General features: G+C 41.0%; 2 protein-coding genes and 3 long non-coding RNA genes across 5 annotated transcripts in view; 4 read left to right on the forward strand and 1 right to left on the reverse strand.

Annotated features, from left to right (window-relative positions):
* The window catches only part of LOC116669535 (uncharacterized), a 14109-nt gene extending 9411 nt beyond the window's left edge, over window positions 1-4698 (forward strand). The window contains exon 3 of the long non-coding RNA XR_004326789.1: window positions 4645-4698. This is a non-coding gene — a long non-coding RNA (uncharacterized LOC116669535). The remainder of the gene's footprint in view (window positions 1-4644) is intronic.
* A 7531-nt stretch (window positions 4699-12229) lies between these two features.
* Window positions 12230-112540, reverse strand: dachb (dachshund b). Its single transcript, XM_032499423.1, has 12 exons — window positions 111388-112540; window positions 57141-57256; window positions 40440-40547; window positions 35451-35651; window positions 33037-33206; window positions 32267-32372; window positions 32079-32153; window positions 28259-28359; window positions 26612-26759; window positions 25172-25339; window positions 23505-23570; window positions 12230-13939 (listed from the first exon to the last, which is right to left on the reverse strand). Exons 1-12 carry the CDS (start codon window positions 112056-112058, stop codon window positions 13902-13904), a joined length of 1968 nt encoding a protein of 655 aa, XP_032355314.1. The 5' UTR covers window positions 112059-112540; the 3' UTR covers window positions 12230-13901.
* On the forward strand, window positions 83777-90990 carry LOC116669541 (uncharacterized). The gene is made up of 3 exons (XR_004326795.1): window positions 83777-83939; window positions 86273-86282; window positions 90978-90990. It is a non-coding gene; the product is annotated as an uncharacterized LOC116669541 (long non-coding RNA).
* On the forward strand, window positions 95373-95905 carry LOC116669536 (uncharacterized). Its single transcript, XR_004326790.1, has 2 exons — window positions 95373-95407; window positions 95813-95905. It is a non-coding gene; the product is annotated as an uncharacterized LOC116669536 (long non-coding RNA).
* Window positions 112541-142473: 29933 nt separating the features above from the next.
* LOC116669526 (FERM domain-containing protein 7) overlaps window positions 142474-144179 on the forward strand; it is a 10706-nt gene continuing 9000 nt past the window's right edge. The window contains exon 1 of the mRNA XM_032499461.1: window positions 142474-142630. Coding sequence (XP_032355352.1) covers window positions 142502-142630 — 129 coding nt within the window. The 5' untranslated portion in view covers window positions 142474-142501. The remainder of the gene's footprint in view (window positions 142631-144179) is intronic.

Below are 144179 nucleotides of genomic sequence, written 5' to 3' on the forward strand. Positions count from 1 at the left end.
GTCCACAACTCAAAGATATTGCGTTTACTGTCACAGAGGAGAGAAGAAACTAGAACATATTCACATTTAAGAAGCTGGAGTCAGACATTCTTTATATAATTTATTTCATTTAATTTTGAATAAATTAAAAATGAACGATTAATCGATTTATTAAAAATAGTTGGCAATTCAATTATTGTTGACAACTAATGGGTTATTCTTTGCAGCTTTAGCTCAAACTTGAACTCCTTGGCACTCTTTGGATTAACAGACTAGTGGCAGTCGCTACGTGAGTTCTCTTCAGGCTACTCAAAGATCCATTGGCATTTAAGTGATACTAACTGTCTATGGCACCATTTTTTTTAATTTTATTTTTTATGTTGAGGATTTAAAATTGGTGCCTAAACCATCATTTTCAAATGAAGTGCTGAATATTTTCTAGATTAATCTCTTGGTCTATAAAATATCAGACAGCAGTGAAACAGTCTCCTCCAGAAGTTAAGTGTTGTTTTTTACCACTAATGGGCAAAAGAAGCATCTGAACAAGCTGTTTTAATTACACGGCCATTTTGGCCAAGTTGTAATGTTAAAAACGACTAGAGCCCGACCGATGAAGGATTTTTAAGGATCGGAAAAATCCGAAATGCCGATACATATACAAAACATAGACAAATTTCCCTAACATTAGTTATTTGTAGTTATTTATGAGTTCTCACTAAAATATGTTTTATTGTCACTACCGAACATCAAAATATATTAAAGTTCTGGTCAAAATGTATAAAAATGCAACGCCAACGCTCATAACATGGTTGACAGTCTTTTTATTTTTTAAATATTCATTTATCAGAATCCTTTATTTGTCGTTAAAAATGATTCTGATAAATGAATATTTAACAATTTTAAAGTAAGCTTAAAGTTTGTCCACCAGAGGGCACTCTACATCGTCCCCGTTGGCAACACTGATTTTTTTTATTTTTTATTTTTTTTAATATGTTTTTGTTGTAAAGACTTCATCCATCCATCCATCTTCATCCGCTTATCCGGTACCGGGTCTCGGGGGCAGCAGCTCCAGCAGGGGACCCCAAACTTCCCTTTCCCGAGCCACATCAACCAGCTCCGACTGGGGGGTCCCGAGGCGTTCCCAGGCCAGGTTGGAGATATAATCCCTCCACCTAGTCCTGGGTCTTCCCCGAGGCCTCCTCCAGGCTGGACTTCATAGTTTTTTTTTTTTTAAATCGTCCATTATAAATGGCGATACCAATAGATCGGTAAAATTCCTAAATGAATATTTAACAATTTTAAAGTAAGCTTAAAGTTTGTCCACCAGAGGGCACGCTACATCGTCCCCGTTGGCAACACTGATTTTTTTTTTTTTTTAATATGTTTTTGTTCATAGTTTCAGTTTTTTTTTTTTTTAAATCGTCCATTATAAATGCCGATACCAATAGATCGGTGAAATGCCTAATATCGCCCCGCCGCCATATAGGTCGGGCTCTAATAACAACATATCTTTTACATGCAGCAGACAGAGCAGTATCATCAGTAGTTTGGGGTTGTGTTATCACAAACTCCTCAGAACAAATACCTGGCTCTTTAGCTGCGTAGTATTCACTTGCTCATTAGTTACTTGGTGGGTACGTGAGGAGGACAGTGGGACTCACATTTCCCAGCTCTGACTGGGATTTGAACCGCAGCCCTCAGGGTCATATCCTCCTCGACTCCTCATGTTCTCTGCTGCTGCTGCTGTCCATTTGTCCTCCATGGAGATAAACTGTTGTTTACACTGCAGGCCACATAGGAAGTCATCCGCGGCAAGAGGAATTGTGTGTGTGTGTGTGTGTGTGTGTGTGTGTGTGTGTGTGTGTGTGTGTGGTGTGTGTGTGTGTGTTTCTTCAATTGGTCCTCACAAGAATAGAAAATTTGCAGATATTGCTAGTTTTTAATTTTCCAAGAATATAGTTGTAAAGAATGAATGACCTAATGAAAAGCACCTTTATATTGTTTAAATGTTGTGAATATTTATTTTTGTTGTTTTTTGCACACATGCAAAAGTGTGTGTGTGTGTGGGGGGGGGTGTTTTGCATCACCACCCACCATCCATCAAGTCAAATGGGTGGAAGACAGGAAGAACAAAAACAAATGCCTCGCTCCGGCAATAATAAACGTCTGATGCCGACCAATGACAAGTGTTTATTGTGTGTGTGTGAGAAAGAGATGAAAGTATTTTATTTGTTTTTGTCTGTGTGTATATGTTTGTAAGTGTGTGTGTAAAATTGAAAAAGAAAGGAGGACAAAGCAAATAAGTGTGTGCGAGATGAGTGAGATGGAGAAAGGAGAATTGGGTGGTGTTTATTGCTTTATCATATCAGTAGATGCACACACACACACACACACACACACACACACACACACACACACACACACACACGCACACACTTATTATACTGCTCAGTAGGCATGCAAAGTAAATAATTCCAAGATGACCAACTCAACTACTCAATCCCAGTTAGGCTCATGATAAACTTGCTCTATTTACCAGCTCTAGCAGAAGGAATAAAAAGTGGATTTAAGTAATCACTCCTTTTAATAATGCTAAACTCATGTTAAGATCCCTGCTTAAAGGTTGCAATATTTAATACTGACAGCTAGTGTTTAAAACAGTTACTGCAGTACAAATTCAAAATACTGTAGAGTCATCTCCCCGCCCCCTCCTCTCCAGACTCAAAGTTCACGGAGGTTGCCAGACTGAGACCGCAGCATCCACCACAGTGTTGCTAGGCGCTCGTCTCACGTAGCCAGACGTTACTCCACGGAGCAGCGGAGTAGCTAACGTTAGATGCTAGCTATGTTGACAGTCCTAACAGCCCGTGCTCATGCGGAGCCCCTGACCCAACTGACAGACACTTTTTTGGCTTAGAAATAGCTATGGTAGGAACCGCTAAAAGTAACACTACCTCTGCACCCGACTGAACACACTTTATTGGCTTAGAATTACGACAACAATCGCTCCCGAGTTACAGCCTCCCTCTCCTGGCTTAGAATAAGACACTACGGTCGGCTGTGGCCGCTGAACAGGCTACAGGTAAACTACCCGGGCCCGCTTGCCTGGTCCTCAGGTAACGTTAGCAGTTAGGTTGCTTCCTTAATATCTGACGACTCATTGATGATAATCATTTTTGATTTAATACAGTAAATAAATTACTTATTGGACCTTTTAAATGTACATTTGCAAATATTTTCTTAATTAAACTTAATGCAACCTGGATTATTTGTTATAATATATTCAGTACACTATATAATATTTCAAATTATACTGAATGACTGCAAACTGTTCATTGATAGACTTGTTTTTTAATTGAGGACTTTTTTTTCTGAAGTGATGAGATTTTGGGGAATGTTAAGACACTTTTTGAAAGTGAAGACTTCAACTTAGGTTAGGACATTTTGTAAAGTGCGGACAATCTTTCAATTTTGAAAAACTTGAGGGCCTTTTGGAAGGTATAGAAATATTATATAAGTGAGGATATTTGGAAAGTGAGGGCATTTATTTATAAATTGAGGATATTTGCGAACAAGTAAAAGTGAAAACCTTTTGGAAAGCGATGAATTGGGTTAATGCATGCATAGTATCAATGAGGGTCCTCACAAGTATTGTGTGTGTGTGTGTGTGTGTGTGTGTGTGTGTTTATTGGGGGGTAGTGATGACCTCCTCCAGCTGTCTTTGGATAATGAGAAGCTGTCAGCAGCAAAAGGACTCTCTCTCGCACACACCACACACACACACACACACACACACACACACACACACACACACACACACACACACACACACACACACACACACACACACACACACACAGACTATCTTGCTCACTCGGTCCCACATTAGTTATTTCATGTACTTTAGTGAAGAGAGAGAGAGAGGTTGTGTAAAGGTGAAATGTTTCTACTCCAGTTGCAATGTCAAGTAAAAATCTAGGGATGAAACTATCTGTGTAGACTGTTTGTCGTCTTTTAACATGTTTATGAGGACTCAAACCTCCAGCGTGTGGTCCAGTTTGTCAGAAGCAGGCTGTGTGTCGGTACTGTATGATCTGGTTTACATGACCAGATTACCAGATAAGGTCGAGCAGGGAGCAGGATTGTGAAGGCAGAAGTTAGATTATTAGATTGTGCGGGAGTGGTTGCTTTGAGAGGTTTCTAACTACCAACACTGAGGTGTTTTGTAGTCATTGTACCAGAACACAAACCATTGTAATTGTCAGGATGTGTTTCAATCAACAGTAATGTCTCTTTCAAAGTTCGGATCCGTGTGATAATATGGTTATTCAGGGCTGGAGTGTTTCCTTATTGCTAAATCCGACAACAAAGTACATTAGATAAGGTCGTTATCCACTGCAGACATTATACATGGCAAGCAGCGGCGTCTGTGGTGGGAGGTTAATCCGAGTGATGTGGTACCTGTAATGCTTTGATTGTTGCCATGTGATGTGGGATAATACTGATTCACTATTCAAATGCTTTGTTCGTTTGTCGTCATTTTATTTTATTTTAATTATTATACATGCATAACCCCAAAAATCCAGTATAGCCCATGAAATAAGGAACAGTAATCCCACATTATTAATTTATGCATCGACAATAATTATAATCTGTTATTCTGAGATGGAGCGCTGGTGCGGCGCTGTCCCGGGCACTGAAATCGACAGACAGACAGACAGACAGACAGACAGACAGACAGACAGACAGACAGACAGACAGACAGACAGACAGACAGACATGTCACGGCCTGTCTGGCTTGAGCTAAGTCGTGTGCGTTAACGGCACTGAAAATGAATGTTGCAACTATTGGCATGCAAGATGTTGATAAAGGTTAAGAATACTAGCCACCGAAGCCCGAAAGGGATGTTCGGTCAACTCCCAAAATTTAAGCTTGTTTAAGTTACTCTGCAGAATGCAGCATGCACTTGCTGATGTGGTGTAAACCTTGTAGTTCAGGATTATATATATATATATTTGATGTACACAATTTTTTTTAATATATTCTTTATTTCTAATTGCTGTTCAGTCTCTTCTCGTCATGAAAACACCGGTTTATCGTCATTGTGTACATGTTTGCAGACACACACACACACACACACACACACACACACACACACACACACATACACACACACACCAGCAGGTTGGACCCCAGGGCTCAGTTTGGGAGGAAACTCACTTTCTAATTTTCCTCATAAAGACTCTAATGAAGACTAATGACGTGTGTGTGTGTGTGTGTGTGTGTGTGTGTGTGTGTGTGTGTGTGTGTGTGTGTGTGTGTGTGTGTGTGTGTGTGTGTGTGTGTGTGTGTGTGTGTTACAAGCCTGGCTGTTCTGTCTGGGAATGTCTCTGTTCTCTCGCTCCTTCATCTTTCTATCATTTCATTTAGCCCCTTTTACAATTTTTCCATCCCTTTTTTGTTCCCTCTCTTTTTATTTTCTCTGTCAGTCCTTTCATGTTTGTTTTTGTGTTTTCATCCTTCTATTCTCTGTTTCTACATCATCATGTCTTTTTGTCGTTTTAGACCTCTTCCATTCTTCTGTACTTTGTCCTATACTGCATCTCTTTCTGTTTTTACATATTTTTAGTTTCCGCCTTCCTCTCTACACCTACGACCATAATTAATACTGATCTAATATGATAATTATATTAGTTGTAATGGAAATAATGACAGCTAATTAGACTGCTCATTTTAAAGGACTGTAGCAGGGTGGCCGCGGGTCCTTAAAAAGTCTTAAAAAGTCTTAAATCACGTTTCCTAAAATTAAGGCCTTAAAAAGCATTAAATTGTCTTAAATTCAATCGGGTAGGTCTTAAATATGTTTGTGTCATGTCACGGCGAAAATGCAGGCAATCTGTTGTTGAATATTTTTTCCCGTTAGGCTTTGCGCTGCGTTGTCGCGGTAACATAAGCCTATTTGTACAGGTCCTATCCCCTGACCAATCGGCTATCCTAACCTTAACCACTCCAACCAATCAATCTGCTTCGTGGGCGGGTGTTGGCGTGGCCGTAGTCAGTGAGATTTGTAATTTCGCGGGATTCGTAATTTAGCAGCATGCAGGTGATACAGTAATTGTTGATATCCGTCTAGAAACACGGGGAAATGCAAGTTCAGTGACAAATGGCTTGAAAACAACGAGTATCCTTGGTTAAGGTCGGTGCCTGAAGATGCTGATGAAGCGAACTGCGTTATGTGTCGGAAGATTTTCAAACTTGGGCCAATGGGGATCAGAGCGGTGGAATCGCACGTACAAAGCAAAAAACAGAGACTACGTAAAGGCACGCCAGCAACCCGCCATCGCTAGTTTCTGCTCCACCGCTAGCAACGATGTCAACGCTACAACGCTAGATGTTATGCGGGAAATCTACAGCAACAACGCCAGCTGACCTACGAGCAGTTTGTGGCTCTACGCCAACACTCCGAGCAGAGGGGACGGGGGGGCTGAGGACCGTGACAAGACACAATTCATACAGGTCAAATGACGGGACTGAAGAAGTGTTCCAAGCAATGTTTCCAGATTCAAGGCTTGTACAGTCATTTACCTCTGGAAAAGAAAAGACCAGATACGTGGCTAAATTTGGATTGGCGCCATATATAAAAAAATAGCTCATCACAAAAGTCCAGAAATGCGGTGCGTTTGTAATTATGTTCGACGAGACACTGAACCAGACAACCAAAAGCAAACAGCTGGACTTGCATGTGCGTATATCGTTATAAATTGGTAAGGACACTCTTTTGGGAAGGCTTTCTCAAGTGCAAAATCACTGTTTTGTTTATTATAGAATATGAATTGTTTTCCAAGTATATTCACAAAAGCTCATGACTAGACATCAAAACTTGAACAAAAATTGGTCACTTGGAGACCTGAAAACACTCACACACACACATATTCCCACACCGCAAAACACTCATACACACTGCTGTCTACTTTCTCTCCATGATGAGTCCTCCACAAACTGCAACCCATCTTTCTCTCTCTCTCTCTCTCTCTCTGTCTGTTAGGCACACAAATCATATAAGAGTCTTTGCATTTTAAAAGCAGCTGGAAATTGGCATTTAATTATTATTTTTTTAATATTCACTTGATGTTATAACCATTTGTTCAAGGGACCCAAATTTTCTGAAAATATTGTAATGTAATTTAGGACAGCAATTACATGTTTGTGTTATGCTTTCAGATTACACACATTAAGTCAATGTTCCTAAACTCAACCGATTGTTGTCATTTTACCATACTGTTAATTTTGTGTTTACTTGGAAAGATTACTGTGTATTTCCACTTTGTATTTCCATCGTAAATTTGGTCTTAAATTTCATTTAGAATTGGTATTAAAAAGTCTTAAAAAGTCTTAAATTTAACTTGTTAATACCTGTAGCCACCCTGTGTAGTATTTTTAGTATTTTTTTTGGGGGGGGGGTGGTACTGTTTGCTTAACTATATAGCAGATGTTTCAGCCGTTAGTGGAACATTGTAGTTTATGTACATTTTGAAAGAGGAAAAAATCTACAATGTAATAAGTCTAAGGAGACACTTTCAGATAAAGCAAGGGTGGAGCAGGATTAATGTGGGTTTAAAGGGTTGGGTCGTCCACATTACACAGAAGTCAGTCTCACTTTCCTTTAGTGGTATGTCAGACAAAGTACAGTTGAGGTGAATACTGAGTCACTTTGGATAATCCACAGACTAATGGGGACTATTTCTTTTTTCCAAAAATATATTGCTGTGATATTATCTTGTCGAGCTGCATGTAGCACTACTTTTTTGCGCTGTCTGTATATTTGCAGGCGAGCTATTTTACACTCTTTAAGAGTTGAGTGAAAATGGATGTGTTTAGCTGGTAAAAACAACAAGTCTGGTACACAGAATATGATGCATTTTATGTTTTGAGTTTGTTTTAAAGGAAAGTGAGTCGTTCGATCGACCAATAGTGGTGCTTTCGGGTGGAATTACCCTTTAAAAATCAATAATAAACCCTTTCATGAAGGGTCACTGTTTGTCCCAGACATGTTTCTCACTTTTTATCTTTTCATTACCCATCATCCTCTGCCCCCTCTCTCTATCTTTAAGCGCGCATCATTTCATCATGTTACACCTCTTTCTCTCCCCTCTCTGTCTATCATCTCCCCCACCTCTCTTCTCACTCTTTTCCTCCACCATCTTTCTCTCCACCTTTTCCTCCATTTTCTCACATGTCGCCTCTTGGATCCTTTAATCTCTCGTCCCACCGCGCTGTCACCTTTTCATCCTTCCTTGTTGCCTCCTTCACTTTCTGTCCATCCTTCTTCATCTCTGGCTATTTTTTTCCCTCCGTCCATCGCTCTGTGTTTCAGCCTCCATTAGAGGGAAATGGAAAAAGTGACATCAGCTATTTGGTAAACGGAGAGAGATGGAGGGAGAGGGAGGGAGAAAGACACAGAGAAGAAGAAACAGGATAGAAAAATGGAAAGCAAAGATCAAAAGAGTGACGTGAGGAGTGATTGGGAAAGAGAGGAAAGGAAAACAAGAGAAAGGAAAGAGCGACAGAGGTGAGAAAGAATTAAAGACAGATGAGGAATAGAGCGAGAGAGGTAGAGATCCATCACAGAGAGAGTGAGAGGCTTCACCTCATTAACCTCGTAATGCAGAGTAAATATACAGTCTAAATGGTGTGTGTGTGTGTGTGTGTGTGTGTGTGTGTGTGTGTGTGTGTGTGTGTGTGTGTGCATCCGCAGTGTTTCTGTGTGAGAGTGTATTAAAATCCCAGAAAATCATGGAAAGAGAATATGGCATCAATGTGTATGTATATATATATATTTTTTTTTTTATTCCTAATGAAAATACAAGCAACATCTAGGACTGAACCAGACCCCCAGGAAGTGAACTCAACCTCAACCAATTTTTTTTCTCCCAGTGGACAGATCCCCTTAGCTTCTGGACATTCGGCAGCGTTGCCACAACGGGCCGAAAGGCTTCGCTCGTATCTTTCTCCGCCGCCATTACGGAACTACAACTCTAGCGCACGGCCTCAACGTAATTGGTCTCAGCCACGCCCTCTGTTTGCTGATTGGAACGATAAATATTTGACCGGAGAAAATCCAAGAGTATACAGCAAACCCAGACGTAGTACTGAAGGAAAAAGAAAAATTGAAATGAAAAGTACGCAGGAGGGCGGGGCCAGGCTAAAATCCCCCTGCAGCCCCAAAAAAAAATTTCCCCCATATGGCGCCATTGTAAAAGAGACGTCTGTAAAACTGTCAACAGGAAACCTTTAACTGCAAACCAGGTTGATTATGACTCTTTTTATTAGTAATTAAAAATTCATAATGTATAGAGGATGGACTTTTATAATGATGATATTAATAACGGTGCAACACGGTGTTTTATTATGAATCCATGGACATAAGAAAACATACAAACAAAATATATTGCAAATTCTGTGCAGTCTCGCGCGTATAAGAGAATTCTGTTCTCATGTGTAGACTCCGTCACGGAAATCACAGGGCACTACATTATCCTGTTTATTTTGTATTTTTAGTGTAACAGCATAACAACTTTTCATGCATCAAATACTTGATATTATATTATTAGAGTACAAACACATCTTACAAAGCTATTGTGAATTAAATGTTTGTTAAGCGTCCTTGGGTTTGTGAAAGGCGCTATATAAGTCAAAATTATTATCATTATTATTATTATTATTACTATAACATGTTTTAATAAATTCTGGTAACGTTACAGGGTAAATAACTCTTTTCTCTGGCCTAAAATCCAATATATGGGCTGAAGTTGGCATTCAATTTCATCCTTGGTATTAAAAAGGTCTTAAAAAAGTCTTGGATTTAACTTGGTGTATCCTTGGCCTGGGCCAGTATATTCAGTGGGCCGCACGTCACAAAAGTAAACCGGAAAGCTTTGAAACTTTTTTGCCGTCTCCGTCAGGTGAGCAACTCCACTGAACTGAATAGGCACCTTTTTAGGATCTGGTATCCAGTTATTTTACATCCATGGGCTGTACACAATAGTCTTTAACCCTTGTGTTGTCTTCCCGTCAACCATGATTTTTTTTAAATTTATTATTGCTTTTTTTTCCCCACATTTGTCACTTTTTCAATGTTTTTGTTGTTTTGTCCAAAGTTTTTTGATATTGTTAATGTTGACATTTTCAGCGCTTATTTCGACGGCCCATTTTTTGTGTGAAAATAATTAACTGAAAACGTGTCAATTTGACCCGAGGACAACACGATTAAGGAATCTTCAAGGCTTCACTCATAACGTCTTAACATTCGAAAAGTTCTAAATCAACATCTTTTGTTTCCCCTTTCTGTTTAAACACCTTATTTCACGGTATTAAAGACTAGGCTACACTTATGTCATTAGTATTTTAATATTTGTAGAATCGGATTCCATTGTGTCCGACTCATGTGATCCAAACATTTCCAGTAACTCCAGAGTATGTTTCTGTCGTAGCATACTGATGCTATAAGCAAAGGGCGAGATTATTTATTTATTCATCATTATTTTATCCCCTTGCTGTATCCGCCTGCTGCCTATATGCATTTATGTTGATCAATCTGACAAATTGTATTAATTAACCCTCATGTTGTCCTCGGGTCAAATTGACCCGTTTTCCTATATCAATGTTCTTTTTAACTACCCAATTGTAATTATCTAAAATAACATGGTTGATTCCACACAACGCTCTTTGGCAAGTACACGTCTCTACTTTCATTAATTTTGGGGCGTCTTATTCAATTTTACAGCATTTGAAAAAAATTGGAGTGGTTTTGAAATAGTATTGAGTAAAAGTTGACTTATTCCAGTCTGTGATTATCCATCAACATCCATCCCTTTAATTTTAGTTGAAATAATTCCTAATTTCTGCTTTTCTAACTCAAACATTAGGCATAATTTCCTATAAATGAGGTTTATTGGACGTAAATAAATAACTGTAAAACTAAAGTTAATAAATTAGTGTTATGTAGTGTTGTCAAAAAAGTGACAAACATTGAAAAAAAAGTGTTTTCAAGTGTTGAAAAAAGGGACAAAAACATAAGAAAAAAGGTAAGAACATTGATTAAAATGCCTCAAAATAAGTGTTAATTTTCAATTTTGACGGGAAGACGACACAGGGGTTAAAGAAAGTTGATTTAATAAAAGTGTTATTATGGCGATGAAGACATGAAATATGACAGACCTTCAAAGCTTCATTCTTAAACCTCCAAAGAGGTTTTGAATATAAAAAAGACATTTAGTACAGCCCTAAAACATCAATGTGCTGAGCTGTCTCGTAGACTCATAGATGGTATATAAAGGTGGACGACGCTGCTCCACTTCCTCCCCCAGACAGACGTGAAGCCAAAATATCCCAAATACGGGCGCTGCCATCTGGTAATTTTGGAGCCAATTTTCTGCCCAGTAGTGATTACCCATAGCCTGAAAAGCCAGACCCACATCAAGATGTTGGGTCTGGGAACTCCCCATTGGCAGGGCTCAATCAGAGGGGCGGGATCAACGGTTGTCTTTCAAATTTCCCAATGCACGTAATAGGATAGCGCTGCAACCAACCAGAGCAACGCTAGTTGATAGATTCAGTGCTTAACTCCAAGTCTTCCAGAGTCCAAAGCCGATTTGAAAGACCTCTATTCGCCAGCAGCAGCAGCCATCTTCTTTGTTTTCCAGTAGCAGGAAAGTCTCGCAAAACCGTTGCAACCCTTTCATCATCATGTTAAGCCCGCCCACCGAATCTGTACACGATGTGATTGGCCTGACTAGAGTTCGGATTTTCCAGCTTGCAAGCTAAAGGAGAGTTGCTAGACTGACCCTGGCTGCAACTAGGGTGCGTCTAGATTTCTAGCCTAGATCGCCCATACACCCCCCTGACCAATCGCGTACCTGGTTTCATCGTTCCTGGACCTTTTTAGTCTAAAAGGAGTCTTAGTTCAGATATGTGGAGGTTTTACCACAGTGTATTTTATAAATCCTACACATAACGGCTTTAACAAAAGGCTTTATAGACGTCAGACGTTTGTATTTCTGAGCTGAAACAATGCCAACATTCAATAGTTTTTTATTACTTGATTGTAATTTTCATGGGGATTGTGAAATAGTTTACAAACCAAAACGTTTGGCATGTATGGAAAGAAGCAATTTTGTGTGTGTGTGTGTGTGTGTGTGTGTGTGTGTGTGTGTGTGTGTGTGTGAGACAGAGAGAAACACAAGACAGCACTCATTATAATACTGTATATTTGCAGTCAGCTCAAACCCAGAGAACAGTGACAGACTGAGAGATCATCAGGAGAAACAAAATAATAGAAATAAAACAAGAAAACGCTGAAGGTTTGTTTCTATCTACACAGAATATCCCTTTAACCCTAATCCCGACCCACCCCGACGCCACCCACCCCTTCATCCCTCCCGTACACATTTCAAATAGTCATCAACAAATAAAACACACAGTGGAATAAACAAAACTGCAACACAACAGTCTGCCCTCTTAGGTCAGAAAATCAGGGAAATGTAGTTTCCTATGTTGTAGATGACGAGCGCATAATTTCACACCTTAAGTTCTCCTCTTTACTTCAACAGGGGATCATCAAGGATAAGTTCCCAAATCCCAAAACAAAAGGAATATCCAAATGATAAAGTTTGCATCAGGACAGTTTAAAAACAGACAAATCAAGCGCTCCTTGTCTTTAATTTGACAAACTCCAGAATCTTGACTACTGCTCCCTGGTCACAAGGGAACGGGGCCAAAAGGTCCAAAGTCAAGGAAAGAGTATTCAACGTACCTTTTTTTTTTTTTTTTTTTTTTTGGATATAATATTGTTTAAAAACCACTCCATCATTTGAGAAACTGATTTCACAGGTTATTAAGGGTGATAGAAAATATTTCATACACTGGAAAGCTGCATCCAACACTTTGAGAGTTATCTCCTTACAGAGAGAGAGAAAATAAAGGGAAGAAGCAAGAGATACAAGAGGAAGAGGAGCTAATTTATAGAAAAAAGGAATGAAGCGAAGAAGAGTAAAAGAGGGGAAGAGGAGAGAGTTGGATGTAAGGAGTCTACAGAGGATAAAATAAGCCAAATGACATAATAAAAGTTTTCCCATGCATTCTTTTCAGTCCCTGTACAGAAAACAAAAATGAATAGAACAAGAGAGACAGAAATAGTCTCCCAAGTTTGTTTTTTTTATCCCTTTGCGATCATTTTTTTACACTTAATTTCTAAACCCCTCCTCCTCCAGTCCTGAGCGCCTCTGATTGGCTGATTACCGTCCAATCAGGGAGGTGTTGACAGCCAGCCAATGAGGTTGACTGAAGGTACTTAAAATCCAGAGAGGGTTTGAACCTTTTTATTCTTCCATCTTTTTTTTTTTACAAACCCATTCTTGTCAGCACCAATTAGAAAACACTCGTGTGGATCACATCGCGCGATTGGACCATTTAAAAAGTTTTCCAATCAAATTCATCCCTGGTGTTATTTTCCCACGTGATGTCCGAACCAAATTGATGTCAGTCTGGTCTGTTTGCGTCGTGGTGACTGTTTCTTCCTTGCCTTTGCTCGGGAATGATTTTTATTTTTCAGTTTTTCGAACCGTATGAAGGATGAGAGCAGTCCCGGTGCAGGGAGAGAAAAGAGGGACGAATGGAGTGAAGTTTGTCTAAAAAGAAGAAAGAAGTAGAGAGCGAGACGACCCCGGCGAGTCCAAACCGCGGGTGTTTCGTCCTCGTAGTAGTCTCCGTTGTTTCAAAGCAACATCAAAACGTTTGCACGTAGAGTCCCGCCTCCCGGGGACGATGTTGCCGTGGTGATTCTGGGCTGGTGGAGTTTATCTGTGCGTGAGAGGGAGGGGGGCACGCTAGGGAAGGGGGTGGGGGTTTCTGGAGGCAGTCCTGTCTAGAACATCATGGGGGTCTTCAGAAACGACCGGGAGTCTGAAAATAAACACACAAAAGGTACCGGTTAATAAACAACGCAACGCTAAAATTGAACCCTAACACAGTGGTTTCCAAGCTGTTTTTTGCGATATCAGTGTGTCATATATTTTATTATGTCTTACCAGCTGTACACTACTGTCCCTGTTTGGATCTGGTATGATTTCTATCTTTGTTGTGAATCTGGCTCGTGTTAAACTCAAACACTGAATGCCACTGAACTTTCAGGTATAACAGAAAAAGACCATAAGTAAAGTATTTTAACGTAGATTTTCTTTAGAGCTTCATTATGTGGTATCGGATACTCCGGTACTTACCGATACCAGCGTTTTTAGGCAGTATCGGAGGCGATCGTGATACCGGTGTTGGTATTGGAACATCTCTACCTCAAACTCAGCTGGTGCAGCTTTAGGGGTTTTAAAAAATGTAGATGCAGAGTTTTCAGCGTTTCGGAGCAGATCTAATGAGCTGTATTTGCACACAAACTTGATTATTAAAAGAGGACGTCGTTTTTTAGCTGAATTAAATGCATCGTCTTCTCCCTTTATGCAGCATCCGTTTATGATAGAAATCTCATATCTCCAATTTTGCCAGGGTCGGCTCTCCCTCTCTCTCTCTCTTTCACTTCTTTTTTCTCTCTCATTTCACCTCCGTGGTTCGCCTTCCGCTCCCCGTAGTGCTTTTGCTGCACCCACCCACACTGGAGCATGTACACACACACACACACACACACACACACACACACACACACACCTTCCTCTCCCTGCGGTGTCATTGTTTTCTGCGAACGTTGCAAAGTGTTTACATTTCTGCATAACAGCAACCATAAACCTGCCCTCCCTCCTCTTTCCACCCTGCACCTCTCTCTCTCGCCCTCCACTACTTTTTACTTCATCATCTTACCCTCTAGTTTTTGTCCTCTATTCATCATTCTTTGTTTAAAAAAAAAAATATGAAACAGGTTTGATGTCTCTGTGTTGGAATAAAAAAACTTTCTTAAATTTCTCTTTCATCTGGCACTCGCCCCTCGTTTCCTCTTCACATTCCCTGCCTTCCCTCCTTTTCATCCCTCTCATCTCCTGCCCTTCCCTATTTTTATCACTCCACGATCCACTCAAACCCCCTCATCTCCTCCTCTTTCATCCCTCTATTCTACATGCATCCCCTCCTCCTCCGCTCCCTCCTGTCCTCTATCTGTTACTCTCATATTATTTTTATCTCGACCCATTCTTCTCTCTGTCCTCTCCTGTCCTTTTCTTTTTCTCCTTTAGGCAGCGGGTTTGGCCCGGTGCTTAAAAACTGTCCTGCAACTTAAAAAGTCGCAGCTTTGATCCCCGCAGTGCTGTCCTCACAACTTAAACAATTTCATGTCATTGTGTTTGAACGTTGCTCAGATTTGTACATTTTCTGTGGCTGGATTAATTCTGGTACACTACCTAGCGGCCTAACAGTTAGGAATATATGTATATATATATATATATATATATATATACATATATATATATATATATATGTGTGTGTGATTACACTGGGTTACAGTGATTGACATACAGGCCTACTTTCTGGTTTCTTCTCTCTGACAGTAAACTGAAATTCTTTGAGTTGTGAAAAAACATTTGAGACGTTTGAGGACGTCATCTTGAGATACACTGATCGACATATTTTTGTAACCATTTTTTCACATTTATTAGACCAAACAACTGATTGATTAATCAAAAAAAGTAATCAACAGATTAATCAATCATGACAATAATCGTGAATTGCAACCCCTAATGATTACTGCATTTACTTTACATTGATTGAATTACTCAATACATATTTTATTCTATAAAATACCAAAACATTGTTAAAAGAAAATGAATTTGGGACGATATATTGTCATTGTTTTTTGCCCCAATTGTTGACATTATTAACGTCACAAATTAAGTACCAACGTCAGATGTGTGAAGTTCACATTCCCATGTACAGTATTTCCAAAAAAGCAATGTCAATACTAATGTCAAATCATTCCCCCATTTATTTAATATGTGTGTACATTAATTAATACAAAGAAGACATTTTACAAACACAAAAAGATCCTACGACAATGCAATATCACGTAAGGCGATTTAATAAAAAATGACATTTCCAAACAACATTATGTACTGTATGTAGAATTTTTTGTTTTGCATCAACAAAAGGGATAAATCTTTTTTTTATTTGAAGATTATTTTTTGGGATATGTTAGGTCTTTAATTTTATAGGACAGCTGAAAACATGAATGGGGATAGAGAGAGGGGGGGGGTTGACATGCAGCAAAGGCACACAGGTCGGAGCTGTTGTATCGAGGAGTAACCCTCTCTCTCTCTCTCTCTCCTCTCTCTTCTCTCTCTCTCTCTCTCTCTCTCTCTCTCTTCTCTCTCTCCTCTCTCTCTCTCTCTCTCCTCTCTCTCTCTCTCTCTCTCCTCTCTCTCTCTCTCAGGTCGCGGGGGGCAGCAGCTCCAGCAGGGGACCCCAAACCAGCTCCGACTGGGGGATCCCGAGGCGTTCCCAGGCCAGGTTGGAGATATAATCCCTCCACCTAGTCCTGGGTCTTCCCCGAGGCCTCCTCCCAGCTGGACGTGCCTGGACCACCTCCCTGGGGAGCCCCCCAGGAGACATCCTCACCAACAAGAGGGATCTTGTTTGTGTTTATTAATTTGATGCTTTTGCTCATCTTGCTTTTTTAGTGTTACTAATTGACCTGGCAACCCTGTTTCCCTTCTACTCTCTCCTCCATCTCTGTGTGTGTGTGTGTGTGTGTGTGTGTGTGTGTGTGTGTGTGTGTGTGTGTGTCGTCCTGGTTAAAAATGACACTGACCTGCCTTGTTAAACCTAACAGCTGGGAGGAGGAAATGTCACCAGGTCTCGGAACAAGGTCACATTTTTCAAAACTACCTCCTGAGGAATCTGCACCCTCCTCCTCCCTCTTTCTTCTGTCCTCCTTTTCCTCTCCTCCTATCCCAGACATCCCTCTTTCCTTCACCCTCCCCCTTTTTCCCACCAGCTTTTCTTCTCATGTCATCCTCCTTCTTCACTTCTGTTCTTTACCCTTTTTTCTTATCCTTCATTAAGCCACTATCTGCTTTTTTGCCTCCTGTTCAATTTTCTTCTTTTGACCACATCCCTTTCTTCTGACTTCTCTCCATCTTTCGTTCTTTCTTTTCCACCTCCTCTCGTCCAGATTCTTCCTCCCCCGCTCTCCTTCTTTTGCTGCCATATCTTACTACTCTCATTTCTTCCTCATTCCCCATCAGCTGCGTCCTTTACTTTCATATTCTTTCATGACTCTTTCCTCCACTTCTTTATTAATTGTATTCTTTCCTCTTTTTTTATTTTAGCTCTCATCACCTCTCTTTTCTCCCCACTCTGTCACTCCTCCTCTTTTTTCTCCACTTTTTCTCTTGACTTCTCACCCCCCACCTGTACTTCCCGCCCTTAAAAACATCCTCTCAATTTCTATCAATTGTAGCTCATATCACCGCTTTCTTATCCTCTTTTCTCTCCAATCATCTTTCTCATACCTCAGCTGTTTTTCTCCTGACAAATCTAACGTATGCACTTACCCCCCCAATCATTTAGTTTTCTCTTCCCCTCCTTAGTTTCCTCTTTCTCCATCTTTAAATCTTTTTTTCTCCTCCAACTCTTTTTCCTTCCCCTTCTTACATATCCCGCACATTTATTTTACTTCTCCACTTCTGTTCCGGTCCTCTCCCCCCTGTTTCCCTCTCATTACTCTTTTCTCCCAAATCCTCTACAGTTACTCTCCTCCTTTTCATCTGTCCTCCCCCTCAATCTTTGTCAATTTTATTTTCTCCTTTCTACCTTCTCTGGGCTTCTGTCCTCCACCTGTTCTACCTTCTTTTCTCATTTTATTTCCTCTCCTACTTTGTCCACTCTTATTTGCTCTCTATCCTTTGCCCTACTTCCACACTTTTCCCCTCCCCCATCTCCTTTGCCCTCTCTTCTTCCTCATTTTTTTCCCACATCTCTTCTAATATTTTTACTGGCCAATTAGTCCGGCCAGCTTTAAACAACAGAGAAACCGATCTTACTCCTTTTCTTTTTAACCCTCTCTCTCGCTCTTTTTTTTCTCTCTCTCTCTCTTTTAACCCTGCTTCTCTTTTTTTTCCTCTCTCCCTCACTCTTTCTGATTGTAATGCAATGTCTTTCTTTGTATTCAGCAGTTTTCTTCTCACTCGTTAATTAAGAGAGCGGAAGGTGAGAGAGGCAGGGGAGGTGTGTGTGTGGTGTGTGTGTGTGTTGTGTGTGTGTGTGGGTGTGTGTGTGGTGTGTGTGTGTGTGTGGTGTGTGTGTGGTGTGTGTGCGTGGCGTGCGTGCTGCGTGTGTCTGTGTCTGTGTGTGTGTGTGTGAGTGTGCGCGCGCGCACACTACCGTAGGTGCAAATGCTCTTATGGCAAGAGGGAGTGTGTGTTTGTCAATGTGTGAGCAAGGCAGCAAAGGGGTCCTACTGGGCCAATCAACATTAATGAAATCAGGTGGGTCCGTGTGTGTGTGTGTGTGTTTGTCAGAGTGCTTGGCTTGCAGAAGAGAGGGGATCTAAAAGGGGTCTAAAGAGGAGAGAGAGCTAATTAGAGTTCCCTGTCTCACCCGAGTGTGGCTCACACACACACACACACACACACACACACGTATAGGTACAGACTACACACACAGGTTGAGTGTGTGTGCACGCCTGTATGTATTCATTTATACACACGCAGAGTTTCAAATGAAGGTTTTCAATGTCAGGGAGGACTGAGCACAGCTGGTGGAAAGAGACGACATGCATACTAACACACACACGTCAGTACTGTACTTGTGAGGACACTCATTGGCATAATGCATTCCTCAAGTCCATAACTGTAACCTCATTTCTGAGTTTTAACCCTCCAACAATCTTTTGCCAAAGTGAGGACAGGACATAGTCAAAAGAAAGTGTCCCAAAATTTCTTTTTAGAAAATGAGACTATTATGACTTCCATCAAATCTTTCAACACGCTACACTGTGACTTTTTCAACATATAATACTGTTACATCTTGCCGACTTTTGACATACTACACTATGATTTTATTTGGATTTTTTTCTAACTACTACTGACTTTTTTATGACTTTTTTTTTTTTACTGGGTTGCTGTGGTAAGGACTGAACCTTAAAGGTCAGATATTAGGCTTTTCCATGTTTTCTGTCATCTACAATGTTTAAGGCTGAATCTCATTTCTCTGTTACCCCTTCCCCTTCGTCTTACCCCTAGCCCTCAAAACCTAGTGGTAAGAGCTAGGGGGGGAAACATACCCCTATGAAATGAGACACCACTTGGTTACATCACCATACGGTATTGATCACACTTGTCTATGTCGAGTGCGTGGGTTTTGACAACAGTATCATATGCATGTATTTTATAGTTATTTTATGTTCACTTTGGTGGTGCAGAGGCAGATTTCCTATCTGTGTAATACTTAGATCTGTTTACAATACATTTTTGTATACACACTGCATGGTGTGTTGTATATCTGTTTCAGTTATCATTGTTTCGAATGTCATTGATGTTCAGAATCACTTTCTTTGTTAAAAGAAATCTGTCTTTATTGCCCAGTAAATTAAACATTAAAGGCAAAAACCCTACATAAGAATATATTATATAACAGAACTATTATCAACTATTAGAACCATAACTTACATGTCACACACATTATAAAAGACACTCAAAAAAAGAGACACAACCACAAACTACAGCTGTTCTGAGAGTCCAGACCAGTCTAATGCCGGTGGGCCAGTAACCTTTCCCTCCGACCCCATTTCTTTCATTAGTGTCACGTATCATAATCAATTCAATGTACAGGTGCATGAACAGGAATATTAATTACAAATAATTACAATAATACAGTACCAATACAATAATGAATGGCTACAACATGAACACATGATTTAAGAAACTTCTTTTCGTTTTCAGCCCGAAAGTGGATCAGCTGCCGGGTGTCCCCCGGCGTCCCTGTGTAATACAGGACGGTACAGTATATATAAAGCATGTATCCATGTCTCCAAAGCAAGTAGGGTTGTGCACTGATGTCAAATAGAATTCTCTGCTAATGGTTAAACTGTAGACATGCATGGAGTCTATTCAAGGCAGAGAAATGCGGGACTGTGCAAATCAGCAATGTAATGTTAACGATTAGCATTAGCATAGCAAGCTAGCAATTTTTAAAGCAAATACATATGTACAGGACTGTGTAGAGCACAGAACAAGACAGTCGTAATTTTTAAATCAATTATTTAAGCCGAAAATACTTACATTTATGGGACTTTTTGGTCAATCTGGCAGCCGATGTTGCCGGTCATGCAGTGCATTCTGGGTACCCCTCGGTTTCAAGTAAGCTTGGGGCTTTGCTTGGTTTTAAGGGGTATGAAGCCCTTCACCTTGATCAATAGCAGTATTGTGATAACCCTTACTTTCACGTGAACGCGCAAAACTAAGGGGAAGGGGTAAGAGAGAAATGAGATTGAGCCATGATGTTGATTTTTCATGTTTGAATTTTCAAACGTGGCCAAAACTTCAAATAATTAGATAAACGTATTTTAGACAAATCCCTGTGAGCTAAAATGTTCAGATTAACCAACTACTGGGAACACTCCTGTTTCAAGAGTTTTTTCAACTCTTGACGAAGTGTTACACAACTCTGATCCGGCCTTCTATGATCGGTCATCTGCTCTAAGTAGGCAGAAGGACTTTGAACCACTGCAGTGTTAACATTGTCCCATGTACCAACATGCTAAAGGCAGTAAAAATGTCACCATGGCTGCCAGTGTCGTTCAATTCTGCCCAATTCTGGGTCATGTTACTCCTGAAACATTTTCTGTTTGTAGTATTTGGTTTAAAACCTTTATTTGCCACCTTATGTTATTGTCAACTGCTACGTGACTTTTTTGACATTCTATGGGTTTTTTGGACATGGTATGGATTTCTTTGCCATTTTTATATTTCTTTAACTGACTTTTTTTAAAACCTACTATACTTTGACATTTTTCTTCTTCAACATACTGTGAAATCTCTGTCTAAAATGCTATGGAAAGCTTCAGCTTTCTAAGACCCATCACTCCCAGGACCTAAAGCGGGCGTCCAACATCGGCACAGTAATCAAAAAGGCCCAGCAGAGGATGGACTTCCTGCGCCAGCTCAGAACCTGCAGGAGGAGCTGAGGCTCCAGTTCTGCATCGCAATAATCAAGTGGCTTGCAGACCCATCCCTCCCTGGACACAACCCGGTCCAACGTCTCCCCTCTTGTAGGCACACCAGAACACTGTATCCCAAAACAAAGTTTCTTCCTACAGGCCATCACTCTGATGAACAGTTATCATAAGATCGATCACACATATATATTTCTTGTAGTTTTTATTGTACACACTTGTACATGTCATTGTCAAAATGAAAACCTAAGCTGCTGTGTATATATACTGACATGTATGTGCATTTACTGTACACATCCACCCATGTCATGTCTAAAAAGCAACTGGTTACGTTAACCATTCAATATTTATTCCACTACTGTATTCACAATTATTTACATTGCTTGTTGTTGTATTGTGTGTGTGCATCAATAAAGATACTTTTGTTTTTTGTTTTGTTTTTTTATGAAAGGGTGATATGGATAAAATCCAAATATAACAGTATCTTTCGACCAAATTAATCCATGTTGATATTGCGGCAATATTGTAGAGTTGAGTATTGGTGCTTTTACTCACTTTAATGGAGTTTAATTCCAGGAAAAGACAACACCATGTCAAATTATGTCGGAAAAAAGTCATAGTATGTTAATAGTGGAAAAAGAATGGTATAGTATGTTGAAAAATATCAGGGTATAGTATGTCAAGTAATTCATGAAAAAGTCATAGTATATGGAAAAAGTCAGCATAGTATTAAACAGTCATAGTATAGTATTTTGAATAAAAGTCATAGTATTGTATGTCAAAAAAAGTCTTAGTATAGTTTGTCGAAAAAAGTCAGTGTAGTATGTCAAAAAAGTGATTAAAAAAAGTCATAATATAGCATTTTGAATGGTCAAAAGTCATAGAATAGTATGTGGATAAAGCTCATAAAAAATCATAGTACGTCAAAAAAAGTCATAGTATATCATAGTTTTGGTTGTTGAAAAAAGTTTTTAAAAAAGTCATAGTATAGTATGTCGAAAAAAGTCATAGTATGTTGGAAAAAGTGATAAAAAAAGTCACAGTGTAGTATTTCGAAAAAAAGTCATAGTATAGTATTTAGGAAAAAATTACAAAAAGTTATACTATGTTTAAAAAAGTCATAAAATAGTCATAGTATAGTATGTTGAAAATATTCATAGATATAGAACATGTCATATCTATTGTTCTATATCTATGGTCATAGTATAGTATGTTGAAAAAATTGGAAAAAAGTAATAGTATAGTATGTCATACATAAAATAGTCACAACATACTATAGCATGACATACCTTTTTATGACATTTCAATGTTTTTTTTTTTAAAAGTCCTCACTTACTGAAAATGTCAACCTCTTCTAACATGTCTTTACTTTCCAAAAAGGTTCTCATTTGAAAAAGATGTCACTTTTCCAAAAATGTCTTTACTTTCCACAACAAAAGACCCTTTTCCAAAAATGTCCTCACCCTCAAGGTCTACATTTTAACTTATAAAAGAAACACACAAGTTGACACAACCTTAAAGCCCCACATTCTGCTCATTTTCAGGTTCATAATTGTAATTTGAGGTTGTACCAGATTAGTTTAACGTGGTTTCATTTTCTAAAAACACCATATTTTTGTTGTAGTGCATATTGCTGCAGAACCTGTTCTGTGTGTTTAGCTCCCTGTTTTACCTACAGAGTGAGACATCTCACTTCTATACTATCTTTGGTGGGAGTTACACATGCTCAGTAGCTAGGTAAGATCACATCAGCTAGATCATTCTTTCTCCAACTTTGGTCGGCACAAGGCAGGATTAGCTGGGAGACTTCTTCTAAATTAGGGCACACGTGTGGAATACCTGCAGAACAGGGACAGGAAGTGGTTCCCTTGTAAATTATTGTGAACTAGTGTGTGTTGTAGCAGTGTTTGTCACTGAGAGCAAGCTAGCATGCTACAGCTAGCCACCTTGTCTCGGCTAGTGACGTAGAAAGCCGTGCAGATGTTGAACAGCTCACCCGGAGACTGAAGACAGAGGACGTTCAGAAACCGCATCTCACTCAAAACAGCATGGATAGTTTTTTTCTAAGTTTGTATGCGTGTGGAAGCACTAAAGACACAAAATAACGCCCCAAATCCCAGACTAAGTGTTTTGGCCAATTTAAAACACAAATATTTTCACAATTTTACATACTGACATCAGCTGAATGAAATATTTCCACACACCCACATGTGTGTCTGATAAGGTGCATACATCAAAGGGAGGCCCCAGTGTCTCTGTGTCTGCTTAATGTCTCCACTAATCTAGCCTGGGCCCCAACACACACACATATGCCTACCACGTGTTAGTGTGTGTGTGTGTGTGTGTGTGTGTGTCTGGTACCTTGTACAGCGCCGTTGTCTTGCTGGTTTCCATTAAGTTCAGGTTTATCCTCGGCTACAGCAGCGTCTGGTATGAAACACAAAGACAAGACAGAATCTCAGTGGGGCGTCTCATAAAAAAAAACACAGCACCTTGTAACCGTGCAGGTCAAAAACAAACTGGATTTACAAAGAAGTAAATCCAGTCTATAAAAAGTCAGAAAATGCGAAAATTAGCCCAAATTGCTTGTTTTGTCTGGCCAACAGTCCAAAACCCAACTATATTAAATTGATTATCATACATGATACATAACATGAAGAAAAGCAACAAATCTCCACATCTAAGAAGCTGAAACCAGCAAATATTGTTTTTTGATTGTTCAGTCAACTGTGATGGCCATTTTAGCATTTGTTTACAGTAAAGCCATACAAAGAGATTGCGGGGGGGGGGGGGGCACTGAAACGGGTGGCTATGTTTCAAAAATGAGTGGTATAATTATGTCTGGCATGACCAGATATTTCATAAATATTTTAAATAACACAACTAAATGGTGGTAGGTGTAACATCTAATTTCATATACTTCTTTAGTAAAAAAGTATATTTTTTCAGGGCTCTGGGTCATGTGACAAGTGAAAAGTAGCTCTCCCCTCAGACCATTGTCGACGCATATGCAGGACGCCAAAAAACCAAAACTAGCGTTGTACTAGTCTGGACATCTTGCCGTGCCAACGTTGCAATAAAGGTTGTATGAATGAATGCATACAACATTCATTCATGGTTGAATTAATGTACATTTGCTGTCAGCTTACTAACTGATTGTGCGTTTTGTGTAGATTTGGACTTAGATTTTGGCGAAGTGGAGAGGCCTTGTTCACCTGTTTGGAGCTGGCTGACGAGGTGCTGATACACTGGGACCCTTTCTGTGACTCTGTCGCTTGTGGATTACTTTTTTTTTTCGTGTCATTGGATGACGTCAAAATACCGATCTTCTGTCTTAACGTTTCTTGACTGTGTGTTTGTGCTTCGTTTCTGCCCTGAGAGAAGCATCTCAACAGACTGTAGGTCGAACACTGATTGTTACATTTTAGTTGTATTTAAGTGTCGCCACCGTCTGTCTCCTGCGTTCCAAGACAGCCGTGCCCCGCGATTGGATTTCATAAAGGCAAATTGTTAAATTGTTATAATGTAATTTAAACTCTGCTTTAAAAATAAACCCATACGTTTATTTAGCATGTTTGTTTTCTCCATATGTGCTCGTGCTGTGTTCCCCAAGTGGTAGGCCAGGTCTCAGCTGCTACAATGAGTTTTTTTTGTTTTTTTTGTCCCCCCCCCCCCGGGTTGAACGTCAAACTCACTTCGCAAAAAAATGTCCCAACATTGCAAAAAAATGTACTCAATTTCCCAAAATTACTGTTAGTTTTTGAAATGTCACTTTTCAAAATTTTCTAACTTGCTAAAAGATGTCCTCATTACTCATTTCCAAAAACAGATTCAATCACAGAAAAGGAAGAAATAAGACCAACAACAAAAAAAGAACTGTAGAGGGAAACATCTAATGAAAGTAAGAAGAATCCGAGCTTGAAACCAGAAAGAAGAGTCAGGGCGTTGGAAGGATTCCTTAACAAACAGGGAAACGTTAAAGAAAGCCGAGCGAGCGGTCAGACTAACTACCAAACATGGCGGCGTACCGTTCTTGTTGGTGTTCGCGGTGTGCAGCGGCTCAGGAGACGGGGAGGACGAGGACGAGTGTTTCAGAGCGTCCTCCACCCTTTCCCTCCTCTTCGACTCAAACTCCAGCGCCTCCTGCAGCTTCCTCTTGGCTTTCTTCTCCTTCTTCAGGCGCTTCTGGATGGAGGCTGACGGAGGAAGACGAGGAACACGTGTGATCACATGAGGGGGGGAAAAAGTCCCAGGAGTCATTTTGTGTTTCAGTTTGGATGTTTCAAAGCGTGGTCGTGTGATGGATGGATGTTCGGGGAAACGGGCAGGAGTACCACAGAAGCTTTATCAGTTCACGTGCACGCTATATTTAGAATATTTTCACAGCTTTACCTCGGGGTTAGACAGCCCTCTCTGACGGGGAACTGAAGCCGTTATATCTGGTCACTTTGGGCTTGAAGACAGCGATAGAACGTCTTCAGTTCCCCAGTCTGTCAGCAAGGTGAAGCAGTTAAACATATTCTAAATACAGGGAACAGGGAACCCTCGCTGTATCTCGCTGTTCACCTTTCACGGTCTCGCTGCTTCGAGAAAACACACCAGAACCGCGGGCTTTAGACAAAAAAAAACGCTACAGAGCGGAGTCAGGATGCAGCGGTTAGTCAGAAGAGCAGTGAAATACACCGGAGTCACTATCTTTCCAACTGTACTTTGTATTTTAGCGGTGCTGATCTTTGCAATTTGAAGCCTTCAGTTTGTATTGATGATTAAAATTATTATTTTACAGTACAGTAGTTATTTGTAAAAAAAAAAAAAAGTTTCTACAGTGCTTTTATTTGTCAAACAAATGCTTGGGCCTGAAAAAAAGGTTTTTGTTCTTTGGTTTCAACGTATTATGGAGTATTTCATCGTATAATAATTGTAAAAAAACATAAAGGTTACTACTTCACGGATTTCGCCTATCACGGGTTCTTTATGGAACGTAACCCCCGGGAAAAACGAGGGTTCACTGTACACTTTTACTGATTTTTCGGTTTCTAAAATACATTTAGCGGCTGCCCCCGTCCACAGCAGTACATCACACGGCTTAGCTTCCGTGTTGGTACTCCTTCCTGCCCCTCCAACCTGGGTCTACTGTAGATAATACACCGACTATGGGGAAGCAGCTCACACAACACCACTTCAAAAGATACAAACTATCCCTTTAAGCTGCCTCAAGTATTTCTATTTTGATTAAAGTTCCCACATTTCCCGGAGTGCCTTAAAACAACGTACATCTTGTCCCATGTTCAGGGGCGGATTAGATGATTAGACCAGTTAGAGAAAAAGGTTTCTACTCAAGAGAATCAATTATTATCAATTCTTATCAAGTTGGAACGTCTTCCATTGGCGCTCGGTGTTTCTGGGTGTATCACTGTACAACAAATATGTGAAACGGCTGTTTGTTTTTTAATTGTGTTAATCTTTACCTCTGCTCTGTAGTTCGGAGGTGAGTTGTCGTTCGAGACTCTCTCTCATCTCTCTTTCTCTGTAGAGCTCCATCTTCAGCTCTCTCTTCTCCGCCTGGATCTGTTTGTCCTGCACCCGGGCGTTCTCCACAGCCACCTTCAACAGACCCTGAAGAAGAAGAAGAAGAAGAAGAAGAAGAAAGAAAGAAGAAGAAGAAGAAGAAGAAGAAGAAGAAGAAGAAGAAGAAGAAGAAGAAGAAGTCTTGTTATTGGGAAAATCTCTTTACAAGACATGGGGTTTGGACTTTAGTGACAATATGCAGATGTTGAAACTGAAGTATCAACGTTTGGAGTATTATTTGCTGATATTAGGGATCTAACATCTTGATAAAGTCGGTTTACAAAGTGTTTGGTTTTAATATTTGCGGTTTTATCTAGGGGGGGGGGACCTCTGGGCACCTCATGATCCGATTCTCCATGATCCGATTCGAAACCGATTATCAACACATCTCAATGCAACAATTTTGTTTATGTACATTTCCATGCGTGATTAAAAAAAAGCTTAGATTTTGACATTTGCAGTATTTGTCACACACCAGTTTTAATGAAATGTTTTATCTACTGAGGTTTTTATTGTGTAGCCATCTCATCAACAGCCTTTTGTGTTTTGCCTAATTATTTTATGCATGTCTTATTAGGTCATGTGTATATACTGTATATAAAATGTTATTTTGTTTTCCTTTTGGCCCTAAACGCTAAGTTGTTGTCCATTATCCCGTCCTCTTTCCGTCACTCTGTTCTCTGATTTCTGCAAGTCTGGACACAGTAACTTTTAAATAAAAATCAACACATAAAAAAAAAAAAATTGCATAATCCCCCCCCCCCTAGTTTTATCCTTCACCACAATACTGCAGGTGTTATGGTGATACTGGTTGAGAGCACTGCTGTCCAATGATAAAAACTAAGAACAGTCAAAGAAAATATTGCACTGATTGCTTGAAGAAAGATAACTATTTAGTAATATATTTAAATTGTATCATTGTAGGTTTCAGCAGAGTAATTTAATAATATAAGATGACCCTTTGTAAGATACATGCTAAGAAAAAGAAGAAAACATCTCTTTTATACTTAAAAGTTGTTATACTCCGGGTGCATACTAGGAATAATTTAACATCCTATATTTTCCTTTTAATGTTCTACTGTTCTTCTTGTGTTTACATGTTTCATGGAACATCCTTAAACATATTAGTTATTTGTGCCATTTGTAATGTTGCTTGTCACAGTTTTCTCACAGAGCATTAGTGATCACGGTGCTTCTGTACAGCTGTTTTCTTTTTTAAACTGTACATTTCTGTTTTAAACAAAGATTCTTATAATAACGAAGTATTTTTCTTTACTGTAAGTGGTTTATGTAACGCACCAAAATACCACGGCAATTCCTTGTATGTGTTTTTTTTTTATTTAAAAGCGCTTTAATTGTTAAGACTAGAAAAGCGCAGTCCATTTACATTTTTACAGCTAAGAATGTAATTAATGTCTAATATTGCTGTATTGCTGTATTGTATCAATAATCCTTATTGGTGATCTTTTAACACTCTAATACGGCATTGAATGCGCTACCGACTTCTAACACAAGAGTCTTTTAAATAAATAAAAGCGGGATCATACCTGTATGTTGGTGAGCAGGGTCTCCACTGACGACAGGCCGTCAGCGAATAGGAACGGAGCAGGGAAGCCGGGGGGCAGGGCTTGTCCCAGCGAAGACTCTTCTGTGAAGAATAAATATCAAAGACATTTGTTTTGTTTTACATACTAAAATATCAACACATCACATTAATAAAATAACAGAATACTGTCCTGTCTTTTTGGGTTTTGTGTGGTAATCTTATGACTGATAAATGATTTTTGAGGTCCGATATCGATACAAATATTTGGTGATTGTAAAATGCATTAAAATACAAACATGATGATATGAAACTTGAAGTCCTTTGAACAAAAACAACAAAACAGGGACATCGTAGAGCGCCCTCTGGTGGACAAACTATGCAGCGCCAACACTCATAACATGGTTGACGATCCGTTCTTTATTTTATTTTTTAAATATTCATTTATCAGCCATTATAAATGCCCATACCGATGAGTTATTGGTAAAATGCTTAATCTCGGCCGATAATATCGGTCTGGCTCTAATCTTATGTGTACATATTATTTTTTTCCAAATGTTTACTGAAAAGTATAGGTTAAAAATATTGTTCTTATTACTACTTCAAACAATACAGTAAGGACTTTACAGCGGTCCATGAACTCCAGAATCTGCCTTCACACTTTTAACTTTTAGCTTTAGCTGCTGAGAGTGGATCAAAGGCAGCTTTGCTCCGCTAGCTGTAGCTTAGCATTTAACGGACAGACAAGCGAGCGGTATCAATCTTTTCATCTACAAAAATTCTCAGCAAGAAAGCAAATATAATTCACCAAATGTCGAGCTGTTCCATTAATAGCCATTACACGTGTGTTTCCTTTAAAAATAAATGTACGTCGTCACAAGCTTCGAGTGAAGTTTATGAAATGTTGATGTTTACTAAGGTATAAAAGGCAACGAAGCAGCATCACAGAAATCAATTACAACGCGCACGCACACACACACACACACACACACACACACACACCACACCACAGGTCGTTAGTATTCAGACAATCATGTGTGGTACTAATTGGCAAGGATTAAAGACATTCTTGATTTGTGTCTGTGTGTGTGTGTGTATGTGTGTGTGTGTGTGGTGTGTGTGTGTGTGTGTGTGTGTGTGTGTGTGTGTGTGTGTGTGTGTGTGTGTGTGTGTGTGTGTGCGTCACAGTGTCTGATCAGCCCTTAATGCCTAACACACTGACAACTGGGTTAACTCTGCTGTGAAATTAACGCTGATTAAGATGCACTTTCATACAATCACACCCACGCACACACCCACACACACCCACACACACCCAACACACCACACACAACACACACACACACACACACACACACACACACACACACACACGCACACACACACTCACTCTATTCCCTATCTGCCACTTCATCCATACATCCCTTTACTCCACCTTTCCGCTCATATCTTTGCTCATCACCTTTTCTTCACTTCCCCATGTGTTTCTTTCTCTCATCTTCATCATTTAAACTTTCTTCTTCTCTTCCCCATTGTTTCCTTTTTTCTCTTTCCAAATGTCCAGGTCCTCATTTTATTCTCATCCTTTCTTCCTTTCTTTTTTTGTTTACCATTTATCTTTTCATTTCTTATATTGTCTCCCATTATGTGTTGACAAAGCTTTGACATTTTGGCCAAAGAAACATTTCTTAAGTAAAAAAGTGTTAGGAGAAAGTGGAGTGGATAAGGGGGATAAAGGGTGAGCAGAGTAAAGGACAAACAATGTGCAGAGGAGAGAATGTGAGGGAAAAACTGGGATGATATTTAAATGGAGAAACAGCAGAATATGGAGAGGAGGGAGGAAGAAAAGGGAGCATGTATAAGGATAAAAAAAGAAAGAAAGAGGCATTTCAATAAAAAGAGGAGGGGGGGAGGATTATAAAAATGTTGAGGGAGGAAAACGATGAGAATGAACACTTGGTGTCTGAGTAGTGTTTCCTTCTACTGTAGCACAATGAAGTGCTTTTATTTTGAAAAAGTAGCAGCAGGGAAAACGCAGACATTAAAGGACGCAGCGTGATAATTAATGCGCACTAATCAATTTTATGATTAAAGTTACCGCATTAAAAAAAAATACCTTTCTGAATGGAATTTGGCAAATTACCCAAAAGTGAGCCCCAGCATTTAAAACACTTTTCTTCCACTGGTCACACATTTGAATTAAACAACGTACAAAAACTGTGAGGATACGACACAGTGAGGTCACTCTCTCTTTCCCAAACACAGGTTCAGTTTATTATGTCGTTCTGCTGCAGTAATTGCTCCAATATACCTTCCAGATGGAGGGGGAACATTTCGTTGTCTGTAATTTTCCCCTGAGATGAGCAGTAAACACTTTCTGTGTCTGAGTGGCTTTTATACGTTTTCTAGTTATCAACAGGAATGTGTTTTAATGTTTTAATGAGCCGTCCAGGATTGTTTGAGTACAGTATCGCAGAGTCTCGATACGGCATTTTAGTCCAACATGACGCACACTCAGAACCGAAGTACTCTGGTGTACGTAAATCAGATTTTACGGGTCATTTATAACTGTGTCAAGGGAACTTCTGGTTTATTTTTTATTTAAAAGACGATCATTGGCGCAAAGGTATCTTCAGCTACTCCAATCCGTTCTCATTCCCAAATCGTCACAAACAAAACACCCTACGTCTGAAACTATGACTCTTCACATGGTTAACGTCGTGAATTCATACAATACTACTTGGTTAACTTTAGGAAAAGATGATGGTTTGGGTTAAAACGAGTATGTTTGTTACGCTACGTGAGTTAAAGTAAGTGAACGTCGACTTTGGTTTCACGCGGGAAATAACCAGCAGTCCCATTTCCAAGAGCTCACAATACATGACACTTAGATAATGCTGCACAGGGGTTTTCTGAAAGTTTTTTAGGGCGTTTTGTAACCGTTCCGCTGTCTTTTTTTCGGCCTCTGTTGCAAATCTGTTTGCACTGACTTACTTTCATTTTTCGGGCGCTCCGCTCTTATTAAAAGCATTCGATTGGATTCGAAGCTTTTTCTGGGACCACAGAGAGCCTGGAGAGGTGAGCGCTACATACAGATGATATTGTTTTTGGTTGAACTATTCCTTTAAAATCCACATTCTATTCGTTAAGAGAAGCAGATTTGTATTGATTTGAAAGGAAGCTGCTCCTGCTGGTGTCTGCAGGGCAGCTTCAGCTGTTTGAACGGAGGGGAAATAAGGAGAGGCGGCGAGGAGAGTGAAGAATTAGCTGAAAACAGAATGTGTTATAAGAATGGAAAATACAGAGTGTGTGATGGAGGGAGGAGAGGCCCCACATGCTTTTAGTGTGTGACCTCTCGACCCCTTTTAGCCACGTCTCCTTCACTTAGCCTCCCCCCCTCCCCCCTTTCATCTATGTATCTATTTATCTATCTATCTCTGCCTCTCTTGTTCATTCCTCTGATTGATGGCTCAGAGACAGGTGATCAATAGGAGGGGCTGAACATCCTGACGCTTCTGTTTCTGTGGGTTTCTGCGAGTGGGTTTTCAGTCAAGTGTCGTTGTGTGTGTGTGTGTGTGTGTGTGTGTGTGTGTGGGGTGTGTGTGTGTGTGTGTGTGTGTGTGGTGTGCGTGTGCGTGTGTGTGTAGCTGTGTGTGTGTGTGCGTGTGTGAATACAGTAGATGAGGAAAGCGCCCTAAGTGAGGACAATTTGTCAGTTGTCAAAAACGAAATGGGTGAGGGTTTAGATTAAGATGGGTAATGGAATATATGTACTTATATAAGTGTGTGTGTGTGTGTGTGTGTGTGTGTGTGTGTGGTCCAACCTTTGTCCTTTGTTATTTTCTTGATGGGTGCAGCAGGGTTGGGCAGTGCAACATCTGCATCAGCGGACACCAATCCTGTTGAAAGAAAAAGCACAGTGAGTTTTGTGTATGTGTGTGTATGTGTGTGTGTGTGTGTGTGTGTGTGTGTGTGTGTGTGTGTGTGTGTGTGTGCGCGTGTGTGTGTGTACCCAGTCTTTCGGGTGAGCTGGAGGCCGAGCTGCTGGGCTGCGACTGCAGAGGAGTGTTGATCTCATCAACAGATGGAGAGAGAGAGGGACTGTCACACACTCTCTCCTGCAGAGAGAGAGAAAGAGAGGAAGAAAGAAAGAGTGAGAGAGACACAGAGAGAGACAGAGAGGGTATGAATGTGTGAGATGTAAATAAGAGTATTGATGGAAGATCTGAAGTGAATCATTAGAGGTTTTACTGTGGTTACTATGGGTTACCAGTGACTGGCATTGATTTAAGAGAGGACACTGCCACGTTGGAGATGTAGCATATAACAATTAAACTCAATTTCGATTACATTTTATTTAACAGTTAAACTAATGGATAATACATACGATAAAAGAAATGATACATGAAGTAGAATTAATCTTTTTTCCTGTGGGAGGAAAAAAATAGCCTCAATAGCCTTCTTGGATTTAAGAAGAGTGTAGACCACCACACATTTCCTCAACATTTAGAGAGTTCAACAACCTCTTATCATCATTTTATCAAATATTGGCAAACTCGAGGCTTCGAAACGGAAGTCCACGAACAAATGGGTGACGTCACTGATGTTACGTACACTATTTTTAGGGTCTATACATGTTAGATTAACACACATATTCTTTCCTTTTATTTTAAAACAGATATATTAAACATATTATAAAAGTTCATTATAGAGGAGATCCTCAGGGAAGCTACTGGGGTCCTCGATGGTTGTCATTTACAATGTATTTTTTCAAAGTTTCACCTTGATGACAGGTGCCCGGTGTACATGAGTGTGTATCTGCTGGGCTGCGGCGGCCATGTTGGCGATGGTGTTGAGGTGGTTCATCTGTGACATCGCCATGGCCACAGAGGCAGGCGGCAGCCCCATAGGCATCAGAGGGTGGGGCATCATCATGAAGGGCAGGTCCAACCCTGAGTGAGAGAGGGTGAGGGAGAGGGTGAGGGAGAGCAACAATTAAAGGGAAATACATTTAAATTAAATGAAAGAGAAGAAGATCACGTTTTCATTTCAATCTGCAACTTACAGTTTCTTTGATATTGCAGTTGATTTTCTGTAATATACATATGGATAATGGCAAAAGTGTTTTTCTGAATATATATATATATATATATATATATATATATATATATACACAATGTGGCTTCAAGTTGCACTACAAATTCATTTTGCTTGAACAATGCAGTGTTAAACAATTTAAATAAACAGAGATTTGAACCTTATTGAAGTTTGAAAAGGGAAAATAATCGCTAATTGAAAAAATAATCGCTAGATTAATCAACAGCTGTGAGGAAGGTTACAGTCTCCTCGCAGATCGGATGTTTTGATCTCTTCACTGGTCATTGAAGTCACATGCTTCATGTACGTCATAATCAATTATGCTTTTTTCAATACACCCACTTACACACCACAACAAGCGCATGAAAACACACCTCCTGATGTTGTGTTAAGGAAGTTCTGCTCAGATTGTTTATGTAATGCGTAGTTACTGAAGCTTTTTCACATAAATAAACCGATGGCCCACTGTTTATGCAGCTGTAACACTTGTTTAACTGGAACATTTGACATATCTGCAATGTATAAATACGATATAATATTACTTAAAATGTGACAGGCTATTGTGTTTTGTTTTTTGTAGCAGTTTTTCTTGACAAAATTGCTAAAAGTAGCTTGCTTTTAGTAAAAATTGCAAAGCTGACGGATACATTTTGTCATTGTACAATCCATAATCCTGATTGCCAGACTGCGCAGACCGTCACTGCTATTTAATTAATAGGTTTCAGTTGTTTTGTTTTATAAATGTACCCGAGACCCCCTGGAAAGAAGTATTGATAGTGAGTGGACTTTTCTGGTAAAGTACAATTGATCTTGCTTCTGACTTTGTGCAAGCTTCATCAAATCTCATCTTTTCTCTCTGTGTTTTTTATGTTTAATCATTTTCACATTTTTTTTCAATTAACCGTGAAACATGATCTTTGTGTGTATGTGTATGTTTGTGAGAGAGAGAGAGAGAGAGAGAGAGAGAGAGAGAGAGAGAGAGACTGGATGTTGAACTTGTGTTGAACTTAACCTTGAGGAGAAAGAGAGAGAGAGAGAGAGAGAGAGAGAGAGAGAGAGAGGTGTTGCCTAAGTGTCAAAAGTCTTGCTAATAAAAGTTGACAAAGCAGAGGAGGGAGAGAAAGAAAGAAAGGCAAAGGCGAAAATATAGATGTCAAAGGGTTAAAGGGGCAAAAGAAAATGACTTTTTTCCTTTTTTTCCCATCTCCTTTCTCTCATTTCACTCCTGTCTTTTTATTTTAATATATTGTATTTTAAAGCTTTTTTTTTTATTCCTTATCTTTTTCTCTACACACCTCTTCCTTCATCCCTCTCTCACTTTGCATTCTTTTCTTTTTTGTGATTTGTTTACCTCATATTCTTTCCTTTCTCCCTTCCTCCTCTCTTTTTCAGACACACAGACACCAACACGGCATTTGTGACGACGTTCCATTAACTTTAATTCATCCTTTACCCCGGAACCTCCTAAAAGCATAACCCTGATCTTTCACCTATGACCTCTGCCCCCCCCCAACTCCCACCAACTCCCCCAAAACCCATTTTTCAAAAGCGAGTTCCCACAAGTCGTACACTCACTTTTGAGAGAGAAGTCGCCTCAGCTGTCAAAAACAAACACACACACAAAATGTGGCAGCGGCTGCTTTCATTCCAATGAAACAATAACACTGATTGCTGTTGTTGTGACGACTGAAGTGATAGAATAATCAATGTGAGTGTTTGTCGCATCCCGCTGCCCAGTGTGTGTGTGTGTGTGTGTGTGTGTGTGTGTGTGCGAGCAAACACATTACTTCTGCAATAAGAAACATAGCAAGCATGAGTGTGTTTATGTTTGTCTTTGTCTGTGTGTGTGTGTGTGTGGGGGGGGGGGGGGTTGATGAATTGAGTCATTTAGTAGAGTGTGTGCTGATTAATCCAGGCGGAGTGTTAATACAGGAGATGGGAACAGATTAAATGGCGTACATTAATAAATATTGCCACCCCTTTAAACACACACACACACACACACACACACACACACACACACACACACACACACACACACACACACACACACAGTGTGTCAGGCGGTTGTCTGTTTGGACATATCTGTGTGTTCTCACTGTTAGCCAGTAGCTGTTGCTGCTGCTGCTGGAGTTGTTGTTGATTGACAGCTCCAATGGCCGGCCCCCTTCCTCCTCCTCCTCCTCCTCCTCCTAGTGGTCCTCCACCGCCTCCTCCGCCACCACCTCCGGCTCCTCCACTGTGGGCTCCAGCAGGGGGGCTGGTCAGACGCTCCTTATCCCAAGAACACTCACTCCCTCCTGGGAAGAGACAGACACACAATTGACATATAGACATCCAGGCTCCAAAAACAAAAAGCAATCAATACTAAAACGGGACTTCTCCATGTCACAATTTACAGTTCACATAAAATATATACATGATAATACTTCAGAACTATTTGACGGCTCATTAAGCCCCACCTTCCTAAGTTACTGTTGCTCCTCCTGTCACATTTACAGTCAGACGGTTGTAGATTCACAACTCAAAACATTTGAAACAGTGACTCATCATTTTAGACAGAGGTAAACACAAATTGCTGGGATTTACGTGAGGTCATCATGAACTTCAAAGGCTTTCTCAAAAGGGTCGAATTGGTCCGGCACAGTCCGAGGCTCAGCTCTTCTACGCCATCCCGGGATGCTTAATTTAGCACATTAGTTTGTTTTAAGAACTTCAGGAACTCAGTGGGTTTCCTTCAAAGCTACCGAGCAAATCAGGTGGCGGTAATGCACCTTAACCCCCGTGTGCTCGCCACTTAGTCAGACAGCACGGATGGCAGGGAGTGATAAGAAGATGGGGGAGACATGGTTCGTATGTTTATTAACAGAATGTACATCTCTGATATTCTGCTTTAACAAAAAGATACGATAACTTTGGTAACTGGCAACCCTGAAACCACAGAGGCTTTTTACAGCAGGAAGCTGATGGGAACTGAGCTGCTCCTTTCAAAAGAAAAACAATGAAGTCATAAAAATGAGTACAAAAGTAGATTAATTACAGTACTTCAAACACATTTGTCAATGAGTTAGAAATGACGTAAGGACGTGTTACAGGATTAATAAATAATTTATGTTCTGTTATTTAATACACCCTTAATATGGTGAAGATTATTAAACCAGTTTGTTATCTCCAGGATAAAGTGTCTTATCTGAAAATGTTGTCAGAGGAGTGAAAGAATCACTTTCTCTCTTCACACCTTCATTCCTGTACTCTCTCTCTCTCTCTCTCTCTTTCTCTCTCTCGCCCTCCACATCTCTCTCTCTTTGCTCCTGTACCCTCTCTCATCCATCTTCATCTCCCTCCATTAGTTTGAATTAGCAACCGTCTCTCTCTATTATTGCCTACTGAACTCCCTGCGCTGTGTGTGTGTGTGTGTGTGTGTGTGTGTGTGTGTGTGTGTGTGTGTGTGAATGTGTGTGTGTGTTGATGACAGCTGGGCCTCATCCCCTCTGCCATTTACACCAGGGAAGAAAAGAAGTATAAACAGATGGGCAGATGTTCTCTCTTCTCTCTCTCTCTCTCTCTCTCTCTCTCTCTCTCTCTCTCTCTCTTTCCTTGGCCTTGTCCTCTCCTCTTCTGCCTCTTTCTTTTATTCTCTCTCATCACTTTCTTTTCTCTCTTTCACCGGTTTGGGATTTTCTTCCATCTCTTTATCTTCCTCGTTCTTTGACAAAAGAAAATTAAGAGCACATTTTGGTCCAATCATTCCTCAAGTACTGTACTTGAGTATAATTTAGAGGTACATTACATTTTCTGTCATTTATCCTTTTGCTCTGCTACATCTCTGAAGGAAATATTGTCCTTTTTACTTCCCTACATTCATCCGACAGCTGTAGTTACTTGACACATTCATATTCATATTACTTTACAGTTGAAATGATCAGTCGATTGACAGAAAATAGATTGGCAGCTATTTTGATAATCGCTTTTAGACTTTTACTTGTAACATTTTCACTACAGGACCTTTACTTTTTCTTTTTATGCAGTGTGGTATTAGTACTTTTGTAAAGGAGCTGGGTACTTCCTCTACCACCTTTCATTTTTCAACACGTTCTCACTCTTTCTGTCTTTGTCTCTGGACTCTTATTTTTTCTGCTTCTTTCCTCTCTTGCTGTCAAAAACGAAGATATGGTTTCCATCGACACAAATCTGTCTCTCTCCTTCTCCATCCCTCCTCTCATTCATTCTCATTTCTATAAAGAAACAAAACAGTTATTACTGCCACGGCAAGTGATCGACTTTCACCCATCAAACACCAACATATCTTTTCTTTTTCTTCCCTCTTTCCTCTCGCCCTAAATATCCCTTTCTCTCATTATGAGTTTACTCCCCCCCCCACCCCTCTGTCCAACCTCGCTTTGTTTTCTTTTTCATTCGTACACTCGTTCCTCTCCTCTATTGTCTGCCGGAGTTTCCCAGGCCGGTGTGAGTGTCTCTTACAAAGAAAATAAGGTCGGACAATGAAAGGAAGCCTTTCCATCGCACTCGCAACACAAAACAAAAAACACTCTCAATGAAATAAAGGAAGAAGACCAGGAGGGAATAAATAAAAAACGACAGGGCGAAAAGAGAATAAAAAGAGTAACTCTATCAGCCCATTTGCCAGGTCAGCTGAAGAAAAGGAGGAGATGGAAACAGAAGGAAGGATTGCTCTCTCTCTTTTCTTTTCTCTTTGCTTTTTGTTTTCTGGCTTTTTAATAATTCAGAGAAGCTAACACAGCAGAGATGGAGTGTGTATGTGTGTGTGTGTGTGTGTGTGTGTTTTAAGTCTTTGTTTTTATTTATGTCACTGAGTACTTTTTCTCCACTACATTTTCCTGACTAATATGTTTAGCCTGAGCATCATAATCAGACAGCCATTACCATCAGGGATAATTGCCACATTGGTGTTCTCTTCGCTCTTTCTTAATAACTATTTTTATTAGTTTTTTTTCCATCTGCTGCCACATACAGCTACAGAAAGAGTTGTAATTCTCACATAATATGGACATTATTTCACACATTTAACTTGTTAGAAACACTGTACAGTATCTAAAATAATGAATATATTCATAGCATAATTAACATTAGATAACAGTTAGCAATATTGTAAGCTTGCACTTTATCTTATCTATCGTTCTGATAAAATATAACCTATTTAGCATAGACACACTATTTGACGTGTAACACATAGTTCAAAGCTTCATTTGGACAAGTACGAAGACCGTTTGAGTTCAAACCTGATATTTGTTATCCATGCATTAATGAAGGATTTTATCCTACCATCGATACCATTAAAGATCCTCAACTGCTTTTTAAGACGGGTAACCTATACCATGGACTTCCATTAAAAGTAAGCTTATGTCGACAAGCAGTTTTCCTAAAATGCATTAAGACTTGTATGGGAAATGAGGTGTTTCATGTAATGTGTTTCGGTTCGATCCATTTTCACATAGGTTCAAGTGAGAATTAGAAATGTTAAGATATGTTTAATAAAGTAGGAAATAGCTTGAACAGTGTTTCAGTAACAGCTGAAGATTTTTGGGGGATGTTAAGTAATATTAGAGGGCCTTCCCTGGTCCCATCTTAAATCCTTTACAATAATTTTCATTTCACTTTTCACTTTAGATGGAAATAGAAACAGAAATAATGACAGAAATAAAAAAGCACCTTGTTGAAGCATTTTTTCAGCATTATGCATTTCCTTTTACCTGCTCATCCACGGTATAAACATGAAAGTAGCCTTCTGTTAAATACATGTTATAGTATAAAAACATGTAAGAACTAACAAGAAATGAGAGCGGAAGAGAGAAATCTGAAGCGAGGAAGCAAATAAAGGGACAACTGACAAGAGAAGAAGACCCTGAATGATACTGAAACCCAACTAGGCAGCCCTTACCACACACACACACACACAGACACACACACACACACACACACACACACACACACACACACACACACACACACACACACATGTACTTGAGGTCTCTGTCATGTGTCCATACATTTGTTGTCGGTGTAAAATGTTGAAACTGATCCCAGCGAAGAGACAATTTGTGACATGAGCCTGGGTCGGGTTTCAATACTAAATAATGCTTTTTCTTCCGTCATTCCCCCCTGAAGCCATTCATGTGTTGTTTGTTTTAGAGGTTTGTGATAGAAAGTGGGGTGAGGAAAGAAAAGAAGATATTAAATAGAGCTGATTGATCCTCAGGGGGGCGAAAGAAGAGACAGGTAAAGGTGTGAGAACGCACAGAGAAAGAAAAATGAATGAAGAAGGTGTCGGAGAAGAGAAACCCTGAAAGGGTTTAATGCCACGAAAGATTTAAAAAAAATACGTACAAATGTTGACTATTGTAGAGAACATATTTCCCAATGTCATGTCCAGTTAACATTAAAGTGATAGTTTGCATATTTTGAGGTGGGGTTGTCTAAGGTGCTGGTGACTTTGGTGCTTTAAAGAGTTAGTTAAGATTCACCAAAGTCCCACAGTACCACAAACTAACTAACTGATCAAGGCAGCCGTAGACTAGCAAACTCCTGTGTCCTGCGAAGTAAAATGATTGTTTTTGTCAAAGGAGTCTGGTGGCTTTGTAGAAAGCAGAGATGGATATAACATCAGGGAGAGTTGGAGAGAGGAAAGCCAGGGAGTTTGTTGCTGTTAGACAGCGTAGCTCAACTTGATTTAAAAGATTTTCATTTACGCGTTTCTGATTTGTGCCGACGAAATGTCGAACTAAACTTCACGCAGCTTTGATAGATACCTTGGTTACCTTTTGAAGGAAAGATGGAGGACCACACGTTATCTTAATACATTCTGTGGCGGAGTGGGACAAAAAAATCTACCGGGTTATTTCATAGATCACCGGCCTTCGGGGGGGAGAGGTGAATGTTTGGACAAGAGAGGGCGCAGCGGGCAGCGGACGGAGCGGGCGATCGGACCGGCCTCGGAACTTCCTACACATTGGACCTTTAAGGACATTACTTGAATCCACCACTGTGTAGAGGTGGGTTATTGTGTGTGTGTGTGTGTGTGTCTGTGTGTCTATGTGTGTGTGTATTACCTGTGTTGGAGTGTAAGTCGTCATCCGACTCGTTGCCGTTTTGGAGACTCATCATCATCTTCATCTTCTGTAGCTTTTGGAGCTCGGCCATGGCTGCTGCTGTCAGGCCTGTCACACACACACACACACACACACACACACACACACACACACACACACACACACACACACACACACACGTTACCATCATCATCATCCTCATCATGACAAACATATGTAACAGCAAACACTCCCACAGTTGTAAGAGGCATCATCAGTTGCCCTAAAAAATCCATCAATCTCTGAACCAACCAATCACAGCCTAAGTTCACTCCTCGTTGGACCTCACAGGTGCTGCCTGTCTCTACCCATGATACTTTGCAGCAAGCCGTGACACACATACCGATGCTCACGCCCGGCTGTCGCTGTCAAAATTTTCTTTTCAGTTTGACCGTTTTGTTGAAGTGTTTCTGGGTGTGAGTGCTGTTTCAGACGCCTCGGGGCTGATGTAAAGTCACAGATACACACACATGCAGAAAAACAAAACACACAAACATACACACAGCATGCCCCCACCGCGACACACACACTCTCTCTTTTGTATGGACTAAGATCCCTGGCCCTGTGTACTGACCTGGAACTGACTTCTATACACAACAACCAGCAGAGTGAGAGCAATGACCCTCTGTGTGTGTGTGTGTGTGTGTGTGTGTGTGTGTGTAAAAGTATGTTTTATTGTGTAAATGTAGTATTATGTATATAAGTGTGAGCATGAGGCTTTTGCGTCATGTTGAGTGTGTACGTACAGTCTGCTTGCTTTCATATATAAATGTGTGTGTGTGTGTGTGAGAGTGGTAATGCATGCATGCTTCTCTGTGCATACTTGTGTGTGTGTGTATGTGTGTGTGTGTGTGTGTAGGTCAGTTGGTTTTGCCCCAGTCACGGTTGACGGGCTTGGAGGAATGTCCATTACACACACAGTACATTTGTCTGCAAGCTATAAAAAAAACAAGATAGAGGGAGAAAAAAAATGGAGGGAGGCAAGGAGGGAGGAGTTGTCGCATGGTTTGAAATTTAATTTAAAGCAGGATGAAGGGATGGATGGATGAGGGATGAGGGGGAGGTGCGGAAGAGAGAAAGAGAGTGTTGTGTGCAGGTAAAACTAAACTGGAGCTCCTTAATTAACTACAGAGGAACACAGCTTAAAAACTAGGTTAGAAATGAGCAGCTGTTTGCTAACAAGTTCAACATATCAACTCGAAATGTTGAGTTGTCAGTTTTGTCTTTGCAACGTGTTCCTAACTGCCAAAAAACAAGTTGTTGCAGGTTTAAAGTTGTTGTTTTGCAGACGAAAAAGTGATGTACTGTATGTCTAAATACACGCAAATATGCAACGGTATTTATTTAGGATCCACTTTAAGGGGGTCTTTCACATAATGCAAATAATCAAAGCAAGAACGTTAAAGTGGCAACAATTAAACCGTTACACATACAGACAAAACAGAAACAAACTACACAAAAATAGTAAATAAATACAACCGTTAAATGGTCACAAAGTAGCCGAGCACAGATGTCCGTTATGTTATTTAAAACACGTACAATTAGTCTCAAAACAGGAGATGGAAGCATTTTTGTTAAATGAGCAAATGATGTAAAAGTTTGAATGTTAGAAGGTGAATTATTCCAGTCAGAGGGAGCCTTAAACATAAAAACCTGGTTTTCAAGTTTGTTAATATAGGAGTATGATTCTTTCAATATGTCACATGCACAACAGTTACAGTGGAGCAGCCTGTTTTAGGATCCTACAAATAGGAATAAAATATGTGATACTGTGTCAGATGGAAATATACTGTACATGTAATGTAGGTTTCTATGTAAATACTGTATGTGTGGGCTACCTTACAATGTGGAAACATCTATTCCTATACATTCCTTTCTACAACGTTCCTAAAAGTGCTGACGATGGATCGTAATCTAAACCAAACTCTTCCTGAATCCACCAGTAAGTGCTTTCTAATTTACAGTCTGTAATGAGGAGAGGCTACCGAGTAAGAAAGGAAAAGGGAGAGAAAGAGAGAGAGGTCCAGTCAAAGAGCCTGAGGCGGAGTGACCAGACGTATTGTCTGCTGTCCTGCTGAGAGAGAGGACAGGGAAAGAAATGGAGAAAAATGATGGAGGAAAGGAGGCCAAAAATGGAGAGGGCCATAAGGAGCTCCTGCTCACAAGCACGGAGATAAAAAATGAATGCATCAATCAGATGCAAATGATATTAAAAGGTTGATTTATTTGGAAAAAAGGCCTAATTTTACTGGTTATACATGTAACGTACAGTATTCTTGTTTCCACTACAACAGAGGGTGTAGAAAACGCTCATGAAAAACACATTAAAAAGGTGACGAGAAAACAAAAGGAGGTCAAGGAGGAATGGAAAAAACGAGGGCAAAAACAAGGGAAGTAAAGAAGTATGATTGATGTGAAAAAATAGGAAGAATGTGAAGGAGACAAGAGGATATAAAGATGGAAAGGCAGCAGAGGAAGAAAGAGGAGAGCTCTGGAAATGGAAGGACAGTCCAAAAGAAGAAGAGTGACGTGAAGAAGTGGGATGGATCAAGGCGAAGACGGAGGAATAAACAGAAATATAGAAAGTGGGAAAGAAAGACTGGATGGAAAGAAGGTTATGAGTGAGTACAGCTGGCCGGCAGATGTCTTGTTTTGATAATATTTTACATCTTGAAACATGGGTATGTCTGCCTAAATTATAATAAACAACAAAAAAAAACTTGCTGTTTAGCAAATACAGTATATGTTTACTGTCACGTCACAATCCCCCGACTGGTTTCTATTGTCCACGTCTGTTCTACTGTCGCTGTGGAACAGGCAGCGACAGACTGACTGACAGAGTCGGCAGAGGAGCATTGTGTTTCTGATTTGTTGTGACGTTTCCCCACCGAGTTGTGTTAATGTTGTGTCCAAGTCTTGAATGTTACAGATGAACAGTCAACGGAGTGTCTACGCCGTTGAACCACACCTGCAGTCGGCCACAAAGGTAGGCCTCTAAGCCTTGACTCCAGGCTGGCGGACTAGCGTTAGCTTCGGCAGTTTTCTATGCATGAATAAAAGCCGAACCCTGTTAAGTTTCCTAGACACAGAGCCATGATGTCACGTTTTCCCCGGGGTTGGGGTTATTCCGTGACGTCACCATGTTCACCAACTTAGTTTAGAATGCTAAAGCTATTCCTTTTTTGAGACGGCTTTGGAAGTTTGCCAAAGTTTGCAAAGTAACGGTTCTACAGAGCGGTAATAGAAGCTAAACTTCACATTCTCAATAACTGTATGGTTTGAAAATTTTACAGCCCCGAAAAAAACAAATGTTGAGTTGTGCGCACAGTTTCAAAAACAGTTTTCTACCATTTCAACCATTACTGAACTATACAACAGCCGAACCCTGTTAAGTTTCCTAGACACAGAGCCATGGTGTCACGTTTTCCCCAGGGTTGGGGTTATTCCGTGACGTTACCATGTTCACCATCTCAGATTAGTGCGCTAAAGCTATTCTTTTTTAAGATGGAAGTTTGCCAAAGTTTGCAATATTTCAGTTCTACAGAGCGGTAATAGAAACTGAGCTTCACATTCTCAATAACTGTATGGTTTGGCAATTTTACAGTATCCCCGAAAAAAAACAATTGTTGAGTTGTGCGCACAGTTTAAAAATTAGTTAACTAGCTATTAACCATTTCTGAACTATATCACTTCTGCTTTTAGCAAAACGGTATTTAAAAAGTGCAAGATCCATATCAGAATCCGAATCAGAATCAGAAATACTTTATTGATCCCCGAAGGGAAACTCTGTGTTGCAGTTGCACAAATATTATAAACAGAGTAGAAATACAAATAAAGAAATAAAGAAATATAAGGAATTGGATATGTACGGTATTTACATAAAGGAATGTTATTATACATTATTTACATAATTAACATAATTAAGGAATTGCAATGGGGAAAATTAAAATAATAATAATAATAATAATAATAATAATAATAATAATAATTGTAGTGGTTGAGAAATGGTTACACTGTTGTATTTACTGTATTGTTACTGTATTGTAATTGTGGCAGTGTACAATGTGCTTACGTGTTTTAGTGTTGTTGAGCGAACCAAAGAAAATTCCAAATCACTTGCGGTTGATATGGCAATAAATTATTGAATCTTAAATCTTATGTTTGCATGCTAAATTAACCGGTCAACACAAGTACAGCTGAGGCTGAAGAAAATGTAATTATATGTGCTTGAATTTAGTCTTACCCAAGTATTGGAAAAGTAAAAGGATTACCAAAGTCGTTAAAATGCATCCCAAAGGGGACATTAATATGTCCACCAAAATATGTGGTAAGCCATCCAGTAGTTGAGAAATTTCCCCGAAAAATAACAAATATGAAACTCATCGTAGCACTAGATCAAATGTGTAGGTTACATCCTCATAGGACCATGAATGTTGCTACCAAATTGTGTGAAGATGTTGGCACTTTGCCAAATAAAACAACAGTATTTCATGCAGACTAGTAAAAGTTCAAACCAAAAAGTCTGCAACTGCAAGCGTTTCAAATTGAAAAATAAGGGTTGGTGACAGAAAAAAAGATGAGACAGAAGAGGAGGGATTAAAAATGGAAAATGGAGTCCCTCTGTGGGGTCAGGACTGGATTCACACATCGATTACTGAAGAACACCTTGACACACACTCACAGAGATGCATATACAGATACAGGAAACAGGGCTGCGCACACACGCACGCACACTCACGCACACACACGCACGCACGCACACGCACGCACGCACACAGAGTCCGAATGCCCGTTTCGCCTCGATGCAACCAGAAGACAATCAATAGCGAGGGCAGAGCCGCAATACTGTTCTCCATCATGACTATCAAACACACACAGACACACACACACACAGACACACACACACAGACACACACACACACACACACACTTTCTCTCTCGGATCAATGACTGTCCGCTGTGTCCACGGTTACCGAGCATCGACCCTCGTCGCTAATGGCGACCACGGAACCTTGGGAATTAGTGTGTGATTGATTGACAGACTGCTTCAAAGGCACACACATCATACAGAAGTGTGTGTGTGTGTTTCAGTAGTCCCCTGTGGGTTGTCCTCACGTTGTTTACCCATCTCTTTTTCCTTCCTGTGCATCCTAATGCTGTCCGAAGGACAAAAGGAAGATAGAGAAAGAGAGAGAGAGGAAGAAGAAATGAAAAAGGAAGTGAGGACAAACAGGATTACGACAGAAGAAAAGTGAATCGTCAGCGTAACGTGACAACTGAAATCAACTCATCAGAAAAAATCAAGAGGAATTTCCCCACCAACGCTTACACGATGGTGACTTTGCTATGGCTGATTAAAAAGGCTAAAAGTCTGAAGAAAAAGGCAACACAGATTTATCATTTTTCTCAATTTGGCCTTAATTTAAGGCTCTGTTTCGGTGACCCAAACACAAGTCAACAGCAGAGACACATTGCTGTTCACCCTTGGGTCTATGATGCGTCTCCAACTGACCACTTGTGTTACTGACTGTATCCCTTCACACTCCCACTACGTTAGCAGTTGTTAGCAGTCGGTAGCCTACAGCTGGAGATATCCCTGTCAGCAGAATCCAACAGATCTCCTTCCATGGACAGTCACACAACATACGATCCAGGTGATACAATCCCCCCAAATGCCTTCTAAAACCAAGTGTAAACAGGGTCTAAAAGTCCACAACATCATCTGTAACTACATTACTGATAAGTATATCGATGCACTTTTTTGTGCTATGCAAGATGGTATTCTTGGCCTTTACATGTTGTCTGTTTTGTGTTTGTAATCATCGTAGCATTGATGTTAGCCATGCTAAATTAACAGTGTCCACCACTGCAATTCTGACTGCAGTGTCAGCAACTACTGGATGGATTGCCTTTAAACTTACTACAGATATCCATGGGGCTCACAAGATAAATCATAATGACTTTGTCAATCCTCTGACTTTTCCTCTTGCAATACAAGAAGGTTGAAAATGTCACTTATCAAGTGACATGTACAAAATGAATTGGTAAAAAGTTTGGTACAGACAGTAAGGTTTCACAGAGGAGGGATCACAATGACTTTGGTGTGGATAAACAAAGGGAAAAGAAAAAGTTGCTTTAAGCAAAGATGAACATTTTTTTTTTTTTATGTTTGTATCTCTAAAGTCTGCGGTGATCTCTATGTGTTAACAACCCCACACTGCCATGTTGGCCATGCAGGTCTCTAGTGTTAAAAGAAAAGAGAATTCCTGATTAAATAAAAGTAAAACTATTTAGTGGTTATGTATTGCCTAATTTATTGGTAAGAGATATCCTTCCCTTTTAAAATAATAGTTAAAGTAAGTGCTGTATATTGAATTGGAAAAAACTAAAAAGGCATAGTTTGTTTCCATAGTATTTTATGCCTATTTGGGGAAAATAGTGGATTGTCCCTGTATGTCTGACACATGGTGGATTGGTAATATGCAAAAGCTTTGTTTCTTTCAATAAGTGATTTTGTACTACAAGTTGTGTTCCATCAGCCATCAAATCACCACAATTTCAAAATAAGAGCATATTTGTTTGTGAAGGTTAGATACTTGAAAGCAAAACAGCATGAAATTAAAACACACAATTAAGCCTTTTGCACGAAATATAGGTCGGGTAACCAAGACTTTCAAGGTTAGCTCATGTTCCCCCTCTTTAATTGAGTTCTTTATTTATTACATATGGAAACAAAAACATGTCTTCTTTGTGAGTCCAACACTCTGTCCTACATCAACAACAGTTAGACTAAGTCATTAATGCCCCACCCATCATAAAAATGTGTACTTCTCTTAAGGCCTTTTACAGTAAAAGCATCCACTACATGGCAGGCGATATTCTAAATGAGACCTGACAGTGTCCTTCCCCAGCACCGTGCATCAGTAAGGTCTTTAATAGCTTTGAGTTTGCTGGTGGAGGCTGTTGGGTGATCTTCAAGAGTCCTAAACCCCCCCTAAGCTTGCGTGAAACCCACCCCATTTGGCAATGGTCGTAAATATTTAATCTGCTGCACCTACATCTCTGACGAAGTGCTCTGAACGCGCTGCGCTCTCAGAGACGGAGTGACACTTTGAATAAAACAAACAGGAAAACAGAGAAATTGCTCTTTGTGTTCTGAATTTAGAAACACACTGTTCTGGCTGTTTTGTTTTGTTTTTTTTTCTTTCTTCCTGCGAGCACTCGGAGTGGCAATTTACAAATGCAGTCGATTGCCCTTGTGCTGAGTCAAATAGATTTCAGCTCCGCACTCTGGCACTTAGGTCGCCCATCTTTAGCTTTCACTGGAAGTCCAAGACTCCCATTTGAAGCCATTTACAGCAGCCATTTTGTGCCATCTCTAATAGACATTCAACACTGGCTTTTGAGTAATTGTTGTTGCAAAGTCTCTTCAAGATGTTTTGGGGTCTGTAAAGAGCTCAACAGGTCCTGAGCAATGTTTGTCTCCTTAATGATAATTCTGATATCAATCTGAAGCCAATTCAGTTCAAAATGGTTTTTCAGGATTTACCTCTGCAAACAAAGCAACATTGAAAAACTGCGTTAGTCGACATTCAGTATGTGAAATGGATTCATAGCCTTGTCAACATTGTCAACCTTGAACATACAACTGCGCGACTCAATAAGACGCAACCAGTGACTGTACAAGCTTGGACCTCTTTCTCATCTCGGATAATCTCTTGGACCAGGGACAACAGCTAGGCAATCATTGGTGTAAACTCTCCCTGTCGGACATGTTTTTGTTGCTTTATGTATTGTCTTACCAATGTGATGTTTTTTCTTATCTCTTTCTTTCTTACCCCTTTTCTTCACTTAACCCTTGTGTTGTTGAAAATCAACACTTTTGTTGAGGCTATTGATTTTTTTTTTTTATTGTGTTTTTGTCCCTTTTTTCAATGTTTGTCACTTTTTGACATTTTCAACATTTATTAACTTCAGTTTTACAGTTACTTTATGAATTTATGCTCAATAAACCTCATTTAAAGGAAATTATACCTAATGTTTGAGTTCGAAAAGCAGAAATTAGGAATTATTTAGACTAAAATTAAAAGAACGTATGTTGATGGATAATCACAGACTGGAATATGTCAACTTTTACTCATATACTATTTCAAAACCACTTCAAAGTTTTTTTCAAATGCTATAAAATTGAATAGGATGCCCCAAAATTAATTAAAGTAGAGATTTTTACCTGCAAAGGAGCGTTGTGTGGAATCAATCATGTTATTTTGGGGAATTAAAAAGAACATTGATGTAGGAAAACGGGGCAATTTGACCCGAGGACAACACGAGGGTTAAAAAGCCATAAAAATGTTACAAAAAAACAAACAGGTCCTGAGCCCGGCATCCAATCATTAGACTCCATTCGAACTTTCTATTAAGTTGAACGGGTAGAGTAAATGGATTTATACGTCGATGACCTAAGTGAGACAGTAACACCAGTAGTGTTATTATATACACTGCCTTTTACAAAAATCAATGTTTAAAGTCAATTGTTAGTTTTAGATGAATTAAATTCAATGTTAATGGGTTATTTTCCCTGTAAAACACAGTGATAATTGGTTCCATTGCCTAATACATATAGATAATACAGATTAGTAAAGGGTTATATTGCCTAACAAATCAATGATGGAGGATTCCTTTCCAAGTTAAAGATGTTCACTAGAAGCAGTTGGAGAGCACAGACCTCTGCTAAGACATGTCCTATTTCACTATGTTATTGGAGTATGAATTTCCCCATTCAGGAACTAATTTTCCCGACACCACATGAATGCAGCACATATGCCCTATCTCGTAATGTTAATGAAAGTGAAAAATAAATTGTGTATCTGCCCCTGGATTCGGCTCCGCTACAGAATTTAATGGGTTCTTCCTTGGCCCGAGCTACACCCTTCCACCAAGTTTGATGAAAATTGGGCCAGTAGACAACAACCAGACAAACTGAGCCGAAAACATCCTTGGCGGAGCTAATTATTGGTTCCTCTGTTAACATATGCCTGTTTAAAGTTTAATTGCTTCATGAAGTCAACATATAAAGTCAAATTTAAAAAAAAATATGAGTCAGTGGTCATGTGTTGCCTAATAAAGTCAATGGTTGGAGTTTATACATGTTTAAAGTCATGAGTAGGCATGTGCTCGAATCCAATTAGGCACTTGATTGCCTGTAAAAGTCATCATTATGGGAACATTCCCTAATGAAATCAATAGGTATGAGTTCTATTGCCAACAAAGTCAGGGGTTGGGGGTTCAATTCCCTAATAAAATATATTGTTAGCAATTCTATTGCCAACAAAGTCAGTGGTTGGGGGTTCAATTCCCTAATAAAATCAATTGTTAGCAATTCTATTGCCCATTTAAATGTAATAGTTTGAGGTTCTATTAGCTATTCAAAGTCAGTGGTTTGAACTTCTATTGCCTGATAAAGTCATACAGAAGGTTAAAGAATGACATGAGTTAAAACATACGTATCACCATATTGATGGACATTATATTTCTAAACCAAACAACTACTCACAGAATCAGCAATCCTCTTTTATAAGCAGTACTTGCAGGCTTTATTGTAATGAAGTGTGTTGCAGATTATTATAGTTCATAACCTCATTGGTTTTGTTTTGGCAGTACTTAGCACTTTTAGCTGATAATGAGCAAAGATCATTTAATTAAACTGTAATCTTCAACTTCATATGGTTGCTTGTTTAGTGACGTTTTGTTTGTTGCATTTCTGTACTTTATTTCAAGGAGATTAGCTGACGAAACAAGCTTTTAACAAGTGAATTGATCTGTAAAGATTTGAAGACAACAGTTTTTTTCGGCCCACACACTGGGGATATTTTTGTTGTAGTTGGTGATGGACCGATTTTATCTGACGGCCAATATTTGTGTTTTTATGCGTATCAGCATCGGCCGATACGCGGTAGTGTTTTCCCGGCATTATTTACAGACAGGCAGCCCTGTGTATGTGGAGACGCTGCAGTTCACGTGCAGACCATGCGTGGCCCCTCCACCTTAAATTGCTAATCACGCACTTTATTTTAATGGCTACTTTACAGGTTCAATGTTTCCTTTAATTTTAATTAAAGGTATTGACAAAGGACATTTTGTAAAGACCTGATTATATCCGTCTTATAATATGTCAGCTAGCAACGCATCATCAAGGCTGTGTTGTAGATTAAAGCCTTTTACCCTTTCACAGTTAACCATGCAGTGCAGCCACCCATATGATGCACATTGCACACATGATTTGGGTGATGTGAATGGAAGATGATTACAGAAGTGACACTGATCTGCGTTTTTGTTTAATATCTTAAGAAATGGCCGAGCAGATTACAAAAAAAAAGTCCAGTGTGGCAGGGTTTACATTTTTATGATGTCAATTGAGGGAGAAAAAGCAGTTTCGGTTTCAAATATCGGCTCAAGAAAATCGGCAGCCTGTATCAGTTGTCGGCTAAGGCTGATGAATAGAAAATGTATCGGCATCGGCACTAAAAAATCCATATCGGTCGATCCCTAGTTGTGGTTTGGTTGTGGTGTCAGGCGTGTGTGGAGTGGTTTTGTTTTGATTTGAAAAGCTTCAAACACCATATCATGCTTGTGCTATGGTGTCAGAATAATCTGAAAAATTAGTCTTCAACTGGGAAAATTCACACTGCCTTGGGATTGAGATAGGGCATGCCTTAATGGAGGCCTGCCCTCTCCGAATGTCCTTCTTCTTCTTCTTATTATTTATTATTATTATTTAGCAAGGCAGTGTCACAGGATATCAGCCAGTGTATGAATGATACTAAGCAAAAGAGTTAATTTCAACAGCCCAGCATCCTGGGTTAAATGGTAAAACACAGTTATGTGCCCACAAGTACCCCACAAGTTACCCAGCTGTGGGGTTGGAGTTGGGTAACTTTTTAATCCAGCAATCTTTTGAGTGTACCTGAATTTCACTCTGGTTTCCTTAGTAACAAACTCAGCCAGTTGGGGACGCTATAGCTGCCACTGATCATGGTGCGTGTGTGTGTGTGTGTGTGTGTGTTGTGTGTGTGTGTGTGTGTTCTGTGTTGTCGTATATTTTTTTTAAAAGCGCAGAAATGTGATGCAGGAAGTGAAAGGAAAAGAAGAGGAGAGATGAAAAGGACTTAATGTCACTTTAGTCCTCTTTAGCCCACCCGCCCTCCCTCCCTCCTCTCGCTTTCCCACTCCTCCCCCTTCATCCCTCCCTCAATCAACTTCCTCTCTCCTCCTCTCTCTCTCTTCTTCTCGCAGCCGTCTCACATCAGAGTCCTCCTGCTGCTGCAGGTGCACATAGATCCTCAATGAGTGTTTCTTTCAGATTGAAAGATTGAAAGCACTTCATCTGTAACTTACACGAGTACTTGTGTGTGTTCAAGTGTGTGTGTGTGTGTGTGTGGTGTGTATGCGTGTGTGTGTGTGTGTTGTGTGTGTACGCCAGATGTGTTTCTGTTCATCACTGCAAAATGTGTGTTTATGCACTGTTGTGTGCCAAAGTGTATTTGTGTTTTTAAGTGTGTATTAAAAATGTCTTTGTGTGTGTATATAAAGTGCTTGTAGATGTGTCTCTGTATCCAAAGCGTGTGGTGTGGGGTGTGTGTGTGTGTTTTGTGTGTTGGTGTGTGTGTGTGTGTGTGTGTGTGTGTGTGTGGTGTGTATTAGAAGACAAGGCAAACCATTGAGCTGTTTTTGAAGTGAATTAACAAGTCAAATGAGTGCCGCAGCACCCTGCATAGGTTACCACACACACACACACACAGGCACACACCACACGCCACGCACACGCACACACACCACACCACACACACTTATCATCACAGCGTCTTTGTGACGCAAGATGAGGCCAATTAAACTGAAATCACTCTCTTGTTGTTTATTCCTCCTCCCTTGTTTTCTCGTCTTCCTCCGTTTAATCCACTTTTTCTTCTCCTCTCTCCTTTCTTTCTTTACTTCTTCTATCTCATCTTTCATCCTGTCATACCACCATCTTTCCTTCTTCAGTCCCCTGTCCTTTTTTCCACCTTTCTTCCTCCATCCACCTTTCATCTGCTCCACCTTCTCTTTGCATCTCACTTCCTCTGCTTTAAGTATTTTCTTCAATCCTCTTATTTCAAAGTCCACCTTTTTTCTAAAGGTCTTCCTTCTTCAGAGTCTCATTTCCTCCCATCTGTGTTTTCCCTCTTTCTCATCATCATCTCGTCTTTTTTTCACCCTTCTTTCTGTTCTCTCTTTACCTCTAGTTTCTCTTCCTTTACTTTTTTCTATCTTTTCATTTGTAAACTTTCTTCCACCTTACCAACAAACACCTAGTTTTACCTCCCTTTGTCTTATTCTCCCTCTTCTCATCTCTTCTTTCCTCCAGATCCTTTCCTCTCTTCTCACCAGTTTCTCCAAACTTCCTCACTCTGTGTGTTTTCTAACAGTGTGATAAATGTCCATCTGTGATTGGCTGATGCCCCCCATCGCTGTGGCGCCCGGAAGGTCGTAAACAACAGCCCGTCTCCCACGGCAACATGGTGTCTCCATGGACGCAGGACCAAGTCTGCGCGTGTGCTTGTGTGTGTGGCTTAGGAGGAATGCGACATCCGACGACTGCCAACTGTGTGTGTTGTATATATGTAATGAGTGTGTGTGTGTGTGTGTGTGTGTGTGTGTGTGTGTGTGTGTGTGTGTGTGTGTGGTGTGTGTGTGTGTATGTGTATGTGTGTGTGCTAATGAGCGATCATAAGTGAGCAAATGTTTTCTCTGGGTTCCACTAATGTTCGACAAACACACGCTTCTGCTTACGCACGCACACACACACACACACACAACCACACACACACACACCTGATGTGTATATGCAGTCAGTAATGTGTGTGCGTGTGTCATTAGTATGCTACAGTGAGCTGTGTCCATATGTCACTAAACACAACCATGTTTTATTTATCCTGGAGAGAGAGAGAGAGAGAGAGAGAGAGAGAGGAGAGAGAGAGAGAGAGAGAGAGAGAGAGAGAGAAGGAGGTCAACAGTCAAGGGGACAGAGGGAAGGATGGAAAAAGAAAATGTGTTACAAGAAAGAGGAAAGAGGAGGGTGAAAACAAGAAGGATAATTGGTAAGAGATGAAGAGTAAGAGGAAGGGAGGGATGAAGAAGAGGAAGTTGGAAGAGGGAGTGAGACGGCAAGTGAGAGGTTAGAAATGAGAAGATGAGGAGGAGAAGTGAGTCATGTGTGAAGTTAGAAAAAAGAGAGGAAAGGAGGGATAGGAAAAGGTATAAAGGAAGGAAAAAGGAGGAATGAGCATAGGAACACAGAAAAGGGTGGAGGGGGGGAAGATAAATAAAAGGAAAAAAAAAAAGGATAGAGGAAGAGGGGGTGGAGGAGAAGAAAGTAGGGTTACGGTTGGAAGGTGTGAAAGAGAAAAGGAGGGACAGAAAGATAAGAAGGAAAAAAGGTAGAGAGGGAAAGACGGAAGGAGGTGGAAAAAGGGACTTAGAGATAACAGAAAGACGCAGGAAGATGTGTCAAGGAAGGAGAGAAGAAAAAAGAAAGGAAAGGAGGGAGAGAGGGTCATGGAGAAAGAAAAAAGTTGAAAAAGAGGGAAAGAAGAATTGACGAAAAGGTGATAGTAAAAGGGCGAGGAAGATGAGCTAAGGAAAAAGAAAGAAAGAGCGAGGAAAAGAAGGGAAATTAGAAATTAGAGAAAAGGAAGAAACTGAGAACTAGACAAAGAAGAGATTGCGAGAAAGAAGGTAGAAAGAAAGCAAAGAGAAAAGGAAAGAGGACAGAAAAGAAGAGGAAAGGAAGGAAGAAGGAGGGGGGAAGTATAGAAGTAGAAATGACAAAGTATAGAAGGACAAAAATAAAGGACTGAAATAAAGCACAATGGTAGAAGAAAGAAAGGAGATACACTTTAAAGAAAGCAAGAATAGGAAAGAAGAGAGGGAATAAAAAAGAAAAGGAAACACTGAAGTACGAAGGGAGATAATTCGAGAAAGGAGGGAAGAAAAAAGGGAGGGAGGGAAAGAGGAGGGAGGGATGGACAGATGGAGGAGTGGGACCCCAGAGACGTGTCATTCATCACACCACCATGCAGTCTGCACTCGTTCAGCCTCTCTTTCTCTTTCTCTGCAGGTCTTTTTTCTTCTTCCATATACATCTTTTTTTCTATAGTTCTTGCCCTTCATTCATTCATTCATTCATTCATTCATTAGCTCACTTTCATCTTTTCTTCCATCCTTTCACTCCCAGACAATCTGTCTTTCTCTTCTTCCCTCCATCTTTTGCTCCCTCCCTTACTCGTTGGCGTTCATTTTTAGGTTTCATCATCTCCTCTGGCGACATCCCTCCTCTCCTCTCTCCATTTTTGCTTCTCTTTCTCTCTCTTTCACCGTCGCCGCTTTTTCTTTCTATCCATTTACACTTTCAGCGCCAAAAAGCAAATCTTTTTGCCCTCTTTTTTTCTGTTTCTTTCACTTATGGATCGAAGAGAAAAGGTGTGGATGGATGGAAAGTAGGAGAGGAAGATGAAGGGATGATAGAGAAGGTGGGAATAGGTGGAGGCAAAGGTGGATGGATGGATGGATGGAAAGAAACACGGGACAAGGGACAAGTGAAGACAGAAACATTTAGTGAGAGGACAGAAGAATGAAAAACATGGTGGATGAGGGAAAGAGGGATGAGAGGAAGAAGTGAAACTGGAAAAGGTGCAGCAGAGGGAAAAAAGAGGGATGCAAAAACATTGAGACGGAGGTGTTATAAGGAGAGATGAAACAATGATGAAGGAGGAGAAAAAATGGGGGGGGTGATACATTTGAGATTCAGAGGAAAAAGAAGCCGTCGGGTTGGTGTGTCCAGACCATAAGAAGAAAAGACGACAGGAATGAAGAGTTGAGGAGGAGAAGGAAGGATGAAACAGGAAAGCAGGTCAATGGTTTTCCCCCATAGACCACCATTATACAAGTCATGTGTAAAACCATTGACAATGGCGAACATGCTTTTAATTTCTAGCCTAGTCTGTTGAGCACGTCCTGAAGATGAAGCCTAATGACTAAACATCGGCATGCTTCCATTTACTTTGGGACCATGTTTGCATGCTAACGTTTAGCTTAGTTGCTAGCATGGCTGGAGACTCTTACAGGCCGGCTACATTGATGGCGTGACGTATACGGAGCGGACTTTTCCCCAAAATTTACATTTCCCACTATAATAAATTTGAAACGGCAACAAAAGGCAGAGAGCATTGTTTAATTTGGGTGCTTTTTGTCTGCGGAGCCCCGCTCTGCAAAAAAAAAAAAACGCGGGGGTTGGGGGGGGGCCCCTTTTACACAAAAAAAGGGATCATGAAGGGGTCATTTTCTTTTAAAATTAAACTCCGATAAAAAGGAAAATTTAAGGGCGGGCAGGGGGGACTGGGGATTTTCCGTTTTGGGAGCCCCTTTAAATTTTCCCGTTTTTCTTTGGTTGAAATTTTAAACTCCATGGATCCAGAGGACTTGGTTACCTGGTCCTCAATTTTCTCGGCAGGTAAATCCGGGGACAGCAAATAGACTATCTGCCCAATCTGGGGCCATCTTGCCCGGTCCTCAGATCTCTGCAGGGTAAATCCCAGACAGCAAAGCTAACACTGCCCAAATCTGAGGACTATGGGCCCCTGGCCCCTCAGATCCTGCAGGGAAAAACCGCCGACAGCTAGCCTTGGGGACTTCTTTCCCAATCTGGGGGTTTTCTGTTCCCCAACGTTTTAAACAAAAAACCCTTTGAACGACACATTTTCCACCAAAAAGTTCCTTTCCCGGGGCTATTCTGCATCGGCCCCCGCCCCCCGCGGGGTGGTTGGGGCCCCCAGCAACTGTGATGGTTTTAACCCCTTGTGTTTTTCCCCCTTTTGGGGGCCCCTTTCCGTGCCCTGGGTAAAAAGCCCCGTGATTTTTGGGGGTTTTAAAAAAAATTTCTGAAAAAAAATTTTCCTTATAATCTATTAAAAAATATTGGGACTTTATCCAATTTTCCACAGCGGGGAAAAACATCTATGTTTTGGGGGAAAGCATCAGTCTCCTAGCCCCCAAAAAAACTGGGAAATGGGGTTTGTTTTTTTATAAGTTTATAATTTTGTTAAAAACCACTTAGGAACAACACAAGGGTCAATCAAAAAAAAATTTTCTAATTGGCCAGGGTATGTTATCACGAAAAAAAGGTAAGGGTATTTTCAGGGAGAAAAAAATTTAAATTTTTCTTTTCTAAAAGTGAAATGGGGCAATTTGCCCGATACCCTAAGGGTTAAGAAAAGCCAAATAAACCCGGCATGGGGGGGGGGGTCTGAATACTAGGCCAAAAAATTTTGGTTAGGTTTTTCAAGATTAAGAAAAATTTCCCGAAGGGTTTTTGAATGTTGACAAAACTAAGATTAAATATTTCTTTTTTGGATGGAATAATTTAAAAAATTTTAAATTTTCCCACTTTTAAACCATTGAAAAGCTGACGTTTTGGAGAAACATGTATTGCCCCAGTTAAATAAACGAGTGAATAAATAACACCATGGAGAAAAAAAAAAAAAAGGGGGGAGTTGAAGGAATACAACAAGAAAGAAAGAGAAAGAAAACACATGAAAAGCTGTCATTCATCCATCACTCTGCCTCTCTTACCGGTGTGTGAGAGCAGGTTGGGGGACAGCAGGCCGGGGAGGCCCGGGTGGAGCAGCCTGGGGCTTTCCTGGATCCCTGCACCAGAACAACGCTTCGGAGGACGGCCCGGACGAGAGCTGGGGGGGGGGGGGGGGGGGGAGACAGAGAGATTAATTACTATGACACAGAATTAGATTCGGAGCGCTGAGTGCAGAGAGATGGAGGGACCGTTCGGGTCTACATCTGATGTGACTCAATTCAGCTGCGATTGAATATTCAGCCTGGATTTGATTTCATTAAGTGTAGTTTACTCATTCATCTCGATCAATCAACATATTTTTAAAGAGGAAAAAAAGGGAAACAACACAAAGATAATACACAGTTGTATACAAACCAATCCGATTCCATCACAGAACAAAGAAAGGATGAGTTTAAAGAGGATGAGACAGAGGCGTAATGCTTGTAAAGTCCTGCATCTATTTTACAATATCATATGATTATAGGAAAAAAAACAAATAGCTATGCATATACAGCATAAAAAAAATTGTAAGTCATACAATAACTTACAATAATACAACTGTGTGTGCATTCCCAATAATATTTTCAGATCACCTTTCTGTAATGGTCAAATTTTTTTCTTGAATGTATTTTTAAAACTGTATAAAATTATGGCTGTTTAATATTCTCAATTGTTTATAAAAGTGTGTAAAGTTTTGAGTAACTAAATAAAAAAAATTATATATATATTTGTATTTATAGTTTTATTTCAAGCAAGCTAGTGGACGCAAGAAATCATGTGACAGAGGATTTATCTTTAGATTATTTGCACTTTTATTATAATAGGTTTTGATGATAAAACCTTTATTTAATTTGCATGAAAATTAAAAAGAAATATCTGGTGGACTGTTGGTCGAGCATCGCTTTCAGCAGTCGAAGCTGACAGCTGGATGTTGCAGCAGGTGGCTCCGACGTAATCGAATCACAAACTGACAACACACAGCGCACAGTAGTTTCACTTTCACCAGCCGCCGTGCTGGAAGACAGGGACCTTACGCCTGATTGGCTGAATGCAGGACAGTTCAATGAAACCTGATTGGTCGTCGTTATAGTTGGTGTCTCCGGTGCGAGATGAAGTGATCTTTTCTCTGACATTTTCACACCTCGAAGCACCACAACCAGCAGGAACAGCGGGAGTTGCCACATCCTAAAATATCCCCCCTTTTAAGAGGAGAAAAGCACTCCAATCTTTATCAGCGTGTTCCCCTCTGACAACAGAAGAAGAATCCTGAAGCAAGATATGGAAACTAAACTACTATTTGATTTGTGATAAATCTGTGATAGTGACACAACAATTAAACGCACTATTAAACAATTTGATCTTAATTTGACAGCAGATACGTTTATATCAAAATGCTTTTAAATACCATGAACCTTTATTTTGTAATCAGCATCCAGCTGCTTCACAATAAAAGCCCTTAAACAACCAGGGTTGTTGCTAAAGTCTGGCAATGTGGAGGTTTAAGCTATCTTTTACATTACGTGTAATTGGAAATTTAGAGTTCTCCCAAGAGCACAGTTCGAATTGGCTCATTTAGTTACTCTGGCATCGAGTAACGCTGCTCATTAGCTATGCCCTTGTAGCCGAGCTGCACCAATCACATCAGTGTATCTGATATAGGCGGGCCAGAGCCGAGCTGCACCAATCACATCAGTGTATCTGATATAGGCGGGCCAGAGCCGAGCTGCACCAATCACATCAGTGTATCTGATATAGACGGGCCAGAGCCGAGCTGCACCAATCACATCAGTGTATCTGATATAGGCGGGCCAGAGCCGAGCTGCCCAAATCAGTGTATCGATATAGCGGCAGAGCCAAGCTGCACCAATCACATCAGTGTATCTGATATAGGCGGGCTAAACAGTTGATGGTAGCTAAGCGTATAGGACTCTGGATACGCCACCTCGTGTGTTGTTGTGATTGGTCGTAGTGTTATCCAATTGCGCGCAGCGAGATTTTCCAATGCACGCTTGGTGCTGCCCCTTTCTAGTTCAAATAAATCAATGATTCAGAATTGGGTGAAAGGGCCTTCTGTGTATAATTCACAAACAATTTCCAAGAAGATTTACTGAAAATAATCAACTCGTTTGTGACTAATTACTAGGATTAGGCATCAAGAACCAATTCCTACTTGGAATCGGTTCCAAAATGACAATTGCAGTAGAAGCGTTTCTTTAGTGGCATCGTTTGGAAATTGTTTAGAGGATTCGGTTTCAAATCTGATCATCGCTTCCCAATTTAATATGCGCAAGTATTGGTTTTTCGTAGCGACCAGGCGCTGTTGTGTTGCAGCCTTGGAGCACAGTAAGCAGCGCTCTAGTGTGGTTTTATTTTAGATTGAAAAAGCACGGTAAAACGGCAAACCACCATTGAATCAAAATAAAACTTTCCTCTTATTTGTGAAAATAAGCATGTGACCCGTTTCAACTCCACCCCTCAAAGAATTGGAATCGAAATGAAGAATTGAAATTGGAATAAGAATTGTTAAAATCCAACCCAAGCCTACTATAGGGGGTTATTGGGGAGTATTACATGGCTTGGTTGAATTTTAATGTAGAATGTGGTCTGTTGTGTATAAGTATAACAAAGTATAAGTATAACACACCGTTGCCATGGACGCAGTTCTATCATTCAATCCGCTAAAAGAAGTCTGGATAATTTATCAGCTGTGGCAAAAAGTGGGGAAACGTGGAGCAACTTCTGTCCTCCAATTCAAGCAATGACAGCAAATCTGGTCTATCGCTACGCTAATTAGTTAGCTTAGCTTCATTGCAACATGTTTAACATTAACTTACAGGTTTGTCAACATGCAGCAGCTGTGCAAAAAGGAAACAAGATGAATGAGCACATAAACGTCACCATAAATATTCCTCCAGGCGGATTCAAGACCTGATCACCCTGTCGGGCTTGTATTCGCTACAACAACCGCCTCACTCTGCATTAGCCTATCCCCTTCTACATTGTCCCTTACATATGATGGAACAGCTGACACAAAAATCTAAAAGGAATTAAAACATTTATGGGACTTTCTTGAATTTCTTCTAACTTGACCTCAGTTGTTAAAACTAAGATTCGTTCCAGCTTGAAGACTTTTACTGTGAAAAAAGCATTGGGCAGGAAGATTCAAGATTGCCAAATGATCGGTTTAAAGATGAAAAGACAGGGACAGAAAAGGAGGCATTCGCATTGACTGGGGCTAAATATGCTAACACTGATCTAAAACAGTGTCTAGCACTCACACAAGCACAGTAATACATGTCCTACATGTGCAAGTGAGCCTGAATGCACATCCACAACACAAGCATCCCTCTCTATTTTTGTCACACACACCACACACACACACACACACACACACACACACACACAATAACCTACTGTATTATGCATGTGCACGTAGGCATAAATAACACACACAACAGAAGAATACAGTAACTGCAAACGTGCGATGAAACATAAGAAGCCACACACCACACACACACACACACACACACACACACACACACACACACACACACACACACACACACCACAACACACAGGAGGTGTGCATACAGGCCAACTCTCTGCAGGGTGGCTAAGTAACAGATGGCCGTCCAAAGTCATTTACACCTAGAGTGTGAGAGAGTGTGAGATGGAGAGAGGACCAAAGAACTAAAACCTGTACAAGACTTCACCACAGTTTCACCGGATGAAAATAGAATAAAGTATAATAGAAGAAACAAAAAATAAAAAATATAGATTAGGACATAAAAACACAAGAATATAAAAAAACTCCCCTATATTGAAAACTTCCAAACCAAAAATACAACAGCAAACCTGTAATAAATAGAATGCATTTTGTTTTACTACTCCAATAAGACCGGCTAACGTTAGCATGTCCGGCTACCTAGTTTACCTAGCTAATGTAATTCTAACTGAGCTAGATAAACTACATTATTTTTTAAGCATTGCCAAGGCTTTTACACACTGGGAGCATTTTTTTTGTGCAGGTAATTCACATGTCAATACATATTTTTTATACCACATGTTTATCATTCATGTAGAATGAATGAAGAATTACCCTAACCCAGGAGAATGGGTGCAGCTGGCTCACCTGAACTAGCTCACATTACAGCTTAGCCGAGGAGGACGCCATAAATGTTTAGATCACACGTCGTCATGTGCACGAGCCTCTCGTCCAAGAGTAGGCGGGTCTGCGGGTGTAGTTTGGTAGAAAGAAAATAATTCCTACATGAAACTGGTCACAACCAGGTCTGTGGATTAGTAAATGGGTCATGATTTCTGAAAAAAGACAAGAGTCTTTTAAAAGCTTTTTTGGCACTTTGAGCCCCACAAGCTGAGTGCCATCTAGTTCTATAATATTGGAGAGAAAAGAGACATCTCTACGGCCCTCATCTCCAACACAACTCACAACAATCTAGATCGAAAAATAGCACTACAGGTAAGAGACATTTGTTCACGATCTTATAATTACTAGAATATAATCTAATAGAATGGAGTCAAATAATAAAAGTGGATGTTGGTCTTTTCAGGAACATCAGAGTACATCGACCGGATCCCAGTGGGAGTGGTGAAAAGACTGGAGAGAAGAGGAAGTGTGTAAAAAGATGTGGAGAGAAAACGTCTTGACAAGGTTTTGGGGTGTGATCGTGTACTTGAGAAAAAGACACACAGACACACACAGACATTGAAAGTGAGAGAGAGAGAGAGAGAGAGGCAGAGGAGCATGAAGAAATGAAAACATGAACCTTCACTTTTCTTCTGAACTCTGCTTCACCTCTCCTTCTCTTCTCCTTCAATCACGCACACACACACACACACACACACACACACACACACACACACACACACACACACACACACACAATAGATACATGTTACAGTACCAGGTGTGTGTGTGAGTGTGTGTTCATCTGCATCCATCCATGTGCAAGCAACATTAAGGTGTGTATGTGTATCTACGTGAATCCATGCCATTTTGTGTGTGTGTGTGTGTGTGTGTGTGTGGTGTGTGTGTGTGTGTGTGTGTGTTGTGCGCAAAGGACACATGATATCGCCTTCTCATTAGCCTTACAGTTCTTTGTTCAAAGTAATGACTGCAGTGTGGTGTGTGTGTGTGGTGTGTGTGTGTGTGTGTGTGTGTGTGTGTGTGGTGTGTGTGTGTGTTGCGTGTCCCGTAGGGTTGCCATATGTTGGGCATTAATCCTCGTCAACGGTCCACTCTCCTTACCGCACCGAGCACAGGAACAAAGAGCAGGTCACACACACGCTGCCTGTACACACAGTTACACACTTGCATAAAGATGCAAAGGCCTGGCTGCACACGCACACACACACACACACACACACACACACACACACACACACACCAGACCTACATACATGTGTTAACCCCTCAACCCTACCTGCATTCAAATCCTTAAATAGAAACAAATTTGCTTGTCCCACTCTGGCTCTCCTTGCGTTAGCGAAACACTTCTGATGTGAAATCATTACACGACAGGTAAGCCTGTGACCTTTGACCTCCTGGCTTCCTTCCCTATAATCACACTGACAGAGCTAAGCAGCCATCCACTGAAGTCTTTTCATTTCCTACCAGACAAAAAAAAACAAAAAAAAACAACTACTCTCTATTCAGATTAGTTATTTATTCGGTAATCTGATTTCATCTCAAAAGCAAAGAAAACATCAGAAAGATCTGTAAAGCTACGACATTTATAAAGAGTAGTCAGCGATGCAAACTGTGCTCCTTCAAATCTCAAACACGGCAGCTTGGTCAGTGGCCTTCAGTATCTGATACGACCCACAATGCACTCTTTAGCGTTCCTTTGAGGCAGACCGGGACTAACTTCAGTGTAAACCTGCAGCTATCTTTCACCTGAAAGTACCCCGCACAGGGCGACCGATGTGCACGCCCCCATGTAGGCTGGTTTGACTCTGACCCACGACGCTTTGCTGCACTCTCTCTCTCCCCTTTCCATTACTTCAAGCTATCCTATCTAATTTAGGCAATAAGCGCCCCAAAAATAATAACAAAAGGCACCCTGCACGTTGAAAATTGACTCCAAAGAGGTACCCAGGGCATTTGAGAAAAGAAGCCAAGGGGTCCTGACAAAGTGGCCTTAGGCCCCCCCGACACACAAAGCCGACGGCCAAGAACTAGAAACGACGAAGGCCGACTGTGCGTTCGCCTCACGTCGCCTTTGACCGGGCCAAAAAATTTCACTTGGACACACCGACGGCCAACTACCGTGTACGATCTGCTCCTCTGACCTGTAAGAAGGAGAGGTACCGCGGTCAGACTCTACAACACCTGCACCACCTGATAATGTTGTAGTTTCTCTTCCTGTGTTTCATCTGCTCCACACACTCTGGATATCTTTACTATCTGTATTTATATATTTTTTTCAGTTACAAGTACTTACTTTTTCAATAGTATTTATGGTTACCTACTTTTGCTAAAACTATTTTAATTACATATGCAACTTAAGTTAATTTAACGTCACTCACTTACACTGTTATTGTTTTTCTGTACCATCGCAACCGCACTTTGCCAAACCTTTATTTGACGTCACTTACATTCAGCCGCACCTTCTGCTCACTGTCTGCGGTTTGCTTGTTTTGTGTTTACTTGTGTATTTTTTTTGTTTTTGCTCTTATTGTAGAAAATGCTGCTGCTGTAATAAGGAAATTTCCCCGCTGTGGGATGAATAACGTATAATCTACTCTCCGTGCCAGCAGACGTCTGTAATCTGTTGTCATTCAAAACAGGGAAACCGGATGTAAATCTTTACGAAAGAACCAAGCAGGCCGGCCTTGTTGCAGAATTCAAATGTTCTTCAAAAGTTGCCGTTCTTTTTCCGTGTCGCTTGCTAGCTCGAAATTTGTGGTCGTTTCCCGTATTGAAGGGATTTTGAAAACGGCAACACGCAGAGAGCTGAAGGTGACGGACATCTGGAAATGAATTACTTCCGTTGACTAATTACAATGAGATGAACAGCGGCTTCAATGTGTTTGCTGCTGATGTATTTTTGGATTGGCTTAAAAACAACACAAACATGCCACGAATGGAAGACATGAAGCTGACATTTCAACCACACACACACACACACACACACACACAAACGCGCGAACACGAACACGAACACGCACACACACACACACACACGCACACACAGATCTGATGAGCCACCTTGAAGTAAGTCTTCCCACTTTGACACACACGCACCCTCGTCTGTCCTCCCAAATGGCCGTTTCTATGGTGACGGAGCCTTGATCAATACTCCGTCATTGGCTCTGATGGCCGGTCAGGGTCGGTCACACACACACTCACACACACTCACACACACACACACACACACACACACATACACACACTCACACATACACACACACACACACACACACACACACAAACAGGCATGGCGGTGAATAAGCACGGACTCTCTAACACGTTAGACAGATTGATTTAGCTCAGAACGTGCAGAGGTCACACACACACACACACACACACTCTCACACACACACACAGTTTATCAAAGCCTGGTGCGGTCAATACGAGGGGTAGAGCGAGGGGTCAACCCTCTTTAGCTAAAATCTTTCATCTTTTCTTTTATCTCTCCATCAGTTGGCTGATCCTTTTCTCCTCCTTGCTCTCTTCTTTTTTTGTTATTGTCCCTCCTCTCTTTCATTTATCGGTTTTCAGTTTCAATCCTCCGTCATCTTTAGATTAATATCTTTGTTCCCGTATTCAGTTTCCTTCTCTGTGTTTTTTTCATTCTCCCTCTCTATTTAGGCTGGTGTTTGTGGCTTTAACACAGTATTATTTTAAAGTTTGTCTCTTTCCCCTTTTTCTTTATTTTCATTTTTACATATATTTCTTTATTTACTTTATGCTTCATTTTGATTTTAGATCTTTTATAACTTATTTATCTTTTTTTATTTGCATGTTCTCTCTAATTGTCTACTTTCCGTCTAATTTGAACTCAAGATGGATGAAAAATGTGTTTGACGCTGCATTTCTTCTGTTTTTGGGATGTGTTGCATCCGTTACATGTTGGCCCATGTGTGTGTTTTTAAACACATGGCTTCATTTTTAAATATTTTACTTTAAGTGTGGTGTTCTCTCAAAAGTATAATTTAATATGTTTGTCCATTAGTCCCTTGGTTTTAGGACCTGCCTACACAGATACTGGACCAGCGCAACGTCTACAAAGATAGGGGTCGCTGTCGCTTTCAAAAACTAAATCAAATGTGCCGATTTTTGGGTTCTCCCGATTGTGACCATGAAGTCAAAAATAACATGCGAACATGCAAAAATCATCGTGAACATAAATCAAATCTAGGCCCACTATACTTTGTATATAGTGTCATCTGTCACACTAAAACACTAGTTTTATTGTTTACATGTCACAGAAGTACTTTCTCTTGTACACTAGACCTTGGACGTCTGTATTCGTTGTTGCTTTAATATATTTATCCACATCTTTTATTTTGGAGCTGTAGGGGAAATATATACTGACTTCTTGCCAAGACAATATTTTAAATTTCAGTTCAAAAACACAACTCTTTTTCTGCTTCAGCGTCACTTGTCTTTTTTAATCCATTGCTCCATTAATCTAGCATCTCTCTATCCATCTGCTGCGTCTCCCTCCGACTCCCTCCTTCATCTTCTGTCCTCCCGCAACTTGAGGTCAAATAATGAAGTCACAACCTCTCTATCGGTTATTTCTGTCTAACTTTTTTTCTTTTTCTCTTTGTCTTTCTTTCTCTTTTTGTCTTTCTGTCTCTCATTCTGACTGTCTGTTTGTTGTCCATTCTAATTTCTTTCTCTTTTTGTCTCTTTCTGACTCTCTTTTTCTGTCGTCTGCCTGTCTCTCTCTCTCCACCACCTCCCTCTTTCTGTCTGTTTTCTGTCTCCCCTACACCTCTTGCCAATCATAAATCGTGTCACAGACGTAAATCCTCTTTCGCCTTTTTACTATGTGTGTGTGTGTGTGTGTGTGTGTGTGTGTGTGTGTGTGTCTTTGTTTGTAGCAGAAGAAAAAGAACAATCTATTCTTTTTAAAGAGACACCAGAGAAATGGGATATATGTGTCTGTGTACACACACACACACAGACATACACACACACACACAAACACACACCATAATCATGGATGCTCACGGACTCACGGAGTGAACAAGAGACAGACAGATAGAGAGAAGAGAGAGAAAAAGGGAGATGGATGTTTACTTTCCTCTGGGCTTCCGCCTCTTTGATTGGACAGATGAATGACTTCATTGTGTGTGTGTGTGTGTGTGTGTGTGTGTGTGTGTGTGTGTGTGTGTGTGTGTGTGTGTTTCCTCCTCTCCTTTTTTGACAGAAGGAAAACGACGGAGTGAAAGAGGGAAGAAAACGAGTAGAACAAGACAGATATAAGGAGACACAGAGTGGGCCAATAATAAGTATTGATTGATAAAGGAAGTAGAGCGAAAATAATAAGGGAGAAGAAAAAAAAATCACCTTAAGATGCAGAATGGAGAGAAATAGGGAAACTGCATTGACCCTTTTCTCCTCTTTTCATCTCTCTATTTATCTATTATCTTTCTCTGCTTATTAAAGTGTGTCATTCTAGATTTTTTTTGTTACATCCATCCATGTTTATTTCTATCCATCCATGCATCTATCTTATAACCCATCTATGATCTATTTATCACCATCCATCCATCCATCCATCTATCCATCGTTTCTATCCCCCACTGCCCACTTCAATCCATAAATTCATTAATTCATCTAAATGTCATCATAAAGTAATCAATCAGTGTATCAATCAACCCTCTGCCTATCATGTGTCTGTCCATAGCGTAGTCCTGATCCAGTACGCGGTAGATTGGTAAGAGCTTAACGTGTGACCATGTAGCCAGCCTATGTAATAGCTCACATTACTGTATTGTGTGAACAATTAACTTCATTCAATATTGTATGTGCTGTTTTCTATTGCAGGGTACAAATGTTCTACCAAAACAAGCTCCTTCCCGGGCGCCCGGATAGCTCAGTTGGTAGAGCAGGCGCCCGTATATAGAGGTTTACTCCTCGACACCGCGGGCCCGGGTTCGACTCCGACGTGTGATCCTTTGCTGCATGTCACCCCCCCCCCCCCCCTCTCTCCCCTTTCATGTAACTAAATGTCCAACAAGCTTATTTTGAGACATGTATCTAGGAAGAACAATTAAATACTACGCATCGCTAGTTTCCTTTTAATGATTTTCATTTGGGCATTTTAGGCCTTATCTGACAAGACATATGAAGACATGAAAGGGGAGAGAGAGGGGAATGACTGCAAGCCGGAATCAAACCCTGGCCCACTGCGTTATATATGGACACCTGCTCTACCAACTGAGCTATCTGGGCACCCTTAGCGCCGCTATTTTAACGTGATTGGTTTAAAGAAATGTAAACAAGCGTTTTTTTTTCTCCTATCCTGGAGTGTATGGGTGGTGTAACCAGACCTTGCTCCACACTGCTGTAAAGCTGGGGCTGGCAATGCAAAACTAGTGTGTTCATAAATAATCACGACTTTCATCCATCCTTCATTTTTCTATTTGACGTATCGGCCCAAATATATATATGACCGTCATCTTGTAAGTACATCCGAAAAATTGGGTTTTATCTAATATTCGGTCTAGACTTTTTAAGACACTGGCGAGCCACTTGGAACCAGGTAATAAAAGTGCAGAAGTGAGAGTGGACTGCGGCTCAGGCCACATATTTCTGTCTGAACGTCCAGAAAGTAACCAAGCCGGACCAGAACACAACAGGCATTCTGTTCTTTATATCCGAACCCAACCAGAGGCCGACACAGTTAATGTAAAGTGGTCTGGATCAACAGACCTACACTGCCAAGATTGATTTTTATTAAAAAGACGTTAAAACAACAACAGCCTACCCTGGTTTGACCCAGAGTGGGAACATAAGAAACATGCAAATGCTAGGTTTAAGTATGCTGTACACTTTATTAAAAGACAATGAGCTGGCTATGAGGGCCAATAAGCTTTGGCAGAAAAATGTCTGTGAATTCTGGAAAGAAGTCAAGGTTATCAATAACAGATGCCCTTGCCATCCAGTATTGATGGGAATACTGGGTCTGAAAATATTTCTGAACTGTGAAGAAAACATTATAGTGATGAGTTTAATGTTGATGATCTTTCCAACAATAATGGTGAGGTTATTAGACCTGATGAGGTGTGCTGTGCCTAGGGCTGGGCGGTATAGAGAAAATCAAAAATCACGATACTCTTGACAAAATACCTTGATGTCAATATTGCGACGATATTGTATGGTTGACTGTTGGTGCTTTAACTACATGTTATTTACACAATGAGATTTTTTATAAATATTCTCCAGAAATGATTTAATGACTTAGTGGGTAAAGATAAATAATAGAACAGCTAGTTCAGAAAATGACTTCACTTTACTGTGATGCAGCCTGTAAAACCAGGTAAAGACAACACTTATCGTATTACGATATATCCAAGTTCTAAGACGATATCTAGTCTCATATTGCAATATCAATACATCAATAAATTACCCAGCCCTAGTTATGCCGAGGGCAGCTAACAAAGCATGTGTCCTTAACCTAACAGCAGAAGATCTTAAGCATGCTTACCAAAGACTCTCAGTGTTACATGCTATGTATTTTTCTGGAGTATTAATGGTAAACTACCTAATTCTATGTTATCTGTCCTACTAGGGCCTGTAGTCAAAGACAAAACCGGGAAAATAACCAGCATAGAAAATGACAGACCTGTTGCCCTGGTTAGTATACTTTCCAAAGTGTTAGAAGGTACTTGGCTGGATTGGCTACAAGAATACCTCATAACTACTAAAAAATCAATTTGGTTTTAAAAGTAAACATGGCACAGGTAATTCGGAGTGCTGTAAGTAGAGAGAAAAATGAAACCAATCGGTGCTGCCTACTCCATGTTACCCTCCTGCTAGAGTTGGCACCCAACAGGCTCAAACAGGGCAAGTTTTAAACGTGTTTTTAGCCTCAAAACATGTTCGAAATGTCATTACAGGTTCCTGCCCATGTGCAGTGATTCCTTCTGAGTGAACACAGTCAATTTGACTGCAGTAGATATGAAAGAAATACGTTAAAGTTGTGATAATTCAGCTGTGTTTAGTTCCTGTGTTGAGACGGCAGTTAGAGCGATTAGGGACCGTCTACAAACTACAAAACAGAAAAGAAATTAAAATAAAATGTAGGCTATCAATGTAATGATTAAATAAGGTAGTGTCTCCAAACCTACCTCAAATATAACTTCTCTCCTGCTAGTTGTGTTACAGCACATTTAGAAAATAAGCATGTGCTTATTTTTGAAAATATGTTTGTATCTCTTTTCTGTGTTGTAGTTTGTAGACGGTCCCTAAGCTCTCATTGCAGTATCAACACAGGGACTAAACACAGCTGAATTAGCTCAACTTTCATGCATTTCTTTTACATCTACAGCGGTCAGATTCACTGTGTTCACTCAGAAGGAATCCCTGCACATGGGTAGGAACCTTTAATGACATTTTGAACATGTTTAGAGGCTAAAAACACGTTGAAAACTTGCCCTGTTTGAGCTGTTGGGTGCTAACTCTAGCAGGGGGATATCACAGTGTACACAGCACCTATTGTTTCTGTTTTTCTCTCTACTGACAGCACTCTGAATTTAAAAACAATAGAGCTACGTGTTGAAATCGGCCGTAATTCTCCTTTAAAACTGCCATTTTCAGAACCTACTGTACTCCACTCTATACAGCCCACTTGTGCTGCAGCGTTAGTGAAGCAAAAATGAGAAAGCTTTAGGTGGCATTTAATGACGCATTAACAAGCTTTCTCAAACTGCCAAGACGGACAAGTGGGAATCATACTGTGTGTTTGTGACTTGCAATGTTCCCACCTTTCATGATGTTTTGAGAAATTTAATCTATAAATTTGAGTCGCTTAACTTGAATGAAAAATTTTTTAATTATAGTGGCTTTGGCTAACCCCATACAGACATTGGAATAAATGCTTGCATGTGTTTTAATCACTTTGATCTTATGAAATTCAATCTTTTTGTCTTGTCTGTGTTGTGTTTTGCATGTTTTTGTACTACATTGGACCTGGGTGTCTGAAATGAAGTTGGATTGAATTGAAATGCTTTTTAATTTTAAATACATATTCTTAAATAAAAACATTTGTTCATCAAAAAGTATTTTTCCAAAAAATTAGTCTTAAAAAAAAGGGGGTCATCTTATAATTGGGCCAATGTGATATATATGTATATTCCTTCCATGTATCTATCTATCTATCTATCTATCTATAATCTATCTATCTATCTATCTATCTATCTATCTATCTATCTCTCTCTAGAGGAACAGGTGTGCTACGGGACAAGAGACAAAAACACTCCTGCATTTTTAACCAGCACCTATTAAATATTAAACACTGCATACACACACACACACACACACACACACACACACACACACACACACACACACACACACACAATCGCTGACGAGACAAGTTATACAGGTCGATGGCTAACGTGTGTCTGAATGTCTGCGCGCGTGTGAGTGTGTGTGTGATGGCTTTAAGCGTCATTACCTTACTTCCCAGGCATGTGGGCACACACACTCTCTCTCACACACACACACACACACACACACACACACAACCACACACACACACACACACACACACAGGGATAATTCATACACGGTGCACTCACATGTTAGCATTTAAGAGCTAAAACTATAACAGACTCCATGTTCTCTCTTTCACTTCCTCTCCCCCCCACCCTCCATTTCTTTGAAGTGCTCCATAACAAACTGTAACAACAGGAAGTTTTCAATGCGCCACATTGAGAAGGAATGTCACATATGGAGAGAGAGAGAGCCATGAACAGAGGGTAGATAGATAGATAGATAGATAGATAGATAGATAGATAGATAGATAGATAGATAGATAATAGATAGATAGATAACACAACACATGGGCACAGTGATAACTGGGCCACATCCGGAGCTTAACGACATATGTTGTGCTGACAACCGGAGACAAGACAAACAGCATGGCTATGACTATGTACTGGAACCTTTTCACAGACAACACTCACACAGTGAAGACCCAATAATGGGATTTTAGTGGCGGCCAATACTCCACCACGGAGCATGCTAACACGCTAAACTAAGATGGTGAACATGTTAAACCTGCTACACATCAGGACATTAGCATAGTGACGTTAGCATTTAGCCCAACAATATTAGCATTACAGTGCAAACACTAGTAGCCTTGCTAACAAGTTAGCAAGCAGCAGAGTGTCTCACGGTGTTGATCTTTGCTCAGAGGAGAAACATGTAAGAATTATGAAGAGAGAGAAGAGAGAGGAGAAAAGAAGAGAGGAGAGGGAGTGACTGCGAAGAAGGAGGGATGAAAGTAATGAGTAGAGACGTGTGACACATGAATGAGGGAGGGAGGAGAAGGAGGAGTGATGAAGGTGGGAGACAAAAATGAAGAAGGGCAGTAAAGGAAAGAAAGAAAGACTTGCCCCAACTATCAAATCAATCCCATCCCCCTTTTTTTCCCACCACCATCCCTCCATCTCTTCTCAACTGTAGTTAATTTTCTGCCCCTGTGACTCTCCATTCCTCACATCCGTTCATCCCTCCCTCTCCTTCTTTTACCTGTCCTTTCCTCCCTCACCTGTCTCTCTATCAATCTCTTCCTCCCCCCTCTCCATCTCCCTCCCTCTCTCTCCCTCTCTCTCTCCCCCTCTCTCTCTCTTTGCAGTTAAGTCAGTGTAATGTAAATGATGTGCCATCGATCGGCCCTGACAGTGCAAGGACGCTCACCTCTCCTCCTCCTCCTCCTCCTCCTCCTCTTCATCGTCCTGTCATCTATCTCTCTTTCACACCCCTCCCTCACTCTCTCTCTCTCTCCTCGGCTGCTCTTTCCTCTAAAATCTTTTATCTCTCTCGCTCTCTCTCTCTCTGTATTTCTATACCTCTCTCCCTCGCTCGCCCACTGCCTCCCACGCCTGTCATCTTTCATCTCTCCCTCTCCCTTCATTTTCCTCTCTCCATCTTTCACCGACCATCATTTATGTCTCTCTCTTTCTCCATTGTTCTCTCAGAGCATCTGCTCTCTCTCTTCCTACCTATACCATCTTTTATTTTAGCCCCTCTCGCTCTCTCTCTCTCTCTCTTCTCTCTCTCTCTCTCTCTCTCTCTCTCTGCTGTCTCAGGTCTCTGCAGTCCATCTTTAGCCTGCTAGCTTCACTTAAAGGAACATACACCAACACTTTTCTTTTTCATTCAAAAAATGCTCCAACTAGGGTCCCATTAAATTACTGTGGGCCTCAACCATTTCTTTTAGGATTTATGTTTAAATAATAATCATTTTTTGGGCTTAATACAATTTGAAGAACATAACCACAGACTTTAGTTACAGTTAAGAAAATGTGACTTTGGTTGAATATCAAAGAGTAAATAGTCTCAGACTTCTTACTAACCGAATCCTTTTTTATAGTGAGATATGCATTAGTTATATACAGTATACATAATTTTATGTGGGTTTATTACTGGACTAACAGAGTTGCTAGTGTCTGACAGGCCAGACACAATTTAGGCACAAAGGAGATCAAATTTCCGTTGAGGAGGGAAGGCGGAAGATGCGCACGTTGTGTTTGTTTACGAGAAAGTTCATGTGATTTTTTTTTCGGTTGAGGAGTAAGCCTACACGATACACGCTAATGATATCACTTGCAATAAATCAACAAATCTACTCAGTTCTGCTTTTCTGCTGCTAAAATACAAAGAATAGCTTGAAAAAAGGAAATTATTTCCAAAATTCTTTTATTGAACAAACTGAACTGAAAACAAAAAGGCACAATTAAAAAAGTAGAATGATAGTTAGATTTTAAAATGCAGTTTTCTACTTATACTCCGTTTCAACTAAAACCATCCCGGAGCGTCTTCCGTGACGTGCTTATTGGGCACGTTAATATCGCGATTACGATAGAAAAATAGTTTATTGTGCAGCATCGGTGACGAGACCAGACATGGCGGAGTTAAAGCTGAAAAAAAGTTAAAGTTCATGCGTCTTGTGGTTGGCCTGGTGGTTTTGGCACGCAGGGACCCGACATACTAAACCGGACCTCCTTACTTCTGCAGGCTTGCTCTGTTGTCGTAGACTTTTTGAAAAATTATATTTAAATCAGCGTATTTGCACTTCTGGGTCCTGTAGCAGGCCAATCTTTGCAACCCAGTCCACGTTGTTACAAAATCTTGGCCTGTCCGACATGAATAAATTAATATACTGTAATTAAAATATGTTTTTTTAACACAGATTTGAACCCTAATGAACCTAATCAATTAAAAATTATTTTATTTTTTTAAATGCCCAAAATAAATACATATATAATTTGACTAACAATTAAAAATGAATAATCTAATTATAAAATAAAAGTAATTTAATAAATATAAAAAAAATTAATGTTGTATTTGCACTTACAATAGTAATTAGTAAACATTACCACAATATTCTGATTAATATTAATATTAGTATAAAATGTATTAATATAACTGTATTAAGATGATTCTCATCTAATAATCCCGTTTCCTCTCTGCTTGTTTTTCATGATTTAGATTTTTATTCTTTATATTGTCCTATATATCGTCCTCTGATTCTTCTTCTCTGTTTTCTTTCCGTCTCTCTCTCATCTCTCTTGTCCTCCTTTGTTTTCCTCCTTCATCCTCTCTCTTCCTCACACTCCCTCTTTCTTTCTCCTTATCCAAATAGAGGACACAGACAATCCAATAAACGCCCACGCTCTCAACAGCTGGAGTGTGTGTGTGTGTGTGTGGTGTGTGTGTGTGTGTGTGTGTGTGTGTGTGTGTGTGTGTGTGTGTGTGTGTGTGTAGCGACGAGTCAGCAGAAAACAAGGATGACACCCTCAGCGCCGGACAGGAATGTCACTGAAAAAAAAAGAGATGAAGAAATAAAGAAGAGAGAGAGAGGAGAGAGAGAGAGAGAGAGAAGATAGATGGGAGAGAGAGAGTGAGAAAGGACATGAGGAAGGAGAGAGAGAGGAAGAAGAGAAGAAGAAGAAAACTCTGGGGACTTAGAATGACACATGCAGTATTACTCACCGCCTCCATAACATCACACACACACACACACACACCACCACACCACCACACACCCACACACACCACACACACCACACACACCACACATACACCACACACACCACACACAGAATCTGTCTCTTGAGCACAAGCAAACACACAAGGACACCAAAAAAGACAAACCTCCTCACTTTCTCCCTTTATCCAGCCTCACAAATGGAGCTTTAGGTGTGGACAAGAAGAGTAAGCTCTTCAAAAATCAGGTTATTAAGTATCAGAAATTTTTCATGATCACTTGACAGATTTCCGTTCAAATGTATTGCAAATTCTTAACCAACATTTTTTAGAAACTGGCCACTGTCCTTTCACCGCAACCCACTTCTGGCGGGTCTAGTGAGCTTTGGGCCTTCTACAAAAAAGGCCTAGCTCAACGCGCTAAAACTGGTAACACAAGGAAACGCAAATAAGCGCGGTAAAAGTCCCAATAAATTAACAAATTAGACTAACGAAATAGCTAAAGCAGGCTATGCATTAGAGCATGACCACCTTGTGATTGCCAAGTCGCTAACCCAGCGCCGTGCATATGGGAGTCTGCATAGCCACCCCTCGCTCCTCCCAAGCTTCGTAACTCGAGGCTTTAAAACCGTAATCCATAAACCAATTGGTTGATGTCACAATGGCTCCACCCACTTCTTTTCTAGAGTCTATGGTGTGACCACAAACTGGACTAGAACTAAAACGTAGCTTTTCAAGCGGGCCTAAGGTTCTTCCCAGGTCGTTAAATTGCATCCACGTTTCCTTCACTTGCTTAACTACTTCGCGTTTCAGTCCGTCCTACCGATGAAGCACGGGAAGACGGAGGAAATCATGGGAGGAGAGAGGAAAACAAGGAAATGGGGTTTTAAAGTGATGAGGCGTCCTTTCCTCTGAAGCCTCACATGAATTAATCAGCTGTTTGGGCGGAGTTTGCAACGGCTTTTAGTTGCACTTCCAGTCTTCCAGGAATGCTGCTCTCGTGTGTCCTCGCTCATAGCTCCTTAAAGATCGCTCCTTCATCCTCTGTCCTCGGGCCGAAAAACGTCTTCCGGTTCATGAAGGAGCAAGGAGATTTCAAATCAGAGTTTGGGTAAGCAGTCCTATAGATGATTGCATAGCACTGCCATGGAAGAAATGCAGAGAGACATGGGGATCCTCCCGCACTGACTGGCTGTCCCTGAACTACCCGTTGACTACGGTAGTGGTTGAAATCCAATGCCATTGGATGTGATTGCCAGATAGTCTCTATGACAAAAGAGTAGGCTAAGATCAGTCAAATCTTTATAGAAATGTGATTTAAGGGTCCAGCCCTAGGGTTATTTCTTTTGCCCAGACCAAACATACTAAAGGTGTGAAACAGAACTTTTACCTCGTAAGAACAAAGCGGCCATATTTGCCAAAACGGGCTCATCAAACCCAAGGGGGTAAGCCAGCTTCCACAAAGCGTAGCGCCTATGGAACCATTTTTATGCTACCACTGACTCCCATTCATTTTGACGTCACTTTGTCAGCGAATAACTTTACATCGGAAGCCTTTAAAGACTCTATTTGTCCTTTTTTTATTTCTAAAGAACCACGACGATGTATAAAAGGCTCCATCACCTCATACCTCACGTCATGGCTCCGTAGCAGACGTTTTTGTCAAAATAGGCTAACGATTGTGTCATAACCACGCGACTTACTGTCACACAGTAGAGGGATTATCGTATAGTACAGGAGAAGCTTGCAGACAGTTTTGACTCACATTAACTGTTAAGTTAAATTACGAATGTTAACTAGCATGTTAGTTAGTAATAACTAGCCTGTGTCTATGTTATCTAGTAACATATACCTTCGCCTCTGTCTCTGCAAATTTGGAATGATTGAGAATTCTCTTGCACAGCTACCAGAAGACTTACAACTGTCAGACAGGTTGCTCACGTCACATCTACGTCGTCAAACTAAGTTGGAAAAGGGCTTCTAATATCCTTCGCCAGTCTCCGTCCAGAGCAACGGGATCTGTTGGTCCATTTCTTTAACTGTCTATGACCCAACCACACTCCCCACCAGATGGGGGCAGCAGAGCAGCGTTTGGATGAATGCCGACATGCCTGGAGACGTTCGACTGTTTCGATTCTCAGCGTGAAACATTTTAGTGGGAACAAAAACCCTGTTTAACACAAAAACCGTGAACCGCACATGGTCTAAATCCAAGACAAAACCCTCACATAGACAGGCACACTAGCACGAACACACCAGGCAATCTTGGTACAACACACACAGAGTCAGAAAGTAAGCCTGGATCCTAGAGTAAGTCCAGTTTTATGACTAGTGTATAACACCAACAGCTGAATCAATATTAGTTTACACTGGGTCACAGTGGAGACACACACACACACACACACACACACACACACACACCACACACAACACACACACACACACACACACACACACACACACAACACACACACACAACACACACACACACGCATATTGAATCTCCCGGAATATATTATTATTGCAGATACACACACACACACACACACACACACACACACACCACACACACACACACACACACACACACACACACACTTATATTCTATTACAACCTTGTGTTGGGTCGGCTTGGCCATGTAAGGAAACACACACACACATAGCCATTATAAAAATGATAACAGTAATGTAATAAAAGCGCACACACACACACACACACACACACACACACACAGTTGGTTATTGTAAAAAAAAAAAGATAAACATTCAAAGAGTTGTTAAGTTTTACAGTGATGAACTAACATATCAACTTTATTAACGGCTGAGCTGACGGTCCTCGTTCTCAGGCTCCGTTTTAACACGCCCATTTTAATTCCCCTTTTTTTCCTCCCCCTTTTACAACAGTTGATGTGAAGTCAGAAACATTAATCGGCTTTATGGCGACAAAGTGACTTTACGAAGAGACTTTCAGAGTTGGACATCTTTCAGCAGCAGGAACACTCGGGCCAGGAAGAAAAGTCATAGTTTCCATTGATAATTACAGAGAGAAAGATGGCTTATCTGCTAAACCGAGACACTTGGAATTATTTAGAAGGTCATAATGTCAGAGAAAAAGGGTTGAGAGTTTCATTTTAGAAGCTTACAGTGTTATAAAATAGCACCTTATACATCTCCTTTAACTTTGTCACGTTAGTGTTGGTCTGGGAAGTATTTTTAATATCGTTAATCACGTACTAGTGGGAGCTAATTTTGTACCTCAACACTGACCAAAATGTGTGTGTGTGTCACCAAGTGTGAACTCCAGTCGGATTCGTAATCTTGTTTACTTATTAATACTATCAAAAGTTCCTGATTTTGGAGAAGCAGGCAGGACACGGAAGCTAAGCAACATACTGTTGGACGGGGCAGCAGCTAAAATGCATTTTAGACACCTAAAAAATAAATATAAGTTCAAGTGTACATTATATTTTGAATATTTTCACCGCTTTACCTTGCCGTGAGACCGCCCTTAACGACGAGGAACTGAATTTGTTATCTCTTCTCTCTTCAAAGCCAGACTCCTTTGAAAAAAACAGTTATTTTACCTCGCAGAACACAGGAGTTGCTGCTCTACCGCTGCCTCCATCGGTTAGTTTTGTTAGTTCCTAACTCTTTAAAAACACCAAAGTCACACAATAGCACAAAAAAAAAACTAACCGATGGAGGCAGCGGTAGAGCAGCAACTCATGTGTTCTGTGAAGTTAAATAACTGTTTTTGTCAAAAGGAGTCTGGTGGCTTTGAAGAGAGTGACACAATGGGTGTCAGTTCCCCGTCAGAGGAGGCTGTCTGACGGTGGTCTTGCTTTACTACTGAGGAATTCAACAGCTACTTGAACCACAATAACATGTGTTCACTGTATAAACGGGAACTCAAAGCTTCATCTTTCTTTAATATAAATCCACCACATTTTTATCGCTTCCGAATAACTGAATAGAATAACAGCCCAAACCTCCTTTGATAAAGGTTATCATAAAATATCACGTACAGAGTGACCTTTATGGACCTCTGATTAGGACCAGACGTCTCCGGCAAAGACAAGCACCATAATCTCCCCTCCAGCTACGGTGGCCTGTAGATGACACAAACAATAAAGATCACATTTCCCCCAACAGAGAGAGAATGAGTCTGGCTAATTAGAGCAGAGATCCAGGAGAAAACGTCCAGCGAGGAGGTAATATATCACCGCGCTAACTGCTGGAACAATAAAAACTGCTTTGTCATTTGCTTTTTTTGGCAAGAGAACAGCAGCTTTTCATCGCTCGTAGGTTAAATATTCAGCTGTGTGTTGTGGAGTCTGGCTTCAAAACAGGAAGTAAGGCCATAAACTGCAGCTGGTGGAGCAAATTAATGACCCACTCTTATTGATCAACCGTCTCCAGCAGGAGATGTAATAGTCGTATTGTTCAATTGGTTCATTTAAAAAACGGGAAACATGTATGACTGTGTTCTTTAACTACACAACCTGTTGCATTTGAACTGCCAGAGGAAATCCAGCAGGCCAGTTCACCACTTCTTTACAAGGCTTTCACTGGTATTTGATTACACATAAACCATATCACTTCATAAGGCTGTTAACTCTCTTATCAATTAGTTAATGGGACAAGGGAGAAGGGATTATCACTATTGTTGTTGGGTCATGCGTACACTTCAAAGTACAACTTCACCTCTGTCTGTGTTAATCCGTCATTAAATAACAGACCTTTGTAGGTGGCATTAGGACGTAGGTCTGCTTGCTTGAGACAAAAATCATAATTATTATAATTATTTTGGTCAATATTGAAATTGCAATTAATTAACACGATTAATCATTGACTTTTTGGAAACTTCCAAAACAGTGAAACGGTCAAACAAAACAAGAAAAACACCAGAGGAAACACCTTGAGCCGTGAAATTCCACTTAATACTTTTAATGACTGAACTTTTTGAATCCCCCTTAAAATAAAAAATATTAAAAAATATATTCAAATGTTGTCTGAGCGAGTTTAGCGTTTGGGAGGGCCGAGAGAGCCGTCATTTAGAACACAAGACAAAAATAAAGAGTTTACTTGAAAACAAATGTATTTTCCTCGATTGTATTGTCGTTGTGATCGTTAGGAGCCAAAACTGTTCTTTTCTCCCGTCATTTGTGGAGTTTTGAGGGTTTATATGGATAGAGTGAGTTACACTACGGGCTATATTTCTGTAACCTATATTAGCTTACATTGTTGGCAAATTTGCACTATTAGATTAATTTTTTTCTGTAAATGTTTTTTATTTTGTCCATAGTAAATTGAGTTTTTGGTTTGTATGTTATTTGTTGTATGTTTCTTTTTTTCGGGCCCCTCTGAAAAGCTTTTAGTAGCTTGTTTGGGGTTCCCCATTTTCATGTGGCCTGTTTATGATCATCGTACCTCATGAAATTGTGTTTAAATATACAATGATGACGTGTGAAATAAATAAATATTGTAAGTTGTAAGTACTGTGTGTTGGATAGGTTCTTGTTAACGCCCAGGAAAACTATTACTGGAGAACACTTAAACATCTGATTATTCTGAAGTTGTGCAGTTGTAAAGATTTTCTTTTTTCCTGTGCTTTCTAACCCAATTAATTGTCATTTCTGGGATGGCGTTCACTTAAAATGCAAGATTGGTGCTCTCTTAATTCCTCATTTGACACTTAGAAACATACAGCTCACAGAAAACAAAAACTCTATTTTGCAGGTTTTGAATTTCCTTACAGTTCCTAGAAAGTGTCCTGAAGATGAATAACTTCATCATTTGTTATTAATCATAAGACAAATGACAATTTCCTTGAAATAACTGCTCTATTTAAACATAGGAAAATAAGAACTCCTTTTCATTATTGGAACCTTTGTTACTGTTCTGTTATGTGCATGCATGTCTACAGATTTAGTATTTTTCAATCACTGACTAAAAAACCTAAAAGCAAATAAAAGTAATGTGACTTGAGATGTTGTAGATATGTCTCTCTCACTGTGTCAAATATACTAAATAACTGAAATTGTTCCAACTGAAAACTCTTAAGCATCAATTTATATAATGCTTTCCAGGAAAACCCCTGAGAAAAAAAGAATCAGATAAAGAGAAACAAAACTGAGTCAAATGCTCATGTCCACACATTTCCTATTGCAGTGATTATATTAGCTCAGGGTGATGCAATGTCTCATTTTAGGGGCCATCCTGGAACATTATGCTCCAAAACACAATCTGGTTAATCCAAAATGACACCGTTTCTGCCATCAGGGGATTTCAGCAGGTCTCCAGACCAGGAGCGTTGTCATTTTGCATTAAAGGACACAACGCGTGCTGGAGCATGGTGGTGTGAGCTCCGAAAGGGAGAAAATGAGGAGTTGTGTTGGCTACTAATGGACTTATAACCCTGTCGCTTAGATCTGTTAACAGATGGGATGTTACTAATGTTTAGAGCGTTTACATAACCAAGTCCTGGAAACACCAGATCCAGGTTCCTGATCTACCTTGTCTTCAGTTGGACTCAAACTTTATTTATGTATCTGCGTTACATCTACGCCTTGGCTAAGTACTTAGGTGTAGTATGTGGAGACACGGACCCTACGCCGGACCCTATGCCGTGACTTGGTAGCGTTGCATTTCTCCCTCCTCATTTCCTGGTTCTGCTTCTCCATAAACAACATGAAATCAAAGACAGGGTTAACTTTTCCTGCTAGAGATCTCCCACCATGGTCAGAAAGCACAAGGGAGACACTTTGTTTCTCCAACTATGACTCTAGAGTTGCTACTCGCTGCAAAGCTACTTGTCGTCACTTTCTGACTCGCTCTACCACACACTCCCCATGCACACACACACACGCCGGCCCTGCTATACTCTTAAATAGATCAAAGCACACACCAATGCATGTATAAACTTCAGGGCACTTACGTGGGCTACAGAGAAAGCTCTGTGAGGAGCCTTTGCAGGACCATGAATCACAATTCAGGGATTTAGGGAAGCCTTGATTAGTTCGGTTGAATCCCGCTAAAGTTCGTTTTCCTCCTTGGTGCGGTTCGTCTGGGCAGGTGTGAATGCAGAAATCACATTTTGATGCACACCAAAACCGACCCCAACAAGCGCTTCAAAACTCTGGAGCAGTTAGTTTTGTGGTGAGAACGTGATGTGAACTCAAACAGACTCGACTGCTGGAAGAACTGCACGAAACCAGCTACCACAGTCGGCATTTTGGTTAATTTCACCACCATGGATTTGGACCAGAGCAAACAGTGTGGTGTGAAAAGGAACCAAAACGCAAAAAAAAACTACAGATGGAAAAAACACCCGTCCATAGCAGTAGGTCAGTAAAACAAAAACAACAGTGATGATCAACAATTAAATCAATTCTATCATAATCTAAGCTAGAATCCAGAGAGAAATTGCTACGCAGCCATTGGAGAACAAAGAAGGGAAGAGTGCAAATAATAAATACTAAGGTGTAAATCCAAAATATACATTTTGGATGCATCTACAAACTGAACTAAAAAAGATCTGGACACCAACGCACCAGAGACAAACTACACGGATGTTTGGTTTCTTTGGATTGTTGACTGAGAGGAACAGCAGAAACATTCACCATGACGAATTACCGCAGATAATAAGCAAGCTTTATCCAAAACTGTGAAACTCTTAGAATAATTTATCCAGAGAGACGCCAAACAGATTCCTCCTTCTTTCAGAGTCCTCCATGTGTCATATCCCAAATATGCAGAGACTTAAAAAAGGTACGCCAAGGCATTGTTTACCCACTACGTCTGATAGTGGAACAGAGTCCATGTTTATTAAATACAATATCAGGCTTAATAAGCTTCAGGGAAAAGAAAGAAATATTTTAATTAAGATTACTTTTTGGGGTATTTTAGGCCTTAATTTGTATAGGACAGCAATAACATGCAGTAAAGGGCAGCAGGTCGGAGTCGAACCTGCGGCAGCTGTGTGGAGGAGTAAACCTCTATATATACCGTATATATATATATATATATATATATATATATATATATATATATATATATATTATAGTACCAACTGAGCTACCCAGGCACCCGGAAAAGACATATTTAATAAGTTTGACACAATGTATAACCTAAAAAAAGTCAAAACAAACGGAATCTGTCTTTATGTCCTTGCGTCTGTGGTTTCCAGTGTCTTCCTAAGTATGAAATAGTGTAATAATCTGGCCTACATTTACTCAAATACTGTACTAAAGTACAACTTTCAAGTACTTTACTTGAGTGTTTACTTACATATACTTTGGCAGATTCAGATCAATCATCTACATTTACAATGATGTATATACATCTGCATAATGAGTCCTTTTACTTTTAGTACTTTCCGGTGTATTGGACGCAGGACCTTTCTTTTACTTCAGTAGTACTTCTTCCCCCCATGCCAGAGATGAATAAACCCCTCTCATTCTGTCTTGATATCCGTCTCTACGACTCACACATGAGTTCACCGGTGTTTCCAGTAAATATCACGCCTGGCGTGACACATCGTCTCTCAGTGTCCACGGCAGTCGGTCTCTCTTCCTGGAAGCAGACGGTCCGTAAAAACGAGACTCTGTCTGGTTACATTTCACAGACACTCAAAACCAAACTTAAGAAAGCGGCTTGTTATTGCCCTCGTTATGCTGTCGTAGTCTAGTTAATCTGTTTTCAGGGAGTCCGGTGTGCTCTCTGGATTGTGTCGAGTCAGCCTTTAACCAGCTACGGGCTTTAATGGAGTCAGCATTAGTCTTCTATTAATTATAGCTGACTGATGATTTTCCCTGTTTTGTTCTTTTTCATTTTACAGTGTGCAGTAAACGGCTCATCAAATGAAGCCATCGGTGCGGCATTACTTGTTACACCATGGTCTGGGTGAATGCTCGATTCTGATTGGCTACAGGGTGTCCAAAAAAAAGTGATGTAGGACACCTACTAAAGGAGTTTTGGTGAGGCTAACTCTTTACGGTTATAAATGAATGCGCTACATTAAAACAAAAAGTAAATGTGGATCTGTTATTTCAAAACTCGTCCTCTGAACACCACAGGGTGGCGCTAACACACAAGCTGCAAGAAGTACGTTATACTACGTTGTATATATACTTATACTGCCCGTTCTGGACTGACTTTGTTTCACAACGAATAATTATCTCACATCCCGTTTGCTGTTTAGGCCGCTACTTCAGGCCGCGGCTGACAGTAACGTTACACATCGCGGATAACATTGTTTGTAAGAGTCCTAATATTGTTTTGGGGACAACGACATGGCTAGATAGCTAACTGGATAGCTAGCTATCCAGCTAGCTGCTCTTGTTGTTCAACAAACTGTCAAATTATTTTTACTGACTGCCAACTGGACACAATGATATTGACTTTGGATCTTGCTAGCATAGCGTTAGCTTGTATAGCTGAGCGGACTATAAACATCTCCTGTTGCTACGGGAGGTAAGTCGTATCTAAGGTCCTTCCTATTTCCTGGTGAATGCACAACATTTGCATTGCATAAGAACCTTATAGGATGGGAATGATTGTTCCGGGTATTAGTCAAACCGTCAGGTATAACCAGGGAAACAGAGTTGTAAAAACCTTCGATTTTCGATGTTATTTGGCAAGTGTCCATGGTATAAGCGGGTTAATGCCCGACGAGGTGTCCATTGTCAGGTATTAATGGACGTGGGACGGTTTGCGCCTCGGCAACGTCCATTAATAACTGACAATGGACACCTCACTAACTTACGTAATTGTTGTACTGTTTATATTCGAGTCATCACAATCTCCCCATTGTGACATCATCATCGGCAGTGGAAACTTTGTTTTCACTTTTTTTCACTTTGTACCTTTTGAAAAGTGCCATGAATAAAGTTTTACCTGTATGTTAACAAAGTGCATTTACTGTACTGGAAGTACTATACTTACAAATTTTGAGTTTTTTGTATTTATATTATTAAAATCTTTATGAAACTTTATACGTCGACTACTCTACATTTCAGAGGGAAATAGCAAGACAGTATTGTACATTTTACTGCACTCAATTTATTTGACAGCTTTAATAAGTAGGCACTTTGCAAATTAGCTATTTGGTCATTTAATTGGTTCCAACCACAATAAAAAGGATATGGCAGTGTCACGGCTTGTTCCCATTGGCTGCCAGGCCGAGGTGGGTGTGGCTTACCTGAGTCAGAGCTTACGAAGGGCAAGTTGAGACAGACTGGAGACATGTGCGTCTGTGTTCTACATTACAGCAACTCACAACTAGTCTGTATTAAGAGACTGTTACATTTGAGCGTATCCTTTAAATGAAAACACATTTTACATGCATGTGCTGTAGAAAGAAACCGGGTGTAGCTGTTAAATGAGCTAAAGTAGACTAAAACAATATCAAATCACAGCTTTTCCGAGACAAATGATGTACGGAAGGCCTCATTATAAAAGCAACAGGATGTTGCAGCGACGTTTCCATTTGAAGTCGTTGTTTTGGTACATTCAGTGCTGAGCTGACCTTGGATTACAACCCACACAAGCTTTTTCTGTCAGATGTCATTTCCTCTCGCTCTCATACAATATCTCTGATTGTTGATCTTTGTAGATATGGCCTTTAAGAATATTAATATCTAATTCAACATAAATTAATAGGAAATAAGTTATTAAGGCTGCACGTAGCCTATAGCATGGAGCAAAAGGAGAGGGAGGGGTGGTAGAAGAATGTGGCTTTGTAGGTCACCCCGACAAAGCATAAGGGAACCTAACAACACACACACACACACACACTAACCTACAACCATCCCATTAGGAAAACACACACATAGAGGTGTGTACATTCAAGCCCACATGTTCGCACACTTACACACAAGCCGAGATCAAGAAAGACTTAACACAAACAGCAAGGCCTTGAGTTAGTGTTGCCTCAAGTGGGTCTCTCTCTCACACACACACACACACACACACACCACACACACAGAAACAAAGTCATGCAGCTTTCATCCTCTGAGGCAGGAAATGCTGCTTTTAAGCTGTGTGTGTGCCTGTTTGAGTTAAAAGAGCAGTTCACACACACATTCTCTAACATAGACAATTTTACAAGGCGTGTTTGTTCACACACACACACACACACACACACACAAAAGAACAAGATGCCTGCATGCTCCAAAAACTACAAACATGGTTGAGATTAGAGCCGATACTAATAATTGGTTATTTAAAAATCCGATATACCGATATATGTATATTTAAAAAAACGCTTTACAAAACATAGACAGATTTCCCTAACATTACTTATTTGTAGTTATTTATGACTTCTCACTAAAATAATATGATAATAGTTTGTTTTATTGTCCCAACAGAACAGAGGAACATGAAAATATGTTAAAGTTCTGATAAATAAAATGTATAACAATACAAACTTCAGATTTGAAACTTAAAGTCCTTGGAACAAAAACAAAAACAAAAATAATAATCAGTGTTGCCAACAGGGACATTGTAGAGCGCCCTCTGGTGGACAAACTATGCATCGCCAACGCTAAGTCAACGACAGTCGTTTTTATTTTTGAAACGTTCATTTATCAGGATCATTAATTTGTCATTATACGTGATTCTGATGAATGAGTATTAAAAAAAAATAATAATTTAAAAAAATCTGCCATTATTAATGCCGATACTGATAGATCGGCGGGCTCTACTAGCGATTGGACAACTTCTGAAAAAATCCAAAAAACAGTAGAAAGATTAGTCTCTCACACTCACAAGAGAAATAATGCTGCACTCATGTTGCTGCACCTCAAGTCGGAAAGTTGACAAATGTTGGTACACTTCTTACTCCAGTCATATCACCCAGATCACAGATGTTGGGTTGAACAAACTTTCCATAAATTCATGTATTGCATGTACATTTTTTGTATATAATATTAAGAGGTAACTGTCTGTTGCTGTCCATGTAGAGTGACGTCCACAGATTAGATAGAAAAGTTATTTATAAGCATTTACCGTGACAACAAGTGTTTGTTGTAGCGTCCATGTTGTTTATAAATTAATACTTACAGCTCATTAACACGCCGAGGTCGGAAGAACAACTTCCCTAAGATAGGGAAACGGGACCACCCGAGGAGCACCTGAATGCACCATGAAAAAGGATTGGGATGGAAGAAAGAATGGATGAGGAGATTCTATCGAGGAGAAAGAGAAAGAAGGGAAAAATACAAACGGAAAGAAAAGATAAAGTAAGAGAAGATGGAACAAGGAAGGGTGGAAAAAAAGATGAGATGAGGGCAAAACAAATAAACCAAAAAGGAAAGAAAGAGAACAAAGAGAAAAAATATATAGAAAGGACAGCGAGAGGCAGAAGAGGAGGAGGGAAGACAAGGTTCAAGAGTGAGTCAAATTGTCTTGCAGAGAAGAAAAGAAGAAGAAGAAGAAGAAGAAGATGTGTTTTGACGTGCGAAAAGAACATCTATGAAGGAGAGAAAGCGGAGCAGTGGGAGGGAGTGATTAATGAGTGAGGGAGGAGGAGAAAGAAGAAGAAGACATTCCCTCTGCCCCCCTATTGTGGAGAAACAGAATGAAGAAGAAGAAGAAAAGACCTCCAGAATAAAAACTGCAACAACAAATAGAAAGACAGAAATTCCATCGTAACACTTTTACCACTTCCTCTTCCAAAAAGTTCAAAGATCAGCAGTGCTGGGATAAGTGGAGGAACGCCACACCCAAAGCATGATGGGAAAATACCTGAACTGTGTTTTCTTCATTTACTGAAGTGGTTTCCTCTGTTTGCTATGTTGTGACATGTAAAAACATTGGGTTTCCAGTGGGGGTTCCTTATGGGATGTCTGCAGTGTTTTCCCTAGGTCAGTGGGAGACTTTGATGCATGCATTTGGCGGTGTGTGTGTGTGTGTGTGTGTGTGTGTGTGTGTGTGTGTGTGTGTGTGTGTGTGTGTGTGTGTGTGTGTTAGGGGGTCGGGGGGGAGAAAATGTTACCTATTTGTCAATACAGAAATGCAATTTCACGTCTTTTTGCACCATTACTATTACTACCCTATCTGTCTAAATCGTTGAAAAGCTGGTAATAATTGGTAATAATTAGCAGATAATAATTACATAACACTCAAAAATCTTCAAATCTTAAAGAAGTCCACTGTGAGCTGCAGAAATGAACCGATTAATCGTTTACTTGTCGCTATACTAAATTAAATCGGCAATAATTTGGTTAATGGGTTTGAGTAATTTTTTGGTTGTCCCAGTTTCTTAAATGTGACCATGTTTCTAGTTTCTTCTCTCCTCTGTGACAGTAAACTGAATATTTATGAGTTGTGGACAAAACGAGACATCTGAGGACGTCATCTTGGGACCTGAGATACAGTGATCCTCACTTTTCAACATTTCATGACAAATTATTGACCAAAATACTTATCGATTAATCAAGAAAATACTCTTTGGATTAATCGACGATGACAATCGACTTCGGTGCCGCACGGACCGCTGCAGAAAATCCTTCATACCACAAGCAATAACACTTTTTAACACGTCATCCCTGGGTGCTAGGTAAGACTTTTGGACACCACACTACTGCGCTAATGCAACCTGCACAATTAGTTTATTTACATCTAGCATACATTTTAACATTTTAGCATATTATTTAAGCAGTTGCACATTTTTGTTTCCCCATCCTGTACATATTCAAATATTTGTTCTTTTTACTTTATTCATATTATTATTTCATGTATATTGTATGTATGTATATTTTTTCTAGTATTTCATTTATATTTATATTTTGTGCTTTGTGACTGATTTTGCTGCTGTAACACCGGAATTTCCCATTTTTCTTGGGATCAATAAACATCTATCTATCTATCTATCTATCTATCTATCTATCTATCTATCTATCTATCTATCTATCTATCTATCTATCTATCTATCTAATACTCATCAGATGCCGGCCTATGTGGACCAACTACAATCATCTGAGAAAAGTAGTTGATTGAGGAGTTGGTTTTGATGCTTACATTGATTTTAAATTCATTTGTCTTAAGTGCTGCTCAAACCGGTGAGTGTGCTGAGCCTGAGCCTTATAATAGGTCCCTCTTCCGGGGAGGCTGCTAAAGTTTGCCTTGTTTGCGTTGGGTGATATTTAGCAACAAGCCAAAATAAAGTTAAAGACAATAAAGTTAAAACTAACTCAGCAAACATTTTTGACAAAACGGAAAGTTAACAACAAGAGACTATATCTGGATTCTTTTCATGTTTTCAGACCGAAGGAGCATGTTTTGTGCCACCCTGTGACCCGGGCTAAAGAAAATACTCCCGTTACTTGGGGACCCTCCAGGAAATAGATGGTGGTCTATTTTAGAGCCGTGACACACCAAGCCGACGGCTGACTGCCTTCCAGAGTTGGCCAAAAAAAGTGCCGACTGCTGCCGGCAGCTGATTGGACGAACGTGTCACGTGGGTCTGGTCTCTCCGGAAATTCAAAGCCAGACTGTCAGAATACAATCTCATATTTTACTCACCAACACCTGTTTCTGAAAACAGTTTAAGAGAGAACCAGGCGATGAATCTTCATTTCAGATCGACAAAGGTCAGTTTGAAAGATTTTTGTCAGATTTTGAGAGACTCTAGTCCCGGTGATCCCGCTCCTCGTTTCCGGGTTAGCCCTCCACCAATCAGATTGCTCATTTGAGTCCGACTGCCGGCAGTGCCCGCCTTCTGACCGAGCATGTCAAGTCGGCCATTGATACAATGATTAATTCCAACACCCCTAAAAATTACCAAGTGAATGGTGCACAACGTATACATGTACATCATGTATTTGTTACATTTTTTTGGCAAAGTTAGGAAAGCCAATCATTCCAGTCACTTTCACACAGCAAGGCCGACAGGTTATTAATTAAACTAGAAACGCGTTATAGCTGTGGCAAAATAGGCCGATGGAAATAACACAAGAACAAAAAAAAAGAAAGAATGAAATGCAGTGTTCTTAACAAGGATCCACCCGATCTGCCTGTCTGCCTGTCCATCTATCTGTCCATCAGTGTATGTGTAGCAGTATTGTGGATGTTAAAACAACCTCAGACAGACTGATAATAGAGCAGCTGGAGCATGAAATCACATAGAAAGACACAGAGAGGGAGGGAGGGAGGCAGGGAGGCAGGGAAGAGAGAGAGAGAGAGAGAGAGAGAGAGAGAGAGAGAGAGAGAGAGAGAGAGAGAAAAAAAATGGATGGGAGAGAAGGTCTATAGGGACAGAGAGACAAGAAGATGAAAAGAGACATGGTGATATCTGAGTACAGGGTGAAAGAAACTTAAAAAAAACACAGACAGAAAAGTAAGACAAAACTAAATAAAAAAGGGAGGGAGAGAGAAGTGGGGGTTGGTGGCAGGGGCGAGAGAGTGTAACAAGGGGTCACTACGAGAGAGAGAGAGAGAGTTAGGGCGAGCAACAAGAGAAAGAAGTGGGGGAGGGGGAGAGACACAGAGAGAGAAAGAAACAGACACCAAATTCATTGTTTTCATTGTCTAATTCGAACCACAGCGAGGGAGAGGATGGAGGGATGGGGGAGTGGAGGGAGGCGGAGAGGAAGAGAGTAAAAACGAGGAGCAACATGAGACGAGTTGAGAGAGATTCACACGCATTCCTGTTTCAGACTGAAGTTTGAGACTGAAAATGAAAGGATCTGAAGAGAAAGTTAAGTTTAAAAAAAAAAAAAAGTAGTTTACTGGTTTATCTTCGGTGCAGCTGAAGTCCCAGCGTTGCCCTGATTTCAACTTCCACAACTTTTACATCCGTGTGTTTACTTAAACTCCAGGGATTCAACCATAAGCGCATTAATTATTATTATCTCAACCAGCTTATCTTATTGAAGGGCTGAAACAACAAACCATTGTTTTCATAGTCGATTAATCGGTCAGTTGTTTGGTCTATAAAATGTCAGAAAATGGTGAAAAATGTGGATAGGTGTTTCCCAAATGTCCAAGATGACGTCCTCACATGTCTCGTTTTGCCCACAAGTCAAAGATATTCCTTTTACTGTCCCAGAGGGGAGAATACGCTAGAAAATATTCACATTCAAGAAGCTGGAGTCAGAGAATTTCTACTTTTGTCTTTAAAAAAATGACTCAAACCGACTAATCGATTATCAAAGTAGTTGGCGATTAATATCAAACTAATGGATTAATCAATTAATTGTTGCAGCTCCCTGAGAGCAATTTGAAATAGCCTTTTCTTTTCTTTTTTCTAGAACAACAGAAGAGAAATGTACTGGAAATGTATGCACCACCTTAACATTTAATACCCATAAAAACAATGTAATTCACATTAATTCAATTTGCTGAAAGGAACACTGTCCTTAAGTAGAAGATCAAAGGCAAATCAAGAGAAAACGGCTGATTTAAAGAGCATTTCAGACACTCACACATATGAAGAGGAAGAGAGACTCATAGTACATTTACATGGTCTAAATAAAAAACAGAACCTGATTATTTTACATATGCAATTTGTTAGATTAGTTAGCAATCTATCGATCTGGCTGCTGCCGGTCATTCTTATGTGGATTACTTTAAGGATATATTTGGACTGAAACAAAGTCTGTCAAATAGCCAAAGAAATTAAAACAAAAGAAATGGATAGTGAAAAACAAATGGCAAAATGTGAATGGTAAAGAAATCCAGTTCATCAAACTTAAGGCCAGAGTCACCTCATCAATATATGCGTTTTCCCTCAGTTTCTTCGCATTTTTCAGGCAAATTGCAGCATAACTTTTTGATGCCGTCTCAGATCAATGTCCATTTCTGTTTTGGTGAATTTTATTTTTTATTTGTTTTGGGGGGGGGGGACAGAACTCTAATCACTGTTTGCACTTCTGTTCAATTCTTGACTTACTGTCAAATCTGTGTTTGATTGTGGAAACTGTCGTTACGAGTGGGTTCTACAGTCATTGACGGTTTAATTGTATGTGTGCTAAGATAAACTGGTGCCACAAATATACAGGCTTGCATGAAGATCCCATACTTTAGCCCAAATCTTACTTATGATAACATGTTTTGTCTTTTCCTTTGTGTAATATATATATATATATATATATATATATATATATATATATATATAAAGCGTGGGGTGATACAGCAGAGGCAGGGATATGTAGACCCCTTTCTGGTCTACATACTGTATCCCTGCCTCTGCTGATTTATTTTCATATCTCCCCCTTAAACCACCAATAGACCATGTATCATAGAAGTATTTTAAAGTGTAGCGTAGTGTAGAGCTGTAACGTGTCTATAGTGCCATAGAACGATTAAAGCGAGAGAGTTGCTGGTTGTATTTAACCGTCACAGAGCTCAGCTGCCGTCGTTTAGCCGCCAGCAGGTGGACGTGAGCCGGCTGCAGACATCGCGAGATGGCGGTGCTTTCAAAGGCCGTGGGGGAGGAGTTTAGCTGGCGAAGACAACTACTTAGCTTTAGGAAAAAGATTGCTATTTGGATTAAAACACCCCAGAGTAACACTTCCCGGGTGAAAGTATTTTGTTTTCACCGCGAAATGAACTGTGCTCTCCGGCTTGAACGTGCTTTATTTTATATTGACAGACATTTCATTCGGAGATTATTTTCCATTAAATATTGAAGTTCATAAATAAGTATTTTGGCATGGCAGGCCGAGTGGCACTATCCATGGTATTGACAGGGCATGTTTTTTTGTGCATGATTCCCCCCCCCCCCCATCCCCATTATCTTTTTTCACAACACGCACCCTGTATTATGCATCTACGTCTTCAATATGCATCTTAGCTGAGGCTGTAAATGCCGTGATGTGTGACACTGGTCGATGCTCATAAAAACAAAACAAACCTTTGGAACTGACATGAATTTAAACTGAACTTCTGCTCTTTGCAAACTCCAGAGTTAGCATATTTCAGTCAGCCACGGAACAAAAGTTTGATCCGAGATACATTCCAGGTGGATTATAGTTAGTTTTAAGATGGAAATCTGTGTAAACATAACTCCCAAAGCTGGAGTCCTTCTCAATCTACCCCTTGTCACGTGGAAACCTCCACGATGAAGGTGTCTTCCTGAAATAGAAATCAGGGATTTCTGAATTGACACGTCGTTATACAGCTACAGGGGCTTGGAAGCAGGTTGCAGGCATGTTTCCTGATAGCCAGAGTGGTCTCCGTCTCTTGCCTGAGTCCCAGGCTGAGGAGGCTAAATTTACTCAGTGTGGGTTACAAGCTGGAAAAAAGGTTAAGAGCTCCTGATATAGGCTGCATAAACACACATGGCCTTTATTTCTGCTCCAAGTGCACTGACTCTTTTTAAGAATGGTGCCGTATTTATCCAGGAAAATGTTTCATGGGCATGTTTACGCTCATTTTTAATGACTTCCTGTTTCACATTCTCACAGTCCCAGACATTCACAGCCACAGTGTGCTGCTGTGCTGCGACGCGCCACACTGTACTATAACATGTTGCACTGTAACAACACTAACTGTAGCCTTAGACGAATCACTGTGATGTTGCACTGTAACAACACTATCTGTAGCCATAGACCGAATCACTGTGATGTTGCACTGTAACACTATCTGTAGCCATAGACCGAACCACTGTGATGTTGCACTGTAACAACACTATCTGTAGCCATAGACCGAATCACTGTGATGTTGCGCTGTAACACTATCTGTAGCCATAGACCGAATCACTGTGATGTTGCACTGTAACACTATCTGTAGCCATAGACCGAACCACTGTGATGTTGCACTGTAACACTATCTGTAGCCATAGACCGAATCACTGTGATGTTGCGCTGTAACACTATCTGTAGCCATAGACCGAATCATTGTGATGTTGCGCTGTAACAACACTAACTGTAGCCATAGACAGAATCACTGTGATGTTGCGCTGTAACACTATCTGTAGCCATAGACCGAATCATTGTGATGTTGCGCTGTAACAACACTAACTGTAGCCATAGACCGAATCACTGTGATGTTGCGCTGTAACAACACTAACTGTAGCCATAGACCGAATCCCTGGGATGTTGCACTGTAACAACACTAACTGTAGCCTTAGACGAATCACTGTGATGTTGCACTGTAACAACACTAACTGTAGCCTTAGACGAATCACTGTGATGTTGCACTGTAACAACACTATCTGTAGCCATAGACCGAATCACTGTGATGTTGCGCTGTAGCAACACTATCTGTAGCCATAGACCGAATCACTGGGATGTTGCACTGTAACACTATCTGTAGCCATAGACCGAATCATTGTGATGTTGCGCTGTAACAACACTAACTGTAGCCATAGACCGAATCACTGTGATGTTGCGCTGTAACAACACTAACTGTAGCCATAGACCGAATCCCTGTGATGTTGCGCTAACAAAGAAAACTTCCTTCCGAGTTGACAAATGGAATTGCAAAGTTATGTGAACTCAGCATTGTTATCATATTATTATTTCTGGTGTCATTTTCAGCTGTGACTGTAACGTTTAAAGATACATAGTTAAACACAGAGGTCCGACATAGCGGTCATCTCTGCTGTGCTTGTTTTCTGTATTTTCTTGGCGCTTCTTTGATGAACCAAATCTAGTGTTAGAAAAAGCAACATTTCACTGCCAGTTTGGGTGGTGTCATTTTCTTTAGTCTGTGGCCAACAGGTGAATTAGCTCTCCAAGCTAACGTTTGTCAAAGTGTTCCATGAACGCATCGAACGTGCAGTTTGGATAAATGAGATGAGAGTATATCCAGTTGTTGCTCGTCCCCGAAGTTCTAATCCACCTGTTGGTTTCTATTGGCCGCTGGGCCGGGGTAGGCGGGGCTTATCTGCTGCACAGAGCTGAAAACCGGAAGTGAAGCAGACTCCAGAGTAGGGCTGGGTACCAAATTCAATACTTTATAGGCACTGACCGAATTGCCTCCTTGGTATCAAGTATAAATACCTGGTCATTTAATACCACATTTCATAATCCACCGGAGATTACAATGTCAACACAAAGAAAGCCAAAGGTAACAGATATCCGGCCTAAATGAGTGAAATCTGGAGGAAGTTCCCTCGGCAACGGAGCAAACCCAGAACTGGAACGCCGTGAATAGAGACTATCCTACACGTAACGAGAGTATCAAGCTTCCCCCGGGGCGTGGTTCTGCCGTGATGTATAGAAAAGTACTGCAGCTGGCGCCCACGTATCACAGTTCTCAGTGTCAAAAACTCGACTGGATACCTTTAATTGGACACGTTTTATTTTTTTTAATTTAACCTTTATTTAACCAGGTTAGTCTCATTGAGATATAAAATCTCTTTTTCAAAAGAGACCTGGCCAAGATAGCAGAACAAATTAGTTACATGTAACAAAAACTTTAAAATCACAAAAAGAAAAATCCATAAAAGTGCCATTAATTAAAACATTTGTACGTGTGAATGGACTCATGTTCTGTGGTTTTAACATAACCTTTAAAATCATTTATGGAAATTAGTCACTGTAGTTTGAGTGTTTTGAGTGTTGAGTGTGTCATTCCAAGTAGGAGGGGCTGCAAACATGAAAGCCTTTTTAAACAACTCGGTCCGGGCTTGATGTACATTCAACGTCATAGTGTTCTGGGACCGTAAACCATAAGTCCTTGTTTAAAAGAAAGAAAATTGGATATGTAACATGGGAGCCTGCCTATAATGCCCTTATATATGAAGATATAAAGGTGAGTAAGCCGGCAAACTGCCACAGAGAGCATATCCACTGTGGAGTAAAGTGTACAGTGATGAGTAAGACGTCGGCAGTTTGAAATAAACCATAAAGCTCCATGATACACAGCAGCCAACGTCTGAAGACGCTTTTCATGGGGTAAGTATCTGATCTGATATAAAACAATATTTTAAAATGTTTTTTTGATGCTAAAACACGGGCAAAATAAATTCATTCATCTTAGAATCGATAGTGTTAAATATCGACTGAAAAGGTAATAAAGGTATTAATCTAAATCTCAAATATCAAGATTCTTTACGCTGAAGACCCCTTAACTGAGAGAGACAAGGCAGGGACCCCTACTACATATACAGTATAAAACTAGGTTGCAAGCGGCCGAAATGGGTTTCCTCAGGAGGGTGGCTGGGTCTCCCTTAGAGATAGGGTGAGAAGCTCAGTCATCCGAGAGGAGTCGGAGTAGAGCCGCTGCTCTTTCGCGTCGAAAGGAGCCAGTGAGGTGGTTCGGGCATCTGGTAAGGATGCCTCCTGGGCGCCTCCCTAGGGAGGTGTTCCAGGCACGTCCAGCTGGGAGGAGGCCTCGGGGAAGACCAGGACTAGGTGGAGAGATTATATCTCCAACTGGCCTGGGAACGCCTCGGGATTCCCCCAGTCGGAGCTGGTTGATGTGGCTGGAAAGGGAAGTTTGGGGTCCCTACTGGAGCTGCTGCCCCCGCGACCCGATACGGATAAGAGGATGAAGATGGATGGATGGATGGATGGATGGAACTAGGTTGCATCATAAACTGGGCCTAAAGTAACATGTAGGGCAGCCTAGAGCCTTCATACATACCTTTTTTGCAAAGAATACAAAGCTATTAATATATGTTTGGCATGGTTTTATAAATTATGTTTTAATGTTAAAACATACATGTTGCACAGTGAATCCTTAGCATCAACTGTCTCTATGGATGGCCTCAGAGACCATTTAGGCCAGTAAGCATTGGGGATTTATATTTGCTAATAATGTGTTGGATGTCAATGTTAATATGTGAAAAAACCTTCCAAAATATAATTTGGAGCCCCCTCCCCCCACCCCGCTTGAGTCTGAGAACCTCTAGGGTCCCGGACCCCTGTTGAAGAGAGAAATTGAAAGGCTAGAATCAGAAACTTTCAATTGTGACCAAATTAAATAAAAAAATATCACATTAATATTCAGTCTGGATGTTCGTTTCTCTCTCTCTCACACACACACACACACACACACACACACACATACAAACACACACACACACACAAACAGTGTAGTTGTTGCTTACATAGACGCTCTCTCTGTCCTGTAAACTGCAATAAACCCAAACACACACACCCAGACTCACCGTAAATCTCACCATAATACGCCCTCTGAGTGTACGTGTGTGTGTTTGTGCGCCTGTGTGTGTGTGTGTTTTATAGGTGTTGTAAATTTGGCTGCCGGCGTTGTTTTTATCAGCATATTCGCAAGCTGTTTAGCCAACGGTGCAGATGTCACTGTTACGACCACACACACCCACACACACACACACACACACACACACACACACACACACAATAAAGATGCAGAGAGGGAGAAAACATGTACACACACAGGGCATATGACACTGTTTATACAGTGTGGTATGTGTGGATAATCCCATCTAAATTCACCTGGTTGTGTCTGTGTGTGTGTCTGTGTGTGTGCGTGTGTGTGTGTGTGTGTGTGTGTGTGTGTGTGTGTGTGTGTGTGCGTGTGCGTGCGTAAGCCAACCCACCATTTGCATCTGCCTGCGTAGCCCATATGATTTTGAAATGTATGCGTGTTTGGTGTGCATGCATGCAAGTGTGTGAAGGTCAGCACAAGTATTTGTGTGGTGTGTGGTGTGTGTGTGTGTGTGGGTGTGTGTGCGTGTGTGTGGTGTTGGTGTGTGTTGAGCCTGAGTGTGTGTGAGTGTTATTTGATTAATGCTGAGAACCGTGGAGTGTTTAGAAAGAGGTCACAACCTTTCAGCTTCCATTCAATCAGACAGAGAAGAGGAGAGAGAGAGAGAGAGAGAGAGAATACCTTTATCCTTTTTTCTAACCTCTCTCGCTCTCTTCTGGCTTTTTTTTCTCTTGCCCCTTGAGAATCTGATAAGCCTTAGTCAGCACACACACATACTGACACACACACACACAGACACACACACAACACACAACACAGCAAGCTCCTTATTTACACACAGCGAGCTCCTTATTTACCTGGAGGTGCGGCGGAAACACTTGCGCTATACGGCCAAAAGTATATGGACATTGGTTTGACGCCTCTCAGTTCCAGTGAAGATAAATCCTAATGCATGCACTGTTTACTTAAAATCTCGGATTAGACCTAACAAGGACCTATATGGGCCAAAGGGCGAGTCAGTTAGAAGGTTAGGTTGAAAGATCCCGGAAAAGTAGATTCTACTAGAGCTGCAACTAACAATTCATCATCAAATTTCAAAATTCAAATCATCAAAAAATTGTATAAAATATCTAAAATTACAGTTTCCCAAAAATCCAAGGGGACATCGTGAATACCTTGTTTTCTCTAACAACAATCCAAAACCCAGAAGATCAGTGCAGGAGGGCTAAAAAATCTCAGTCTTCCGGCAAAAAGTTTTAATCTGTTTAACGTTTGTGCAATGCAACGTATTGGTCAACACACGCAGGCACACATTCCTCGTAGATTATCTTGTAACTGGAATGCCCTATTTCTACTGTGTACCAAACAACCGTCAAGGTGCAAGGGTTGGGCTTCTAACACCTTAAAGGATGTTCTAGTGGAAGTAGTAAATGTAAGGGGAATGAAGAAGGACGTGTGTATTTTGTTATTTAATTTGGAGGACTTGTCGGTTTTAGCGTCCGTTAAGTCTCAAACTCAGGATCCATTATTCAAACCAGCTTTCCTGGATTGTATTTTATTGTCTTTGTCGTTCTTTTTAAATTTCAGGTCATTGCTCTCGGAGCAGATCCCTTCAACCGGGGTCCCAACATCTTTTGGAAAACCTTCCTAGAAGAGTGGAGGCTGTTTTCAGCAGCAGATAAATGTTAACTGTTCTGAAATGAGACGTCAAACAATCACATGTTGGTGCAACGTTCAGGTGTCCACATACTTTTGGCAATGTAGTGCATATCTCTCTCTCCTCTCTCTCTCTCTCTCTCGTTGTCTTTCTCTGAGGCAACACTTTTCCCCCTTTCTCTTTCTCCCATGTCATCTCTTTCCCTTCCTCCTGTTCCTCCCCTCCGCTATCTGTTAATTTGCTCTCTATCTCTTTCTCCTCTCTTTGAACCTCTCCTTTAGCCCCTGCGGCCCCAGCCAATTACACACTGTTTGTCCACCCGTTTTCAATAAAACACTGCTTCCCTCCCTCCCTCCATTCCTTCCCCTCCTTTTTTATATTTTCCTCCCTCTTCCCCCCCCATCAACCCATGTCTGCCTCCGTCCACTCCAGTCTTCCCTCTCCTCCCTCCCTTCGTTCGCTTTTTTCATTTTTAATTAACTTCTTTTGTAACTTGGAAGCGACCCCCCTCCTTCAACATGCCTCTTGCACTCCCACACTCACACCGTCTTTCTCACAAACACACACACACACGCACACACACACACACAGCCTTCGTCGGCACACACATACACACGTAAATGGAGGTTAAACATGCTATTTACATATCAATTACAGGCAGACACCGAATCAATGATTAATGCACGCTCAGCTTAGCGCCGAGCCGGCTACCTTAACCTAATCTGCTGCTGTTTAACTGCCGTGTCCAACCAGTTCAAGATTTTATACATTTGATTGAGATTTTTATTCAAAAAGTAAATTCATTTTAATTACTTTCGGTCTTTCGGTCAATGACTTGGGTTAGTTTGAATACCATACTCAATGGGATAGACCTACATAAAAAAAGAAGAAAGAGACCAAACCCTTTTGTAAAGATTGACGAAAATCTCTAAAAAATTTGTACGTAATGTTGTCAATTACGGCGTATGTGACGTAAATTCGTCAACAGAGCTCAACTGCTAGCTACTGCTGATATTAGCTACTCGCCGATAGCCCCGGCAGTTTGGAAAACGCTTATGACGTCACATGCACGTTACAGGCTTCACAGCATCCATATCTCCCTCAGATGTATCATAAGTTAATACCATGGATGAATTAACAGAACACACGGTGAATTACAGCCATTGGCTATATCCATTATTACAGCTACAGGACCTCGTGAGAACCGTCATGTGAGCATGAGCGGTGCAGGTCGACGTGGGGGGGTGGGGGGGCTCAGTCCCACGGGTCTGCTTGCGTTCACCTTTATGTTACTGTTGATCATCTGTCCATCATTGTATAAAGCCCGCCCTGACAATTTGATTGGTCCTAACAGCTCTTGTTGGAGCATAGTTGCTCCACAGCGGATCAAGTCCAGACCGGTGAGTTCCCGACCTCAGATGTTGTGGGCGGGGCTAAGTTCTGCAGGCTGACGACCCATAGGAGCGGTTCAGAAATTAGTGACGACTGACTTTTTTGTCCTCATATTTTTACGTTAATAGTTGCGGTTTAAACACGTTATCATTGTTAAATGGTCGCAGTTTTTTAGAGTTTAGGTCATCCACGACGTTCCGTTTCAGGGATTGTTCAGGTGCCGGAAATTTTGCCGGATTTCACTCTTTTCGGCTGGATGTTCATCATCTTCCTCTTTCTTTGTGTTGTCATTACAAACTCCGATGGATTTCTGAGGACTCTGGTTACCTGCTCGTCAGATCTCTGCAGGGTACATCCAGACAGCTAGCTAGACTATCTGTCTAATTGGAGTTTTCTGTTGCACAACTTAAACAACTTTTGAACGTACACATGTTCCACCGAAACAAGTTCCTTCCCGAGGCTATTTTACAGCGGCAACGTGGCTCCATGCGGAGCTTAGCACCGCCCATGACGATTGTGATTGGTTTAAAGAAAAACCAATAAACCAGAGCACATTTTTCTGCCATCCCAAAATGCTGTGTGGACTAAAATTGTCTTGCATTGCCAGACCCTCCTGTGCAGTGCTGTGGAGGAGGGTCCGGCCAATTAAAAACACTCGCGGTTTACTTTCTCCTGGGTAAATGTCCTGTGGCTGTTTGTTGTTTGTTATTTTTATTTTCATTGAATAGATTAAAAAAACAAGTCCTGTATTAGAAAGCAGAAATATTCTTGTACAAGCCAGTTAAATAGACCATGTACACCTATAAGCAAATATTTACTAAACCAGGTAGAAACTGGCCAGCGTCATAATTAAAAACTCAGTCGTGATGTGTGACTGCCCCGTACGTCGCTGTGCTTTCATCTTACAGTGTGTGCTTTTATTGGTTTGACTGGGCTTTTATGTCAGGTTGCACTATGTGATTTTTACTGGCGTTTTAGCTGCGGTGTAATTGTACTTTACGTTATTATAATCCTGCAGGCTATTCACATGGTGCTCAGATGTATTTAGACGGCACACTAAACTCCTGTGGTGCCTTGAAGTATCTACTGGAGAACCGGCGACTGATATCGCGTTAAAAGTAACAGACTTTTTTTCTGATTTGTAACTCACATTCTGTGTTTTACATCCTTTGTAATTAACTTGCAAATTAAACCAGCACTTAATCTTATCATATTTCACTTCTATTTGAATGTGCTTTTTTTTCTATTGCACTTCTGTATCATACACTTCTGTACGAAGTGATATAAGGTACACCGCTCATTAATGAGGAATTTAAAGATTAAAGATCTTCTGAATGAACGAACAAACACAAAAAGTTTGAAATGGAAGAAAATTGAACAAGACTTCCTGCTGGGAGTCTTAAAATCCAACAGTCTGCACCTTTCTGGGGGGGGGGGGGGCTTTGATGAGATGCTAAACAACAATCCCTCCGTCCATCCCTCTGTCTTCTCTCCCTCTCTCTCTTTTAAAGGTGGAGTGCAATGATTTATTAGTGACACCAATGTGTCAAACACAGACAGCAACAAAAAAAGAAAGGAGGTGAACAGAAAAATAGATACAGGTAGAAGGGGGGGGGGCAAAAACAGAACTAGAAAAAGTGGGAGAAAAGAAAGCAAAAGACGAAGAAACATAGTGCAAACTGAGACCAATTCAACAGTTACAGTGAAGAGAGCATGCATGCATGCACCCCCCCCCACACACACACACACACACACACACACACACAGAGCGAGGAGGGTTTTTTTTGACAGCGAAGCATGTATTGTTTCCTTTGAGGAGAAGATTACAGTGGACCGGATCGCTTCAATGACAAGCTATCAAACCGACAGCATGTCTGCCCACACACACACACACACACACACACACACACACACACACACACACACAGAGACACACACACACACACACACACACACACACACAGAATGGCTAGCTCATAACTGCAAAAACAATGTTTTCAGAACATCAGGAAGTTTCAAAGAAAATGACGTGTTCAGTGGTTAGAAAGAACACAGATTCTTTCTATGCTAATAGGCAGGTGCTAGTAACTTTAATAAGTCAATTGTTGGTATAAGTAGAAGTACTAATCCCACAGTCCTGCAATCAAAACCTTATATTGTAAAAGTATGTCTCAGCAAAATGTACTTAAAGTAAAGTAAAACTATGCTGTGTGCAGTCTAATGTTCTGTTCATGGTGTCAGACAAACAGCCCTGTTTTCAGCTTCAGAAGGAGGAGGAAAGGAAAACGTTATCCTTCAGTTTATCGCAAACACTCAACATTGGTTTGGAGAACTAGGCAGGTGCTCTCTTCAAAGCCTCTCTGTCTTCTCTTGAAACTTAATTAAAAAAGTCCCACAAACTAACTGACCGAGGCAGCGGGAGAGCAGCAACTCCTGTGTTCTGCGAGGTAAAATTACTTTTTGTCAAAGGAGTCTGGTGGCTTTGAAGAGAGCAGAGAAAACAGATTCGGTTCTCTGTGGTAAAAAGGGAATATATACAACTGCAAGGTGAAATTATTAAAAATATATATAAGTACTGTGTTGACCTGATATAGATGTTTGGAGGTTTCCCGTCCTGTGCCCACGTCATTTAAATAGCAAATGCACCTGCGCCCATCTTCCCAGTCTAACAGGGAGGTGTGTTCAGGTGCTTTGTTCCGTGTCTGTACCATGCGCCGAGGTACAGACACATCTGGCTTTTAAAGGGAATGGAAGACGACACTCTGATTGGTTAATTGCATGTTACGCCCAAAACACACCTATGATTAATGAAGACACTAAGTACAATCCTTTTGAACCATGCGGCCGGTGCACGGACCCTTTTTTCCGCCTCCACACTAGCAAAAGGGGATTGTGGAAAAGTTGAAAAGAAGTGTCCGTAACGCACCTGCTCCATGCGCTTCACGCTGTGCGCTTGCATTATTAAAATAGAGCCCTTAGAGTCCCAGGGGTGCAACTGTATTAAACTGTAAACTTCAGGTGAAAGCGTCATCCCTTCGTGAAGATATTCCTCACTTTATGTCATTTGTTAAAACTCAATTTCCTTGTCCAGAATCTTTTTAGTAGGTAAACAATAGATGAAACAAAAAACGACTTTGGGAAGTTGGCACTCGACTGAAGCGCTAACATGTTTGTTTTCTCACACGCGCACACACACACAAACACACACACACACACACACACACACTCACACACACACACTCCCACGCCGGCACAATGATGAGAACTTCTTCCTCCATAAACGTCTCAGTCAGTTTAACCACTGTTATTATTCTAATCATGATGACATGTTTTTAAATGGATTATTATACGTTTTCATTAATAACACGCTGTCTGGGAAGGATTTCTTTTTGACGCGCAGGGTGGTGGTGGTGGTGGTGGTGATGCACACAAACACACACACACACACACACACACACACACACACACAAAAGCCACACAAACCCATAAAAACTGAAGATTTCCAATAATCGCAAAAACAGTTTTTAAAGAAAACACACACGCTGACATGTTTTCACACTGCTAATTACAAATTAAGTTAAAGTTTTTGTTAATAACATGCTGTCTGGTAAAGTTTCTGCATGACGCGGAACACTGGTGGGCGACAAACACAAACACAAACGCACATATGCATGCATGCTCATGTCATGTTTTTAATTGATTTCAGCTATAATTATTTTTGTAATAACACACTGACACACACACACACATCTAAAATGTGATAATTACATTTTTTGTCCTGTTTTTAATAATAACACGTTGTCTGTAGGAAAGCGCTCAAACACACACACACACACACACACACACATGCACACACACACACACATCACCTGTCATCCCCCCGCTGCCCTCTCTTTACCCTCTCTGAGCTCCTCCTCTCTGTTCTCCTTTCATCTCCTCCTTCGCCTCTGACCTCCTCCTCTCTCGCTCTCTCCCTTTGATATTGCAGTTTGCGGATGCTGCTCACTCTAAACTGTAAATCTGTTGGTTGCTTCTCTTTTTCGTCTCACACACACACACACACACACACACACACACACACACACACACACACACAGGCAGAGGCGCACACACACGACAAGCTGTCACAATAAATAAAGAGATAAGACCAGGTGGAAGAAGAAGAAGAAGAGAGATTGAGGAGAGGGGGAGAGGGAGGAGGGTAAATGACAAGAAGATTGAATAAAAGAAGTATGTGAGGGAGGGAAAAGAGGAGAGGACAGATGGACTGAAATGTGGAAAGAGAGGAAAAGGAAAGGAAACAAGGAGATGAAATGGAAAGATGGAACGAAGGAGGGGGGGAGAAGAAAGAAAAACTGAGGCTGGTGAACCAAATGAAGGGAGAAAAAGAAGGAAGAATGGGAAGAAGAGGATAAGAGAAAGCATAGTAAAGAGAAACCCAAAAGATGGAAAAGAAGATGAAAGGAAAAGAGGAGAGTAAACAAAAAAGGGGTCAAACAAGGAGAAGAGAGGGACCACTGAGAAGAGAAGGAGCGGTAGGAAGATGAGAAAGTGAAGAAGAAAGTGGGGAGATGAGGAAAAAGGAAAGGAGCGGAGAGGATAAATGAAAGGGAGGTGGAGGAGAGAGCTGAGAGGAGAACTAAGAGGAGGACATCATTTAGAGAGTTTAACAAATTAATGAAAACGTGCAAAGAGGGACATTAGGGAGAGAAGTCGTGGAGGAACAGATAAAAAGAAACGGAGGAGGTGATTTAAAGGAGGGGCGGAGGACAAGAGGGAGGGGGAGAGGATGGAGAGATTACCTGGTGAACGAGAGGAAAAGCTGTTGTGACGTTCCCTAATGCGATTTCTAAACCAATCAGCTAAGTGCACCTAAGAGACTGCGCGTGTGTGTGTGTTTGTGTGTGTTTAAGTGTGTGTGTTCACAGGCATCAAATAATCTTGTTGCAGACAACACCCTCCCACCCTCCCTCCCTCCCTCCCTCCCTCTCTCCATCCCTCCATTTCTCTCTGTCACTTGAGGTGCGTCGACACTAAGGAAGCCAGAATCTAAGACACTAACTCAGTACATTTACTCAAGTGCGAATATGACTCTTCACGGTACTTTCTACTCTGAGTCCTATCCGACAGCTTTAGTTACTGCACAAACTAAGTTTTCTGCCATCGAAACATGAAGAGTTTTGTTATATTTTCATGATAATGATATTTCCAATGCAGGTCTTTTACTAGTAACAGAGTATTTTTGTTGGTACAGTGTGTGGTACTTTTACTTCCTCTACTAGCGGTGGTCACACACGTCCCTATCTCATTACCATTGTGTCCGTCGCCCACCTCCTTTTGAACTTGTCTCTCTGGGATGTTGGAGACTGAAACAGCCTTTGTGAAACATTATCATTTCCACACACACACACACACACACACACCACACACACACACACACACACACACACACACACACACAAGTTGACCTGCCTCTCCCCTCTTACTGTTTTGTTCGGTCCACACACACACACACACACACAACACACACACACACACACACACACACACACACACACACACACACACACACACACACACACACACACACACAGAGGATCAGTTCTTCTCGTGGTGACAGAGGGTCATATTTCTTACTTTGATCTTCACCTCCCTCTCTCTCTCTCTCTCTCTCTTGGTTTTACAGACGGAGAGAGCGAGAGAGAGATTGAGAGAGACGCTCTTTCACTCTATGGCTCTCGCCCCGGCTGGTTGGTAGGTTGGTAAGTGAAGCATGAAACCACCTCCTCTGCCCATGAGACAGAGACAGATAAACACACACACACACACACACACAGAGACACACACACAGAGACACAAACACACACAACAGGGTGCTGGATAGAAAATGTAATAAAAATGTTAGCAATAATAACCCATGATGAGAAGAAGTGTCTTATTGTCCATAACTGCACAAGCAGGCCAAAGTACATCCCAGGAAGCTAAATAAATGTCTCTTGTGTTCACTGTGCAGGTCCAGTTGGTCTCAACCGTCAAATTTACAATAGCATACAACTCCAACCATAGCAGAAGCTGGAGACTGTATTAACAACCTACAGCGTAGTTTTTTTTTTTTATTTATAAAAAGGACAAGGCACACTGATCAATATTTCTGTAGCTGTGCCAGTATTAGCCAACTCATTTAACTTTAGTCCTTTTGGACAGATGTTTTGAGAGCAGACCTCTGGGTATTTTCTGTGGTCATTGTTCAAATTAAGTTAAATTAAGTAAAATTAAAGTACATACTTTCCTCACCAGTCAATGACTGATGAAATGTGTGTGGACACTGTGTGTAGCGAGGTGACCTCAGCTGCCCGCCGGCCAGCACTTTAACCTTTATCAATTAACCAACAGCACAAAGCGGAGCTGAAACCAGACACACACACACACACAGACACACACACAACCAGCAAAACAAACACAAACAATACGCACATGTATCAGCAAGACACACACAAGAACAACACACACACAAACAGACAAATATGAACACTACCGCAGACTAACACACACAGAGATGTAACCCGACCCAGTGTGAAAACTGATAGCTCTGTTTGTGCATGCTAGACAATCACTCACTCTCACACACACACACACACACACACACACCTCAGCCAGAAGGCAAAACAACTGGCCGAGTGTTGTGTGTTTTACAAACTACTGTGCTCCATTTAAAGAACTTAATGCGCCATGTAAAATAATGAAAAACAGCAAATTGATGAAAGGAGTTCATGCTGAGTGTGTGTGGATGTTATTCTTTGTGAGTGAGTGTGGTGTGTGTGTGTGTGTGTGTGTGTGTGTGTGTGTGTGGCTGCAATGGTTCACCAAAACAAAACGGCTTTGCTCCCTGTGTGCCAATACGACCTCCACCAGCGAGGTGTGTGTGTGTTTCACTGATTCTGCATGTATGGTGTGTGTGTGTGTGTGTGTGTGTGTGGTGTGTGTGTGTGTGTGTGTGTGTGTGTGTGGTGTGTGTGTGTGTGTGTGTGTGTGGTGTGTGTGTGTGTGTTAGTGAGTGCTCTAACAGCCTGCCGTGATAAGGCCAGCCCAGAATAACACTCCCGACATCAGCAACCCTCCCTCCTGTCACTCACTATCGATTCACACACACACACACACACCCACACACACACACACACACACACACACACACACTCACACACTCACACACAACCATGGAGGTGAGAAGAAATCAGAATAGACTCTCTCTCATTCAAGAAAGCTCAGTGGTTTGACGAGAATCATCTGCAAGACACAGTCACAGAAACATAATGCGTTTATCCACCTTTTCAAATATCCTACAAAATAAAAGCATCACGCTTGCAAAATAAGAGAGAAGGCCTCAGCATGCTTAAGATGAAGTGCACCGCATCTAAAATCACATTTACGTCTTCAGAGGAAACAAATGGGCGTTGGCTTCAGGCTACAGCAGAGACATAGTAGGGAAGGAGTGAACACAGGTACACCTTGTGGAACATTGTCATGGGTGAAACAGGCTTTAAGAAAATGTCCCCCGACCCTGCAGGTCACAGAGTTGACGTCAACTCTTAAATAACTCAGGGGGTTAACAGGACGTGTGAAAACACATTATTTCTCTCTTTTAAAAAGAAATCTCAGTTAAAGAGCAGATGCTAAGGAGCACTTTACATTTAAAAAAATAAATAATAAAGTTAACCTATACTGTAATATCGACCAAAACCGGCGCCATGAGGCACAAGTGCATATAAGTGGTCATTTACACACACAGAAACACAAACACACACATATGGTTGCCGAGCAGACGAAGTATGCAGAAGCCCAGTGGGAGTTTTTTTTTTTTTTTTTTTTTAAGCATTTAATTTTTCCTTTCTTTTCCCAGCGAGTAACGTCAAGGGAGAGCGCGAGGGAGGGTGAGAGAGTGAGGCATTAGAGGAATGTCAATATGATTGGAGAGGGCGAGGAGTGTGTGTTCGCTGTGCGTTCAACAACAATAGCTCTCCAGCCGTGTTGTTCCATGCGCATTCACATGATCCGTTATTACCTCTGACATGTACCGCTGAGTGTGTGAGAGAGAGAAAGACTGAGTGATTGAGACGAAGAGACAGAGGAGAGAGAGGTGAAGGACGGGGAATGAAGACGAGACAATTAGCCGGGAGACAGAAATACACTTCCGTGAGTGTGTGTGTTTGTAGAAAAGACCTGAGAAACAGAAGAGAAAGTTATAAAAATAATAGCAAAAGACATGACCCCACTCTGCAAAAACAGGGAGGAATGAACATTTCAAGCTTAATAAACTATGGCCGTGTGTGTGTGTGTGTGTGTGTGTGTGTGTGTGTGTGTGTGTGTGTGTGTGTGTGTGTGTGGTCAGCTAAAACAGAGGTCACCCTCCAACAATCCAGAGACTCCGCAGCAACAGAATACTGTTAATAATTAGCCGGGCATACAAAACCATCTATCACTTTCATCTTTCAACAACACAAAAATAAACCGGGTTGAAAGCACGAGACACGAGTGCAGACGGTCTTCCCACCACCGTGTTCCCCCTGATGTCAATTTCCAGGACTTTCAAGGAGTTTCCAGACATAAGTCAGAGCACTAAACATGGAACTAAACATGTTGCCCGTCAACAACAAATTAGCACCATGACAAATATGCCGAATTAGAAAACGTCTTTTAAATGGGATTGTTCTCAAGCGGCTTTTGTAGTTCGAAGGAGCGTTTTATTTCCCCTTATGCCTTCTAAGGGTGATTTATGGATGTTTGTTCAAGATGGAAATCTGATATAATGATATCCTCAGGAAGTGTGACACACACAGAATCTGAAAATATGTGTATCGTGTCCACGTTTCCCGATTTGACTGAGTTATGACTCAGAGAAAGAGCGTGAGTTTTGGCGCAAATTGCAAGCCGTCGGGAGCCAAAGGTTTTGAAGACCCTTTCACTGCCTCCATGACGGGTCAAAGACAGTGCTTCACATAACGTGTAGTATCTTCGCCTCCGTCGCTCCCTCACAGTTGTGAGAACCGGATGAACTTGGCAACTTGTGTGTATTCATTTGTTTCAGCTTATTTGAAATCAAAAGTTTTCCAACTTCTAAAAGTAGAGTTACTCTCTAAAAAAGGACAGAGGCATTGTTGCAGCTTTAAGCACTGGCTTTTACTTTGAAACTTTGAAACCAGAATGAGAAAGAGGAGTAACTTTACTCTGTTTGAAAAGGGCCTGAAGTTAACTTTTCTGACAACCATCACTGTGGCAGGTGGATTTCAAAATCCACCTGCCACAGTGACTTTTTACCAGCCAGTTTTTTTGCCTCATAAAAAGGTGAAAAACAGGAATGACATGAACGTTCCCAAAACAGCAGTCGCATCTTCTCCCACTGCGCTGCCTTCATGGACGTCAGTGTCTTGACCGCAGCGGTCTCCTCCAGAAGCGCAGTCATTGGTAGTTTACAACTTATCGTGTGTAGGTGGCTTTTTTGACTCGTGGTCCTTAATTGCTTCTAATTTGAAGTTTTTTGTCTTGATTACTGAAGGATTTGACTTTGCTTTCTCTGAGCCAAACGCAGTACCTTTGATCTGTACTGCTGGCAGAAATCAGCCCCTCACCAACATGGCCATCGCCGCCAATTGTCCACTTTGTATTAATGTGCCGCCATACTTTTACCGAAAATCCAACAAAATGGCGGACTTTGTTGAAATGTGAAAGAACAACAGTTGCAATAGAATCTCTCAATGCTCATTGGCTACCTGCCAATTGATAAATTCACCCACATTTGGGGGGTGGTCGGGTGTTAATTTCACGCCCTGAATGGCAGTAAATCTGCTGGTTTTTTTAACCCCCCCCATCCCCCATCTGGAGAAAGCCCTTATAAATCCTGTGCACTCCTGGAATTCAATGACAGTGAGGAGACAGTGGACAGAATCACACCATGTGATGCACAAATTTGAGTGGAAATTATGTTTTTCCTTTACAGCAGAACAACAGTACAAACGTGCAACACAACCCACAAATTTACTCTCATCCGACGTTTGATCTGACAAAAAAACGTATTTCTGATTCGTGCAAAGCGTCTCAACGTTTTCTAAAATTTTTGCATTTTTGAAACAACCTCCTGTGACTCCAAGCTGGTCCAATAACATAATAGAGACCTGCAGAACTGAAAACAAAGAAAAAGGCATCTATACGTTAAAATGACTGATTTTGTGCAGCTTATCTCACTGAAAAAGGAAACCAAATTCTTTCCTTACCGAAAAATACTTTTCCTCAAACAACAACTAGACAACACCTTCAGCTACGCAACGTGTTTCTTGCATTTGAGCCCTTTTCACATCTGGGAAATGAAGAGACATTTCAATCAAAAAACTTTTTTATCCAGAGGTGTAGTCTTCAGTAGAGTGAATCTACTGTGCATCCTTAGTAACAAACAGCTATGTGGTTCAGATAAGATGTTGTTACCTCTCGTCTTTTAACATTTTGGAAATTCTGACATATTTTGAAATGTGAAGTGCTTTTTCAGCAGGTTACAAAATGGTGGGGATCCAAACCTGATGCCCAGATTTTGGAGATTTAATCTGAATGGTCGACGCAGTCACTTTAATAACGGAAGCGTTGTGAACAAAGAGGTGACAGGTACAGTAGGTCTGCACACACACACACACACACACACACACACACACACACACACACACACACACACACACACACACACACAACCATAATGGGCCACATAACAGGTATTGAAAACACCCTGTTCACACACACACACACAACCAACAAACATTCTCACACACATGAAGCTATTTCTCTCACACACACCTTTACTCACACACAGCTAACATAAACACACACAGTCTGAGTGGTGAGATATGCAAGTAATGGATTATGAGTATGACAATCTTTCCCATAACCAAAGTCAACAGCAGCTTATTTGCTCTGGGTCTGTTTGCTGTCAGTGTTTTTAATTTTATTTTACTAAAACAACAAACTACTGAAACATGCATCACACACAGACACATAGACACACACACACAGACACACACATACAGACACACACATACGGACACACACGCACAACAAGCTCCAAAGTCGATACAGTAAAAGCATACTTTTCAACTCCTAAGTAAAATAAGGAATGGCACTGATAACTGAACAGGAAGTCATTTCCAATAATATAACCATTACGCAAACAAATCAGTGAGTCTGGGATTAATATTTAAAAGGATACCATATAATGTATTTTTAAAAAAAAACTGTCATTTTCAAAAGGACAGGAATATCCCGATGATGCATGCAGAGATGACTAACACGAGGAGAATATATTACAGGAATATGATGATGTTCATGATGACCAAGGGCAAACTGGGGCTCACTATGGGACTCAGTCACGAGGAAGATCCGAGAAATACTACAGAAAAATCTATGAATGGCAAACAATGAGGAATATTTGAAGAATGTTGTTTTACAACAACTTCATTTTGTCATCACATCCTTCTCCTGTAAGTGATTGGCGTGACATTAAAGAAGAAGAAAAAGTGACACATAAGTGACACAAAAAAATGCAATCAACCAAATATAATTAGTTGTGTGAGAGTCCCAAACCCACCTAAAGTCTCTGCAGAGTCCAAGTCCCTTATTCGAAGGAAAATCATGGGGACATGTTTTGAAGAACGGGACATTTAGAGCCACGGATGGAGTGGAAATCTCCACAAAACACAACAGGAAAAAAATCCGATGTGTCAGAAATGTAATGCGAAGTAAAGTTACAAAAGTGACTCGTTTCGCTCCAAAACACAACGGGAAGTTGTTGAGTGAATTGCAGCGAAACGGACCCACTCGAAGCCGTCCAGCTTTGGGAATGTCGCGGAGACTTTACTGATACAAAGTGATTCAAGCATGCACTGACCTGGCGCTGGTGCAGTCCTGGTACAGAATCTCGAAGTCCTTCCTGGAGATGAGCTTGCAGCGGTTCACGCCGGGCTGGATTGCGCCGAGTCCCCGCAGGACGCGCACCTGTTCCACGGTGCACACAACGGGCGCGATGTCCAGCCTCTTCAGCTTGGTGTAGACGGTGTGCAGCCCCCCCACCAGGTGCTTCAGGAAGAGGTCGAACACCTGCGGCAGGCAGATGAGCTCCTGGCCGTCCACGCTAAAGCTGGCCACCTTCACGCCGTGCACCTCCACCAGTTTGCACTCGCTGCAAAGCCCCGGGCTGGACGAAGCCTGCGCCAAGCCGGGAGAACCGGGGGTCAAGCCGGCCGTGTTTAGCGAGCCGAGCCCGCCGAGAGAACCCAGAGCCGAACCGCCTCCGGACACAAGCGGCGCGGCGCCGCCGTTGCCCAATCCGGCCACTGCGCCCCCTGGTCCGGGCAGGAAGGCGCTGAGCATGCTGCTGGTAAGCCGCGGAGACGGGGACAAGGAGTGGGAGTGAACGTGGGAGTTGGTGTGCCCCGGGCTGGAGGTGCCGGTGGTGGCGATGGAAGTGTGGAGCGCGTCCGGGACGGAGCGGTAGAGCCCGGCCGGAGTTGGGGCGCCCGAGCCCGGCGAGAGGAGCGGAGGGGAGCCGGGGAGCGACATGTAGGTGGTGGTGGTGGTGGTGTTTGAAGAAGTGGAGAGTGGTGAAAGCGAACACACACTCTCTCCTTCTGTCTCTCCCTTTCACACACACTTACACACTTTCTTCTTATCTCTCTTCCCAGTTGAGAAAACACTTGTGCGTGCTTTCTGATTGTTTTCCTGTCACTTTTTCCTCTTCTTCCCTCTTCCTAATTTCCCTCCTGTCTACTTCCACTCCGTCTATCCACAATACACTCGCAATCTTGTTATCCGTGGTTAGTAAGCGGACTGTCCGGTCTGTGCGTAAAAGCGACTGGATCAGACTCCAGGTCAGCCCCTGTCCCGGCCCCGCCTTCTTTACACATGATTGACAGCTGACTGGGCCAATCAGAGAAGTCTCCTTGCAGGACTGAAGGTGTGATTGGCGGAGAATGAGGGGGAGGACTTTATTTCTGTGTGTGTGTGTGTGTGTGTGTGTGTGTGTGTGTGTGTGTGTGTGTGTGTGTGTGTGTGTGTGTGTGTGTGTGTGTGTGTGTGTGTAGGGTATCGGTCTGATCTCTCGTTCTGCTGTTTCATAAACTTTCTCACGAGCTGTTTGAGTCACAAACGGGAAGTTTTTATTTTTCTTCTTTTTGGTCAAGCATCTCAACCCCTCTGTGCGTGCGTGCGTGCGTGCGTGCGTGTGTGCGTGCGTGCGTGTCCCTGTGCGTCCAGTCGTGGCTCACATGCGAGCTCTGGTGGCGAGACGGACTCGTGTTCTTCACACACTGACCGCTGATCAGCGAACAACTCGCCAGACTGGAGGTGGGGAAGTGTGGAAGGAAGTGAGTGGGAAGGAAAGAGGGATTTAATTCAAATGAGACAGAAATAAAGAAGGAAGAAGAAGGATTCAGGAATTTAGGACGGATGGATGAATAGAGGATGTGGTAATAATTTCGACCACAAAAGAAAAAAGGGGATTAAAAGAGAAAAGACCATTAGATCATCATGTAGCAGAGAGATTTCATTACGTGTGTGTGGTGTGTGTGTGTGTGTGTGTGTGTGTGTGTGTGTGTGTGTGTGTGTGTGTGTGTGTGTGTGTGTGTGTGTAAGCAGTGAAATGGGATTGAGCGGTGTGGATTACAGACAGACGGGGTTTTATAATCCCGTGTAATCTCATTACACTGAGAAACCCTGACTGAATGAAAGAGAAAAAAAAGCGAAGAAAAAACTAGATGATGAGAAGGGGAAAGAAAAGAAGGTTAAAAAGCTAGATAATTTAAATTTGTGTAAGTGATCTGGGTGATTTCACATACAACATGTGAATAACATGTGAATAATTAAAATCTTGGCTCAATAATTAGAAATTCACAACTCTGTATTCAGTCAGTGGTGGAGGAAGTATTCAGATCCTTTTACTGCAGTAAAAATACTAATACCACACTGTGAAAATACTCTGTTGCAGTAAAAGTCCTGCATTCAAAATGTCCTGCATGTATGATTATGAAAACTCAAGAACAAACATAAGAGTTTAAGAGAAAACAGAAGAAAAAAACCCAGGTGAAGGAGGAATGAGGGATCAAAGAGTAAAGGTGGAGCACTAGAGATAAAATAAAAAGGTGATGCAAAAGTTAAGAAGGGATAGAAAGGGGCAATAATTTGTCTCTCAGGACTAATAATGATCAAACTGAAGCTGGACTCAGAGAGAGAGAGAGACAGACAGAGAGAGATGAGGTCTTAGCGGAGGTGAATATCTCTCAGCGGGGTTATAATGACCCATATGAACTTGGACTTTTGGATGTGGGGAGTGAGAAAGAGAGGAAGAGGAGACTGAAACGGGATATGTGAGGAGAGGAGGAAGAGGAGGACCGATGGAAGAACAGGTGACAAGAGAGGGAGAGGACAAAAGGGGGAAAACCTGTCAGCAAAATGCTCTTCATCCCTCACGAGGGAGACAGGGGAAGAGTCCGATGATCTACACAAAAGGCCGTTTTTGCTGTTTTTCAGCCCATTAAAAACCCGTGCTACATGTTTTATGTGCTGGTAGAGCTGCAGATAAAAGACTTCATCTGCATGGATGATGTCCAGTGTTGGGCAAGTTACTTTTAAAAAGTAATTAGTTACAGTTACTTCTTCCAAAGAGTACCTAAATTAGATGCTCAGTTAAAAATTATAAAAGTACCTAGTTACTTCAAAAAGTAACTAATGCTCAAATGTGACCCCTCCTCCACACCTCTTTAATAAAATACACGTGCATGTTCAATTATTTATGATAAATCTGATTATAATGAAATGGACACTTAATACAGTACATTACTAACAGAAACTGTACACACTTTTTCGTTGTGTGTCTAATTATGCTTGCTGTCGAACACCCGCCCAGCTCTATCTCTGATAGGCTTACCATGAAATTTTACCCAACCTCAGCCAATCGTCAGCATTTATGCACTTGTCTCGTGCACGGCCCACTAACCGAGGAATAAAAAGACGTCTTTTCCAACAGCTTCAATTATAGTTATGCCCCACATTTTTTGGCAGTAACGGTAACAGAGTTATTAAGATGGGAAGAGTAGTCAATTAGATTACTCGTTACTGAAAAAAGTAACGCCGTTATGTCACACTTCTCTGGGCCATCACAATGTTTGGAAAGTGGAGAGTTCGGGCAGGTCGTTTGATTGAGTCCTGAAAACCAAAAGGTGAAAATTATTATATCCCATTTTCTCATTGATTTTACAGAAAAACTTTAGTGATGATAGAGGCACGGATCTGTAGATGGCAACATCGGTCGGCCGGTCCGGACTGAAATATCTCAACAACTGCAGGATGGATCCAGATGTCATTTGGTAAAGCCATTCATTGTCCTCTGAGGATGAAGCCAACTGACTTTGCTCATCCCCTGAGCTTCCCTCTAGCGCCACCGGCAGCTGGATATTTGGGCTTTTGAGTGAAATACCTGGAAGTCGCACATGCTCAGTAGCTAGATAAGATCACATCAGCTAGATAACGCTTTCTCCAGCTTTGGTCAACACAAGACAGGATCAGCTGGGAGACTTCTTCTAGACGAGGACACACCTGTGGAATACCTGCAGAACAACGACAGGAAGTAGTTCTTTTGGAGATTATGGTCAACTAGCGTGTGCTGTAGCAGTGCCATAGAGAACGAGCTAGCATGCTACAGCTAGCCACCTCGTCTCGGCTAGTGACGTAGAAAGCCGTGCAGATGTTGAACAGCTCACCCGGAGACTGAAGGCAGAGGACATTCAGAAACCGGATCTCACTCAAAACAGCATGGATAGTTTTTATCCAAGTTTGTATGCGTGGGGAAGAACTAGAGAAACAAAATAACGCCCCAAATCCCAGAAAAAAAAGTGACTTTTTCATAATACGGGCACTTTAATGGAAATAACAGAACTTAATGTTCCAATCCTTTTTTCCACCGTTATCTCTCTTTATCGCTCTTTTATTTCTGAAAACCGCATGAACGACAGCAGGGAGGAGAAATAATGTCATCTGTCAGTGAGAAGAAACTCCCAGGGCGGCTGCAGGATGTACAGTGTCACTTGACAATGATGTATGTTCGAGGAAAGTTACCTGGACGCAAACTGAATAAAAGAAGATAACAGTAAAGTTTGACAATGCTGTTTACAAGCTTAAGAAATGGTTTTCTTGTAACTCAACCACCACACATTTACTGTTTTTCTTGATATGTTTTCAAAAACTCCCCAAATGTTGTAACAAAAGAACAGCCTTGAATCCTCCAAATTAATGTAAAATGAAAGAATAAATTAATGTTTCAGACAGTCTTTCAGACAGACTAGATTGGGACAATCTAGTAGACTGTCAGCCCCATCACGACTTATTCTGAGTGTTTTAGCCTCTATGTCTGTACAATACAAGTAATTGGACATAAAAAACTACTTAAAAGTGGAAAATAATACAAAAAAAGCAGCGAGCATCCACTCTCTCTCCACTTTCATGTCTTCAGCTGTCCTGTCAAAATAAAGGCAGAAAATGCCAGAAAAAAAAAATCTTGAAAAAATAACTAACAAGCAGCAGTGTGACCATCCACTAGCATGGAGGGGGCGAGGTCTTTCACTTAGTAAGCTGTCTATGCATCATCCCCTGATCAGGACAGGGTTTAGACTACAAAAGATACAGCATGTGGTCAAATGGGTCCCGGAGTACCTCGGCAAGAGGTTTGGTGGTTTACACTTGTATTTAGCGCTGTCCACTTGAGATCCAAGACACAGTTTCAAGACAAATGCTAACAGGAGCTAAGATTACGACTGCCGATAGTGGCGTTAAATCAGTAAATGCTCATATGGGCAGTTTTGTTGTTTAGTTCAGAGGACTTATATAGAAATATATTAAATACAGTATATATACATTTTATTGAAATATACTAATTTTAATTCAGTTGAGACATTTTTTGTATGCAGTCTAGATCTTTACAAAGACTTAGCTTGGTTTTAAGATGGATGCTGGGACATCTTGGACCCAGGGTCAAAGTCCAAGACATAAAGTTGCAAATCACCAAATCAGTCGGAACTAAAGAGGAGAGAAAAAAGAAACAGACAGGGAAAATAGTTAAAAAAAAGAAAAAAATGGAGGAGGTAATTAAATACGGGACAAAAATATAACGTCAGGATTATGTCATCTGGATTCGCAAGACGTGACATAATCCTGATGTTGTACAAAAATCGGAAAAAGAATAAAAAGAAGGGGTAGAAAAGGAAAGAGGGATTTTAGACTGGAGTGTTGGGTGACATTGGTCTGCTGGCTTTTTATGATTTTCTTTTTTTAATTTCACTTTGGGACAAAAAACATGAATGAAAAAAGAGCCGCGGGCTGTGTGAGTGAGTGTGGGTCTTTTCAAACTCTTGTCTTTTACACACACACACACACACACACACACACACACACACACACACACACACACACACACACACCACAAACACCTCAGTTCTTGTCCAAAGTGTTTGTGCACACTCACACACACACTGCTGCTGTATCTGAGCCATCACTAGAGGCCATCAGGATTTATTTAGCTTTTATTTATACAAGCTTAAAGTCAAACCATCCATCTCAAACACAATAGCCCACAGCTTTCATTACATTTTGTGTGTGTGTGTGTGTCTGTCTGTGTGTGTGTGTGTGTGTGTGTGTGTGTGTGTGTGTGTGGTGCAGCAGTGACATTGTGTGCATGTAAGCAAGTTTGTGATGATATACAGTAATTCTTAGATGACACGTGTGTGTGTGTGTGTGTGTGTGTGTGTGTGTGTGTGTGTGTGTGTGTGTGTGTGTGTGTGTGTGTCTTTTCCCATCATCCTCGGCACCTCTAGCGATGATGTTGACGACGGCGGCTCAAGTTGTGTTCTTTAATAATCTAATTCAACAACACAATTACCAAGTGTCAAACTGCAGAGCGAGCGTCTCGGGGCCGGACGGAGTGACAGCGACGCTTTGTTTCCATACTAGCTTTTTTTTTTTTTTTTTTTTAACAATCATCAACTAAATTACAACACACTGGACACGCTGAATATCAAATAAAAATCTCCTCTTGTTTTACACTTAAATGGGATGGAAAATAGTTTTGTCAATAGTGTGGAATTGTTAGCTGGGGCAGAGAATCCCAGGTTGTGATTGGTTAGAGAGTGTGCATCATTTACAGATTACAGCACGGCTCTTTAAGGTTTCATCAGGCTTCGTTTCTTTCACCAATTTGGCAAACGCATACAATAACTGTTTTTATTTATTGCTCAAAATATGAATACTAACACTAAGCATCTACAGCCAGTGCTCCGGGCTCTGTGAGGCTGTACTAAGGCCAACCTGATGAAAACGACCTTTTGCCCTTTAGACCTCTTAACACCGCATTACATGGTGGTAGCGACAGGTGGAGTGTGAAAATGACATGCCAATCAGAAACAGAAACAATGCCAATGGAAAGTAAAGAAGTATCTTAGTCTGTATAAGTCTGCATAAAAGGGAATGGGTCAAACAAACAATTATGACAAATTTTACTTCACACTAACTGACTTAAGTTTACTTAACCCAAACTTACGTCACCAACATAACTTAAGTTACATAACAAAGACTTATTTCAAGCCAAACTGTTGTCTTTTTCTAAACCTAACCAAAGAATTTCGTTGCCCAATCCCTCTAGTTTCCATGGTGCCACCACATGATGCGGTTTTTAGAGGTTGTGGTCATTTCCCGTATTTCTGTATGATCAGGCTGATGGAAGGACTTTGGATGGAGGATGGATTGAGTTTTCACCCAGGAGAAAACTTGAAATGACATGACATGAGCAGCAAGTTGTTTTTAACTTAACGCACATCTTTTCTGATTTTAAACCAAACCACCATCTTTTACATAATCTACATCAACGACGTTTTCATTTTCCGTACATTCAGCCGGATGTCCCTTACGTTCCTCTTTCTTTGAGTTGCCATTCTAAACTCCGGTAGATTTCTGAGGACTATTCTGAGGACTGTTCACATATTCCACCAACATAAGTTCCTTCCTGAGACTATTTTGCAGCGGCACCGTGGCTCCATGCGGAGCTCAGCACCGCCCAAGACAAATGTGATTGGTTTAAAGAAATACCAATAAACCAGAGCATGTTTTTCTCCCATCCCAGAATGCGGTGTGGACTAGCCAGACCCTCCTCCGCAGTGCTGTAGAGGAAGGTCTGGCAATGCGAGGCTATCTTTTTCTAAACTTAACTAAGTAGCTTGGTTGCCTAACCAAAACCAACTTGCGACCATTTCACAATAAAAAAGATGTGTTTAATTACCATTGCGACCTTTACGTTCAAAACAGTAACTGACGTTCTCTGGTGTAGACGTGAGGTTGTATTTCTGCCATTGCTGGGGGCGTTATGTAATTAAACGCTCCCATGGGTTTGGAGGACTCGTTGGTTAGCTTAGTGTGTACATTTGCTAATTATCAATACACACAAAATACTCTAAAAGTCTCTAAAAGTACTCTAGATGTCTGCATTGGCTTCTACACCAGAAGACATAGATGTCTTTTGGTGTAGAATACAATGCAGACGCAGTTTTCAATGGGTGCTGGAATTGTTTTGACTAAGTCAGGATTTTAGGATTATCTTAAGATATTTAAAACCAATATAATCTTTCACAAAACTGTCGGGCTCACTCGCCACTGCTCTTCACATGTGTCTTTGTGTCCATTTTGACAATATTTGTTCCTTTAAAAAGACATACAGTCACATTAAGACTTAATTTACCTGTACTCCTCCATGTTTTCCTGCAGTCTGTATTTTCGGGGCTTTTTTTTTTTAATGAATCACCTAAGTTTAAAATCCGGAATAAACCTTGAGACAAAAAAAGGGACAGCCATTTTAATGCCATAAACAAAATGTTCTTGGGCAATATAAAGTATGGTGTAATAAAGACCCGGCTCATTCCTGTTTCCACTCTTTTCTGTCCCCATCGCTTTCTTTTCCCGACGTCCCCCCTCTGTCCTCCACCTCTCCTTCCCTCTCTGCCCTTCATCCCCCCTTCTCTTTATCACTCCGCTCATAAAACCTGCTCATCCAGAAAGAACAGACTTTAGAGGAGGATGGGGGGGAGAGAGAGAGAAGGAGAGAAGGAGAGACAGAGAGGGAGGAAGAGAGAAATGAATGAGGGATAAAGACAAGGAGAGAACAGGAAAAAAGGAAAGATGGAGGAATGAAGAGACAGAGAGATAGACTTAATTAAGGACACAGCAGTATTTGCAATGGTAAAAAAAATTCTGGCTCAAATCAATTAAATGAAATGAAATTGGCGCCATTAGAGGATTCACTCGCAGTTCTGTGTTGAATCCAACTTTGACACGCAAATTAGCGCCGTTGACTGACTTTAAACCGCTTCACTTGTGCTGACCTTTGAAGGAACTGTGAGCCGGAGAGTCCTAATTTAAGGAAGCTATTATTTTAACCGTGTCGCACCATTTCATTTTATTTAACTTTACTTGGGTCTTAACTGCCCAAGAGAGGCACGGTTTTGCACAGACAAATAGCAATATATCTCTTGACTACACTTTGGTAAACAACTTATTTAACATTTTGAGGAATACCCTCCTTGTCTTTCCGAAAATGAGTTGAGAAAACCAATATCATGTCTGTTTGTTAGCTTCGCTAACCATAAAGACTGTAAGATGGGGAAGCAGCTAGCTTAAAAATATGACCACTGCGCTCAGTTTGTCCCCTGACGGCCTAAAGTTGCTGCTAGTTGTTTTTTAGAAAGAAAATCATTGAGAAGTGTCTGAAAAGTCCATAAATCTATACTTTAAACCAAATATTTCACAGGTTCTTTCATCGTGGTCTGACTGGGAACAAAAATAAGAAAAAAAGAGAGATATAAAAAGAGAGATAAAGTGTGTGTGAGAGAGAGAGAGAGAGAGAGAGAGAGCAGGTCTGAAGGTGACTAGTCATTGTCCTAATTCCTTTTTAAACCGCTAAAGAGGCCAAAAACACAACTCTCTCTCTCTTCATCACTTCTCATGTCTCTCGCTCATCATCTCTCTTCCTCTATTCCCCCCATTTCCACTAACAGATGCTAAAAACATCCCCAGGCTCCCTCTCTCCCCTGTTTTTTTGTTTCTTTTATATATATTTAACCCTCCGGTTGTCCTCGGGTCAAATTTGACCCCTTTAAGAAATGTCTATACATGAAATATGGGTTTCTTTTTAACCAAATTACCACAAAAAAATGGATTGGATACCTTACAACGCTCTTTGCAAATGCAATTGATCACTTTCATTCCTGACAAAACTCATCTATTAGTCAAAATAATTCATAATCTCTGCTGTTTAACCTCAAATATTAGGTATATTTCTATATAAACGAGGGTTATTGACCATGAATTCCAAAGAGTACTGTAAAACTAGTAGTAGTAAGGTGGTGTGAGTGAAAAAGTCTGAAAAGTCTGAATTTTTGTCAGTTTTTGACTCACACAAGGGTTAACTCGTTCTCTTTTAGCATACATCCCTTTTTCCTGATGCTACCCTCTCTCTTGCTTTCTCTCTCTCTCTCTCTCTCTCTCTCTGTTCCTGTCGTCTTTGCCAGCAGCGATGTCTTCAAACTCTGATTGATGATGGTGGCCGTCGGTTAACGTTGTGTCCTGCTTTCTGTTTTTACCAAAATACTCTTTCTCTCTCTCTCTCTCTTTCTCTCTCTCACACACACACAACACACACACACACACACACACACACACACAGGCTTCCTCTCTGTCTTTCGCAAAACTTTTACAACTTTTTTTTTAAACTGCTTATGTGAAAGTCAACTCCCCCCTGCTGCCCTGCTGGGTCGCAAGTGCAAGTGTGTGTGTGTGTGTGTGTGTGTGCGTGTGCGTGTGTGTGTGTGTGTGTGTGTGTGTTCAAAGTAATGCAAGAGTTTTTCATTTATCCATAACAAATAGTAGGCCTACTTTACAAAGACCAATAGATGTTACAACAAATGAATATTAATACTGTTGAGTGTACGGTTGCATAAAGTTACAATGTCATTACATATTGTATGTTTTATCAGTGTATCATTTTGATTAAATTTAAAATGTTTTTCAGCAACTCCCCCCAGTATTCCCCGACTACATCCGCAGCACACACAACCCCCCCCAAAAAAAACGGCAGGTAGGTTAGCTTACAGGTAGCCTGTAGCTTGAGTTTTCCAGACATCGTGACCACTGATGGAGATAACGGAGACAATCAACTGAACTGGAATATCCTCCGGCTTCCCTAAAGACCGTGTGGCAACAATTTGTTGAGTTATGGAAACAAACAAACAACAGTAAAGCATGTGTTCTCAACGGGCCAGTGTGCCTTCACAGGGATCGGGTAAACTAATGGTGCGAATGGTGCTTTCAATTTTCAAAAAGTACTATGTTGACAAGTAGGCCTAACGTTAGCATTAGCTCATGCTAATGCTCGGTGGGGAACGTTAACGTTATTAGGTGACAATATTGTTCAACGTTCATAAAGATATTTTAAAGTGCCCATATCATGAAAAAAAAATCACCTTTTCTGGGATTTGGGGCGTTATTTAGTGCGGTGGCTAACCATAGCACATGCTAGCCCTACCATGCTAGCTCGTTCTCGATGGAAGAACACTGCTACAACACACCTGTTGACCATAATCTCCAAAAGAACTACTTACATGTCCCTGTTCTGCAGGTATTCCACAAGTGGCCCTCGTTTCCCAGCTAATCCTGCCTTGTACTGACCAAAGTTGGAGAAAGAGTTTATGGCATGGGAGTGAGATGCCTCACTCTGTAGCTAAAACCGAGACCTAAACACACAGGGTGAAAACAGGATCTGCAGCAATGTGATGTACAACAAAACTATGGTGTTTTTTGAAAATGAAACCATGTAAACCTGGTACAACCTCAAAATACAATAATGAACAGGAAAATGAGCATAATATGGACTCTTTAAGTATAATTGTTAAGGTAAAGTTAACGTTAAACAGCACTGGGCAAACCCACGTTTACTTTCGCCAGCTAACATTAGAGTTGACGTTAGCTGTATAGACAGAAGACAAATCTGATGCTAATTTAGCAAGCTATCCCACCCTGTTTTTTCTGCCTCATCCCCCGCCGCTAAAGGACTTCAGTCGGGATGAAGTGGACAACAGCCCAGAGGACACAACACATCCACAGTTAGCCAGCAGCCAGCCACTATTATTAACTTACAGCAATCCAAACCCAGCCAGCACAAATTCCAGCGCTGGGTGATAACGATGCTAACTGCCATAACAGAAAGTGTAATGTTTCGTCGGGAAAACAGACCCTATCGCCCCAGGCGTCCGAGTCTTAGCGGCCAACCCCAGTCACAAAGTCTCTCTGCAGGGTTGAGTAACAAACCCTTTTCCCCCCTGGTGCTGAAAACAACAAGTGACACTGACGTCAAATGTATTGTGATATATGGTTTTAGCTGCTGGCTAATGTTAGCATGCTTCCTCGCTAACTGGTCAACTAGCTAGCTAACGTTAGCTACCAATACAAATCAAATCACTGTAATGTGTGAGAAACTGCAGCTATTTTATCAGAATGACATGAATAAACGTTAACGTAACGTGGATAAAGCTGTAATGGATAAACCTATCCGTGAACAGATATATTTTAATCGGCAATTGTGTTAAACTCCTATAATGCCACTCCACAACGTCATCAAAAGTCTGTGTTTACATCCTTTGTTTTGATTGAGAGACCCCTAGTGGCAGAAAATTACATGTTGTAAGTTTAAAATCATATTGAAACGTGGATTTGGAGAATCGTGACACCCATCCTGCTAAATAATGTCTTGATTAATAAATCAAAATATATTTACATTAACTGTTAAAAAACGTCAAATATTTGAGTAGGCCTATAACAGTGGATTGATAATAACGTTTTAATCAACAAGAAGAAAAGCAATGCACCTTTTAATTCAAAATGAACTCCATAGACGTTCTCCTCTCTCGTTCTCTCTACTACCTTTGTTTTTCCCTCCCTTTTTTCTCCCTCAATTTCTTCTGAATAGATAGATAGATAGATAAGATAGATAGATAGATAGATAGATAGATAGATAGATAGATCGAGTGGGTGGGTTCATTAACAGGGAGCTTTATTGAATGTGTTTTTTAATGTTTATTTCATTATTAACATATAATCAGTGCCATCAATCACTGTGACAGCCACCTATTGTCAGCCTGGCTGTTACACTGCACCACTGTGTGTGTGTGTGTGTGTGTGTGTGTGTGGTGTGGTGGTGTGTGTGTGTGTGTTGGTGTGTGTGGGGTGTGTGGCAGAGAGAGAGAGAAAAGATAAATAAAGAGAGAGAGAGAGAGAGTGGGTGTGTATTTGACGCAATTTCAACAAGGTGTGTAAAATCAATAGCCTTGTCTTAGGCAAAGGACAGTGGAAGCAGCTCAAGGAAACTAGGGAGGGGAGGATTTAAAGGAAGGAAGGAAGGAAGGAAGGAAGGAAGGAAGGAAGGAAGGAAGGAAGGAAGGAAGGAAGGAAGGAAGCTTAAAAGAGCTGAAGAAGAAGGGAACTGCAATAAAAAAAATTAAATTAAAAAAGGACAATAAGAAGACTTGATACATTATTATGATAATACATAATACATAAATACAAACAGCAGTGTTGCAAACTTTGACGCTTTTTGTACTTTGTGGTTAGATCTACTAACAAATGTTAGTATGCCAACACACCAAAATCCTTTTTATACATGCACTGCAAACCTGAACTTATCTATACATTACCCAGAGGATGCAAATGTCCGGATCAGTTGTATCGGACATGAAACAGACGTTACCCTGCCAGCTCCCTGATACCAAAGTCTGTGTAATGTCCGATTGAGCCCCTGTATGATAACAAGATAACAAGATCCGGTTACTTCTGTCAGGCCGACACTGAAATCATCAGACAAATTCAACAACAGCAAAGGGTTCGGTTGTGACCCAATTACAAACAAGCTACGTTACCACGGTGTAATCTGCGTCACGCCCTGCCTCCTGCACGCTCAACCCAGGTGCCACCCCTCATCTGAACCAAAGGGAGTATTTTCAGTTTCGGACAATCTCATGTTGTGTGCTACATGTGAGAAAGGGAAACTCCAGAAAATGTCAGCACCTAAATATCTGAACATTGTCCAGAGTCCCAGACTGATCGCATGAAACGTATAACATGCCAATTCCTATGCCTTTATTGGCGTGTTATCAAGACGCATGTTCGCTTCTTAGCGTGTATATTAACGTTGTTTGGCCTCCATTGACTTACATTATTTTGTGGTTGCGTGTGAATTTACGCCGTAGCGAGTAGTATGAAATCCGCAAGGAGGTTGGTCAGGGTGGCGGATGGGTATCACCCAGAGACCGGAGATCTTGTCCCGTGTGTCACATTTCCTAAACCCAACCGTTGTTTTCTTCTTTTATTAAACCCAACCCCGTTCTTTTTCTCCTAAACCCAACCATCGCTTTCATCTTTTCCTAAACCCAACCCAGTTCTTCTTTTCCTAAACCTAACATTTGCTTTTTGCTTTTCCTGAACCCAAACCTCTTCTTTTTTTCCTAAACCCAACCATTGCTTTAATCTTTTCCTAAACCCAACCTCGTTCTTCTTTTCCTGAACCCAACCATTGCTTTCTTCTTTTCCTACACCCAACCTCTTTCTTCTTTTCCTGAACCAAACCCGTTTTTCTTTTCCTAAACCCAACCATCGCTTTCTTCTTTTCCTGAACCCAACCCATTCTTTTTCCTAAACCCAACCATCGCTTTCTTCTTTTCCTGAACCCAACCCATTCTTTTTTTCCTAAACCCAACTATTGCTTTCATCTTTTTCTAAACCCAACCCCATTCTTCTTTTCCCAAACCTAACCATTGCTTTCCTCTTTTCCTGAACCCAACCCTGTTCTTCTTTCCCTAAACTAAACCGTATCTTCTTCTCGTGATAACACGGCAAGTGGAATGTAAAACCCAGGACATTCACCCAGGAGACTAGAGACTGTGTCCCACATGTTACGGTTCCTAAAATCAACCGCTGCTTTCTTCTTGCATTAACACATTCTTCTTGCAATAACACGGCAAGTGGGGTGTATGTTTACTCACGCTGTATAGACATACACACGGATAGCTCAAAATGTGTTTGGATAACACGCCACTTGGCCTAAGAATGTGTGCGTGTATACTTACGCAAAGTCTTGAGAGTCCATATGAGAAAACAACTTTTTAGTCCTGTTTTGTTTTTACGTACATTTGACAGATATTAAGATACAGCAGAACAATTAACAAAAGCACAGCATTTGAAGAATGTGTCTGTAAAAGTATTTTGTACCTGCTCGCATCATTAACAAAGAATAGCATTTACATCCCCTTAAGCCCCATAATAACTACACGTTATGTATCTGTGATTCAGGTAATGATAAACCTTGTTCATGGCTGGAGTGTTGCCGGTGTGTGTTTGAAGAGAAAACTGGTTGAAGAAACTACTATTAAAATGCCCTTGCGGAGAGCACTACACCCCCCCCCCCCCCTTCACTGCAGTAGAAACAGTGTGTTGGGAAAAGACTCAATCATGAACGGCTAAGAAGTGGACATTAAACAAAAAAAATCTGAGAAAATACCTTCAATCGAATAAATCAAAACCAAAGCTGCTTGTTGTTGTTGTTGTTAGGATGGGGATGGTGGGATGGGGGGGGTGGGGGGAAGGGTCCCCAGGTGGTGCTGCAGTTTTCATTTCCTAAAGAAATATAAATAAATAAAGTAAAAAATCAACGGGGACAGGGAAATGGCACAGGAAGAATGGAAGCATTTGGACGAGGGCTCGGTTTTTAAAATTTGACTCTGAAAACTTTATTGATCCGAGTGCCAAGCGGAATTACGGAAACGAACCCCGGAGCTTTGAAGAGAAGTTTCACTGTCGTTATCGTAAGCCCCTGTAATCCATCATATCTGGGAATCAAATTAACATGTATCTACACCAACACACACACACACACACACACACACACACACACACATACATACACACACATTAAGCACATTACACACACGCACATTCAAATGCAAGCACTTATACACACACGCACATTCAAATGCAAGCACTTATACACACACGCACATTTAAATGCAAGCACTCACATAATTTCTCTGTCTCTTTCACTCACACACACACTCACACACACAGAGGCCAAATCATTAGTTGTAGGTTAATTAGTGTTATAATTAATAACCTAGCAGACAAGTGTATGGGTATATGTGTGTGTGTGTGGGGGGGGGGGGGGTGTATATGTGTAACGAGGGGTCGGGAGTTAAATCATATTAATTTCAACATTGATTAAGCAATAAAAAAAGACTTTTAACTAGCGGGGGTGTATATCACTTCACCACACAGGCATCGCAATTTAAATCTATGTATTAATTAAAATACACGTGTGTGTGTGTGGTGTGTGTGTGTGTGTGGTGTGTGTGTGTGTGTGTTGCCAGGCTTGACGCTGAGGTTTCTAGTGCGAAGAAGGGATCAACACTCTTTAACAGAGATAAAGAGAGAGAGAGAGAGAGAGGAGAGAGAAGAAGAGAGAGAGAGAGGAGCGAGAGAGAGATATTTGAAGGGGAGTGATAGCAAAACATGGATCTAATTCAGAGAGAAGCAGCAGAAACAGAGAAGAAGAAGAGAGAGGGAGTGGGATTGAGGGAATGTGTGAGAGGTATAGATAAAATGAAAAGAGAAGAGAGAGGGGGGAGAAGGGGGGGGGGGAGAGAGAGTGACTGCTGTGTGATTGGATAAGCGCCAGTGACTCTTTGAAATTGCGATCGCCTCAGATATGCATTTCAACGTATAGCTTAACTTTTCTCATATAGATAACAGCTTCGTTAGCCGAAAAACTTTGCCGGTTGCCAACTTGAAAGCCGTGGCGCAGGCCTTTTTTTTTGCTTTAATTCTCTATGCAGGCTCTTTGGTGATTGATCTGCTTTGAAGGAGTCAAATGTAAAAGAGGCGAGAAGAAGTGACGTTTTTATGGCGGCGAAACTTGGGACAGGTTCACGTGGCAACGACTCTAAGGCGCAGAGGTTTCTCCGAGCACGGGTCGGGACGCAACAAAAGGTGGAAAATAATTGAGTCCTAACAGCTTTGTTGAAGTGCTGGAGTGAGTTACTGGCTGTGTTAGGCTGCCAAGGCTTTCCCCAAGACCCTGCAAGGCCAAAGTGAAGGTAAGCGCAATAAAACACTGCAAGACTGGAAGGTTAAACCGGCAGCAGGTGAGTCTTATCAGCGATGATCACAAAGTAAGTCTGCAGCAGAAAACAGCAGATGTCTTTCAAAACAGACTTTTGCTTAACCTTTACCAAGCCGGGGATCTCCCATTTAGATGCAAAATTACAAGAAGTGTTGGACATGATGGCGGGAAAAACAACAAAAACAAAGAGGATGCATTGTCACTCCCCGATGTGAGTCGAGTGAAGATTTGAGTCGCGCATGCTCCGATTTAAACGGTTTTTAGCATAACGTGTCATACTGAGATTTGTGAAATCCATGAAATAATAAACTTTTATCATTACAAACAATTACAGAAGATGGGAATCATTTCAAAAACGTTTTAGCTATCTGTGATAGTTTGATAGCTAACGTTAGCTCAAAACGCCATTCCAGCCTTTGTTGTGTTTGATTGCTAGCTTGAAGCTAAGCTAGCAGTCATTTCAAAAACGTGTTAGCTATGGCTATGGGATTGCTAACGTTAGCTCAAAAACACCAGTCAACTGACAACCTTTGTTGTGTGTGATGCTAACTTGTAGCCAGTTGTGAACCAACTTGGTTAAGTAGGTCCATTTTTACTGCATTGACATTACAGAAGTCTCTCGTTAGCATCTTGTAGGCTACTTGTCACAAAGTGACGCACATGTGCGACTCAAATCAAACTTTTATTGGGGTGTGACATGCATGTGAAGTGAATTCCACCATGGCAGAGGAAGTATGTCCATGAAAAAAAAGGAAATGCAATCGCGCCCTCCATGCTGTCATGACTTAAACTGGGTAAACCCCACCTACTCCGCCTGCAGCTCGGTCTGGAAACCTGCACATTTAATTCTCCTGCTTCAGTATATAATTGTTCGGGAACCAATCACAAACTGGCTTATCTATCTGACGCGCTATTGGCGAGTTAAACACGATGACGACAGAGAAGCAACCAAGCAGCTTCTCTTTTACATTTAACACAGTGGCAACCAAACACCACCGAAGCGCAGCAAACCCGTTGATGCCGCTATCGCTTCTACGTCACCCGGTTCGTTGATCTGATTGGTTGACGGATTTTCCAATTGCGGACAGAGTCATTTGAACTATGCCCATTGGTCACGCCTCTTGTGCAGAGATAATACAGAGTAGACAAACGCTCACTCTCAGTTCTATTGAGCTTGGCTTGGTCTGGTGATAACTAGACTAGTCATAAGTTCAATCAAGATGACAAATGTATTGAACTTGCAAAACAATATAGTTGGAGATGATAAATGCTTACAGCCTCTGTACACACATGTTGCTAAAACTTAAAGCTCTTGGGCTCAAAGACATTGTGAGGTTTTGGTACCCAAGGTTAAAATGTTCTAGATCCTCCCCCTCAGCAGCCCCACCCTCATCACTGTGAGTGCTGTTTGGTGGGTGAGTGAAGCGATCACACGACAGTCGACGATGTCAGAAGTGGTTCTTTACCTTTACATGAGCATGGGGTTTTATTTTTGGATGAAGGTCTTAATAATGCGGGTGCATGATCTCCAACACAGGAAGGCAAATTTGAATAAAAAGTCACCGATTTACTCAACAGTCACTGGATGTATAAGTGTTGGTAAATGGTGAATAACACCTTGGGCATGTTTTTACGAGCGTTACGGGCACTTACATCATGCTAATGCTAACGCTAACTAAAATACTGTCGTACTTCGTACAAGCAGTATAATAACACCCACTAACCACAGGGGCTAACACACCTCTCTCTCACTCTTTCTCTCTCTCACACACACACACACACACACACACACACACACACACACACATACACACACACACAGTCACCGCAGGGTGTTGGAGAGAAAAATGATGAGAAGATCAATCATCAGCTGTCAACAGTGGCTAATAGAGTATGAGAACAACATATTAACTATACTGGTTAGATTAACACTCACTCTCTCGCTCTCTCTCTCACACACACACACAACCACACACACACACACATCAACACACACACACACACACACACACACACACACACACACACACACACAACCAATGCAATGTTAACTATTGATCAGTGTTACAGTTTGTTAGTTTAGCAGTCAAAACTTATACGAAGAAAAACACCGTTTACAGCTATAACACAAAAAAAGCCCTTGCAAACTAGCATGCATTGATGATAATAAAAAGTTTGATACTGTGATATTCTCTCTCTCTCTCTCTCTCTTTCTGGCGGGGTATCTTTGGTGGTAAACAGATTGATCTCCACAGATACAAACTGGCACAGTGGCTATGCTTTCCTCCTTGAACCTGCCAGACAGCAGAAGACTTTTATTAGAGGTATTCTCTTGTACGTCGTGGGTTTGATTGAAAGCTGGAAGAATTTGACCTCTCTTAACAAAAGCCCAAAAACTCAGAAGGCAACAGAGAAGGAGAGAAAAGGAGAAGTTCACTTATTCTGTTCTTACATTGAAGTCCAACCAACAGTCTTTGGATTGGGAGTTAACCTAATGCACACAACAAGTAAGAAAAATGTCCAACAAAATAATAACGGATTAAAAAAAAAGTATACAAATGATCGTTTGCTGAAGCAAAAGTTTGAGATTTTTAGAGGTTTTTTTTAGAGAGTTAAAGGATAAGACCAAAATCTCTCTCATATCGCTTTGTTAAATAGGAAGCTACAGCCAGTAGCCCATTAGCTTAGCCTAGCTTAGCACAAACACTGGGGTAAACAGCTATTCCGGTCTTGTTTGTTTAATCAGTGCAATAACTGAAGTGTAAATAAACAAAATGTACCCTTTTAACAAAGGGTTATTTTAGCAAAAACATCACAAATGAACATAACATGTGCAGAAATGTTCCAGTTAAATGATTTAACTGTGAGTGCAATGAATTCAACAACACCTAATTGCTCCTAACTTGTCACATACGGACGCTTGGTCAGGACCCCTTTGGCGTTGCTTTCCAACGTGCCGGGTACAGTTAGGTTTAGGCAACAAACCTGCTTGGCTATGTTAGGAAAAGATCGTGGCTTGGGTGGAAATAAGCAGATTGTTTAATTAAAGCTACAGTGCGTACTTTCTGTCGACCCCATGAGGAATTCTAAGTAATGAAAACAACACTGTTGGCGCATCCACACAATACAAGCCCCCCCACAATTTGGTTTAAAGAAACACAGATTTCTGACAGAAACTTTTTGAAAATGGGTCAGATTTGACCCAAGGAGAACAGAAGGGTTAAGTAAGTTTTTTAAGTAAATCAAGTTATGTATGCAAGTTAAAACAGGCCGACAACATTGACTTTTGGTTTCACACGGGACATGAATGGTGGTCTCCTGGGTGGAAGTTTTGTTGTTGTGTTTGACCCATGCCCCCCCCACTTAGACTTGGTTGATGGGGTTGAATTCCGATTCATGACCAGAAGAATTTTTAAAAATGTTATTTGATCGAATGTAAAGCCGACACTTCTTAAAAGGGTAACTCAAGTGTAATTCTATATTTGTATTATCGTCAATACATCCCATGTTTAACGTGTTTAATGTTTGTGTAGCACACTGATGAAACTGATAAAAACAATCCCATTAAACAGATTTATTTTTTTTAAACTGAAATTAGTACTGACTCCCAAACAGAAAACTACAGCAGCACTCCTTTCTTTGACCTCCGTAATGATCCATTATAGTAATGTACGTGCCTGTGTGTGTGTGCGTGCGTGCGTCTGTGCATGCGTGTGTACGTGCATGTGTGCGTGCGTGCGTGCGTGCGTGCTGACCTTTCCCCAGTGTTAGCCAGTCTGGGCCATCACAGGAGGTATTAATGGACTAATCACATTAAACAGAGAATCATTAATCATCTCCCCTCAACGCTGTCACTGCCATGTAACGCCTAATCAACTCTATTGTTTACACACACACTCACACACACACACACACACACACACACACACACACACACACACACACACACACACACACGAGCTTGGCACAAACACTGATGCACACACACACATCTTGGACAGGCAAAAAAAACACACTCTCAGGCATGAAACGTGCCATTTTTGCGGCAAAAACACACCTCTAAAGTACTTATGGGAGGAAATTAGTTAACCTCAATCTCTCGTTTCTTTCCTTTCTTTTTGCTCATCACATTTCCAATCCATTTTCTTAATTTTTCTCCAATTTCTTCTTAGTTTTGTCCTTTTTCTTTTCTCTTTTTTTTTCTTACATCTCCTGTGCATCTTTTCTTTCTCCGTCTCTCCATCTTTCATCCTCTTCACTCTGCACACTGTTTTGCTGATTCAGCCGCGGTGTCATTAGGACACACAAACACACACACGCACGCACACACGCACGCACACACACGGCATCTTTAATAATCACACTCAAAGCTTTAAGTGACACGATGCTGAACGAAGCTAAATACCCCAAAAAGTTCATTTAAATTCTTATTTTAATCACATTTCCAACCTTGTTGCCGATTGGCTGTCATGTTACTGTGAGGTTCCTGGTGTTTTTGTCAATAAATCACTAAATGTGATTATATTTGAGCTGCAGTTTTCATGTAAAATAGTTATTGATCTGGTTAGAAAGTGAGATGACAATTTATATATTTTGTTAAACACGTAATACATATTGTATTAAACTATACATTTGATATTCTACACTACAATGATACTACACAAGAAAGAGGAATGTGTTTTTTTCTTTAAAGAACAGCCAGTTAACACGGCTCACATATTCCGCCTCCTCTCACTCCCGTTTTCTCCTCCTCTCATCCAATCTAACCATCAGAGTCCTGCAAAGTGTGTAAATGATTAGACATGGATAGGGGGAGGAACGGAAGGAAAGAACAGGGGAATTCCTTCACTGGGAACGCCGGTTGGTTGCACCTACTGACACAAACAACATCGCACAAGAGAAGAGAGAGGAGAAGGAAGGAAGCAGGAGAAGTGAGAGGGAGGAAAGGAAGGTGACAAGAAAGAAACTTTGATGGGAAGGAAAATTAAAGATTAAAGTGTCAAAATAGAAACAGAAGGAGGTGTGTAGGTATGGGGAGCGGAGGATGAGAGACAGGTTGGAGTAAAGAGGAGTAAAGAGGAGTGAAGAGGAGTGAAGAGGAGTGAAGAGGAGTAAAGAGGAGTGAAGAGGAGTAAAGAGGAGTGAAGAGGAGTAAAGAGGAATGAAGAGGAGTAAAGAGGAGTGAAGAGGAGTAAAGAGGAGTAAAGAGGAGTGAAGAGGAGTAAAGAGGAATGAAGAGGAGTAAAGAGGAGTGAAGAGGAGTAAAGAGGAGTAAAGAGAAGTGAAGAGGAGTAAAGAGGAATAAAGAGGAGTAAAGAGGAGTGAAGAGGAGTAAAGAGGAGTGCATTAAGAGCCGCTGTGTCTTTTAGCGGCTAACGTCTCATTTGTAAGACGAGAGACAGAGAGCTAACCAAGTGGAAAACACCATCTAGAAACTATGATTAAACCCTTCCACTGTAATAATGAGATCTACTCCAATCCTTTTAACACCATCCTTCACACACACACACACACACACACACACACACACACACACACACACACACTTCAATCCAAGATTTTTTAATATAAATTTATAAAATAAATTTAAGGTCAGACGTGTAATTTGTGTCAGTGTAACTGTGTGTTAATCACTTTAAGGACTCATCCTTCATAGTGTGCGTGCGTGTGTGTGTGTGTGTGTGTGTGCGTGTGTGTGTGTGTGTGTGTGTGTGTGTGTGTGTGTGTGTGTGTGTGTGTGTGTGTGTGTGTGTGTGTGTGTGTGTAAGCTGGAGCTTATACATCAAGTGAGGACATTTTCAGTTTCTAGGTTTGATTTTCCCGGTCTTTGTCTTGTAAGTACATTTACACAAGTAGGCCTCCTGTACTTAAGTATAAATTCAAGGTACTGTACTTATTTCTATTTTATGCTACTTTATACTATGTACTCCACCACATCTCTGAGGTAAATATTGTGCTTTTTACCACATTTGTCTGACAGTTTTTCATCCCCATCCTGTCCAGTGAGAACCATGTATCTCCAGATGTGTTGATGTTGAATGTTTGTGATAAACTGAAGGACGAAGCGTTCCTTAATGTTGAAGAAATTATTTCTGAAGCTAAATGAAGTCTTTAAAAAGCCTCTTGGATCAGTTGGAAAATGCATCATCATAAATCGGAAAACACGGCTGTTTTTCGGACACCAGGAAAACTTGGAAATCTTTTCAGAGATGCGTGGTTCTCACAGGAAAAAGACACTACAAACATATGATGATCTTATAGAATATGATGCGTGGCTGTAGATGAAACTACCCAACAGTATATATAACATATAAAGGAGTTAACATGAGCACAACCTTGATCATCTACAGCAGGAGAACACAACAACACGAGACCATCGTTTTTCACATTTCACCCACTCAAGTTTTTTTTTTTGGAGAGCTCCGATTAACAGTGTTGGAGAGACAGCAGTCTTAAAATCTGTGCCTCTTAATCTCTGTAATTGTCAAAGCGAAACCCTTTAAACAAACGTTTCACACCGACTTCCATTTTCTCGGTGTGAAATGGGCTCTTCAGTGGTCTTAACTGGCTTACAGCCGTCCTTCTGTTTCAAAGACAAATCCTATTTTCAGCTCTGATCAGTCAAGAACAGACGCAAGGATGTCTCTGTTTCAATATCTCATTTAGACAGACAGACAGACAGACGCGCACACACACACACGCGCACACACACACACACACACACACACACACACACACACACACACACACACACACACACAGCCTGTTGCCACAGCTGCATTTGGAGACAAATCCCTTTTTCTGCTTTGCCCTTTCAGACAAAAACCACTCGTCTCATTTCCTAACCCTGCCTGTTGCACAAGATAAAAGAGGACTTTGGGTGATCATTTATGTTCTCCCCGTTTCTCTTCACCTCCTTCCTCTCATCGTCTTTTCTTTTCAATCCTTTCTGCGTTGCCAAGATCAAATTATGCTCTCTGTGTTGGGACAGGACATAAAACTAGACTGCAATGTGTAACTACAGCAGAAGAAGAGTAACAACCTCAGAAGGACTGGAAAGTGTTAATACCAAGTACATAATAAAAGGAATGGTTCACTCTAAAAAACAATATAAATGGTACATAGTACTCACCTCTTCATGGTCCTGGTAAAAGCTTCTATCACATGGTGTTGAGGAGAGCCGTGTGCCTAAAAATCAAAGCACATCAGTGCAAACAGAATTTGATGGAGGCTGAACGGAAGACAGCAAAACAGGTTATTAAACGGCTAAAAAAAAAAAAAAATTCCAACCCTATCTCACAGAAAAACAAAGATGACCACGGCCTCTTCAAATCACATTACATGGAGGTGATATAATAATGTGTTCAAATGACATACCAACGCCAAGGAAACTACTTCTTCTTTCATTCTTTTTTTCAAAACTCTGTTAATTAATTAATCAAGAACAGTTTTCAGTGCAATTGTGATTTGTGTATGGGACAAAAAAAAATAGAAAATAAATAGATAAATAATATATATATGTAAAACAAATGAAACGAAACATGAGAAAATAGTAATAATTAAAATAAAATAAAAAGGGACAAAACGACTTAGTTTTAAGCACCAAGCTTGGTCAGGTTACTGTAAAGATTGTAGTCTGGGCTCAAATAAGTGTGTGTAAGTTACGTAACTTCCGTTACATACCTAAGTTAAAATATGAACTAACCAAAATCAAACAGCCTTCTCCTGGGTGAACGTCCTGTGTTTGTCTGACCCATCCATCCTCTCCGGCCTCCTCCCCACGCAGACGTTGCTGCTTTTGGATTAAGTTGCCCGACTGTCTTCTTTACTTTGACAGAACAGCTGAAGACATGAAAGGGGGGAGAGAGAGAGAGGGGGGGGATGACAAGCAGCAAAGGGCCGCAGGTCGGAGTTGAACCCGGGCCTGTTGCGCTGAGGAGTAAACCTCTATATGTGGGCGCCGGCTCTACCAACTGAGCTACCTGGGCGCCCCTGACTTCCTTCCTAAGAAAGCGCTGCACGTCTTGGCTCACGATGACGTGGGTTATTTGGGGGTTTTGGAGGTATAAGTACGAACAGTAAGAACAGCCTGAGATCTTTCAATCTGAACGTAGGGAACGTTAAACAGGGTGAGGCTAGAAGGGGGCATATTGGGGGGGGGGGGGGGGGGCACCACACCTGACCATCCCCCCTGTGCCATCCCACAAAAAAAGAAACCTGGAATCCGCCCCTCCCGTTGAATGACATTATCCCGTCGTTTATTATTCGAGTACAGTATGACGTCAATCAGACACAGCTGTTACATCTGAGACGAACGACAGGAAACAGGTCCTGAGTTATTGATCCGATGTGATTGGAGCGTTGAGGGAAAGCTGGTCACATGTTATCTGGGTACACAGCACAGAAATTACACGCTAAAACTGGATATATATGTGTGTGTGTGTGTGTGTGTGTGTGTGTGTGTGTGTGTGGCTGAGGGCAAGGTGTGAAATAGAGTAGCACTTGTAAATGGATGTAACGGAAGCAGGTGATCAACCATCGAGCTTCTCAACACACTCCCTCAGTGCTGCAGCCGGGGAGGGATGAAGTGGATGAGAAGAGGTGGAGGGAGAGAGAGTGGAGGGAGGGACGACAGCAAAGGAAAAGGAGAGGGAAAGTAGAGAGTAGAGAAAAGGAGAGAAAAATGGAAAATGAGAGTAGGGGGACCCGAGGAAGGAAGAATGAGGACGAGCAGCAAAGATTGAGGATGAAGGAAAGCAATAGAGAAAGATGAGATCATGTCACACTGAAATGAAACTAAGACAGGACAAACCAACTTAAAAAGAAGGAAAGGAAGGACGATAAAAAGAGGGAAAGAAATAGAGAGAGAGACAAATAATGAACAGAAAGAATGGGAAAAAGTATGACAGGCGTGAGCAAAGAGAAGGAGGGAAAATGAAAAGATCAGGAGGGAGGACGAAGGAAGAGATGAAGGAATGAGAGAGTGAGGACAGAAAAAATAGGAAGATGAGATGGGGGAATGAGGAGGGAAGATGGAGAGAAAAGAGAGAAAGGAGAAAGAAATGAATACGGACAATGAAGGAAAGCAAGAGAGAAAGAGAAATAGAGGAAAAGATGAAGAGAGAGAGAAATCAAACTGGAAAAAATTAAGTTTCAGAGGAGAGAGCAAAGGAGGGAAGGATGCAAAGAGAAGAGGAGATGGAGGTACTAAAGGAGAAAGAAAGAAAGGAAGAAAGAAAGGAAGAAAGAACCGAATGAGTAGAAGACAAAGATTTGGATGGAGTGAGAACATTGATGAAAGAGAATGAAGTTTCCAAAACAAGGGAAAAGAAAGACGGACGTCGAAAGAAAAAGAGACAACCAACCTGAAAGACATTAAAAGTGGACGAGAAGAGAGCAAGGAGGAGAAAATAGAGGAAAAAGACACAAAGTCAAACGATTAAGTGAGAGGAAAATGACAGAATTGAAAAGTAAAATAAAGAGAGAAAAAAAGGGATGAAATTATATAAAAGGAAGACGGGATAAAACAACCGTTAAATGTGGAAAGAAAGACATTGTGAAAGAAAGAGAGGGCAGACAAATGAAAAAATGAAATAAGAAAGAAAGACAGAACAGCGGGCTCTACCCCCCTCCCCCCCCAGCTGATATGATCTCCGTCATCAGCTTTCTTTCACTTTTCCCACATCGCGACGCTCCAATCAGACGGCCATTATCTCCCATTAAGGAGCCAGGAAACCCCGCGCTGATGCTTCCTGATTTGCTTCACCTTCTTCCAGGCCCTAAACGACCAGTCGGACCGCTGCTACACGCACAATCGCAGATATGTTTTCAAAATCAGCTCGGCTTAATGACTTCAGTTCCCAACAGCACAGGAAACGACTCAGATGGAGAAGGTCATCCATCACTGTGACGGAGAAAGATGCAATCACATCTACGTTTTGTACAAACACTCAGAAACAAGTTCATTGTTGCACTGCAGTCACACGGGAGCTTCGTCATTGGATTCTTCCCGTTAATCAATGCATCTTCTACTTTAAAGCTCTAACGCGTAACTTTTGGATTTTAATAATGTCTGTTACATCCGATGCCAAATTAGTTGCTACGACGCTAATTAAGACCATCAGCTCCACACAGCTCTCTCTCTCTGTGTTTCTCAGCATGGCTGTGATCAGAAGATCGGGTCGTCCGGCAACTTCCGCGTGCTGAAACTAGAGTCAAGATAATTAGCTCTTCTGAAGAGGGGTCGGGAGCTTTAGGGCAGTGGATATGACACAGGCCTTTGGTGTGGGAGACGCGGATTTGACTCCCACTGCGATACATCAACCAAAGTGTTCCTGAGCAAGGCACTTAACCCCTAGTTGCTCCAGAGGCGTAGCAGTTGTAAGCCGCTTTGGATAACTGCATCAGATGACATGACAGGATATATAATGAAGAGTCCATTGTGGTTTTTTTTAATCCTCCGTGTCCTCCTTGGCTACTAACAACTGCGTGGAGGAGGGCGGTGGTGGGGGTGGTGCGCGAGATGCGGCAACAGTTTTCTTCCTCATAGGGAAGACAGAAACTACGCACTATAGCTTTAAATTTTTTTGAAATTAGTCATCAGCCAAATGGCCATTACAATAGCACTGTTTCCTATCATTTGTAAATTTTTTTTTATTTTATTAATTCAGGACAATACACTGATGAACATGTACAGCAGTACATGTAAAAATGCCAGATTGTAGCCCAAGGGCTAATTTCCATCTGCAGTCCATTAGGCAGGTTGAAGTTACAATAAAAAAAGACAAAAGACATACAATAGCAACATTTAGTATATAAAACAAGAAGTGTCAAAAACATATTAATGAAGGCTGGAGTTTTGGTGTTAATGTTTCAACAGCTCGACTCATCAAACACCGATTTGTGTGACACATTCAGAAGGAACGAGACGGGACAGCTGAAGTGTCTTAATTCAGCGTCCTGCTTCTCATATTTCCATAATTAGGTTTAAAGCAACAGCTGACTTTCTGTGCAGTCCCATTATTCAAGATTAAAAGATGAACATGCAGCAAAACTTTTACTGTTGGAAAGAACTATTGGAAATATGAAATAATCTCGATGAGACCAAAGCTTGAAATTCTGCAGTGATGCAAAACATTAAGAGGACTTTAGGAGAAGAGGCTAAAGAAAAGTCTCAGGTGATACATTGGTGGGGACTTTAAATGGTTCCCTGTGATTGTCTCACACACACACACACCACACACACACACCACACACACACACACACACACACACACCAACACCCAGCCTTGCTATTTGACTTTCCATACAGTTAATGGTTTGCACCTGTTCTGTTTTGTGCAGCTTTTTCCAGCGTATCCTTCATCAGTACACACTCGCTGTGTGTGTGTGTGTGTGTGTGTGTGTGTGTGTGTGTGTGTGTTCAGAGCTCTTTCTTTTTCCACCATGTCCCCCTTCCTCGTCACGCTGCCTCTCTTCTTTGCTTAATTTTGTAGAAATGCCACAGTCTGTGCCCACTCCTCCACGTTGGATGGATTTCCCCCCAAGAAGTCGACAGATGTCAAGATCAGATTTGAATCCACATTCGACAGAGGATGTGACACTAACTTCACATCCAGAGGTAACGTTTAGTACTTGATTGTCTCCGGTCTTTCAGTGACGGGAGGGAAAGCACCCTGGCACGTTCTGACTGTTAAACTCGGATTTGATCTGATGAGGTTTGGAGTTTAATTGCATTAAAACATGATCTTTTTGGGCACATTTCTGCTTCGTTTCATCGAATACTATAAATGTGTTGTTTGAAGGAGTAGGCCTTGATGTGCTGCAGAAAATAAGTAGCATCCATGAGAAAGCAGTGGCAGCCGGCGCAGCGAGGTATTCCAGACTTCCTTCTCCACAGCCAGCCCCTCCTTGACGATCCTGAGGTTTTTCCAGACCAGATGAGATGTATTATCTCCTCAGCGTGTTCTGGGTCTACCCCGAGGTCTCCTCTCGGGGCCTGGAAACCCTCCAGAGGGGGGTGGCCCGTGAAGACGCAGCGGCTCTCTGAGCTCCCTGCTCATCTCTGAGGCTGAACCCTGGATACATTCCTGCTTGGTTTACCTAAAAAGCTGTAACAAAACCATAGGAAAAAGATCTTTATCGTTCCGTTTTACACTAGAAAAAAAAAAACTGGGGAGTCTGAACTGCATGAAACATGTCATAAATTCTACGTATCAGCATAAATAAAAACATGTGTAAATAAAGCATTTTGGTGAATTGAGATTGTATAATTCATGAAGCTGAACAGATCTTTATTACTTTTTATTATTTGTTCACTATTTTGAATATGTAAATTGTTGATTAACAGGAGCTGGTTATTTAAAAATGTTTTATTATTGGCCCGGCACGATGCAGGTGTATCACCTCATTGAACCTGCGGAGTTTAGAGGACGACACGCTGCTGCAGCAGAAAAACTATATGAGAGGGAAAGCTGTCAGTGTGTGTGTGTGTGTGTGTGTGTGTGTGTGTGTGTGTGTGTGTGTGTGTGTGTCTCAGGAGGGAAGCGGCAGCATAAAGACGCCAGATGCTACTGTGTCAAGCAGGTTAGGTGTGTGTGTGTGTGTGTGTATGTGTGTGAGACAGAGAGAGAGAGGGGGAGAGAGAGAGAGAGAGAGAGAGAGAGAGAGGAGAGAGAGAGAGAGAGAGAGAGAGAGAGAGAGAGAGACGGGTGAGTGGAGACAAAAGGAGGGAACTAGAGACAGGAGATGGAAAATGAAAAGTGTGTGTGTGTGTGTTTGTGTGTGTGTGTGGTGGTGTGGGGGTGGTCAGTGAGCGGGTAGTGTTCAGGTTACAGTATCACAAATAACTACTCAAGTGTGTGTGGTGGTGTGTGTGTGTGTTGTGTGTGTGTGTGTGTGTGTGTGCTGAACCTTTCTATCAGCTGCTTTAGATTATCTCGGTCTTTACCTCCATCTAGTGGTCCCTTTGACATTTCTAACAACTCTAGTGACTAAGCTTGTCTTTTTCAACAGAATCCCAACAAACCCTTTAACACACCAAAGTCACAACGACACTAACTAACTAACTAACCGATGGAGGCAGCTGTAGACCGGCAACTCTCGTGTTCTGAGAGGTAAAAGTACTGTTTTTGTCAAAGGAGTCTGGTGGCTCTGAATTGAGCAGAGACAACAGCTTCAGTGCTGACCGCCGTCTACTGTAGCTAACACACTGATCATGGAGAAGTACATCACACACTTTAAAAGATACAAATCATCGCTTAAAAAAACATGTGAGAAGCCTAGGAAATGAAGCACATTGTTATAGATTTAACTGGATATTCACAACCTTTCTTTACTTGTGATCTTTCAGTATGCAGTTTTGGCCTTGTGTCATGTTTCAATTCCACTAGTGGTAACTGTTTGTCTTAGAGTCGTCATATCTGCTGTACATTACTGCTATTTGGTCTTCTCTTTGACAATAAAGTAAATATAATGTAATGCAGCCGCCAATCATGGTTGTGTGTTATAATGTTAGTGTGTGAGTGTGTATGCATGTGTGTCAGTCATAGAAACAGACAAAGAAAACTGCCTTGACCAACATTTTGTCTCTGTCTCTCTCTCACTCACACACACACACACACACACACACACACTAAGTGCTCAGTCCATGCTGGAGGCAAATGAAGGCATTGCACTACTACCCTACTTTAGGACAGGTCAGTCCTCTAAAAGCGTCCAGCCACCGTGAAATTCATATTATTTCCATGGAGGAAACACACACACACACACACACACCACACACACACGGGTGTGTAGCATCGTCTCTGTGCTCTGAACATGCTTAGTTATGACAAAAACACATGGGAAGAAAAGAATATCATATCTAACCAGACTTAATGCAAAAATCACCAAATTTAAAGATAAATACATCCATCCATGCATTTGTCTTGCTGTTTTTTCATGTGGATGTTTGAACTTCACTGTGCAGAAGGATTTCTGTGCGGAGTTTGACACTAGACGTCTGTTTACACATTCCTCTGCTGCAGGACGAAAGTTTCCCTGTGCTCACCACGTTAAATCTCAGTTCAACACGTAGACGTACGAGTAGTCCGTCATGCAAAACATAGCATACAGACATTCTGTGACCCCTTTTTAGAAAAATGATTTCTAACAATGTAATTGAACTTTTTGTAGAGAAAAGAAACATAACAGACACAAATTAGACATATTATTCTAAGCAGAGTATTTTTTTATGAATACTCAAACTCAATAGTTTAAGTACCTTAAAGGTGTATTTAATAAGTAAGTAAAGAATTGATGAGCTCCAGTTTTTCCAGCTGCAACATTAAAGCCATGAACATATTAATTACATATTATAAACATATTAGCCTTTATTATTCCAAAATGGGTCATTGAAAGTTTTAAGTTTGGCACTTTAATGTTGATGCGGATACTTTTGTACTTTTAAATGCAGGACTTTTCTACTTGTTTCTACACTGTAGCCTAGTGTTGCTACTTTAACTTCCAGTGTCTGGAAGCAACGTCAGCGTGTCATCACGCATCTGGAGAGCGCGCGCTCCAGCGGCAGCGACGGAGAGGATGAGGAGGGCGCGAAGCCGTCGTGCCGCTGGGACTTTTGGGATTTACTCTCAGGATGATGCATATTTCGGGTGGTTTCGGTTGTTGTTGTTGTTCTCCTAAATTGTCCTGAGACACACACACACACACACACACACACACAGAGGGAGAGAGCGCGCGCGCGAGAGAGAGAGAGATGGGGGACGGTCACCGGCGGACCCGGACACTCGGGAGTCTCACGACCAAGTCCCGGGTCTCCAAGGAGACGAAGCTCCGATTGCGCGTGGTCTTTCTGGATGACAGCGAGCGCACGTTCGAGGTGGAGGTACGTTTGTCATCAGTTGAAATAGTCGAATAGTCGACTTTAGGAAAGTAACGTAGGCGTTTTTTTTTTTTACTGCACATGCACGTGCATCCCTCTCTTGTTGATGAATATAATATGTATGATGCATTCAATGTATGTCTCGTTGTTCTCTAAGTCCTGCTTTCACACGTTTTTTTTTTTACCTTCCTCTTCTTTTTTTAGATTCATTTTCTCTCATTTTGTGCGATTTTATTTCAGTCCTTCCTGTAAAACATGAAAGCAACTTTATTTCCACACTCCCTGTTTAAACTGGATTCAGGATTTGTAATTATAATAAACTATATTCATACTATATGATATATTTATATCATATTGCACACCAGTGTGCATTTCCACATTGAAATCAAATATAGTCAGACCTATAAGACAGTGGCAGGACCAGTGGTAGGCTGCCTACTTTAATTGCTTCTTTATACTTCTTCTCCACCACAATCCAGAGCTAAATATTGTACTTTTTACACTATAATTATCCAATAACTTCATACTTTTAGGACTCATCACTGCGGCCTGGGCCTCCTGCTCGTTAAACCTCTGGGCCTCTGCCACCCTCAAGTATTCCTTCACAGTGTTGTTGTCCTTATTGGACAATCAGAGACAGAAGAGACTATAAAATGGAAATTGAGGTTTTAAGTCTCCCACCAATAAAAGACAGTTTTTCTTGTTCATGTCCCCTGGAATGTCTCTGTCTCTGCCGAACATTGATCAGTTTCCATTCATTCGTAGTCTCACTACAGAGGTCATGAGTAAAGAGTTGAATCAACGCTTCAATAGAATTGTTACAAAATATTGTTATTATTAATATTTGTTGAAGGCTTTTTGTTCTAGACTGCAATAGATTGTTCGGGACAGACAGAAATATAGAGGCTTGCATTTTTAATTAAAATATTATTCTACATTTATATCCTAAATATGAAGAGTTTGAATGAGTCAGACGTAAACAGATATATGAAAGGTGACTCTCTGCTGTCTATGAACTGCCATGTGACCCACTCTCCAGCTGCAGAAAAGCAGAGTGACGGGTTTTAAACATGGTGACGCCGCCTGGGAGGCAGGAAAACAATCTAAAAAGGGACTTTGACTGTGTGTGTGTGTGTGTGTGTGTGTGCGTGTGTGCGTGTGTGCGTGTGTGTGTGTGTCGCTTGCAGTATTGTGTTAGCAAAGTAGCTCCCATTTTCCACGGCCATGCTTTTTCTGTCAGTTTCCCAGCGGCCTCCGGGACATTAGTAGCATCTTCAAAAGAGGAGGAGGGGTAGAAGGAAGGATGAAAGAAGAAACAATAACAGAAAGAAAGATGGATGGATGGACGGATGAGACTTTCCTCCCCTGAAAGATACCAACATAAGTCGTTTGTTCAACAGCATTTACGACACATATTTATGTTTTCAGTGGCGCCGCCTTCAAGTGCCCGTAGTAATTACGGGCATAACCAAAGCAGGAAGTAAGGAGATGAAGTGTGAGAGCCAAGGGGGTGAGCCTCCCCTCTCTAAGCGGAGAAAGTATGGCGCCATTT

Source organism: Etheostoma spectabile, chromosome 19 (genome assembly GCF_008692095.1).
Source record: "Etheostoma spectabile isolate EspeVRDwgs_2016 chromosome 19, UIUC_Espe_1.0, whole genome shotgun sequence".
NCBI classification, from domain to species: domain Eukaryota; kingdom Metazoa; phylum Chordata; class Actinopteri; order Perciformes; family Percidae; genus Etheostoma; species Etheostoma spectabile.

Coding starts and splice junctions, on each gene's coding strand:
- dachb (XM_032499423.1), bottom strand. CDS start 112,058: ATGTCGCTCCCCGGCTCCCCTCCGCTCCTCTCGCCGGGCTCGGGCGCC. Junction 57,257..111,387: donor CAGGACTGCACCAGCGCCAG/GTCAGTGCATGC, acceptor CCCCCCCCCCAG/CTCTCGTCCGGGCCGTCCTC. Junction 13,940..23,504: donor AGACAACGGCGCTGTACAAG/GTACCAGACACA, acceptor GTTTATTTTCAG/ACTCCCGGTCGTTTCTGAAG.